The following is a 144179-nucleotide window of genomic DNA, read 5'->3' as shown; positions in this document are numbered from 1 at the left end:
CAATGCATGAGTGTATGATGAATGAATTAAAGGTATAAGGAGGAGGAGAAATAGAAGAAGATGATGAGTAATTTGACAGAAGGGAAAAAGGGGAGGAGAGTGAGTTTAAAGTGTGCTTCAGAATTCCCAAGCGTTAAATTACAGCAGATGGGATAGAGAGAGTAGATGGGAGGTCAGGAGAGGGGCGATAGTAGAGGCTAGAAAAGGTAGCAGAATACAACAGTTACTAATATGGCATTTTGTAAAAATGTGGATGTGTAAACAATGTGATTGTGCAATCTGTATATGGGGTGAAAATGGGAGTTCATAACTCACTTGAATCTAATGTAGGAAATATGGTATCTCAAGAGCTATGTAATGTTTTAAGCAACCAATATAAACAAGAGGTCTTCATTTTTCTTTGTAGTTGAGATCTCCTGTTTCCCTGACATGTTTAGTTGTGTTCTCTCCTTTAGTCCTCCCATGCTCTAGTTATTCTGATATGGAAAAACTGGCTGAAATGCCCAACCAGTCTGTAAATCAGTGACAATTCTTCATTAAGCCTAAAGTCACTTTACATTTGCTACAGTCATACTAAATGCACTTCTTTTTTGGGAGTTTAAAAGATATCTCCATCAGCTAGATTACAAGTACCTAGAACTCCCATTCTTGTTTATGTAAGAGTGGCTTCATCAGATTAAATGCTGTTCTCTGGAATAAAATAAAATAGGAATAATTTACTCAGAAGATTCCTACGTAAACCATCTTTATTTACAAAATACTATCTTAAGAATTATTGTTTCATTGAGCTTCAATTGAAGCCAAAGTATAGTCAATTACTGAAGTAAAAGCAGTTACTTAAAAACTAAAAATGAGAGATAAGTCAAATTACATTTGAAGAGAGAGCAACAGCATGAGGTTTCTTGTTTGGTTCTGGATGTTGAGTAACAGGCTCATTTGCAGGTGGAAGGAACCCTTCAGGGAACTCACTTGTACTTTCAGAATGGGGGTGTAGAGGGCTGAATTCCAGCTGTTGGGGGAAGATTGTGAGGAAAACCCCCTCCCTGCATAGACACATCACATTGGAAATGGAGTGGGTGGCGGGTCAGGTGGAAAATAATCTCCAGGTTCCCAGACAAGTTTCCTGGGAGAGGTGGAGGAAAAAAAAGGTCCTCTTCTCAGGAACTGACTCCTTGGGTCAACTGGAAACAAGGCACCTCTGACTGGAGGGAAAGGTGCCAACACAGAGCCAGAGCCAGTTGCTTGGTTTTCAGCATGGAGAGGTGAATCAGGCACATCAGAGTCCAAAGGAGGCATATTAGGAATTCTGTGTTCTGCTGGTCCCGATGCTCTACCACAATTTGAGTAAAACCTATCTTGCCTTTGTAGAGGAAGACGTGCATCAGAAGAATATGGTTGGCCTGGCGGAGGGATCATCAGCCTGCTGGCCTGTTCCCCTGGAGGAGAGAGGGGCCCAGTCTGAGAAGGTGCTCTCTGAAAATCGGTGAACTTATGACAGCTGGATTCTCTTCCTTTACTGCTAGTCGCATGGTCCAGAGGATTCTCCAGGGCCCCTTGACCCTCTTCCTCCTCCCACTGGAGTGAAAGGTGAGAGTGTGAGTGGACCACTCTTTTCAAAATGAGGAGGTCTCCTTTCAGATGAAGGGTGACCTATTGGTGAGGGCCCATTTGGAGAAGGCTTTCTGCCCATTGCTGAGTTGGAAACATCCAGTGCATCATAGGGATCTTTTCCTACAAGTTCAAATCTCAGCTCCTTCTCCGTTAATTTTTGTCTGTTGCGTGCATTTTGTTTCCTGAAATAGCTGAGGTTTCTTTCAGCAATCCGAGCTGCCAACTCACTGGCATGTGCTTCTTTCTCAGAGGAAATAATCTTCCCCAGACAGGAATGAATGGTACTCTGCAATTGTTCTTCAAGATATTGGGCTCTCTTTCTGTAGGTCTCCAGCTCTTTTATTGTATGGCTCATCTTTTCTTCGACTTTGGAAAGTTTCTCCTCTTGCTCCACACGGTAGTTTTCCTCCACTCTTAATTTCCTGTGCAGTTTCATCGTATTTTCTTGATAGCGTTCCATCATGACTTGCAAGTTCCTCTGTAGGATATCATTCTCACTTTGCAGCTGTGCATTTTCTGACTGCAAGGATGCCTGTTCAGTCTGCAGACTTTTAAGGTGTTCTGTAAGGTCTTCCGTGGTTTTCTCCACTTCAGATGAGAAAGTACATTTTTGATTTCTTCCTCCTTCCAAGATTTCTAAGGAGGCCTTTAGCTTATCACCATAAACCAGGTTCCTCAAAGCTCCTTTGGACTCATCCTCCAAGTGAGCACCAATTTCGGGTTCACTCGTCTTTCCCAGTTCCAGGTGACCACCATCCCTTTGGGCTCCCAGGCTTGGAGAAGATCTATCCTTCGTCTTCAGCAAGCATTCACTCAGAGACTCCATGTGATTTTCGGTGTCCTTTAGAACTTGTTCTCCAGCTACTTTAGAGTCCTCTAATATGATTTTTGCTTTATATTGGACACCTCCTTGTTCCCTCTGTGCTTCAGCTTCTCCTTGTATTGTTGGTCTCTGCGTTTGCGGAAGTAGGGATCCTTCATTCAAAACCTCTTTGATTGCCAGCTTCAGTTCTTCCTCATTCACTTGAAAGAGTCTCCAGTTTGTTTTGGCTTCAGCTATTTGTGATCTGAGGGATTCAGATTCACCTTGGAGGGACTGTATCCCTCTTGATAGATGCGCCATCGTTTCATCCTGTTGACCATGTTTAGCCTTCTGTGCTTTGAGCTCTTCTTCTAGAAAGAGCATTTCAACGCCATGGCTGGATTCGGACCTATGCAGCTTTTCGTAGGTTGCCTCCAGCTGTTGTGCTTCCCTTGAACCCTTCTCAAACCTGCAATCCTTGAAAGATGAGTCTAAGCCTTTAGGTTCTTTTTCAACAAGGCTCACTTTATCAAGAAGTCCACATTTTGCCTCAATAAGTCCAGCAAGATTTAGAGCCAGCCTTTTTTTTCTTCCCACGTAAAGCCTGCTACTAACCGACTGAAAAGCTCTCCAGAAAAGTGAGAGAACAGCAAAAAATCCAAGAGCTGTACACATCATCAACTCCCAAGGAAAGCCAGAAGGAAGATGGCCTGGCTTCATGTCTTCGGACAATGCTGCCACAACCCTGGGTGCTTCTTCCAGAACCACCCACTAGTATGGCTGAGAGGCAGCCCTTGGCTCCTCCATCACGCCAAGACAGCTTTGGCTCTTGCCACCACAACCACAGCCTGCCCAGGCAGGCCAACACAGGCTGTGGACACTCAGGTGTTTGGTCAGGAACTCCAACCTGCACCAGGCAACGGAGCAGACCACTGTGAGCCCCTTCAGGGGCTGAGCGTATGGTGGGTGGTGTGCATATGGCGGTGGGAGCCATGATCAGGGGCTCCCAGGAGCCTTGTTGTCTCAACTGCCCATCAGGGGAGTCTTGTCCCCTTCCCTACCCAGTGCATCCTCAAGTGCCACATGTTTAGGTCCCTCCCACTCCAGCCAGAGAGAATTCCTCTCCATGCCACCCACCCCTTGATTTGGTTTAGGCCAGGCCAAGGCGGGGTTAGTAGGAAGATTCCATCCAGTCATAATAACATTCAGTGTGATGTCACTCAAATTCTAAAGCTGACTAAACCGTTCAAACAGCTTTTATGGCCTATATTGGTCTTTGTGTCCCTTGCCTTTTGTTTGAGTGACTCAGTCCTTTTTCTGCCCTTGTGCTCTCCCTATTTCCTACCTTCCTTGCTTCCTTCCCCCCTTCCTGGTTTTTCTCCTTTTCTTCTTCCTTCTTTTGTACCTCCATCCATCCCTCCAACTTTGCCTTCCTCCCTTCCAACTTTCTCTCTCCCTTCCCTCCCTTTTCTTTTCTTGCAAGTGTTTGGGGTGAAAGTCCATGGCAGGCCAGCCCCAAGCTAGGCAAGGTCACTGCCACTGAGCTACAACATCCCCAGACCTGCTGCCACTTCCTATGCAAGTAATTTGAATTCTCTCTAAAGAGAAACTCTCACATTAGTCTACTTTCAACGTAATTTCAGAAGAGTTGCTAACATGGGCATCAATCAGTTATGACAAGTCATTTTTGAAAAGCACGGCACAGCTTATGTTCCTCAAAAGAAGGAGTTGAAACTTTAGTTGGTTTTCAGGTCAGCATTTCTAGACTAGTACAAACCCTCCTAATCCTGATCTCTCCTTAGTCCTATGATTTCTTTAAGTGTCCCCTTTGCTCCTGTTCATGGAGTCATGTGTACAGAAATTATACCTGGTTCTATTGAACTCTACTTAATTCTTTCTCACCTCTGTGCTCCTTTTGCCAAGTCACTCCTCAACACTTACTGTAACCCTTTAAATTTTTTGTCCATTTTCATTTAAAAAACTCTTTCAAAAATTGAACCATTTGTCATGCAGATACAGTCTTCTTGATCTGCTATTAATCCCCCACTACTGACATTGTAAGTTATAGAAATGTACACTTCCAGACCGTTTTCAGATTTTTGATTTCTGTATATCTATCTGTCTGTCTATTTACAAACATAACATGGTATTCTGAAAGTATCGTTCTGCTTTTGGAGCTCTACATTGTGTTTTTCAGAAGCAGGCCTATTACACAGAGATCCATGTTACCTAGATTGAGGTCAAACCGGAATGTGCACTCTGATTCCCATGATATTGTTCTACCTACTAATGGACAGTTCAGTTATATCCAGACCTCACCACCTCCCCCATTAAGTAAAACCCTTGTGAAGAGACATGTAGATGCCATTATGAACATATTGATAATTTTTCATGGCAGTGTTTTCCAAAAACCAGTTAGTAAAATCAATTTATTCCTTTGCAGCCTGAAATTACCTTCATTCCAGTTTACTGGTATAAGACCCGCAGTATATCAGCAACAATTCTCCAATAGCAGTTCAGGCAGAAGTCATTCTAGATAACAATCAGTGCCGGATCGTCCATGTGTTTTACACAGCCCATGACAGGGGACATCCGTCCACTCGTTTAGAACAACTGATGTTTTATGCTGGCAATTTAGGTTTATTGAAAGGAGTGATAAGAAAACAGGTGAGACAGACTGATTAGATTCAGTATGTATGTTGGCTTTGTTTTTCGAGGCCTGAATTTTTCACATGTCAATTAATTGTAGGTTAAGTATCAGGCAGATTCTTCACTGGGCTTCAAATGTGATAAAGTTGCTTCTTATTTGTAAGAAGGCCGTTGCAATCCTGCATTTATTTTACACCTCAGTGCTTGTTTCACACACAAGCACACACACCTACACACCACACACATCAACAAACACACAAACGCATAATTAGAGCACATTTAACACTCAAATAAAGCTTTACCTACTAACTCATAACTAGGGTATTTTTTTTAATAAGTATTGTGTCTTGGTCTCTACTGGGGAAACATTGTTCAATGTGAGTTCTCTGGTTTGTTGTAGGGCAGTGAATGTTCACTTGTTGGCAATGATATAGAAATGGGGAGTAAGGGTTTAAAAGTTTTTACAGTAGGTAGGCAGAGTCAGAGTATGGACTCTAAGAATAAGAAATTGGGGAATTTCCTCTTTGTTTCTTCATTTCAATTTCCTAATAATTCATGTATATTTTCCAAAAGTCTCCCAGAAAACAAGGACTAGGTCAATCCACATATCAGTAAACCATAGCAGAATGCGATTCTGAATTTCATACAAACAGTCATAAAATCAAAAAGACAGGTGCTGGGGTTTTGACTCAGCACTAGAGTGCTGGCTTCACACTTTCAAAGGTCCTGAGTTGGATCCCCAACACCATATGTGAAAGGAATGAATGAACCAATGCATGAGTGTATGATGAATGAATTAAAGGTATAAGGACGAGGAGAAATAGAAGAAGATGAGGAGTAATTTGACAGAAGGGAAAAAGCGGAGGAGAGTGAGTTTAAAGTGTGCTTCAGAATTCCCAAGCGTTAAATTACAGCAGATGGGATAGAGAGAGAAGATGGGAGGGCAGGAGAGGGGCGATAGTAGAGGCTAGAAAAGGTAGCAGAATACAACAGTTACTAATATGGCATTTTGTAAAAATGTGGATGTGTAAACAATGTGATTGTGCAATCTGTATATGGGGTGAAAATGGGAGTTCATAACTCACTTGATCTAATGTAGGAAAAACGGTATCTCAAGAGCTATGTAATGTTTTAAGCAACCAATATAAACAAGAGGTCTTCATTTTTCTTTGTAGTTGAGATCTCCTGTTTCCCTGACATGTTTAGTTGTGTTCTCTCCTTTAGTCCTCCCATGCTCTAGTTATTCTGATATGGAAAAACTGGCTGAAATGCCCAACCAGTCTGTAAATCAGTGACAATTCTTCATTAAGCCTAAAGTCACTTTACATTTGCTACAGTCATACTAAATGCACTTCTTTTTTGGGAGTTTTAAAGATATCTCCATCAGCTAGATTACAAGTACCTAGAACTCCCATTCTTGTTTATGTAAGAGTGGCTTCATCAGATTAAATGCTGTTCTCTGGAATAAAATAAAATAGGAATAATTTACTCAGAAGATTCCTACGTAAACCATCTTTATTTACAAAATACTATCTTAAGAATTATTGTTTCATTGAGCTTCAATTGGAGCCAAAGTATAGTCAATTACTGAAGTAAAAGCAGTTACTTAAAAACTAAAAATGAGAGATAAGTCAAATTACATTTGAAGAGAGAGCAACAGCATGAGGTTTCTTGTTTGGTTCTGGATGTTGAGTAACAGGCTCATTTGCAGGTGGAAGGAACCCTTCAGGGAACTCACTTGTACTTTCAGAATGGGGGTGTAGAGGGCTGAATTCCAGCTGTTGGGGGAAGATTGTGAGGAAAACCCCCTCCCTGCATAGACACATCACATTGGAAATGGAGTGGGTGGCGGGTCAGGTGGAAAATAATCTCCAGGTTCCCAGACAAGTTTCCTGAGAGAGGTGGAGGAAAAAAAAGGTCCTCTTCTCAGGAACTGACTCCTTGGGTCAACTGGAAACAAGGCACCTCTGACTGGAGGGAAAGGTGCCAACACAGAGCCAGAGCCAGTTGCTTGGTTTTCAGCATGGAGAGGTGAATCAGGCACATCAGAGTGGAAAGGAGGCATATTAGGAATTCTGTGTTCTGCTGGTCCCGATGCTCTACCACAATTTGAGTAAAACCTATCTTGCCTTTGTAGAGGAAGACGTGCATCAGAAGAATATGGTTGGCCTGGCGGAGGGATCATCAGCCTGCTGGCCTGTTCCCCTGGAGGAGAGAGGGGCCCAGTCTGAGAAGGTGCTCTCTGAAAATCGGTGAACTTATGACAGCTGGATTCTCTTCCTTTACTGCTAGTCGCATGGTCCAGAGGATTCTCCAGGACCCCTTGACCCTCTTCCTCCTCCCACTGGAGTGAAAGGTGAGAGTGTGAGTGGACCACTTTTTCAAAATGAGGAGGTCTCCTTTCAGATGAAGGGTGACCTATTGGTGAGGGCCCATTTGGAGAAGGCTTTCTGCCCATTGCTGAGTTGGAAACATCCAGTGCATCATAGGGATCTTTTCCTACAAGTTCAAATCTCAGCTCCTTCTCCGTTAATTTTTGTCTGTTGCGTGCATTTTGTTTCCTGAAATAGCTGAGGTTTCTTTCAGCAATCCGAGCTGCCAACTCACTGGCATGTGCTTCTTTCTCAGAGGAAATAATCTTCCCCAGACAGGAATGAATGGTACTCTGCAATTGTTCTTCAAGATATTGGGCTCTCTTTCTGTAGGTCTCCAGCTCTTTTATTGTATGGCTCATCTTTTCTTCGACTTTGGAAAGTTTCTCCTCTTGCTCCACACGGTAGTTTTCCTCCACTCTTAATTTCCTGTGCAGTTTCATCGTATTTTCTTGATAGCGTTCCATCATGACTTGCAAGTTCCTCTGTAGGATATCATTCTCACTTTGCAGCTGTGCATTTTCTGACTGCAAGGATGCCTGTTCAGTCTGCAGACTTTTAAGGTGTTCTGTAAGGTCTTCCGTGGTTTTCTCCACTTCAGATGAGAAAGTGCATTTTTGATTTCTTCCTCCTTCCAAGATTTCTAAGGAGGCCTTTAGCTTATCACCATAAACCAGGTTCCTCAAAGCTCCTTTGGACTCATCCTCCAAGTGAGCACCAATTTCGGGTTCACTCGTCTTTCCCAGTTCCAGGTGACCACCATCCCTTTGGGCTCCCAGGCTTGGAGAAGATCTATCCTTCGTCTTCAGCAAGCATTCACTCAGAGACTCCATGTGATTTTCGGTGTCCCTTAGAACTTGTTCTCCAGCTACTTTAGAGTCCTCTAATATGATTTTTGCTTTATATTGGACACCTCCTTGTTCCCTCTGTGCTTCAGCTTCTCCTTGTATTGTTGGTCTCTGCGTTTGCGGAAGTAGGGATCCTTCATTCAAAACCTCTTTGATTGCCAGCTTCAGTTCTTCCTCATTCACTTGAAAGAGTCTCCAGTTTGTTTTGGCTTCAGCTATTTGTGATCTGAGGGATTCAGATTCACCTTGGAGGGACTGTATCCCTCTTGATAGATGCGCCATCGTTTCATCCTGTTGACCATGTTTAGCCTTCTGTGCTTTGAGCTCTTCTTCTAGAAAGAGCATTTCAACACCATGGCTGGATTCGGACCTATGCAGCTTTTCGTAGGTTGCCTCCAGCTGTTATGCTTCCCTTGAACCCTTCTCAAACCTGCAATCCTTGAAAGATGAGTCTAAGCCTTTATGTTCTTTTTCAACGAGGCTCACTTTATCAAGAAGTCCACATTTTGCCTCAATAAGTCCAGCAAGATTTAGAGCCAGCCTTTTTTCTCTTCCCACGTAAAGCCTGCTACTAACCGACTGAAAAGCTCTCCAGAAAAGTGAGAGAACAGCAAAAAATCCAAGAGCTGTACACATCATCAACTCCCAAGGAAAGCCAGAAGGAAGATGGCCTGGCTTCATGTCTTCGGACAATGCTGCCACAACCCTGGGTGCTTCTTCCAGAACCACCCACTAGTATGGCTGAGAGGCAGCCCTTGGCTCCTCCATCACGCCAAGACAGCTTTGGCTCTTGCCACCACAACCACAGCCTGCCCAGGCAGGCCAACACAGGCTGTGGACACTCAGGTGTTTGATCAGGAACTCCAACCTGCACCAGGCAACGGAGCAGACCACTGTGAGCCCCTTCAGGGGCTGAGCGTATGGTGGGTGGTGTGCGTATGGTGGTGGGAGCCATGATCAGGGGCTCCCAGGAGCCTTGTTGTCTCAACTGTCCATCAGGGGAGTCTTGTCCCCTTCCCTACCCAGTGCATCCTCAAGTGCCACATGTTTAGGTCCCTCCCACTCCAGCCAGAGAGAATTCCTATCCATGCCACACACCCCTTGATTTGGTTTAGGCCAGGCCAAGGCGGGGTTAGTAGGAAGATTCCATCCAGTCATAATAACATTCAGTGTGATGTCACTCAAATTCTAAAGCTGACTAAACCGTTCAAACAGCTTTTATGGCCTATATTGGTCTTTGTGTCCCTTGCCTTTTGTTTGAGTGACTCAGTCCTTTTTCTGCCCTTGTGCTCTCCCTATTTCCTACCTTCCTTGCTTCCTTCCCCCCTTCCTGGTTTTTCTCCTTTTCTTCTTCCTTCTTTTGTACCTCCATCCATCCCTCCAACTTTGCCTTCCTCCCTTCCAACTTTCTCTCTCCCTTCCCTCCCTTTTCTTTTCTTGCAAGTGTTTGGGGTGAAAGTCCATGGCAGGCCAGCCCCAAGCTAGACAAGGTCACTGCCACTGAGCTACAACATCCCCAGACCTGCTGCCCCTTCCTATGCAAGTAACTTGAATTCTCTCTAAAGAGAAACTCTCACATTAGTCTACTTTCAACGTAATTTCAGAAGAGTTGCTAACATGGGCATCAATCAGTAATGACAAGTCATTTTTGAAAAGCACGGCACAGCTAATGTTCCTCAAAAGAAGGAGTTGAAACTTTAGTTGGTTTTCAGGTCAGCGTTTCTAGACTAGTACAAACCCTCCTAATCCTGATCTCTCCTTAGTCCTATGATTTCTTTAAGTGTCCCCTTTGCTCCTGTTCATGGAGTCATGTGTACAGAAATTATACCTGGTTCTATTGAACTCTACTTAATTCTTTCTCACCTCTGTGCTCCTTTTGCCAAGTCACTCCTCAACACTTACTGTAACCCTTTAAATTTTTTGTCCATTTTCATTTAAAAAACTCTTTCAAAAATTGAACCATTTCTCATGCAGATACAGTCTTCTTGATCTGCTATTAATCCCCCACTACTGACATTGTAAGTTATAGAAAGGTACACTTCCAGACCGTTTTCAGATTTTTGATTTCTGTATATGTATCTGTCTGTCTATTTACAAACATAACATGGTATTCTGAAAGTATCGTTCTGCTTTTGGAGCTCTACATTGTGTTTTTCAGAAGCAGGCCTATTACACAGAGATGAATCCATGTTACCTAGATTGAGGTCAAACCGGAATGTGCACTCTGATTCCCATGATATTGTTCTACCTACTAATGGACAGTTCAGTTATATCCAGACCTCACCACCTCCCCCATTAAGTAAAACCCTTGTGAAGAGACATGTAGATGCCTTTATGAACATATTGATAATTTTTCATGGCAGTGTTTTACAAAAACCAGTTAGTAAAATCAATTTATACCTTTGCAGCCTGAAATTACCTTCATTCCAGTTTACTGGTATAAGAACCGCAGTATATCAGCAACAAATCTCCAATAGTAGTTCAGGCAGAAGTCATTCTAGATAACAATCAGTGCCGGATCGTCCATGTATTTTACACAGCCCATGACAGGGGACATCCGTCCACTCGTTTAGAACAACTGATGTTTTATGCTGGCAATTTAGGTTTATTGAAAGGAGTGATAAGAAAACAGGTGAGACAGACTGATTAGATTCAGTATGTATGTTGGCTTTGTTTTTCGAGGCCTGAATTTTTCACATTTCAATTAATTGTAGGTTAAGTATCAGGCAGATTCTTCACTGGGCTTCAAATGTGATAAAGTTGCTTCTTATTTTTAAGAAGGCCGTTGCAATCCTGCATTTATTTTACACCTCAGTGCTTGTTTCACACACAAGCACACACACCCACACACCACACACATCAACAAACACACAAACACATAATTAGAGCACATTTAACACTCAAATAAAGCTTTACCTACTAACTCATAACTAGGGTATTTTTTTAATAAGTATTGTGTCTTGGTCTCTACTGGGGAAACATTGTTCAATGTGAGTTCTCTGGTTTGTTGTAGGGCAGTGAATGTTCACTTGTTGGCAATGATATAGAAATGGGGAGTAAGGGTTTAAAAGTTTTTACAGTAGGTAGGCAGAGTCAGAGTATGGACTCTAAGAATAAGAAATTGGGGAATTTCCTCTTTGTTTCTTCATTTCAATCTCCTAATAATTCATGTATATTTTCCAAAAGTCTCCCAGAAAACAAGGACTAGGTCAATCAACATATCAGTAAACCATAGCAGAATGCGATTCTGAATTTCATACAAACAGTCATAAAATCAAAAAGACAGGTGCTGGGGTTTTGGCTCAGCACTAGAGTGCTGGCTTCACACTTTCAAAGGTCCTGAGTTGGATCCCCAACACCATATGTAAAAGGAATGAATGAACCAATGCATGAGTGTATGATGAATGATTAAAGGTATAAGGACGAGGAGAAATAGAAGAAGATGATGAGTAATTTGACAGAACGGAAAAAGGGGATTAGAGTGAGTTTAAAGTGTGGTTTAGAATTCCCAAGCGTTAAATTACAGCAGATGGGATAGAGAGAGAAGATGGGAGGGCAGGAGAGGTGCGATAGTAGAGGCTAGAAAAGGTAGCAGAATACAACAGTTACTAATATGGCATTTTGTAAAAATGTGGATGTGTAAACAATGTGATTGTGCAATCTGTATATGGGGTGAAAATGGGAGTTCATAACTCACTTGAATCTAATGTAGGAAATATGGTATCTCAAGAGCTATGTAATGTTTTAAGCAACCAATATAAACAAGAGGTCTTCATTTTTTTTGTAGATGAGATCTCCTGTTTCCCTGACATGTTTAGTTGTGTTCTCTCCTTTAGTCCTCCCATGCTCTAGTTTCTGATATGGAAAAACTGGCTGAAATGCCCAACCAGTCTGTAAATCTGTGACAATTCTTCATTAAGCCTAAAGTCACTTTACATTTGCTACAGTCATACTAAATGCACTTCTTTTTTGGGAGTTTAAAAGATATTTCCATCAGCTAGATTACAAGTACTTAGAACTCCCATTCTTGTTTATGTAAGAGTGGCTTCATCAGATTAAATGCTGTTCTCTGGAATAAATTAAAATAGGAATAATTTACTCAGAAGATTCCTACATATTTTATTTACAAAATACAATCTTAAGAATTATTGTTTCATTGAGCTTCAATTGGAGCCAAAGTATAGTCAATTACTGAAGTAAAAGCAGTTACTTAAAAACTAAAAATGAGAGATAAGTCAAATTACATTTGAAGAGAATGCAACAGCATGAGGTTTCTTGTTTGGTTCTGGATGTTGAGTAACAGGCTCATTTGCAGGTGGATGGAACCCTTCAGGGAACTCACTGGTACTTTCAGAATGGGGGTGTAGAGGGCTGAATTCCAGCTGTTGGGGGAAGATTGTGAGGAAAACCCCCTCCCTGCATAGACACATCACATTGGAAATGGAGTGGGTGGCGGGTCAGGTGGAAAATAATCTCCAGGTTCCCAGACAAGTTTCCTGGGAGATTTGGAGGAAAAAAAAGGTCCTCTTCTCAGGAACTGACTCCTTGGGTCAACTGGAAACAAGGCACCTCTGACTGGAGGGAAAGGTGCCAACACAGAGCCAGAGCCAGTTGCTTGGTTTTCAGCATGGAGAGGTGAATCAGGCACATCAGAGTCCAAAGGAGGCATATTAGGAATTCTGTGTTCTGCTGGTCCCGATGCTGTACCACAATTTGAGTAAAACCTATCTTGCCTTTGTAGAGGAAGACGTGCATCAGAAGAATATGGTTGGCCTGGCGGAGGGATCATCAGCCTGCTGGCCTGTTCCCCTGGAGGAGAGAGGGGCCCAGTCTGAGAAGGTGCTCTCTGAAAATCGGTGAACTTATGACAGCTGGATTCTCTTCCTTTACTGCTAGTCGCATGGTCCAGAGGATTCTCCAGGGCCCCTTGACCCTCTTCCTCCTCCCACTGGAGTGAAAGTTGAGAGTGTGAGTGGACCACTCTTTTCAAAATGAGCAGGTCTCCTTTCAGATGAAGGGTGACCTATTGGTGAGGGCCCATTTGGAGAAGGCTTTCTGCCCATTGCTGAGTTGGAAACATCCAGTGCATCATAGGGATCTTTTCCTACAAGTTCAAATCTCAGCTCCTTCTCAGTTAATTTTTGTCTGTTGCGTGCATTTTGTTTCCTGAAATAGCTGAGGTTTCTTTCAGCAATCCGAGCTGCCAACTCACTGGCATGTGCTTCTTTCTCAGAGGAAATAATCTTCCCCAGACAGGAATGAATGGTACTCTGCAATTGTTCTTCAAGATATTGGGCTCTCTTTCTGTAGGTCTCCAGCTCTTTTATTGTATGGCTCATCTTTTCTTCGACTTTGGAAAGTCTCTCCTCTTGCTCCACACGGTAGTTTTCCTCCACTCTTAATTTCCTGTGCAGTTTCATCGTATTTTCTTGATAGCGTTCCATCATGACTTTCAAGTTCTTCTGTAGGGTCTCATTCTCACTTTGCAGCTCTGCATTTTCTGACTGCAAGGATGCCTGTTCAGTCTGCAGACTTTTAAGGTGTTCTGTAAGGTCTTCCGTGGTTTTCTCCACTTCAGATGAGAAAGTACATTTTTGATTTCTTCCTCCTTCCAAGATTTCTAAGGAGGCCTTTAGCTTATCACCATAAACCAGGTTCCTCAAAGCTCCTTTGGACTCATCCTCCAAGTGAGCACCAATTTCGGGTTCACTCGTCTTTCCCAGTTCCAGGTGACCACCATCCCTTTGGGCTCCCAGGCTTGGAGAAGATCTATCCTTCGTCTTCAGCAAGCATTCACTCAGAGACTCCATGTGATTTTCGGTGTCCCTTAGAACTTGTTCTCCAGCTACTTTAGAGTCCTCTAATATGATTTTTGCTTTATATTGGACACCTCCTTGTTCCCTCTGTGCTTCAGCTTCTCCTTGTATTGTTGGTCTCTGCGTTTGCGGAAGTAGGGATCCTTCATTCAAAACCTCTTTGATTGCCAGCTTCAGTTCTTCCTCATTCACTTGAAAGAGTCTCCAGTTTGTTTTGGCTTCAGCTATTTGTGATCTGAGGGATTCAGATTCACCTTGGAGGGACTGTATCCCTCTTGATAGATGCGCCATCGTTTCATCCTGTTGACCATGTTTAGCCTTCTGTGCTTTGAGCTCTTCTTCTAGAAAGAGCATTTCAACGCCATGGCTGGATTCGGACCTATGCAGCTTTTCGTAGGTTGCCTCCAGCTGTTGTGCTTCCCTTGAACCCTTCTCAAACCTGCAATCCTTGAAAGATGAGTCTAAGCCTTTATGTTCTTTTTCAACAAGGCTCACTTTATCAAGAAGTCCACATTTTGCCTCAATAAGTCCAGCAAGATTTAGAGCCAGCCTTATTTCTCTTCCCACGTAAAGCCTGCTACTAACCGACTGAAAAGCTCTCCAGAAAAGTGAGAGAACAGCAAAAAATCCAAGAGCTGTACACATCATCAACTCCCAAGGAAAGCCAGAAGGAAGATGGCCTGGCTTCATGTCTTCGGACAATGCTGCCACAACCCTGGGTGCTTCTTCCAGAACCACCCACTAGTATGGCTGAGAGGCAGCCTTTGGCTCCTCCATCACGCCAAGACAGCTTTGGCTCTTGCCACCACAACCACAGCCTGCCCAGGCAGGCCAACACAGGCTGTGGACACTCAGGTGTTTGGTCAGGAACTCCAACCTGCACCAGGCAACGGAGCAGACCACTGTGAGCCCCTTCAGGGGATGAGCGTATGGTGGGTGGTGTGCGTATGGCGGTGGGAGCCATGATCAGGGGCTCCCAGGAGCCTTGTTGTCTCAACTGCCCATCAGGGGAGTCTTGTCCCCTTCCCTACCCAGTGCATCCTCAAGTGATTCATGTTTAGGTCCCTCCCACTCCAGCCAGAGAGAATTCCTCTCCATGCCACCCACCCCTTGATTTGGTTTAGGCCAGGCCAAGGCGGGGTTAGTAGGAAGATTCCATCCAGTCATAATAACATTCAGTGTGATGTCACTCAAATTCTAAAGCTGACTAAACCGTTCAAACAGCTTTTATGGCCTATAGTGGTCTTTGTGTCCCTTGCCTTTTGTTTGAGTGACTCAGTCCTTTTTCTGCCCTTGTGCTCTCCCTATTTCCTACCTTCTTGCTTCCTTCCCCCCTTCCTGTTTTTTCTCCTTTTCTTCTTCCTTCTTTTGTACCTCCATCCATCCCTCCAACTTTGCCTTCCTCCCTTCCAACTTTCTCTCTCCCTTCCCTCCCTTTTCTTTTCTTGCAAGTGTTTGGGGTGAAAGTCCATGGCAGGCCAGCCCCAAGCTAGGCAAGGTCACTGCCACTGAGCTACAACATCCCCAGACCTGCTGCCACTTCCTATGCAAGTAATTTGAATTCTCTCTAAAGAGAAACTCTCACATTAGTCTACTTTCAACGTAATTTCAGAAGAGTTGCTAACATGGCCATCAATCAGTTATGACAAGTCATTTTTGAAAAGCACGGCACAGCTAATGTTCCTCAAAAGAAGGAGTTGAAACTTTAGTTGGTTTTCAGGTCAGCATTTCTAGACTAGTACAAACCCTCCTAATCCTGATCTCTCCTTAGTCCTATGATTTCTTTAAGTGTCCCCTTTGCTCCTGTTCATGGAGTCATGTGTACAGAAATTATACCTGGTTCTATTGAACTCTACTTAATTCTTTCTCACCTCTGTGCTCCTTTTGCCAAGTCACTCCTCAACACTTACTGTAACCCTTTAAATTTTTTGTCCATTTTCATTTAAAAAACTCTTTCAAAAATTGAACCATTTCTCATGCAGATACAGTCTTCTTGATCTGCTATTAATCCCCCACTACTGACATTGTAAGTTATAGAAATGTACAATTCCAGACCGTTTTCAGATTTTTGATTTCTGTATATCTATCTGTCTGTCTATTTACAAACATAACATGGTATTCTGAAAGTATCGTTCTGCTTTTGGAGCTCTACATTGTGTTTTTCAGAAGCAGGCCTATTACACAGAGATGAATCCATGTTACCTAGATTGAGGTCAAACCGGAATGTGCACTCTGATTCCCATGATATTGTTCTACCTACTAATGGACAGTTCAGTTATATCGAGACCTCACCACCTCCCCCATTAAGTAAAACCCTTGTGAAGAGACATGTAGATGCCTTTATGAACATATTGATAATTTTTCATGGCAGTGTTTTCCAAAAACCAGTTAGTAAAATCAATTTATTCCTTTGCAGCCTGAAATTACCTTCATTCCAGTTTACTGGTATAAGAACCGCAGTATATCAGCAACAATTCTCCAATAGTAGTTCAGGCAGAAGTCATTCTAGATAACAATCAGTGCCGGATCGTCCATGTGTTTTACACAGCCCATGACAGGGGACATCCGTCCACTCGTTTAGAACAACTGATGTTTTATGCTGGCAATTTAGGTTTATTGAAAGGAGTGATAAGAAAACAGGTGAGACAGACTGATTAGATTCAGTATGTATGTTGGCTTTGTTTTTCGAGGCCTGAATTTTTCACATTTCAATTAATTGTAGGTTAAGTATCAGGCAGATTCTTCACTGGGCTTCAAATGTGATAAAGTTGCTTCTTATTTTTAAGAAGGCCGTTGCAATCCTGCATTTATTTTACACCTCAGTGCTTGTTTCACACACAAGCACACACACCCACACACCACACACATCAACAAACACACAAACACATAATTAGAGCACATTTAACACTCAAATAAAGCTTTACCTACTAACTCATAACTAGGGTATTTTTTTAATAAGTATTGTGTCTTGGTCTCTACTGGGGAAACATTGTTCAATGTGAGTTCTCTGGTTTGTTGTAGGGCAGTGAATGTTCACTTGTTGGCAATGATATAGAAATGGGGAGTAAGGGTTTAAAAGTTTTTACAGTAGGTAGGCAGAGTCAGAGTATGGACTCTAAGAATAAGAAATTGGGGAATTTCCTCTTTGTTTCTTCATTTCAATCTCCTAATAATTCATGTATATTTTCCAAAAGTCTCCCAGAAAACAAGGACTAGGTCAATCCACATATCAGTAAACCATAGCAGAATGCGATTCTGAATTTCATACAAACAGTCATAAAATCAAAAAGACAGGTGCTGGGGTTTTGGCTCAGCACTAGAGTGCTGACTTCACACTTTCAAAGGTCCTGAGTTGGATCCCCAACACCATATGTGAAAGGAATGAATGAACCAATGCATGAGTGTATGATGAATGAATTAAAGGTATAAGGAGGAGGAGGAGGAGGAGAAATAGAAGAAGATGATGAGTAATTTGACAGAAGGGAAAAAGGGGAGGAGAGTGAGTTTAAAGTGTGGATCCAATTCCCAAGCGTTAAATTACAGCAGATGGGATAGAGAGAGAAGATGGGAGGGCAGGAGAGGGGGGATAGTAGAGGCTAGAAAAGGTAGCAGAATACAACAGTTACTAATATGGCATTTTGTAAAAATGTGGATGTGTAAACAATGTGATTGTGCAATCTGTATATGGGGTGAAAATGGGAGTTCATAACTCACTTGAATCTAATGTAGGAAATATGGTATCTCAAGAGCTATGTAATGTTTTAAGCAACCAATATAAACAAGAGGTCTTCATTTTTCTTTGTAGTTGAGATCTCCTGTTTCCCTGACATGTTTAGTTGTGTTCTCTCCTTTAGTCCTCCCATGCTCTAGTTATTCTGATATGGAAAAACTAGCTGAAATGCCCAACCGGTCTGTAAATCAGTGACAATTCTTCATTAAGCCCAAAGTCAATTTACATTGGTTACAGTCATACTAAATGCACTTCTTTTTTGGGAGTTTAAAAGATATTTCCATCAGCTAGTTTACAAGTACCTAGAACTCCCATTCTTGTTTATTTAAGAGTGGCTTCATCAGATTAAATGCTGTTCTCTGGAATAAAATAAAATAGGAATAATTTACTCAGAAGATTCCTACGTAAACCATCTTTATTTACAAAATACTATCTTAAGAATTATTGTTTCATTCAGCTTCAATTGGAGCCAAAGTATAGTCAATTACTGAAGTAAAAGCAGTTACTTAAAAACTAAAAATGAGAGATAAGTCAAATTACATTTGAAGAGAGAGCAACAGCATGAGGTTTCTTGTTTGGTTCTGGATGTTGAGTAACAGGCTCATTCGCAGGTGGAAGGAACCCTTCAGGGAACTCACTTGTACTTTCAGAATGGGGGTGTAGAGGGCTGAATTCCAGTTGTTGGGGGAAGATTGTGAGGAGAACCCCCTCCCTGCATAGACACATCACATTGGAAATGGAGTGGGTGGCGGGTCAGGTGGAAAATAATCTCCAGGTTCCCAGACAAGTTTCCTGGGAGAGGTGGAGGAAAAAAAGGTCCTCTTCTCAGGAACTGACTCCTTGGGTCAACTGGAAACAAGGCACCTCTGACTGGAGGGAAAGGTGCCAACACAGAGCCAGAGCCAGTTGCTTGGTTTTCAGCATGGAGAGGTGAATCAGGCACATCAGAGTCCAATGGAGGCATATTAGGAATTCTGTGTTCTGCTGGTCCCGATGCTCTACCACAATTTGAGTAAAACATATCTTGCCTTTGTAGAGGAAGACGTGCATCAGAAGAATATGGTTGGCCCGGCGGAGGGATCATTAGCCTGCTGGCCTGTTCCCCTGGAGGAGAGAGGGGCCCAGTCTGAGAAGGTGCTCTCTGAAAATTGGTGAACTTATGACAGCTGGATTCTCTTCCTTTACTGCTAGTCGCATGGTCCAGAGGATTCTCCAGGGCCCCTTGACCCTCTTCCTCCTCCCACTGGAGTGAAAGTTGAGAGTGTGAGTGGACCACTCTTTTCAAAATGAGGAGGTCTCCTTTCAGATGAAGGGTGACCTATTGGTGAGGGCCCATTTGGAGAAGGCTTTCTGCCCATTGCTGAGTTGGAAACATCCAGTGCATCATAGGGATCTTTTCCTACAAGTTCAAATCTCAGCTCCTTCTCCGTTAATTTTTGTCTGTTGCGTGCATTTTGTTTCCTGAAATAGCTGAGGTTTCTTTCAGCAATCCGAGCTGCCAACTCACTGGCATGTGCTTCTTTCTCAGAGGAAATAATCTTCCCCAGACAGGAATGAATGGTACTCTGCAATTGTTCTTCAAGATATTGGGCTCTCTTTCTGTAGGTCTCCAGCACTTTTATTGTATGGCTCATCTTTTCTTCGACTTTGGAAAGTTTCTCCTCTTGCTCCACACGGTAGTTTTCCTCCACTCTTAATTTCCTGTGCAGTTTCATCGTATTTTCTTGATAGCGTTCCATCATGACTTTCAAGTTCTTCTGTAGGGTCTCATTCTCACTTTGCAGCTGTGCATTTTCTGACTGCAAGGATGCCTGTTCAGTCTGCAGACTTTTAAGGTGTTCTGTAAGGTCTTCCGTGGTTTTCTCCACTTCAGATGAGAAAGTACATTTTTGATTTCTTCCTCCTTCCAAGATTTCTAAGGAGGCCTTTAGCTTATCACCATAAACCAGGTTCCTCAAAGCTCCTTTGGACTCATCCTCCAAGTGAGCACCAATTTCGGGTTCACTCGTCTTTCGCAGTTCCAGATGACCACCATCCCTTTGAGCTCCCAGGCTTGGAGAAGATCTATCCTTCGTCTTCAGCAAGCATTCACTCAGAGACTCCATGTGATTTTCGGTGTCCCTTAGAACTTGTTCTCCAGCTACTTTAGAGTCCTCTAATATGATTTTTGCTTTATATTGGACACCTCCTTGTTCCCTCTGTGCTTCAGCTTCTCCTTGTATTGTTGGTCTCTGCGTTTGCGGAAGTAGGGATCCTTCATTCAAAACCTCTTTGATTGCCAGCTTCAGTTCTTCCTCATTCACTTGAAAGAGTCTCCAGTTTGTTTTGGCTTCAGCTATTTGTGATCTGAGGGATTCAGATTCACCTTGTAGGGACTGTATCCCTCTTGATAGATGCACCATCGTTTCATCCTGTTGACCATGTTTAGCCTTCTGTGCTTTGAGCTCTTCTTCTAGAAAGAGCATTTCAACGCCATGGCTGGATTCGGACCTATGCAGCTTTTCGTAGGTTGCCTCCAGCTGTTGTGCTTCCCTTGAACCCTTCTCAAACCTGCAATCCTTGAAAGATGAGTCTAAGCCTTTATGTTCTTTTTCAACAAGGCTCACTTTATCAAGAAGTCCACATTTTGCCTCAATAAGTCCAGCAAGATTTAGAGCCAGCCTTATTTCTCTTCCCACGTAAAGCCTGCTACTAACCGACTGAAAAGCTCTCCAGAAAAGTGAGAGAACAGCAAAAAATCCAAGAGCTGTACACATCATCAACTCCCAAGGAAAGCCAGAAGGAAGATGGCCTGGCTTCATGTCTTCGGACAATGCTGCCACAACCCTGGGTGCTTCTTCCAGAACCACCCACTAGTATGGCTGAGAGGCAGCCTTTGGCTCCTCCATCACGCCAAGACAGCTTTGGCTCTTGCCACCACAACCACAGCCTGCCCAGGCAGGCCAACACAGGCTGTGGACACTCAGGTGTTTGGTCAGGAACTCCAACCTGCACCAGGCAACGGAGCAGACCACTGTGAGCCCCTTCAGGGGATGAGCGTATGGTGGGTGGTGTGCGTATGGCGGTGGGAGCCATGATCAGGGGCTCCCAGGAGCCTTGTTGTCTCAACTGCCCATCAGGGGAGTCTTGTCCCCTTCCCTACCCAGTGCATCCTCAAGTGATACATGTTTAGGTCCCTCCCACTCCAGCCAGAGAGAATTCCTCTCCATGCCACCCACCCCTTGATTTGGTTTAGGCCAGGCCAAGGCGGGGTTAGTAGGAAGATTCCATCCAGTCATAATAACATTCAGTGTGATGTCACTCAAATTCTAAAGCTGACTAAACCGTTCAAACAGCTTTTATGGCCTATAGTGGTCTTTGTGTCCCTTGCCTTTTGTTTGAGTGACTCAGTCCTTTTTCTGCCCTTGTGCTCTCCCTATTTCCTACCTTCTTGCTTCCTTCCCCCCTTCCTGTTTTTTCTCCTTTTCTTCTTCCTTCTTTTGTACCTCCATCCATCCCTCCAACTTTGCCTTCCTCCCTTCCAACTTTCTCTCTCCCTTCCCTCCCTTTTCTTTTCTTGCAAGTGTTTGGGGTGAAAGTCCATGGCAGGCCAGCCCCAAGCTAGGCAAGGTCACTGCCACTGAGCTACAACATCCCCAGACCTGCTGCCACTTCCTATGCAAGTAATTTGAATTCTCTCTAAAGAGAAACTCTCACATTAGTCTACTTTCAACGTAATTTCAGAAGAGTTGCTAACATGGGCATCAATCAGTTATGACAAGTCATTTTTGAAAAGCACGGCACAGCTAATGTTCCTCAAAAGAAGGAGTTGAAACTTTAGTTGGTTTTCAGGTCAGCATTTCTAGACTAGTACAAACCCTCCTAATCCTGATCTCTCCTTAGTCCTATGATTTCTTTAAGTGTCCCCTTTGCTCCTGTTCATGGAGTCATGTGTACAGAAATTATACCTGGTTCTATTGAACTCTACTTAATTCTTTCTCACCTCTGTGCTCCTTTTGCCAAGTCACTCCTCAACACTTACTGTAACCCTTTAAATTTTTTGTCCATTTTCATTTAAAAAACTCTTTCAAAAATTGAACCATTTCTCATGCAGATACAGTCTTCTTGATCTGCTATTAATCCCCCACTACTGACATTGTAAGTTATAGAAATGTACAATTCCAGACCGTTTTCAGATTTTTGATTTCTGTATATCTATCTGTCTGTCTATTTACAAACATAACATGGTATTCTGAAAGTATCGTTCTGCTTTTGGAGCTCTACATTGTGTTTTTCAGAAGCAGGCCTATTACACAGAGATGAATCCATGCTACCTAGATTGAGGTCAAACCGGAATGTGCACTCTGATTCCCATGATATTGTTCTACCTACTAATGGACAGTTCAGTTATATCGAGACCTCACCACCTCCCCCATTAAGTAAAACCCTTGTGAAGAGACATGTAGATGCCTTTATGAACATATTGATAATTTTTCATGGCAGTGTTTTCCAAAAACCAGTTAGTAAAATCAATTTATTCCTTTGCAGCCTGAAATTACCTTCATTCCAGTTTACTGGTATAAGAACCGCAGTATATCAGCAACAATTCTCCAATAGTAGTTCAGGCAGAAGTCATTCTAGATAACAATCAGTGCCGGATCGTCCATGTGTTTTACACAGCCCATGACAGGGGACATCCGTCCACTCGTTTAGAACAACTGATGTTTTATGCGGGCAATTTAGGTTTATTGAAAGGAGTGATTAGAAAACAGGTGAGTCAGACTGATTAGATTCAGTATGTATGTTGGCTTTGTTTTTCGAGGCCTGAATTTTTCACATTTCAAGTAATTGTAGGTTAAGTATCAGGCAGATTCTTCACTGGGCTTCAAATGTGATAAAGTTGCTTCTTATTTTTAAGAAGGCCGTTGCAATCCTGCATTTATTTTACACCTCAGTGCTTGTTTCACACACAAGCACACACACCCACACACCACACACATCAACAAACACACAAACACATAATTAGAGCACATTTAACACTCAAATAAAGCTTTACCTACTAACTCATAACTAGGGTATTTTTTTTAATAAGTATTGTGTCTTGGTCTCTACTGGGGAAACATTGTTCAATGTGAGTTCTCTGGTTTGTTGTAGGGCAGTGAATGTTCACTTGTTGGCAATGATATAGAAATGGGGAGTAAGGGTTTAAAAGTTTTTACAGTAGGTAGGCAGAGTCAGAGTATGGACTCTAAGAATAAGAAATTGGGGAATTTCCTCTTTGTTTCTTCATTTCAATCTCCTAATAATTCATGTATATTTTCCAAAAGTCTCCCAGAAAACAAGGACTAGGTCAATCCACATATCAGTAAACCATAGCAGAATGCGATTCTGAATTTCATACAAACAGTCATAAAATCAAAAAGACAGGTGCTGGGGTTTTGGCTCAGCACTAGAGTGCTGGCTTCACACTTTCAAAGGTCCTGAGTTGGATCCCCAACACCATATGTGAAAGGAATGAATGAACCAATGCATGAGTGTATGATGAATGAATTAAAGGTATAAGGAGGAGGAGGAGGAGGAGAAATAGAAGAAGATGATGAGTAATTTGACAGAAGGGAAAAAGGGGAGGAGAGTGAGTTTAAAGTGTGGATCCAATTCCCAAGCGTTAAATTACAGCAGATGGGATAGAGAGAGAAGATGGGAGGGCAGGAGAGGGGGGATAGTAGAGGCTAGAAAAGGTAGCAGAATACAACAGTTACTAATATGGCATTTTGTAAAAATGTGGATGTGTAAACAATGTGATTGTGCAATCTGTATATGGGGTGAAAATGGGAGTTCATAACTCACTTGAATCTAATGTAGGAAATATGGTATCTCAAGAGCTATGTAATGTTTTAAGCAACCAATATAAACAAGAGGTCTTCATTTTTCTTTATAGTTGAGATCTCCTGTTTCCCTGACATGTTTAGTTGTGTTCTCTCCTTTAGTCCTCCCATGCTCTAGTTATTCTGATATGGAAAAACTAGCTGAAATGCCCAACCGGTCTGTAAATCAGTGACAATTCTTCATTAAGCCCAAAGTCAATTTACATTGGTTACAGTCATACTAAATGCACTTCTTTTTTGGGAGTTTAAAAGATATTTCCATCAGCTAGTTTACAAGTACCTAGAACTCCCATTCTTGTTTATTTAAGAGTGGCTTCATCAGATTAAATGCTGTTCTCTGGAATAAAATAAAATAGGAATAATTTACTCAGAAGATTCCTACGTAAACCATCTTTATTTACAAAATACTATCTTAAGAATTATTGTTTCATTCAGCTTCAATTGGAGCCAAAGTATAGTCAATTACTGAAGTAAAAGCAGTTACTTAAAAACTAAAAATGAGAGATAAGTCAAATTACATTTGAAGAGAGAGCAACAGCATGAGGTTTCTTGTTTGGTTCTGGATGTTGAGTAACAGGCTCATTCGCAGGTGGAAGGAACCCTTCAGGGAACTCACTTGTACTTTCAGAATGGGGGTGTAGAGGGCTGAATTCCAGTTGTTGGGGGAAGATTGTGAGGAGAACCCCCTCCCTGCATAGACACATCACATTGGAAATGGAGTGGGTGGCGGGTCAGGTGGAAAATAATCTCCAGGTTCCCAGACAAGTTTCCTGGGAGAGGTGGAGGAAAAAAAGGTCCTCTTCTCAGGAACTGACTCCTTGGGTCAACTGGAAACAAGGCACCTCTGACTGGAGGGAAAGGTGCCAACACAGAGCCAGAGCCAGTTGCTTGGTTTTCAGCATGGAGAGGTGAATCAGGCACATCAGGGTCCAATGGAGGCATATTAGGAATTCTGTGTTCTGCTGGTCCCGATGCTCTACCACAATTTGAGTAAAACATATCTTGCCTTTGTAGAGGAAGACGTGCATCAGAAGAATATGGTTGGCCCGGCGGAGGGATCATTAGCCTGCTGGCCTGTTCCCCTGGAGGAGAGAGGGGCCCAGTCTGAGAAGGTGCTCTCTGAAAATCGGTGAACTTATGACAGCTGGATTCTCTTCCTTTACTGCTAGTCGCATGGTCCACAGGATTCTCCAGGGCCCCTTGACCCTCTTCCTCCTCCCACTGGAGTGAAAGTTGAGAGTGTGAGTGGACCACTCTTTTCAAAATGAGGAGGTCTCCTTTCAGATGAAGGGTGACCTATTGGTGAGGGCCCATTTGGAGAAGGCTTTCTGCCCATTGCTGAGTTGGAAACATCCAGTGCATCATAGGGATCTTTTCCTACAAGTTCAAATCTCAGCTCCTTCTCCGTTAATTTTTGTCTGTTGCGTGCATTTTGTTTCCTGAAATAGCTGAGGTTTCTTTCAGCAATCCGAGCTGCCAACTCACTGGCATGTGCTTCTTTCTCAGAGGAAATAATCTTCCCCAGACAGGAATGAATGGTACTCTGCAATTGTTCTTCAAGATATTGGGCTCTCTTTCTGTAGGTCTCCAGCACTTTTATTGTATGGCTCATCTTTTCTTCGACTTTGGAAAGTTTCTCCTCTTGCTCCACACGGTAGTTTTCCTCCACTCTTAATTTCCTGTGCAGTTTCATCGTATTTTCTTGATAGCGTTCCATCATGACTTTCAAGTTCTTCTGTAGGGTCTCATTCTCACTTTGCAGCTGTGCATTTTCTGACTGCAAGGATGCCTGTTCAGTCTGCAGACTTTTAAGGTGTTCTGTAAGGTCTTCCGTGGTTTTCTCCACTTCAGATGAGAAAGTACATTTTTGATTTCTTCCTCCTTCCAAGATTTCTAAGGAGGCCTTTAGCTTATCACCATAAACCAGGTTCCTCAAAGCTCCTTTGGACTCATCCTCCAAGTGAGCACCAATTTCGGGTTCACTCGTCTTTCCCAGTTCCAGGTGACCACCATCCCTTTGAGCTCCCAGGCTTGGAGAAGATCTATCCTTCGTCTTCAGCAAGCATTCACTCAGAGACTCCATGTGATTTTCGGTGTCCCTTAGAACTTGTTCTCCAGCTACTTTAGAGTCCTCTAATATGATTTTTGCTTTATATTGGACACCTCCTTGTTCCCTCTGTGCTTCAGCTTCTCCTTGTATTGTTGGTCTCTGCGTTTGCGGAAGTAGGGATCCTTCATTCAAAACCTCTTTGATTGCCAGCTTCAGTTCTTCCTCATTCACTTGAAAGAGTCTCCAGTTTGTTTTGGCTTCAGCTATTTGTGATCTGAGGGATTCAGATTCACCTTGTAGGGACTGTATCCCTCTTGATAGATGCACCATCGTTTCATCCTGTTGACCATGTTTAGCCTTCTGTGCTTTGAGCTCTTCTTCTAGAAAGAGCATTTCAACGCCATGGCTGGATTCGGACCTATGCAGCTTTTCGTAGGTTGCCTCCAGCTGTTGTGCTTCCCTTGAACCCTTCTCAAACCTGCAATCCTTGAAAGATGAGTCTAAGCCTTTATGTTCTTTTTCAACAAGGCTCACTTTATCAAGAAGTCCACATTTTGCCTCAATAAGTCCAGCAAGATTTAGAGCCAGCCTTTTTTCTCTTCCCACGTAAAGCCTGCTACTAACCGACTGAAAAGCTCTCCAGAAAAGTGAGAGAACAGCAAAAAATCCAAGAGCTGTACACATCATCAACTCCCAAGGAAAGCCAGAAGGAAGATGGCCTGGCTTCATGTCTTCGGACAATGCTGCCACAACCCTGGGTGCTTCTTCCAGAACCACCCACTAGTATGGCTGAGAGGCAGCCCTTGGCTCCTCCATCACGCCAAGACAGTTTTGGCTCTTGCCACCACAACCACAGCCTGCCCAGGCAGGCCAACACAGGCTGTGGACACTCAGATGTTTGGTCAGGAACTCCAACCTGCACCAGGCAACGGAGGAGACCACTGTGAGCCCCTTCAGGGGCTGAGCGTATGGTGGGTGGTGTGCGTATATCAGTGGAAGCCATGATCTGGGGCTCCCAGGAGCCTTGTTGTCTCAACTGCCCATCAGGGGAGTCTTGTCCCCTTCCCTACCCAGTGCATCCTCAAGTGCCACATGTTTAGGTCCCTCCCACTCCAGCCAGAGAGAATTCCTCTCCATGCCACCCACCCCTTGATTTGGTTTAGGCCAGGCCAAGGCGGGGTTAGTAGGAAGATTCCATCCAGTCATAATAACATTCAGTGTGATGTCACTCAAATTCTAAAGCTGACTAAACCGTTCAAACAGCTTTTATGGCCTATATTGGTCTTTGTGTCCCTTGCCTTTTGTTTGAGTGACTCAGTCCTTTTTCTGCCCTTGTGCTCTCCCTATTTCCTACCTTACTTGCTTCCTTCCCCGCTTCCTGGTTTTTCTCCTTTTCTTCTTCCTTCTTTTGTACCTCCATCCATCCCTCCAACTTTGCCTTCCTCCCTCCCAACTTTCTCTCTCCCTTCCCTCCCTTTTCTTTTCTTGCAAATGTTTGGGGTGAAAGTCCATGGCAGGCCAGCCTCAAGGTAGGCAAGGTCACTGCCACTGAGCTACAACATCCCCAGACCTGCTGCCACTTCCTATGCAAGTAATTTGAATTCTCTCTAAAGAGAAACTCTCACATTAGTCTACTTTCAACGTAATTTCAGAAGAGTTGCTAACATGGGCATCAATCAGTTATGACAAGTCATTTTTGAAAAGCACGGCACAGCTAATGTTCCTCAAAAGAAGGAGTTGAAACTTTAGTAGGTTTTCAGGTCAGCATTTCTAGACTAGTACAAACCCTCCTAATCCTGATCTCTCCTTAGTCCTATGATTTCTTTAAGTGTCCCCTTTGCTCCTGTTCATGGAGTCATGTGTACAGAAATTATACCTGGTTCTATTGAACTCTACTTAATTCTTTCTCACCTCTGTGCTCCTTTTGCCAAGTCACTCCTCAACACTTACTGTAACCCTTTCAATTTTTTGTCCATTTTCATTTAAAAAACTCTTTCAAAAATTGAATCATTTCTCATGCAGATACAGTCTTCTTGATCTGCTATTAATCCCCCACTACTGACATTGTAAGTTATAGAAATGTGCACTTCCAGACCGTTTTCAGATTTTTGATTTCTGTATATCTATCTGTCTGTCTATTTACAAACATAACATGGTATTCTGAAAGTATCATTCTGCTTTTGGAGCTCTACATTGTGTTTTTCAGAAGCAGGCCTATTACACAGAGATGAATCCATGTTACCTAGATTGAGGTCAAACCGGAATGTGCACTCTGATTCCCATGATATTGTTCTACCTACTAATGGACAGTTCAGTTATATCCAGACCTCACCACCTCCCCCATTAAGTAAAACCCTTGTGAAGAGACATGTAGATGCCTTTATGAACATATTGATAATTTTTCATGGCAGTGTTTTCCAAAAACCAGTTAGTAAAATCAATTTATTCCTTTGCAGCCTGAAATTACCTTCATTCCAGTTTACTGGTATAAGAACCGCAGTATATCAGCAACAATTCTCCAATAGTAGTTCAGGCAGAAGTCATTCTAGATAACAATCAGTGCCGGATCGTCCATGTGTTTTACACAGCCCATGACAGGGGACATCCGTCCACTCGTTTAGAACAACTGATGTTTTATGCTGGCAATTTAGGTTTATTGAAAGGAGTGATTAGAAAACAGGTGAGACAGACTGATTAGATTCAGTATGTATGTTGGCTTTGTTTTTCGAGGCCTGAATTTTTCACATTTCAATTAATTGTAGGTTAAGTATCAGGCAGATTCTTCACTGGGCTTCAAATGTGATAAAGTTGCTTCTTATTTTTAAGAAGGCCGTTGCAATCCTGCATTTATTTTACACCTCAGTGCTTGTTTCACACACAAGCACACACACCCACACACCACACACATCAACAAACACACAAACACATAATTAGAGCACATTTAACACTCAAATAAAGCTTTACCTACTAACTCATAACTAGGGTATTTTTTTTAATAAGTATTGTGTCTTGGTCTCTACTGGGGAAACATTGTTCAATGTGAGTTCTCTGGTTTGTTGTAGGGCAGTGAATGTTCACTTGTTGGCAATGATATAGAAATGGGGAGTAAGGGTTTAAAAGTTTTTACAGTAGGTAGGCAGAGTCAGAGTATGGACTCTAAGAATAAGAAATTGGGGAATTTCCTCTTTGTTTCTTCATTTCAATCTCCTAATAATTCATGTATATTTTCCAAAAGTCTCCCAGAAAACAAGGACTAGGTCAATCCACATATCAGTAAACCATAGCAGAATGCGATTCTGAATTTCATACAAACAGTCATAAAATCAAAAAGACAGGTGCTGGGGTTTTGGCTCAGCACTAGAGTGCTGGCTTCACACTTTCAAAGGTCCGGAGTTGGATCCCCAACACCATATGTGAAAGGAATGAATGAACCAATGCATGAGTGTATGATGAATGAATTAAAGGTATAATGAGGAGGAGGAGGAGGAGAAATAGAAGAAGATGATGAGTAATTTGACAGAAGGGAAAAAGGGGAGGAGAGTGAGTTTAAAGTGTGGTTTCCAATTCCCAAGCGTTAAATTACAGCAGATGGGATAGAGAGAGAAGATGGGAGGGCAGGAGAGGGGGGATAGTAGACTCCAGAAGGTAGCAGAATACATCTATTACTAATATGGCATTTTGTAAAAATGTGGATGTGTAAACAATGTGATTGTGCAATCTGTATATGGGGTGAAAATGGGAGTTCATAACTCACTTGAATCTAATGTAGGAAATATGGTATCTCAAGAGCTATGTAATGTTTTAAGCAACCAATATAAACAAGAGGTCTTCATTTTTCTTTGTAGTTGAAATCTCCTGTTTCCCTGACATGTTTAGTTGTGTTCTCTCCTTTAGTCCTCCCATGCTCTAGTTATTCTGATATGGAAAAACTAGCTGAAATGCCCAACCAGTCTGTAAATCAGTGACAATTCTTCATTAAGCCTAAAGTCACTTTACATTTGCTACAGTCATACTAAATGCACTTCTTTTTTGGGAGTTTCAAAGATATTTCCATCAGCTAGATTACAAGTTCCTAGAACTCCCATTCTTGTTTATGTAAGAGTGGCTTCATCAGATTAAATGCTGTCCTCTGGAATAAAATAAAATAGGAATAATTTTCTCAGAAGATTCCTACGTAAACCATCTTTATTTACAAAATACTATCTTAAGAATTATTGTTTCATTGAGCTTCAATTGGAGCCAAAGTATAGTCAATTACTGAAGTAAAAGAAGTTACTTAAAAACTAAAAATGAGAGATAAGTCAAATTACATTTGAAGAGAGAGCAACAGCATGAGGTTTCTTGTTTGGTTCTGGATGTTGAGTAACAGGCTCATTTGCAAGTGGAAGGAACCCTTCAGGGAACTCACTTGTACTTTCAGAATGGGGGTGTAGAGGGCTGAATTCCAGCTGTTGGGGGAAGATTGTGAGGAAAACCCCCTCCCTGCATAGACACATCACATTGGAAATGGAGTGGGTGGCGGGTCAGGTGGAAAATAATCTCCAGGTTCCCAGACAAGTTTCCTGGGAGAAGTGGAGGAAAAAAAAGGTCCTCTTCTCAGGAAGTGACTCACTGGGTCAACTGGAAACAAGGCACCTCTGACTGGAGGGAAAGGTGCCAACACAGAGCCAGAGCCAGTTGCTTGGTTTTCAGCATGGAGAGGTGAATCAGGCACATCAGAGTCCAAAGGAGGCATATTAGGAATTCTGTGTTCTGCTGGTCCCGATGCTCTACCATAATTTGAGTAAAACCTATCTTGCCTTTGTAGAGGAAGACGTGCATCAGAAGAATATGGTTGGCCTGGCGGAGAGATCATCAGCCTGCTGGCCTGTTCCCCTGGAGGAGAGAGGGGCCCAGTCTGAGAAGGTGCTCTCTGAAAATCGGTGAACTTATGACAGCTGGATTCTCTTCCTTTACTGCTAGTCGCATGGTCCAGAGGATTCTCCAGGGCCCCATGACCCTCTTCCTCCTCCCACTGGAGTGAAAGGTGAGAGTGTGAGTGGACCACTCTTTTCAAAATGAGGAGGTCTCCTTTCAGATGAAGGGTGACCTATTGGTGATGGCCCATGTGGAGAAGGCTTTCTGCCCATTGCTGAGTTGAAAACATCCAGTGCATCATAGGGATCTTTTCCTACAAGTTCAAATCTCAGCTCCTTCTCAGTTAATTTTTGTCTGTTGCGTGCATTTTGTTTCCTGAAATAGCTGAGGTTTCTTTCAGCAATCCGAGCTGCCAACTCACTAGCATGTGCTTCTTTCTCAGAGGAAATAATCTTCCCCAGACAGCAATGAATGGTACTCTGCAATTGTTCTTCAAGATATTGGGCTCTCTTTCTGTAGGTCTCCAGCTCTTTTATTGTATGGCTCATCTTTTCTTCGACTTTGGAAAGTTTCTCCTCTTGCTCCACACGGTAGTTTTCCTCCACTCTTAATTTCCTGTGCAGTTTCATCGTATTTTCTTGATAGCGTTCCATCATGACTTTCAAGTTCTTCTGTAGGGTCTCATTCTCACTTTGCAGCTGTGCATTTTCTGACTGCAAGGATGCCTGTTCAGTCTGCAGACTTTTAAGGTGTTCTGTAAGGTCTTCCGTGGTTTTCTCCACTTCAGATGAGAAAGTACATTTTTGATTTCTTCCTCCTTCCAAGATTTCTAAGGAGGCCTTTAGCTTATCACCATAAACCAGGTTCCCCAAAGCTCCTTTGGACTCATCCTCCAAGTGAGCACCAATTTCGGGTTCACTCGTCTTTCCCAGTTCCAGGTGACCACCATCCCTTTGGGCTCCCAGGCTTGGAGAAGATCTATCCTTCGTCTTCAGCAAGCATTCACTCAGAGACTCCATGTGATTTTCGGTGTCCCTTAGAACTTGTTCTCCAGCTACTTTAGAGTCCTCTAATATGATTTTTGCTTTATATTGGACACCTCCTTGTTCCCTCTGTGCTTCAGCTTCTCCTTGTATTGTTGGTCTCTGCGTTTGCGGAAGTAGGGATCCTTCATTCAAAACCTCTTTGATTGCCAGCTTCAGTTCTTCCTCATTCACTTGAAAGAGTCTCCAGTTTGTTTTGGCTTCAGCTATTTGTGATCTGAGGGATTCAGATTCACCTTGGAGGGACTGTATCCCTCTTGATAGATGCGCCATCGTTTCATCCTGTTGACCATGTTTAGCCTTCTGTGCTTTGAGCTCTTCTTCTAGAAAGAGCATTTCAACGCCATGGCTGGATTCGGACCTATGCAGCTTTTCGTAGGTTGCCTCCAGCTGTTGTGCTTCCCTTGAACCCTTCTCAAACCTGCAATCCTTGAAAGATGAGTCTAAGCCTTTATGTTCTTTTTCAACAAGGCTCACTTTATCAAGAAGTCCACATTTTGCCTCAATAAGTCCAGCAAGATTTAGAGCCAGCCTTTTTTCTCTTCCCACGTAAAGCCTGCTACTAACCGACTGAAAAGCTCTCCAGAAAAGTGAGAGAACAGCAAAAAATCCAAGAGCTGTACACATCATCAACTCCCAAGGAAAGCCAGAAGGAAGATGGCCTGGCTTCATGTCTTCGGACAATGATGCCACAACCCTGGGTGCTTCTTCCAGAACCACCCACTAGTATGGCTGAGAGGCAGCCCTTGGCTCCTCCATCACGCCAAGACAGCTTTGGCTCTTGCCACCACAACCACAGCCTGCCCAGACAGGCCAACACAGGCTGTGGACACTCAGGTGTTTGGTCAGGAACTCCAACCTGCACCAGGCAACGGAGCAGACCATTGTGAGCCCCTTCAGGGGCTGAGCGTATGGTGGGTGGTGTGCGTATGGCGGTGGGAGCCATGATCAGGGGCTCCCAGGAGCCTTGTTGTCTACTCTGCCCATCAGGGGTGTCTTGTCTTCTTCCCTACCCAGTGCATCCTCAAGTGCCACATGTTTAGGTCCCTCCCACTCCAGCCAGAGAGAATTCCTCTCCATGCCACCCACCCCTTGATTTGGTTTAGGCCAGACCAAGGCGGGGTTAGTAGGAAGATTCCATGCAGTCATAATAACATTCAGTTTGATGTCACTCAAATTCTAAAGCTGACTAAACCGTTCAAACAGCTTTTATGGCCTATATTGGTCTTTGTGTCCCTTGCCTTTTGTTTGAGTGACTCAGTCCTTTTTCTGCCCTTGTGCTCTCCCTATTTCCTACCTTCCTTGCTTCCTTCCCCCCTTCCTGGTTTTTCTCCTTTTCTTCTTCCTTCTTTTGTACCTCCATCCATCCCTCCAACTTTGCCTTCCTCCCTCTCCAACGTTCTCTCTCCCTTCCCTCCCTTTTCTTTTCTTGCAAGTGTTTGGGGTGAAAGTCCATGGCAGGCCAGCCCCAAGCTAGGCAAGGTCACTGCCACTGAGCTACAACATCCCCAGACCTGCTGCCACTTCCTGTGCAAGTAATTTGAATTCTCTCTAAAGAGAAACTCTCACATTAGTCTACTTTCAACGTAATTTCAGAAGAGTTGCTAACATGGGCATCAATCAGTTATGACAAGTCATTTTTGAAAAGCACGGCACAGCTAATGTTCCTCAAAAGAAGGAGTTGAAACTTTAGTTGGTTTTCAGGTCAGCATTTCTAGACTAGTACAAACCCTCCTAATCCTGATCTCTCCTTAGTCCTATGATTTCTTTAAGTGTCCCCTTTGCTCCTGTTCATGGAGTCATGTGTACAGAAATTATACCTGGTTCTATTGAACTCTACTTAATTCTTTCTCACCTCTGTGCTCCTTTTGCCAAGTCACTCCTCAACACTTACTGTAACCCTTTAAATTTTTTGTCCATTTTCATTTAAAAAACTCTTTCAAAAATTGAACCATTTCTCATGCAGATACAGTCTTCTTGATCTGCTATTAATCCCCCACTACTGACATTGTAAGTTATAGAAATGTACACTTCCAGACCGTTTTCAGATTTTTGATTTCTGTATATCTATCTGTCTGTCTATTTACAAACATAACATGGTATTCTGAAAGTATCGTTCTGCTTTTGGAGCTCTACATTGTGTTTTTCAGAAGCAGGCCTATTACACAGAGATGAATCCATGTTACCTAGATTGAGGTCAAACCGGAATGTGCACTCTGATTCCCATGATATTGTTCTACCTACTAATGGACAGTTCAGTTATATCCAGACCTCACCACCTCCCCCATTAAGTAAAACCCTTGTGAAGAGACATGTAGATGCCTTTATGAACATATTGATAATTTTTCATGGCAGTGTTTTCCAAAAACCAGTTAGTAAAATCAATTTATTCCTTTGCAGCCTGAAATTACCTTCATTCCAGTTTACTGGTATAAGAACCGCAGTATATCAGCAACAATTCTCCAATAGTAGTTCAGGCAGAAGTCATTCTAGATAACAATCAGTGCCGGATCGTCCATGTGTTTTACACAGCCCATGACAGGGGACATCCGTCCACTCGTTTAGAACAACTGATGTTTTATGCTGGCAATTTAGGTTTATTGAAAGGAGTGATTAGAAAACAGGTGAGACAGACTGATTAGATTCAGTATGTATGTTGGCTTTGTTTTTCGAGGCCTGAATTTTTCACATTTCAATTAATTGTAGGTTAAGTATCAGGCAGATTCTTCACTGGGCTTCAAATGTGATAAAGTTGCTTCTTATTTTTAAGAAGGCCGTTGCAATCCTGCATTTATTTTACACCTCAGTGCTTGTTTCACACACAAGCACACACACCCACACACCACACACATCAACAAACACACAAACACATAATTAGAGCACATTTAACACTCAAATAAAGCTTTACCTACTAACTCATAACTAGGGTATTTTTTTTAATAAGTATTGTGTCTTGGTCTCTACTGGGGAAACATTGTTCAATGTGAGTTCTCTGGTTTGTTGTAGGGCAGTGAATGTTCACTTGTTGGCAATGATATAGAAATGGGGAGTAAGGGTTTAAAAGTTTTTACAGTAGGTAGGCAGAGTCAGAGTATGGACTCTAAGAATAAGAAATTGGGGAATTTCCTCTTTGTTTCTTCATTTCAATCTCCTAATAACTCATGTATATTTTCCAAAAGTCTCCCAGAAAACAAGGACTAGGTCAATCCACATATCAGTAAACCATAGCAGAATGCGATTCTGAATTTCATACAAACACTCATAAAATCAAAAAGACAGGTGCTGGGGTTTTGGCTCAGCACTAGAGTGCTGGCTTCACACTTTCAAAGGTCCGGAGTTGGATCCCCAACACCATATGTGAAAGGAATGAATGAACCAATGCATGAGTGTATGATGAATGAATTAAAGGTATAATGAGGAGGAGGAGGAGGAGAAATAGAAGAAGATGATGAGTAATTTGACAGAAGGGAAAAAGGGGAGGAGAGTGAGTTTAAAGTGTGGTTTCCAATTCCCAAGCGTTAAATTACAGCAGATGGGATAGAGAGAGAAGATGGGAGGGCAGGAGAGGGGGGATAGTAGAGGCCAGAAAAGGTAGCAGAATACATCTGTTACTAATATGGCATTTTGTAAAAATGTGGATGTGTAAACAATGTGATTGTGCAATCTGTATATGGGGTGAAAATGGGAGTTCATAACTCACTTGAATCTAATGTAGGAAATATGGTATCTCAAGAGCTATGTAATGTTTTAAGCAACCAATATAAACAAGAGGTCTTCATTTTTCTTTGTAGTTGAAATCTCCTGTTTCCCTGACATGTTTAGTTGTGTTCTCTCCTTTAGTCCTCCCATGCTCTAGTTATTCTGATATGGAAAAACTAGCTGAAATGCCCAACCAGTCTGTAAATCAGTGACAATTCTTCATTAAGCCTAAAGTCACTTTACATTTGCTACAGTCATACTAAATGCACTTCTTTTTTGGGAGTTTCAAAGATATTTCCATCAGCTAGATTACAAGTTCCTAGAACTCCCATTCTTGTTTATGTAAGAGTGGCTTCATCAGATTAAATGCTGTCCTCTGGAATAAAATAAAATAGGAATAATTTTCTCAGAAGATTCCTACGTAAACCATCTTTATTTACAAAATACTATCTTAAGAATTATTGTTTCATTGAGCTTCAATTGGAGCCAAAGTATAGTCAATTACTGAAGTAAAAGAAGTTACTTAAAAACTAAAAATGAGAGATAAGTCAAATTACATTTGAAGAGAGAGCAACAGCATGAGGTTTCTTGTTTGGTTCTGGATGTTGAGTAACAGGCTCATTTGCAAGTGGAAGGAACCCTTCAGGGAACTCACTTGTACTTTCAGAATGGGGGTGTAGAGGGCTGAATTCCAGCTGTTGGGGGAAGATTGTGAGGAAAACCCCCTCCCTGCATAGACACATCACATTGGAAATGGAGTGGGTGGCGGGTCAGGTGGAAAATAATCTCCAGGTTCCCAGACAAGTTTCCTGGGAGAGGTGGAGGAAAAAAAAGGTCCTCTTCTCAGGAACTGACTCCTTGGGTCAACTGGAAACAAGGCACCTGTGACTGGAGGGAAAGGTGCCAACACAGAGCCAGAGCCAGTTGCTTGGTTTTCAGCATGGAGAGGTGAATCAGGCACATCAGAGTCCAAAGGAGGCATATTAGGAATTCTGTGTTCTGCTGGTCCCGATGCTCTACCATAATTTGAGTAAAACCTATCTTGCCTTTGTAGAGGAAGACGTGCATCAGAAGAATATGGTTGGCCTGGCGGAGAGATCATCAGCCTGCTGGCCTGTTCCCCTGGAGGAGAGAGGGGCCCAGTCTGAGAAGGTGCTCTCTGAAAATCGGTGAACTTATAACAGCTGGATTCTCTTCCTTTACTGCTAGTCGCATGGTCCAGAGGATTCTCCAGGGCCCCTTGACCCTCTTCCTCCTCCCACTGGAGTGAAAGGTGAGAGTGTGAGTGGACCACTCTTTTCAAAATGAGGAGGTCTCCTTTCAGATGAAGGGTGACCTATTGGTGATGGCCCATTTGGAGAAGGCTTTCTGCCCATTGCTGAGTTGAAAACATCCAGTGCATCATAGGGATCTTTTCCTACAAGTTCAAATCTCAGCTCCTTCTCAGTTAATTTTTGTCTGTTGCGTGCATTTTGTTTCCTGAAATAGCTGAGGTTTCTTTCAGCAATCCGAGCTGCCAACTCACTAGCATGTGCTTCTTTCTCAGAGGAAATAATCTTCCCCAGACAGCAATGAATGGTACTCTGCAATTGTTCTTCAAGATATTGGGCTCTCTTTCTGTAGGTCTCCAGCTCTTTTATTGTATGGCTCATCTTTTCTTCGACTTTGGAAAGTTTCTCCTCTTGCTCCACACGGTAGTTTTCCTCCACTCTTAATTTCCTGTGCAGTTTCATCGTATTTTCTTGATAGCGTTCCATCATGACTTTCAAGTTCTTCTGTAGGGTCTCATTCTCACTTTGCAGCTGTTCATTTTCTGACTGCAAGGATGCCTGTTCAGTCTGCAGACTTTTAAGGTGTTCTGTAAGGTCTTCCGTGGTTTTCTCCACTTCAGATGAGAAAGTACATTTTTGATTTCTTCCTCCTTCCAAGATTTCTAAGGAGGCCTTTAGCTTATCACCATAAACCAGGTTCCCCAAAGCTCCTTTGGACTCATCCTCCAAGTGAGCACCAATATCGGGTTCACTCGTCTTTCCCAGTTCCAGGTGACCACCATCCCTTTGGGCTCCCAGGCTTGGAGAAGATCTATCCTTCGTCTTCAGCAAGCATTCACTCAGAGACTCCATGTGATTTTCGGTGTCCCTTAGAACTTGTTCTCCAGCTACTTTAGAGTCCTCTAATATGATTTTTGCTTTATATTGGACACCTCCTTGTTCCCTCTGTGCTTCAGCTTCTCCTTGTATTGTTGGTCTCTGCGTTTGCGGAAGTAGGGATCCTTCATTCAAAACCTCTTTGATTGCCAGCTTCAGTTCTTCCTCATTCACTTGAAAGAGTCTCCAGTTTGTTTTGGCTTCAGCTATTTGTGATCTGAGGGATTCAGATTCACCTTGGAGGGACTGTATCCCTCTTGATAGATGCGCCATCGTTTCATCCTGTTGACCATGTTTAGCCTTCTGTGCTTTGAGCTCTTCTTCTAGAAAGAGCATTTCAACGCCATGGCTGGATTCGGACCTATGCAGCTTTTCGTAGGTTGCCTCCAGCTGTTGTGCTTCCCTTGAACCCTTCTCAAACCGGCAATCCTTGAAAGATGAGTCTAAGCCTTTATGTTCTTTTTCAACAAGGCTCACTTTATCAAGAAGTCCACATTTTGCCTCAATAAGTCCAGCAAGATTTAGAGCCAGCCTTTTTTCTCTTCCCACGTAAAGCCTGCTACTAACCGACTGAAAAGCTCTCCAGAAAAGTGAGAGAACAGCAAAAAATACAAGAGCTGTACACATCATCAACTCCCAAGGAAAGCCAGAAGGAAGATGGCCTGGCTTCATGTCTTCGGACAATGCTGCCACAACCCTGGGTGCTTCTTCCAGAACCACCCACTAGTATGGCTGAGAGGCATCCCTTGGCTCCTCCATCACGCCAAGACAGCTTTGGCTCTTGCCACCACAACCACAGCCTGCCCAGACAGGCCAACACAGGCTGTGGACACTCAGGTGTTTGGTCAGGAACTCCAACCTGCACCAGGCAACGGAGCAGACCATTGTGAGCCCCTTCAGGGGCTGAGCGTATGGTGGGTGGTGTGCGTATGGCGGTGGGAGCCATGATCAGGGGCTCCCAGGAGCCTTGTTGTCTACTCTGCCCATCAGGGGAGTCTTGTCTTCTTCCCTACCCAGTGCATCCTCAAGTGCCACATGTTTAGGTCCCTCCCACTCCAGCCAGAGAGAATTCCTCTCCATGCCACCCACCCCTTGATTTGGTTTAGGCCAGGCCAAGGCGGGGTTAGTAGGAAGATTCCATGCAGTCATAATAACATTCAGTTTGATGTCACTCAAATTCTAAAGCTGACTAAACCGTTCAAACAGCTTTTATGGCCTATATTGGTCTTTGTGTCCCTTGCCTTTTGTTTGAGTGACTCAGTCCTTTTTCTGCCCTTGTGCTCTCCCTATTTCCTACCTTCCTTGCTTCCTTCCCCCCTTCCTGGTTTTTCTCCTTTTCTTCTTCCTTCTTTTGTACCTCCATCCATCCCTCCAACTTTGCCTTCCTCCCTCTCCAACGTTCTCTCTCCCTTCCCTCCCTTTTCTTTTCTTGCAAGTGTTTGGGGTGAAAGTCTATGGCAGGCCAGCCCCAAGCTAGGCAAGGTCACTGCCACTGAGCTACAACATCCCCAGACCTGCTGCCACTTCCTGTGCAAGTAATTTGAATTCTCTCTAAAGAGAAACTCTCACATTAGTCTACTTTCAACGTAATTTCAGAAGAGTTGCTAACATGGGCATCAATCAGTTATGACAAGTCATTTTTGAAAAGCACGGCACAGCTAATGTTCCTCAAAAGAAGGAGTTGAAACTTTAGTTGGTTTTCAGGTCAGCATTTCTAGACTAGTACAAACCCTCCTAATCCTGATCTCTCCTTAGTCCTATGATTTCTTTAAGTGTCCCCTTTGCTCCTGTTCATGGAGTCATGTGTACAGAAATTATACCTGGTTCTATTGAACTCTACTTAATTCTTTCTCACCTCTGTGCTCCTTTTGCCAAGTCACTATTCAACACTTACTGTAACCCTTTAAATTTTTTGTCCATTTTCATTTAAAAAACTCTTTCAAAAATTGAACCATTTCTCATGCAGATACAGTCTTCTTGATCTGCTATTAATCCCCCACTACTGACATTGTAAGTTATAGAAATGTACACTTCCAGACCGTTTTCAGATTTTTGATTTCTGTATATCTATCTGTCTGTCTATTTACAAACATAACATGGTATTCTGAAAGTATCGTTCTGCTTTTGGAGCTCTACATTGTGTTTTTCAGAAGCAGGCCTATTACACAGAGATGAATCCATGTTACCTAGATTGAGGTCAAACCGGAATGTGCACTCTGATTCCCATGATATTGTTCTACCTACTAATGGACAGTTCAGTTATATCCAGACCTCACCACCTCCCCCATTAAGTAAAACCCTTGTGAAGAGACATGTAGATGCCTTTATGAACATATTGATAATTTTTCATGGCAGTGTTTTCCAAAAACCAGTTAGTAAAATCAATTTATTCCTTTGCAGCCTGAAATTACCTTCATTCCAGTTTACTGGTATAAGAACCGCAGTATATCAGCAACAATTCTCCAATAGTAGTTCAGGCAGAAGTCATTCTAGATAACAATCAGTGCCGGATCGTCCATGTGTTTTACACAGCCCATGACAGGGGACATCCGTCCACTCGTTTAGAACAACTGATGTTTTATGCGGGCAATTTAGGTTTATTGAAAGGAGTGATAAGAAAACAGGTGAGACAGACTGATTAGATTCAGTATGTATGTTGGCTTTGTTTTTCGAGGCCTGAATTTTTCACATTTCAAGTAATTGTAGGTTAAGTATCAGGCAGATTCTTCACTGGGCTTCAAATGTGATAAAGTTGCTTCTTATTTTTAAGAAGGGCGTTGCAATCCTGCATTTATTTTACACCTCAGTGCTTGTTTCACACACAAGCACACACACCCACACACCACACACATCAACAAACACACAAACACATAATTAGAGCACATTTAACACTCAAATAAAGCTTTACCTACTAACTCATATCTAGGGTATTTTTTTTAATAAGTATTGTGTCTTGGTCTCTACTAGGGAAACATTGTTCAATGTGAGTTCTCTGGTTTGTTGTAGGGCAGTGAATGTTCACTTATTGGCAATGATATAGAAATGGGGAGTAAGGGTTTAAAAGTTTTTACAGTAGGTAGGCAGAGTCAGAGTATGGACTCTAAGAATAAGAAATTGGGGAATTTCCTCTTTGTTTCTTCATTTCAATCTCCTAATAATTCATGTATATTTTCCAAAAGGCTCCCAGAAAACAAGGACTAGGTCAATCCACATATCAGTAAACCATAGCAGAATGTGATTCTGAATTTCATATAAACAGTCATAAAATCAAAAAGACAGGTGCTGGGGTTTTGGCTCAGCACTAGAGTGCTGGCTTCACACTTTCAAAGGTCCTGAGTTGCATCCCCAACACCATATGTGAAAGGAATGAATGAACCAATGCATGAGTGTATGATGAATGAATTAAAGGTATAAGGAGGAGGAGGAGGAGGAGAAATAGAAGAAGATGATGAGTAATTTGACAGAAGGGAAGAAGGGGAGGAGAGTGAGTTTAAAGTGTGGTTTCCAATTCCCAAGCGTTAAATAACAGCATATGGGATAGAGAGAGAAGATGGGAGGGCAGGAGAGGGGGGATAGTAGAGGCTAGAAAAGGTAGCAGAATACAACAGTTACTAATATGGCATTTTGTAAAAATGTGGATGTGTAAACAATGTGATTGTGCAATCTGTATATGGGGTGAAAATGGGAGTTCATAACTCACTTGAATCTAATGTAGGAAATATGGTATCTCAAGAGCTATGTAATGTTTTAAGCAACCAATATAAACAAGAGGTCTTCATTTTTCTTTGTAGTTGAGATCTCCTGTTTCCCTGACATGTTTAGTTGTGTTCTCTCCTTTAGTCCTCCCATGCTCTAGTTATTCTGATATGAAAAAACTGGCTGAAATGCCCAACCAGTCTGTAAATCAGTGACAATTCTTCATTAAGCCTAAAGTCACTTTACATTTGCTACAGTCATACTAAATGCACTTCTTTTTTGGGAGTATAGAAGATATTTCCATCAGCTAGATTACAAGTACCTAGAACTCCCATTCTTGTTTATGTAAGAGTGGCTTCATCAGATTAAATGCTGTTCTCTGGAATAAAATAAAATAGGAATAATTTACTCAGAAGATTCCTACGTAAACCATCTTTATTTACAAAATAATATCTTAAGAATTATTGTTTCATTGAGCTTCAATTGGAGCCAAAGTATAGTCAATTTCTGAAGTAAAAGCAGTTACTTAAAAACTAAAAATGAGAGATAAGTCAAATTACATTTGAAGAGAGAGCAACAGCATGAGGTTTCTTGTTTGGTTCTGGATGTTGAGTAACAGGCTCATTTGCAGGTGGAAGGAACCCTTCAGGGAACTCACTTGTACTTTCAGAATGGGGGTGTAGAGGGCTGAATACCAGCTGTGGGGGAAGATTGTGAGGAAAACCCCCTCCCTGCATAGACACATCACATTGGAAATGGAGTGGGTGGCGGGTCAGGTAGAAAATAATCTCCAGGTTCCCAGACAAGTTTCCTGGGAGAAGTGGAGGAAAAAAAAGGTCCTCTTCTCAGGAACTGACTCCTTGGGTCAACTGGAAACAAGGCACCTCTGACTGGAGGGAAAGGTGCCAACACAGAGCCAGAGCCAGTTGCTTGGTTTTCAGCATGGAGAGGTGAATCAGGCACATCAGAGTCCAAAGGAGGCATATTAGGAATTCTGTGTTCTGCTGGTCCCGATGCTCTACCACAATTTGAGTAAAACCTATCTTGCCTTTGTTGAGGAAGACGTGCATCAGAAGAATATGGTTGGCCTGGCGGAGGGATCATCAGCCTGCTGGCCTGTTCCCCTGGAGGAGAGAGGGGCCCAGTCTGAGAAGGTGCTCTCTGAAAATCGGTGAACGTATGACAGCTGGATTCTCTTCCTTTACTGCTAGTCGCATGGTCCAGAGGATTCTCCAGGGCCCCTTGACCCTCTTCCTCCTCCCACTGGAGTGAAAGTTGAGAGTGTGAGTGGACCACTCTTTTCAAAATGATGAGGTCTCCTTTCAGATGAAGGATGACCTATTTTGAGGGCCCATTTGGAGAAGGCTTTCTGCCCATTGCTGAGTTGGAAACATCCAGTGCATCATAGGGATCTTTTCCTACATGTTCAAATCTCAGCTCCTTCTCAGTTAATTTTTGTCTGTTGCGTGCATTTTGTTTCCTGAAATAGCTGAGGTTTCTTTCAGCAATCCGAGCTGCCAACTCACTGGCATGTGCTTCTTTCTCAGAGGAAATAATCTTCCCCAGACAGGAATGAATGGTACTCTGCAATTGTTCTTCAAGATATTGGGCTCTCTTTCTGTAGGTCTCCAGCTCTTTTATTGTATGGCTCATCTTTTCTTCGACTTTGGAAAGTTTCTCCTCTTGCTCCACACGGTAGTTTTCCTCCACTCTTAATTTCCTGTGCAGTTTCATCGTATTTTCTTGATAGCGTTCCATCATGACTTTCAAGTTCTTCTGTAGGGTCTCATTCTCAATTTGCAGCTGTGCATTTTCTTACTGCAAGGATGCCTGTTCAGTCTGCAGACTTTCAAGGTGTTCTGTAAGGTCTTCCGTGGTTTTCTCCACTGCAGATGAGAAAGAACATTTTTGATTTCTTCCTCCTTCCAAGATTTCTAAGGAGGCCTTTCGCTTATCACCATAAACCAGGTTCCTCAAAGCTCCTTTGGACTCATCCTCCAAGTGAGCACCAATTTCGGGTTCACTCGTCTTTCCCAGTTCCAGGTGACCACCATCCCTTTGGGCTCCCAGGCTTGGAGAAGATCTGTCCTTCGTCTTCAGCAAGCATTCACTCAGAGACTCCATGTGATTTTCGGTGTCCCTTAGAACTTGTTCTCCAGCTACTTTAGAGTCCTCTAATATGATTTTTGCTTTATATTGGACACCTCCTTGTTCCCTCTGTGCTTCAGCTTCTCCTTGTATTGTTGGTCTCTGCGTTTGCGGAAGTAGGGATCCTTCATTCAAAACCTCTTTGATTGCCAGCTTCAGTTCTTCCTCATTCACTTGAAAGAGTCTCCAGTTTGTTTTGGCTTCAGCTATTTGTGATCTGAGGGATTCAGATTCACCTTGGAGGGACTGTATCCCTCTTGATAGATGCGCCATCGTTTCATCCTGTTGACCATGTTTAGCCTTCTGTGCTTTGAGCTCTTCTTCTAGAAAGAGCATTTCAACGCCATGGCTGGATTCGGACCTATGCAGCTTTTCGTAGGTTGCCTCCAGCTGTTGTGCTTCCCTTGAACCCTTCTCAAACCTGCAATCCTTGAAAGATGAGTCTAAGCCTTTATGTTCTTTTTCAACAAGGCTCACTTTATCAAGAAGTCCACATTTTGCCTCAATAAGTCCAGCAAGATTTAGAGCCAGCCTTTTTTCTCTTCCCACGTAAAGCCTGCTACTAACCGACTGAAAAGCTCTCCAGAAAAGTGAGAGAACAGCACAAAATCCAAGAGCTGTACACATCATCAACTCCCAAGGAAAGCCAAAAGGAAGATGGCCTGGCTTCATGTCTTCGGACAATGCTGCCACAACCCTGGGTGCTTCTTCCAGAACCACCCACTAGTATGGCTGAGAGGCAGCCCTTGGCTCCTCCATCACGCCAAGACAGCTTTGGCTCTTGCCACCACAACCACAGCCTGCCCAGGCAGGCCAACACAGGCTGTGGACACTCAGGTGTTTGGTCAGGAACTCCAACCTGCACCAGGCAACGGAGCAGACCACTGTGAGCCCCTTCAGGGGCTGAGCGTATGGTGGGTGGTGTTTGTATGGCGGTGGGAGCCATGATCAGGGGCTCCCAGGAGCCTTGTTGTCTCAACTGCCCATCAGGGGAGTCTTGTCCCCTTCCCTACCCAGTGCATCCTCAAGTGCCACATGTTTAGGTCCCTCCCACTCCAGCCAGAGAGAATTCCTCTCCATGCCACCCACCCCTTGATTTGGTTTAGGCCAGGCCAAGGCGGGGTTAGTAGGAAGATTCCATCCAGTCATAATAACATTCAGTTTGATGTCACTCAAATTCTAGAGCTGACTAAATCGTACAAACAGCTTTTATGGCCTATATTGGTCTTTGTGTCCCTTGCCTTTTGTTTGAGTGACTCAGTCCTTTTTCTGCCCTTGTGCTCTCCCTATTTCCTACCTTCCTTGCTTCCTTCCCCCCTTCCTGGTTTTTCTCCTTTTCTTCTTCCTTCTTTTGTACCTCCATCCATCCCTCCAACTTTGCCTTCCTCCCTTCCAACTTTCTCTCTCCCTTCCCTCCCTTTTCTTTTCTTGCAAGTGTTTATGGTGAAAGTCCATGGCAGGCCAGCCCCAAGCTAGGCAAGGTCACTGCCACTGAGCTACAACATCCCCAGACCTGCTGCCACTTCCTATGCAAGTAATTTGAATTCTCTCTAAAGAGAAACTCTCACATTAGTCTACTTTCAACGTAATTTCAGAAGAGTTGCTAACATGGGCATCAATCAGTTATGACAAGTCATTTTTGAAAAGCACGGCACAGCTAATGTTCCTCAAAAGAAGGAGTTGAAACTTTAGTTGGTTTTCATGTCAGCATTTCTAGACTAGTACAAACCCTCCTAATCCTGATCTCTCCTTAGTCCTATGATTTCTTTAAGTGTCCCCTTTGCTCCTGTTCATGGAGTCATGTGTACAGAAATTATACCTGGTTCTATTGAACTCTACTTAATTCTTTCTCACCTCTGTGCTCTATTGCCAAGTCACTCCTCAACACTTACTGTAACCCTTTAAATTTTTTGTCCATTTTTATTTAAAAAACTCTTTCAAAAATTGAACCATTTCTCATGCAGATACAGTCTTCTTGATCTGCTATTAATCCCCCACTACTGACATTGTAAGTTATAGAAATGTACACTTCCAGACCGCTTTCAGATTTTTGATTTCTGTATATCTATCTGTCTGTCTATTTACAAACATAACATGGTATTCTGAAAGTATCGTTCTGCTTTTGGAGCTCTACATTGTGTTTTTCAGAAGCAGGCCTATTACACAGAGATGAATCCATGTAACCTAGATTGAGGTCAAACCGGAATGTGCACTCTGATTCCCATGATATTGTTCTACCTACTAATGTACAGTTCAGTTATATCCAGACCTCACCACCTCCCCCATTATGTAAAACCCTTGTGAAGAGACATGTAGATGCCTTTATGAACATATTGATAATTTTTCATGGCAGTGTTTTCCAAAAACCAGTTAGTAAAATCAATTTATTCCTTTGCAGCCTGAAATTACCTTCATTCCAGTTTACTGGTATAAGAACCGCAGTATATCAGCAACAATTCTCCAATAGTAGTTCAGGCAGAAGTCATTCTAGATAACAATCAGTGCCGGATCGTCCATGTGTTTTACACAGCCCATGACAGGGGACATCCGTCCACTCGTTTAGAACAACTGATGTTTTATGCGGGCAATTTAGGTTTATTGAAAGGAGTGATAAGAAAACAGGTGAGACAGACTGATTAGATTCAGTATGTATGTTGGCTTTGTTTTTTGAGGCCTGAATTTTTCACATTTCAAGTAATTGTAGGTTAAGTATCAGGCAGATTCTTCACTGGGCTTCAAAAGTGATAAAGTTGCTTCTTATTTTTAAGAAGGCCGTTGCAATCCTGCATTTATTTTACACCTCAGTGCTTGTTTCACACACAAGCACACACACCCACACACCACACACATCAACAAACACACAAACACATAATTAGAGCACATTTAACACTCAAATAAAGCTTTACCTACTAACTCATATCTAGGGTATTTTTTTTAATAAGTATTGTGTCTTGGTCTCTACTAGGGAAACATTGTTCAATGTGAGTTCTCTGGTTTGTTGTAGGGCAGTGAATGTTCACTTATTGGCAATGATATAGAAATGGGGAGTAAGGGTTTAAAAGTTTTTACAGTAGGTAGGCAGAGTCAGAGTATGGACTCTAAGAATAAGAAATTGGGGAATTTCCTCTTTGTTTCTTCATTTCAATCTCCTAATAATTCATGTATATTTTCCAAAAGGCTCCCAGAAAACAAGGACTAGGTCAATCCACATATCAGTAAACCATAGCAGAATGTGATTCTGAATTTCATATAAACAGTCATAAAATCAAAAAGACAGGTGCTGGGGTTTTGGCTCAGCACTAGAGTGCTGGCTTCACACTTTCAAAGGTCCTGAGTTGCATCCCCAACACCATATGTGAAAGGAATGAATGAACCAATGCATGAGTGTATGATGAATGAATTAAAGGTATAAGGAGGAGGAGGAGGAGGAGAAATAGAAGAAGATGATGAGTAATTTGACAGAAGGGAAAAAGGGGAGGAGAGTGAGTTTAAAGTGTGGTTTCCAATTCCCAAGCGTTAAATAACAGCAGATGGGATAGAGAGAGAAGATGGGAGGGCAGGAGAGGGGGGATAGTAGAGGCTAGAAAAGGTAGCAGAATACAACAGTTACTAATATGGCATTTTGTAAAAATGTGGATGTGTAAACAATGTGATTGTGCAATCTGTATATGGGGTGAAAATGGGAGTTCATAACTCACTTGAATCTAATGTAGGAAATATGGTATCTCAAGAGCTATGTAATGTTTTAAGCAACCAATATAAACAAGAGGTCTTCATTTTTCTTTGTAGTTGAGATCTCCTGTTTCCCTGACATGTTTAGTTGTGTTCTCTCCTTTAGTCCTCCCATGCTCTAGTTATTCTGATATGGAAAAACTGGCTGAAATGCCCAACCAGTCTGTAAATCAGTGACAATTCTTCATTAAGCCTAAAGTCACTTTACATTTGCTACAGTCATACTAAATGCACTTCTTTTTTGGGAGTTTAGAAGATATTTCCATCAGCTAGATTACAAGTACCTAGAACTCCCATTCTTGTTTATGTAAGAGTGGCTTCATCAGATTAAATGCTGTTCTCTGGAATGAAATAAAATAGGAATAATTTACTCAGAAGATTCCTACGTAAACCATCTTTATTTACAAAATACTATCTTAAGAATTATTGTTTCATTGAGCTTCAATTGGAGCCAAAGTATAGTCAATTTCTGAAGTAAAAGCAGTTACTTAAAAACTAAAAATGAGAGATAAGTCAAATTACATTTGAAGAGAGAGCAACAGCATGAGGTTTCTTGTTTGGTTCTGGATGTTGAGTAACAGGCTCATTTGCAGGTGGAAGGAACCCTTCAGGGAACTCACTTGTACTTTCAGAATGGGGGTGTAGAGGGCTGAATTCCAGCTGTGGGGGAAGATTGTGAGGAAAACCCCCTCCCTGCATAGACACATCACATTGGAAATGGAGTGGGTGGCGGGTCAGGTAGAAAATAATCTCCAGGTTCCCAGACAAGTTTCCTGGGAGAAGTGGAGGAAAAAAAAGGTCCTCTTCTCAGGAACTGACTCATTGGGTCAACTGGAAACAAGGCACCTCTGACTGGAGGGAAAGGTGCCAACACAGAGCCAGAGCCAGTTGCTTGGTTTTCAGCATGGAGAGGTGAATCAGGCACATCAGAGTCCAAAGGAGGCATATTAGGAATTCTGTGTTCTGCTGGTCCCGATGCTCTACCACAATTTGAGTAAAACCTATCTTGCCTTTGTAGAGGAAGACGTGCATCAGAAGAATATGGTTGGCCTGGCAGAGGGATCATCAGCCTGCTGGCCTGTTCCCCTGGAGGAGAGAGGGGCCCAGTCTGAGAAGGTGCTCTCTGAAAATCGGTGAACGTATGACCGCTGGATTCTCTTCCTTTACTGCTAGTCGCATGGTCCAGAGGATTCTCCAGGGCCCCTTGACCCTCTTCCTCCTCCCACTGGAGTGAAAGGTGAGAGTGTGAGTGGACCACTCTTTTCAAAATGAGGAGGTCTCCTTTCAGATGAAGGATGACCTATTTTGAGGGCCCATTTGGAGAAGGCTTTCTGCCCATTGCTGAGTTGGAAACATCCAGTGCATCATAGGGATCTTTTCCTACATGTTCAAATCTCAGCTCCTTCTCCGTTAATTTTTGTCTGTTGCGTGCATTTTGTTTCCTGAAATAGCTGAGGTTTCTTTCAGCAATCCGAGCTGCCAACTCACTGGCATGTGCTTCTTTCTCAGAGGAAATAATCTTCCCCAGACAGGAATGAATGGTACTCTGCAATTGTTCTTCAAGATATTGGGCTCTCTTTCTGTAGGTCTCCAGCTCTTTTATTGTATGGCTCATCTTTTCTTCGACTTTGGAAAGTTTCTCCTCTTGCTCCACACGGTAGTTTTCCTCCACTCTTAATTTCCTGTGCAGTTTCATCGTATTTTCTTGATAGCGTTCCATCATGACTTTCAAGTTCTTCTGTAGGGTCTCATTCTCAATTTGCAGCTGTGCATTTTCTTACTGCAAGGATGCCTGTTCAGTCTGCAGACTTTTAAGGTGTTCTGTAAGGTCTTCCGTGGTTTTCTCCACTTCAGATGAGAAAGTACATTTTTGATTTCTTCCTCCTTCCAAGATTTCTAAGGAGGCCTTTAGCTTATCACCATAAACCAGGTTCCTCAAAGCTCCTTTGGACTCATCCTCCAAGTGAGCACCAATTTCGGGTTCACTCGTCTTTCCCAGTTCCAGGTGACCACCATCCCTTTGGGCTCCCAGGCTTGGAGAAGATCTATCCTTCGTCTTCAGCAAGCATTCACTCAGAGACTCCATGTGATTTTCGGTGTCCCTTAGAACTTGTTCTCCAGCTACTTTAGAGTCCTCTAATATGATTTTTGCTTTATATTGGACACCTCCTTGTTCCCTCTGTGCTTCAGCTTCTCCTTGTATTGTTGGTCTCTGCGTTTGCGGAAGTAGGGATCCTTCATTCAAAACCTCTTTGATTGCCAGCTTCAGTTCTTCCTCATTCACTTGAAAGAGTCTCCAGTTTGTTTTGGCTTCAGCTATTTGTGATCTGAGGGATTCAGATTCACCTTGGAGGGACTGTATCCCTCTTGATAGATGCGCCATCATTTCATCCTGTTGACCATGTTTAGCCTTCTGTGCTTTGAGCTCTTCTTCTAGAAAGAGCATTTCAATGCCATGGCTGGATTCGGACCTATGCAGCTTTTCGTAGGTTGCCTCCAGCTGTTGTGCTTTCCTTGAACCCTTCTCAAACCTGCAATCCTTTAAAGATGAGTCTAAGCCTTTATGTTCTTTTTCAACAAGGCTCACTTTATCAAGAAGTCCACATTTTGCCTCAATAAGTCCAGCAAGATTTAGAGCCAGCCTTTTTTCTCTTCCCACGTAAAGCCTGCTACTAACCGACTGAAAAGCTCTCCAGAAAAGTGAGAGAACAGCAAAAAATCCAAGAGCTGTACACATCATCAACTCCCAAGGAAAGCCAGAAGGAAGATGGCCTGGCTTCATGTCTTCGGACAATGCTGCCACAACCCTGGGTCCTTCTTCCAGAACCACCCACTAGTATGGCTGAGAGGCAGCCCTTGGCTCCTCCATCACGCCAAGACAGCTTTGGCTCTTGCCACCACAACCACAGCCTGCCCAGGCAGGCCAACACAGGCTGTGGACACTCAGGTGTTTGGTCAGGAACTCCAACCTGCACCAGGCAACGGAGTAGACCACTGTTAGCCCCTTCAGGGGCTTAGCGTATGGTGGGTGGTGTGCGTATGGCGGTGGGAGCAATGATCAGGGGCTCCCAGGAGCCTTGTTGTCTCAACTGCCCATCAGGGGAGTCTTGTCCCCTTCCCTACCCAGATAATCCTCAATTGCCACATGTTTAGGTCCCTCCCACTCCAGCCAGAGAGAATTCCTCTCCATGCCACCCACCCCTTGATTTGGTTTAGGCCAGGCCAAGGCGGGGTTAGTAGGAAGATTCCATCCAGTCATAATAACATTCAGTGGGATGTCACTCAAATTCTAAAGCTGACTAAACCGTTCATACAGAGTTTGTGGCCTGTAGTGGTCTTTGTGTTTCTTGCCTTTTGTTTGAGTGACTCAGTCCTTTTTCTGCCCTTGTGCTCTCCCTATTTCCTACCTTCCTTGCTTCCTTCCCCCCTTCCTGGTTTTTCTCCTTTTCTTCTTCCTTCTTTTGTACCTCCATCCATCCCTCCAACTTTGCCTTCCTCCCTCTCCAACTTTCTCTCTCCCTTCCCTCCCTTTTCTTTTCTTGCAAGTGTTTGGGGTGAAAGTCCATGGCAGGCCAGCCCCAAGCTAGGCAAGGTCACTGCCACTGAGCTACAACATCCCCAGACCTGCTGCCACTTCCTATGCAAGTAATTTGAATTCTCTCTAAAGAGAAACTCTCACATTAGTCTACTTTCAACGTAATTTCAGAAGAGTTGCTAACATGGGCATCAATCAGTTATGACAAGTCATTTTTGAAAAGCACGGTACAGCTAATGTTCCTCAAAAGAAGGAGTTGAAACTTTAGTTGGTTTTCAGGTCAGCATTTCTAGACTAGTACAAACCCTCCTAATCCTGATCTCTCATTAGTCCTATGATTTCTTTAAGTGTCCCCTTTGCTCCTGTTCATGGAGTCATGTGTACAGAAATTATACCTGGTTCAATTGAACTCTACTTAATTCTTTCTCACCTCTGTGCTCCTTTTGCCAAGTCACTCCTCAACACTTACTGTAACCCTTTAAATTTTTTGTCCATTTTCATTTAAAAAACTCTTTCAAAAATTGAACCATTTCTCATGCAGATACAGTCTTCTTGATCTGCTATTAATCCCCCACTACTGACATTGTAAGTTATAGAAATGTACACTTCCAGACCGTTTTCAGATTTTTGATTTCTGTATATCTATCTGTCTGTCTATTTACAAACATAACATGGTATTCTGAAAGTATCGTTCTGCTTTTGGAGCTCTACATTGTGTTTTTCAGAAGCAGGCCTATTACACAGAGATGAATCCATGTTACCTAGATTGAGGTCAAACCGGAATGTGCACTCTGATTCCCATGATATTGTTCTACCTACTAATGGACAGTTCAGTTATATCCAGACCTCACCACCTCCCCCATTAAGTAAAACCCTTGTGAAGAGACATGTAGATGCCTTTATGAACATATTGATAATTTTTCATGGCAGTGTTTTCCAAAAACCAGTTAGTAAAATCAATTTATTCCTTTGCAGCCTGAAATTACCTTCATTCCAGTTTACTGGTATAAGAACCGCAGTATATCAGCAACAATTCTCCAATAGTAGTTCAGGCAGAAGTCATTCTAGATAACAATCAGTGCCGGATCGTCCATGTGTTTTACACAGCCCATGACAGGGGACATCCGTCCACTCGTTTAGAACAACTGATGTTTTATGCGGGCAATTTAGGTTTATTGAAAGGAGTGATAAGAAAACAGGTGAGACAGACTGATTAGATTCAGTATGTATGTTGGCTTTGTTTGTCGAGGCCTGAATTTTTCACATTTCAAGTAATTGTAGGTTAAGTATCAGGCAGATTCTTCACTGGGCTTCAAATGTGATAAAGTTGCTTCTTATTTTCAAGAAGGCCGTTGCAATCCTGCATTTATTTTACACTTCAGTGCTTGTTTCACACACAAGCACACACACCCACACACCACACACATCAACAAACACACAAACACATAATTAGAGCACATTTAACACTCAAATAAAGCTTTACCTACTAACTCATAACTAGGGTATTTTTTTTAATAAGTATTGTGTCTTGGTCTCTACTGGGGAAACATTGTTCAATGTGAGTTCTCTGGTTTGTTGTAGGGCAGTGAATGTTCACTTGTTGGCAATGATATAGAAATGGGGAGTAAGGGTTTAAAAGTTTTTACAGTAGGTAGGCAGAGTCAGAGTATGGACTCTCAGAATAAGAAATTGGGGAATTTCCTCTTTGTTTCTTCATTTCAATCTCCTAATAATTCATGTATATTTTCCAAAAGTCTCCCAGAAAACAAGGACTAGGTCAATCCACATATCAGTAAACCATAGCAGAATGCGATTCTGAATTTCATACAAACAGTCATAAAATCAAAAAGACAGGTGCTGGGGTTTTGGCTCAGCACTAGAGTGCTGGCTTCACACTTTCAAAGGTCCTGAGTTGGATCCCCAACACCATATGTGAAAGGAATGAATGAACCAATGCATGAGTGTATGATGAATGAATTAAAGGTATAAGGAGGAGGAGGAGGAGGAGAAATAGAAGAAGATGATGAGTAATTTGACAGAAGGGAAAAAGGGGAGGAGAGTGAGTTTAAAGTGTGGTTTCCAATTCCCAAGCGTTAAATTACAGCAGATGGGATAGAGAGAGAAGATGGGAGGGCAGGAGAGCGGGGATAGTAGAGGCTAGAAAAGGTAGCAGAATACAACAGTTACTAATATGTCATTTTGTACAAATGTGGATGTGTAAACAATGTGATGGTACAATCTGTATATGGGGTGAAAATGGGAGTTCATAACTCACTTGAATCTAATGTAGGAAATATGGTATCTCAAGAGCTATGTAATGTTTTAAGCAACCAATATAAACAAGAGGTCTTCATTTTTCTTTGTAGTTGAGATCTCCTGTTTCCCTGACATGTTTAGTTGTGTTCTCTCCTTTAGTCCTCCCATGCTCTAGTTATTCTGATATGGAAAAACTGGCTGAAATGCCCAACCAGTCTGTAAATCAGTGACAATTCTTCATTAAGCGTAAGTCACTTTACATTTGCTACAGTCATACTAAATGCACTTCTTTTTTGGGAGTTTAGAAGATATTTCCATCAGCTAGATTACAAGTACCTAGAACTCCCATTCTTGTTTATGTAAGAGTGGCTTCATCAGATTAAATGCTGTTCTCTGGAATAAAATAAAATAGGAATAATTTACTCAGAAGATTCCTACGTAAACCATCTTTATTTACAAAATACTATCTTAAGAATTATTGTTTCATTGAGCTTCAATTGGAGCCAAAGTATAGTCAATTTCTGAAGTAAAAGCAGTTACTTAAAAACTAAAAATGAGAGATAAGTCAAATTACATTTGAAGAGAGAGCAACAGCATGAGGTTTCTTGTTTGGTTCTGGATGTTGAGTAACAGGCTCATTTGCAGGTGGAAGGAACCCTTCAGGGAACTCACTTGTACTTTCAGAATGGGGGTGTAGAGGGCTGAATTCCAGCTGTGGGGGAAGATTGTGAGGAAAACCCCCTCCCTGCATAGACACATCACATTGGAAATGGAGTGGGTGGCGGGTCAGGTAGAAAATAATCTCCAGGTTCCCAGACAAGTTTCCTGGGAGAAGTGGAGGAAAAAAAAGGTCCTCTTCTCAGGAACTGACTCCTTGGGTCAACTGGAAACAAGGCACCTCTGACTGGAGGGAAAGGTGCCAACACAGAGCCAGAGCCAGTTGCTTGGTTTTCAGCATGGAGAGGTGAATCAGGCACATCAGAGTCCAAAGGAGGCATATTAGGAATTCTGTGTTCTGCTGGTCCCGATGCTCTACCACAATTTGAGTAAAACCTATCTTGCCTTTGTAGAGGAAGACGTGCATCAGAAGAATATGGTTTTCCTGGCGGAGGGATCATCAGCCTGCTGGCCTGTTCCCCTGGAGGAGAGAGGGGCCCAGTCTGAGAAGGTGCTCTCTGAAAATCAGTGAACGTATGACAGCTGGATTCTCTTCCTTTACTGCTAGTCGCATGGTCCAGAGGATTCTCCAGGGCCCCTTGACCCTCTTCCTCCTCCCACTGGAGTGAAAGTTGAGAGTGTGAGTGGACCACTCTTTTCAAAATGAGGAGGTCTCCTTTCAGATGAAGGATGACCTATTTTGAGGGCCCATTTGGAGAAGGCTTTCTGCCCATTGCTGAGTTGGAAACATCCAGTGCATCATAGGGATCTTTTCCTACAAGTTCAAATCTCAGCTCCTTCTCAGTTAATTTTTGTCTGTTGCGTGCATTTTGTTTCCTGAAATAGCTGAGGTTTCTTTCAGCAATCCGAGCTGCCAACTCACTGGCATGTGCTTCTTTCTCAGAGGAAATAATCTTCCCCAGACAGGAATGAATGGTACTCTGCAATTGTTCTTCAAGATATTGGGCTCTCTTTCTGTAGGTCTCCAGCTCTTTTATTGTATGGCTCATCTTTTCTTCGACTTTGGAAAGTTTCTCCTCTTGCTCCACACGGTAGTTTTCCTCCACTCTTAATTTCCTGTGCAGTTTCATCGTATTTTCTTGATAGCGTTCCATCATGACTTTCAAGTTCTTCTGTAGGGTCTCATTCTCACTTTGCAGCTGTGCATTTTCTGACTGCAAGGATGCCTGTTCAGTCTGCAGACTTTTAAGGTGTTCTGTAAGGTCTTCCGTGGTTTTCTCCACTTCAGATGAGAAAGTACATTTTTGATTTCTTCCTCCTTCCAAGATTTCTAAGGAGGCCTTTAGCTTATCACCATAAACCAGGTTCCTCAAAGCTCCTTTGGACTCATCCTCCAAGTGAGCACCAATTTCGGGTTCACTCGTCTTTCCCAGTTCCAGGTGACCACCATCCCTTTGGGCTCCCAGGCTTGGAGAAGATCTATCCTTCGTCTTCAGCAAGCATTCACTCAGAGACTCCATGTGATTTTCGGTGTCCCTTAGAACTTGTTCTCCAGCTACTTTAGAGTCCTCTAATATGATTTTTGCTTTATATTGGACACCTCCTTGTTCCCTCTGTGCTTCAGCTTCTCCTTGTATTGTTGGTCTCTGCGTTTGCGGAAGTAGGGATCCTTCATTCAAAACCTCTTTGATTGCCAGCTTCAGTTCTTCCTCATTCACTTGAAAGAGTCTCCAGTTTGTTTTGGCTTCAGCTATTTGTGATCTGAGGGATTCAGATTCACCTTGGAGGGACTGTATCCCTCTTGATAGATGCGCCATCGTTTCATCCTGTTGACCATGTTTAGCCTTCTGTGCTTTGAGCTCTTCTTCTAGAAAGAGCATTTCAACGCCATGGCTGGATTCGGACCTATGCAGCTTTTCGTAGGTTGCCTCCAGCTGTTGTGCTTCCCTTGAACCCTTCTCAAACCTGCAATCCTTTAAAGATGAGTCTAAGCCTTTATGTTCTTTTTCAACAAGGCTCACTTTATCAAGAAGTCCACATTTTGCCTCAATAAGTCCAGCAAGATTTAGAGCCAGCCTTTTTTCTCTTCCCACGTAAAGCCTGCTACTAACCGACTGAAAAGCTCTCCAGAAAAGTGAGAGAACAGCAAAAAATCCAAGAGCTGTACACATCATCAACTCCCAAGGAAAGCCAGAAGGAAGATGGCCTGGCTTCATGTCTTCGGACAATGCTGCCACAACCCTGGGTCCTTCTTCCAGAACCACCCACTAGTATGGCTGAGAGGCAGCCCTTGGCTCCTCCATCACGCCAAGACAGCCTTGGCTCTTGCCACCACAACCACAGCCTCCCCAGGCAGGCCAACACAGGCTGTGGACACTCAGGTGTTTGGTCAGGAACTCCAACCTGCACCAGGCAACGGAGTAGACCACTGTGAGCCCCTTCAGGGGCTTAGCGTATGGTGGGTGGTGTGCGTATGGCGGTGGGAGCAATGATCAGGGGCTCCCAGGAGCCTTGTTGTCTCAACTGCCCATCAGGGGAGTCTTGTCCCCTTCCCTACCCAGATAATCCTCAATTGCCACATGTTTAGGTCCCTCCCACTCCAGCCAGAGAGAATTCCTCTCCATGCCACCCACCCCTTGATTTGGTTTAGGCCAGGCCAAGGCGGGGTTAGTAGGAAGATTCCATCCAGTCATAATAACATTCAGTGGGATGTCACTCAAATTCTAAAGCTGACTAAACCGTTCAAACAACTTTTGTGGCCTATATTGGTCTTTGTGTCCCTTGCCTTTTGTTTGAGTGACTCAGTCCTTTTTCTGCCCTTGTGCTCTCCCTATTTCCTACCTTCCTTGCTTCCTTCCCCCCTTCCTGGTTTTTCTCCTTTTCTTCTTCCTTCTTTTGTACCTCCATCCATCCCTCCAACTTTGCCTTCCTCCCTCTCCAACTTTCTCTCTCCCTTCCCTCCCTTTACTTTTCTTGCAAGTGTTTGGGGTGAAAGTCCATGGCAGGCCAGCCCCAAGCTAGGCAAGGTCACTGCCACTGAGCTACAACATCCCCAGACCTGCTGCCACTTCCTATGCAAGTAATTTGAATTCTCTCTAAAGAGAAACTCTCACATTAGTCTACTTTCAACGTAATTTCAGAAGAGTTGCTAACATGGGCATCAATCAGTTATGACAAGTCATTTTTGAAAAGCACGGCACAGCTAATGTTCCTCAAAAGAAGGAGTTGAAACTTTAGTTGGTTTTCAGGTCAGCATTTCTAGACTAGTACAAACCCTCCTAATCCTGATCTCTCATTAGTCCTATGATTTCTTTAAGTGTCCCCTTTGCTCCTGTTCATGGAGTCATGTGTACAGAAATTATACCTGGTTCAATTGAACTCTACTTAATTCTTTCTCACCTCTGTGCTCCTTTTGCCAAGTCACTCCTCAACACTTACTGTAACCCTTAAATTTTTTGTCCATTTTCATTTAAAAAACTCTTTCAAAAATTGAACCATTTCTCATGCAGATACAGTCTTCTTGATCTGCTATTAATCCCCCACTACTGACATTGTAAGTTATAGAAATGTACACTTCCAGACCGTTTTCAGATTTTTGATTTCTGTATATCTATCTGTCTGTCTATTTACAAACATAACATGGTATTCTGAAAGTATCGTTCTGCTTTTGGAGCTCTACATTGTGTTTTTCAGAAGCAGGCCTATTACACAGAGATGAATCCATGTTACCTAGATTGAGGTCAAACCGGAATGTGCACTCTGATTCCCATGATATTGTTCTACCTACTAATGGACAGTTCAGTTATATCCAGACCTCACCACCTCCCCCATTAAGTAAAACCCTTGTGAAGAGACATGTAGATGCCTTTATGAACATATTGATAATTTTTCATGGCAGTGTTTTCCAAAAACCAGTTAGTAAAATCAATTTATTCCTTTGCAGCCTGAAATTACCTTCATTCCAGTTTACTGGTATAAGAACCGCAGTATATCAGCAACAATTCTCCAATAGTAGTTCAGGCAGAAGTCATTCTAGATAACAATCAGTGCCGGATCGTCCATGTGTTTTACACAGCCCATGACAGGGGACATCCGTCCACTCGTTTAGAACAACTGATGTTTTATGCGGGCAATTTAGGTTTATTGAAAGGAGTGATAAGAAAACAGGTGAGACAGACTGATTAGATTCAGTATGTATGTTGGCTTTGTTTGTCGAGGCCTGAATTTTTCACATTTCAAGTAATTGTAGGTTAAGTATCAGGCAGATTCCTCACTGGGCTTCAAATGTGATAAAGTTGCTTCTTATTTTCAAGAAGGCCGTTGCAATCCTGCATTTATTTTACACCTCAGTGCTTGTTTCACACACAAGCACACACACCCACACACCACACACATCAACAAACACACAAACACATAATTAGAGCACATTTAACACTCAAATAAAGCTTTACCTACTAACTCATAACTAGGGTATTTTTTTTAATAAGTATTGTGTCTTGGTCTCTACTGGGGAAACATTGTTCAATGTGAGTTCTCTGGTTTGTTGTAGGGCAGTGAATGTTCACTTGTTGGAAATGATATAGAAATGGGGAGTAAGGGTTTAAAAGATTTTACAGTAGGTAGGCAGAGTCAGAGTATGGACTCTCAGAATAAGAAATTGGGGAATTTCCTCTTTGTTTCTTCATTTCAATCTCCTAATAATTCATGTATATTTTCCAAAAGTCTCCCAGAAAACAAGGACTAGGTCAATCCACATATCAGTAAACCATAGCAGAATGCGATTCTGAATTTCATACAAACAGTCATAAAATCAAAAAGACAGGTGCTGGGGTTTTGGCTCAGCACTAGAGTGCTGGCTTCACACTTTCAAAGGTCCTGAGTTGGATCCCCAACACCATATGTGAAAGGAATGAATGAACCAATGCATGAGTGTATGATGAATGAATTAAAGGTATAAGGAAGAGGAGGAGGAGGAGAAATAGAAGAAGATGATGAGTAATTTGACAGAAGGGAAAAAGGGGAGGAGAGTGAGTTTAAAGTGTGGTTTCCAATTCCCAAGCGTTAAATTACAGCAGATGGGATAGAGAGAGAAGATGGGAGGGCAGGAGAGGGGGGATAGTAGAGGCTAGAAAAGGTAGCAGAATACAACAGTTACTAATATGTCATTTTGTACAAATGTGGATGTGTAAACAATGTGATGGTGCAATCTGTATATGGGGTGAAAATGGGAGTTCATAACTCACTTGAATCTAATGTAGGAAATATGGTATCTCAAGAGCTATGTAATGTTTTAAGCAACCAATATAAACAAGAGGTCTTCATTTTTCTTTGTAGTTGAGATCTCCTGTTTCCCTGACATGTTTAGTTGTGTTCTCTCCTTTAGTCCTCCCATGCTCTAGTTATTCTGATATGGAAAAACTGGCTGAAATGCCCAACCAGTCTGTAAATCAGTGACAATTCTTCATTAAGCCTAAAGTCACTTTACATTTGCTACAGTCATACTAAATGCACTTCTTTTTTGGGAGTTTAGAAGATATTTCCATCAGCTAGATTACAAGTACCTAGAACTCCCATTCTTGTTTATGTAAGAGTGGCTTCATCAGATTAAATGCTATTCTCTGGAATAAAATAAAATAGGAATAATTTACTCAGAAGATTCCTACGTAAACCATCTTTATTTACAAAATACTATCTTAAGAATTATTGTTTCATTGAGCTTCAATTGGAGCCAAAGTATAGTCAATTTCTGAAGTAAAAGCAGTTACTTAAAAACTAAAAATGAGAGATAAGTCAAATTACATTTGAAGAGAGAGCAACAGCCTGAGGTTTCTTGTTTGGTTCTGGATGTTGAGTAACAGGCTCATTTGCAGGTGGAAGGAACCCTTCAGGGAACTCACTTGTACTTTCAGAATGGGGGTGTAGAGGGCTGAATTCCAGCTGTGGGGGAAGATTGTGAGGAAAACCCCCTCCCTGCATAGACACATCACATTGGAAATGGAGTTGGTGGCGGGTCAGGTAGAAAATAATCTCCAGGTTCCCAGACAAGTTTCCTGGGAGAAGTGGAGGAAAAAAAAGGTCCTCTTCTCAGGAACTGACTCCTTGGGTCAACTGGAAACAAGGCACCTCTGACTGGAGGGAAAGGTGCCAACACAGAGCCAGAGCCAGTTGCTTGGTTTTCAGCATGGAGAGGTGAATCAGGCACATCAGAGTCCAAAGGAGGCATATTAGGAATTCTGTGTTCTGCTGGTCCCGATGCTCTACCACAATTTGAGTAAAACCTATCTTGTCTTTGTAGAGGAAGACGTGCATCAGAAGAATATGGTTGGCCTGGCGGAGGGATCATCAGCCTGCTGGCCTGTTCCCCTGGAGGAGAGAGGGGCCCAGTCTGAGAAGGTGCTCTCTGAAAATCGGTGAACGTATGACAGCTGGATTCTCTTCCTTTACTGCTAGTCGCATGGTCCAGAGGATTCTCCAGGGCCCCTTGACCCTCTTCCTCCTCCCACTGGAGTGAAAGTTGAGAGTGTGAGTGGACCACTCTTTTCAAAATGAGGAGGTCTCCTTTCAGATGAAGGATGACCTATTTTGAGGGCCCATTTGGAGAAGGCTTTCTGCCCATTGCTGAGTTGGAAACATCCAGTGCATCATAGGGATCTTTTCCTACAAGTTCAAATCTCAGCTCCTTCTCAGTTAATTTTTGTCTGTTGCGTGCATTTTGTTTCCTGAAATAGCTGAGGTTTCTTTCAGCAATCCGAGCTGCCAACTCACTGGCATGTGCTTCTTTCTCAGAGGAAATAATCTTCCCCAGACAGGAATGAATGGTACTCTGCAATTGTTCTTCAAGATATTGGGCTCTCTTTCTGTAGGTCTCCAGCTCTTTTATTGTATGGCTCATCTTTTCTTCGACTTTGGAAAGTTTCTCCTCTTGCTCCACACGGTAGTTTTCCTCCACTCTTAATTTCCTGTGCAGTTTCATCGTATTTTCTTGATAGCGTTCCATCATGACTTTCAAGTTCTTCTGTAGGGTCTCATTCTCACTTTGCAGCTGTGCATTTTCTGACTGCAAAGATGCCTGTTCAGTCTGCAGACTTTTAAGGTGTTCTGTAAGGTCTTCCGTGGTTTTCTCCACTTCAGATGAGAAAGTACATTTTTGATTTCTTCCTCCTTCCAAGATTTCTAAGGAGGCCTTTAGCTTATCACCATAAACCGGGTTCCTCAAAGCTCCTTTGGACTCATCCTCCAAGTGAGCACCAATTTCGGGTTCACTCGTCTTTCCCAGTTCCAGGTGACCACCATCCCTTTGGGCTCCCAGGCTTGGAGAAGATCTATCCTTCGTCTTCAGCAAGCATTCACTCAGAGACTCCATGTGATTTTCGGTGTCCCTTAGAACTTGTTCTCCAGCTACTTTAGAGTCCTCTAATATGATTTTTGCTTTATATTGGACACCTCCTTGTTCCCTCTGTGCTTCAGCTTCTCCTTGTATTGTTGGTCTCTGCGTTTGCAGAAGTAGGGATCCTTCATTCAAAACCTCTTTGATTGCCAGCTTCAGTTCTTCCTCATTCACTTGAAAGAGTCTCCAGTTTGTTTTGGCTTCAGCTATTTGTGATCTGAGGGATTCAGATTCACCTTGGAGGGACTGTATCCCTCTTGATAGATGCGCCATCGTTTCATCCTGTTGACCATGTTTAGCCTTCTGTGCTTTGAGCTCTTCTTCTAGAAAGAGCATTTCAACGCCATGGCTGGATTCGGACCTATGCAGCTTTTCGTAGGTTGCCTCCAGCTGTTGTGCTTCCCTTGAACCCTTCTCAAACCTGCAATCCTTGAAAGATGAGTCTAAGCCTTTATGTTCTTTTTCAACAGGGCTCACTTTATCAAGAAGTCCACATTTTGCCTCAATAAGTCCAGCAAGATTTAGAGCCAGCCTTTTTTCTCTTCCCACGTAAAGCCTGCTACTAACCGACTGAAACGCTCTCCAGAAAAGTGAGAGAACAGCAAAAAATACAAGAGCTGTACACATCATCAACTCCCAAGGAAAGCCAGAAGGAAGATGGCCTGGCTTCATGTCTTCGGACAATGCTGCCACAACCCTGGGTCCTTCTTCCAGAACCACCCACTAGTATGGCTGAGAGGCAGCCCTTGGCTCCTCCATCACGCCAAGACAGCCTTGGCTCTTGCCACCACAATCACAGCCTGCCCACGCAGGCCAACACAGGCTGTGGACACTCAGGTGTTTGGTCAGGAACTCCAACCTGCACCAGGCAACGGAGTAGACCACTGTGAGCCCCTTCAGGGGCTTAGCGTATGGTGGGTGGTGTGCGTATGGCGGTGGGAGCAATGATCAGGGGCTCCCAGGAGCCTTGTTGTCTCAACTGCCCATCAGGGGAGTCTTGTCCCGTTCCCTACCCAGTGCATCCTCAATTGCCACATGTTTAGGTCCCTCCCACTCCAGCCAGAGAGAATTCCTCTCCATGCCACCCACCCCTTGATTTGGTTTAGGCCAGGCCAAGGCGGGGTTAGTAGGAAGATTCCATCCAGTCATAATAACATTCAGTGTGATGTCACTCAAATTCTAAAGCTGACGAAACCGTTCAAACAACTTTTGTGGCCTATATTGGTCTTTGTGTCCCTTGCCTTTTGTTTGAGTGACTCAGTCCTTTTTCTGCCCTTGTGCTCTCCCTATTTCCTACCTTCCTTGCTTCCTTCCCCCCTTCCTGGTTTTTCTCCTTTTCTTCTTCCTTCTTTTGTACCTCCATCCATCCCTCCAACTTTGCCTTCCTCCCTCTCCAACTTTCTCTCTCCCTTCCCTCATTTTCTTTTCTTGCAAGTGTTTGGGGTGAAAGTCCATGGCAGGCCAGCCCCAAGCTAGGCAAGGTCACTGCCACTGAGCTACAACATCCCCAGACCTGCTGCCACTTCCAATGCAAGCAATTTGAATTCTCTCTAAAGAGAAACTCTCACATTAGTCTACTTTCAACGTAATTTCAGAAGAGTTGCTAACATGGGCATCAATCAGTTATGACAAGTCATTTTTGAAAAGCACGGCACAGCTAATGTTCCTCAAAAGAAGGAGTTGAAACTTTAGTTGGTTTTCAGGTCAGCATTTCTAGACTAGTACAAACCCTCCTAATCCTGATCTCTCATTAGTCCTATGATTTCTTTAAGTGTCCCCTTTGCTCCTGTTCATGGAGTCATGTGTACAGAAATTATACCTGGTTCAATTGAACTCTACTTAATTCTTTCTCACCTCTGTGCTCCTTTTGCCAAGTCACTCCTCAACACTTACTGTAACCCTTTAAATTTTTTGTCCATTTTCATTTAAAAAACTCTTTCAAAAATTGAACCATTTCTCATGCAGATACAGTCTTCTTGATCTGCTATTAATCCCCCACTACTGACATTGTAATTTATAGAAATGTACACTTCCAGACCGTTTTCAGATTTTTGATTTCTGTATATCTATCTGTCTGTCTATTTACAAACATAACATGGTATTCTGAAAGTATCGTTCTGCTTTTGGAGCTCTACATTGTGTTTTTCAGAAGCAGGCCTATTACACAGAGATGAATCCATGTTACCTAGATTGAGGTCAAACCGGAATGTGCACTCTGATTCCCATGATATTGTTCTACCTACTAATGGACAGTTCAGTTATATCCAGACCTCACCACCTCCCCCATTAAGTAAAACCCTTGTGAAGAGACATGTAGATGCCTTTATGAACATATTGATAATTTTTCATGGCAGTGTTTTCCAAAAACCAGTTAGTAAAATCAATTTATTCCTTTGCAGCCTGAAATTACCTTCATTCCAGTTTACTGGTATAAGAACCGCAGTATATCAGCAACAATTCTCCAATAGTAGTTCAGGCAGAAGTCATTCTAGATAACAATCAGTGCCGGATCGTCCATGTGTTTTACACAGCCCATGACAGGGGACATCCGTCCACTCGTTTAGAACAACTGATGTTTTATGCGGGCAATTTAGGTTTATTGAAAGGAGTGATAAGAAAACAGGTGAGACAGACTGATTAGATTCAGTATGTATGTTGGCTTTGTTTGTCGAGGCCTGAATTTTTCACATTTCAAGTAATTGTAGGTTAAGTATCAGGCAGATTCCTCACTGGGCTTCAAATGTGATAAAGTTGCTTCTTATTTTCAAGAAGGCCGTTGCAATCCTGCATTTATTTTACACCTCAGTGCTTGTTTCACACACAAGCACACACACCCACACACCACACACATCAACAAACACACAAACACATAATTAGAGCACATTTAACACTCAAATAAAGCTTTACCTACTAACTCATAACTAGGGTATTTTTTTAATAAGTATTGTGTCTTGGTCTCTACTGGGGAAACATTGTTCAATGTGAGTTCTCTGGTTTGTTGTAGGGCAGTGAATGTTCACTTGTTGGCAATGATATAGAAATGGGGAGAAAGGGTATTAAAGTTTTTACAGTAGGTAGGCAGAGTCAGAGTATGGACTCTCAGAATAAGAAATTGGGGAATTTCCTCTTTGTTTCTTCATTTCAATCTCCTAATAATTCATGTATATTTTCCAAAAGTCTCCCAGAAAACAAGGACTAGGTCAATCCACATATCAGTAAACCATAGCAGAATGCGATTCTGAATTTCATACAAACAGTCATAAAATCAAAAAGACAGGTGCTGGGGTTTTGGCTCAGCACTAGAGTGCTGGCTTCACACTTTCAAAGGTCCTGAGTTGGATCCCCAACACCATATGTGAAAGGAATGAATGAACCAATGCATGAGTGTATGATGAATGAATTAAAGGTATAAGGAGGAGGAGGAGGAGGAGAAATAGAAGAAGATGATGAGTAATTTGACAGAAGGGAAAAAGGGGAGGAGAGTGAGTTTAAAGTGTGGTTTCCAATTCCCAAGCGTTAAATTACAGCAGATGGGATAGAGAGAGAAGATGGGAGGGCAGGAGAGGGGGGATAGTAGAGGCTAGAAAAGGTAGCAGAATACAACAGTTACTAATATGTCATTTTGTACAAATGTGGATGTGTAAACAATGTGATGGTGCAATCTGTATATGGGGTGAAAATGGGAGTTCATAACTCACTTGAATCTAATGTAGGAAATATGGTATCTCAAGAGCTATGTAATGTTTTAAGCAACCAATATAAACAAGAGGTCTTCATTTTTCTTTGTAGTTGAGATCTCCTGTTTCCCTGACATGTTTAGTTGTGTTTTCTCCTTTAGTCCTCCCATGCTCTAGTTATTCTGATATGGAAAAACTGGCTGAAATGCCCAACCAGTCTGTAAATCAGTGACAATTCTTCATTAAGTCACTTTACATTTGCTACAGTCATACTAAATGCACTTCTTTTTTGGGAGTTTAGAAGATATTTCCATCAGCTAGATTACAAGAACCTAGAACTCCCATTCTTGTTTATGTAAGAGTGGCTTCATCAGATTAAATGCTGTTCTCTGGAATAAAATAAAATAGGAATAATTTACTCAGAAGATTCCTACGTAAACCATCTTTATTTACAAAATACTATCTTAAGAATTATTGTTTCATTGAGCTTCAATTGGAGCCAAAGTATAGTCAATTTCTGAAGTAAAAGCAGTTACTTAAAAACTAAAAATGAGAGATAAGTCAAATTACATTTGAAGAGAGAGCAACAGCATGAGGTTTCTTGTTTGGTTCTGGATGTTGAGTAACAGGCTCATTTGCAGGTGGAAGGAACCCTTCAGGGAACTCACTTGTACTTTCAGAATGGGGGTGTAGAGGGCTGAATTCCAGCTGTGGGGGAAGATTGTGAGGAAAACCCCCTCCCTGCATAGACACATCACATTGGAAATGGAGTGGGTGGCGGGTCAGGTAGAAAATAATCTCCAGGTTCCCAGACAAGTTTCCTGGGAGAAGTGGAGGAAAAAAAGGTCCTCTTCTCAGGAACTGACTCCTTGGGTCAACTGGAAACAAGGCACCTCTGACTGGAGGGAAAGGTGCCAACACAGAGCCAGAGCCAGTTGCTTGGTTTTCAGCATGGAGAGGTGAATCAGGCACATCAGAGTCCAAAGGAGGCATATTAGGAATTCTGTGTTCTGCTGGTCCCGATGCTCTACAACAATTTGAGTAAAACCTATCTTGCCTTTGTAGAGGAAGACGTGCATCAGAAGAATATGGTTGGCCTGGCGGAGGGATCATCAGCCTGCTGGCCTGTTCCCCTGGAGGAGAGAGGGGCCCAGTCTGAGAAGGTGCTCTCTGAAAATCGGTGAACGTATGACAGCTGGATTCTCTTCCTTTACTGCTAGTCGCATGGTCCAGAGGATTCTCCAGGGCCCCTTGACCCTCTTCCTCCTCCCACTGGAGTGAAAGTTGAGAGTGTGAGTGGACCATTCTTTTCAAAATGAGGAGGTCTCCTTTCAGATGAAGGATGACCTATTTTGAGGGCCCATTTGGAGAAGGCTTTCTGCCCATTGCTGAGTTGGAAACATCCAGTGCATCATAGGGATCTTTTCCTACAAGTTCAAATCTCAGCTCCTTCTCAGTTAATTTTTGTCTGTTGCGTGCATTTTGTTTCCTGAAATAGCTGAGGTTTCTTTCAGCAATCCGAGCTGCCAACTCACTGGCATGTGCTTCTTTCTCAGAGGAAATAATCTTCCCCAGACAGGAATGAATGGTACTCTGCAATTGTTCTTCAAGATATTGGGCTCTCTTTCTGTAGGTCTCCAGCTCTTTTATTGTATGGCTCATCTTTTCTTCGACTTTGGAAAGTTTCTCCTCTTGCTCCACACGGTAGTTTTCCTCCACTCTTAATTTCCTGTGCAGTTTCATCGTATTTTCTTGATAGCGTTCCATCATGACTTTCAAGTTCTTCTGTAGGGTCTCATTCTCACTTTGCAGCTGTGCATTTTCTGACTGCAAGGATGCCTGTTCAGTCTGCAGACTTTTAAGGTGTTCTGTAAGGTCTTCCGTGGTTTTCTCCACTTCAGATGAGAAAGTACATTTTTGATTTCTTCCTCCTTCCAAGATTTCTAAGGAGGCCTTTAGCTTATCACCATAAACCAGGTTCCTCAAAGCTCCTTTGGACTCACCCTCCAAGTGAGCACCAATTTCGGGTTCACTCGTCTTTCCCAGTTCCAGGTGACCACCATCCCTTTGGGCTCCCAGGCTTGGAGAAGATCTATCCTTCGTCTTCAGCAAGCATTCACTCAGAGACTCCATGTGATTTTCGGTGTCCCTAAGAACTTGTTCTCCAGCTACTTTAGAGTCCTCTAATATGATTTTTGCTTTATATTGGACACCTCCTTGTTCCCTCTGTGCTTCAGCTTCTCCTTGTATTGTTGGTCTTTGCGTTTGCGGAAGTAGGGATCCTTCATTCAAAACCTCTTTGATTGCCAGCTTCAGTTCTTCCTCATTCACTTGAAAGAGTCTCCAGTTTATTTTGGCTTCAGCTATTTGTGATCTGAGGGATTCAGATTCACCTTGGAGGGACTGTATCCCTCTTGATAGATGCGCCATCGTTTCATCCTGTTGACCATGTTTAGCCTTCTGTGCTTTGAGCTCTTCTTCTAGAAAGAGCATTTCAACGCCATGGCTGGATTCGGACCTATGCAGCTTTTCGTAGGTTGCCTCCAGCTGTTGTGCTTCCCTTGAACCCTTCTCAAACCTGCAATCCTTTAAAGATGAGTCTAAGCCTTTATGTTCTTTTTCAACAAGGCTCACTTTATCAAAAGTCCGCATTTTGCCTCAATAAGTCCAGCAAGATTTAGAGCCAGCCTTTTTTCTCTTCCCACGTAAAGCCTGCTACTAACCGACTGAAAAGCTCTCCAGAAAAGTGAGAGAACAGCAAAAAATCCAAGAGCTGTACACATCATCAACTCCCAAGGAAAGCCAGAAGGAAGATGGCCTGGCTTCATGTCTTCGGACAATGCTGCCACAACCCTGGGTGCTTCTTCCAGAACCACCCACTAGTATGGCTGAGAGGCAGCCCTTGGCTCCTCCATCACGCCAAGACAGCTTTGGCTCTTGCCAACACAACCACAGCCTGCCAAGGCAGGCCAACGCAGGCTGTGGACACTCAGGTGTTGGTCAGGAACTCCAACCTGCACCAGGCAACGGAGAAGACCACTGTGAGCCCCTTCAGGGGCTGAGCGTATGGTGGGTGGTGTGCGTATGGCACTGGGAGCCATGATCAGGGGCTCCCAGGAGCCTTGTTGTCTCAACTGCCCATCAGGGGAGTCTTGTCCCTTTCCCTACCCAGTGCATCCGCAAGTGCCACATGTTTAGGTCCCTCCAACTCCAGCCAGAGAGAATTCCTCTCCATGCCACCCACCCCTTGATTTGGTTTAGGCCAGGCCAAGGCGGGGTTAGTAGGAAGATTCCATCCAGTCATAATAACATTCAGTTTGATGTCACTCAAATTCTAAAGCTGACTAAACCGTTCATACAGAGTTTGTGGCCTGTAGTGGTCTTTGTGTTTCTTGCCTTTTGTTTGAGTGACTCAGTCCTTTTTCTGCCCTTGTGCTCTCCCTAATTCCTACCTTCCTTGCTTCCTTCACCCCTTCCTGGTTTTTCTCCTTTTCTTCTTCCTTCTTTTATACCTCCATCCATCCCTCCAACTTTGCCTTCCTCCCTTCCAACTTTCTCTCTCCCTTCCCTCCCTTTTCTTTTCTTGCAAGTGTTTGGGGTGAAAGTCCATGGCAGGCCAGCCCCAAGCTAGGCAAGGTCACTGCCACTGAGCTACAACATCCCCAGACCTGCTGCCACTTCCTATGCAAGTAATTTGAATTATCTCTATAGAGAAACTCTCACATTAGTCTACTTTCAACGTAATTTCAGAAGAGTTGCTAACATGGGCATCAATCAGTTATGACAAGTCATTTTTGAAAAGCACGGCACAGCTAATGTTCCTCAAAAGAAGGAGTTGAAACTTTAGTTGGTTTTCAGGTCAGCATTTCTAGACTAGTACAAACCCTCCTAATCCTGATCTCTCCTTAGTCCTATGATTTCTTTAAGTGTCCCCTTTGCTCCTGTTCATGGAGTCATGTGTACAGAAATTATACCTGGTTCTATTGAACTCTACTTAATTCTTTCTCACCTCTGTGCTCCTTTTGCCAAGTCACTCCTCAACACTTACTGTAACCCTTTAAATTTTTTGTCCATTTTCATTTAAAAAGCTCTTTCAAAAATTGAACCATTTCTCATGGAGATACAGTCTTCTTGATCTGCTATTAATCCCCCACTACTGACATTGTAAGTTATAGAAATGTACACTTCCAGACCGTTTTCAGATTTTTGATTTCTGTATATCTATCTGTCTATCTATTTACAAACATAACATGGTATTCTGAAAGTATCGTTCTGATTTTGGAGCTCTACATTTTGTTTTTCAGAATCAGGCCTATTACACAGAGATGAATCCATGTTACCTAGATTGAGGTCAAACCGGAATGTGCACTCTGATTCCCATGATGTTGTTCTACGTACTAATGGACAGTTCAGTTATATCCAGAGCTCACCACCTCCCCCATTAAGTAAAACCCTTGTGAAGAGACATGTAGATGCCTTTATGAACATATTGATAATTTTTCATGGCAGTGTTTTCCAAATCCAGTTAGTAAATCAATTTATTCCTTTGCAGCCTGAAATTACCTTCATTCCAGTTTACTGGTATAAGAACCGCAGTATATCGGCAACAATTCTCCAATAGTAGTTCAGGCAGAAGTCATTCTAGATAACAATCAGTGCCGGATCGTCCATGTGTTTTACACAGCCCATGACAGGGGACATCCGTCCACTCGTTTAGAACAACTGATGTTTTATGCTGGCAATTTAGGTTTTTTGAAAGGAGTGATTAGAAAACAGGTGAGACAGACTGATTAGATTCAGTATGTATGTTGGCTTTGTTTTACGAGGCCTGAATTTTTCACATTTCAATAAATTGTAGGTTAAGTATCAGGCAGATTCTTCACTGGGCTTCAAATGTGATAAAGTTGCTTCTTATTTTTAAGAAGGCCGTTGCAATCCTGCATTTATTTTACACCTCAGTGCTTGTTTCACACACAAGCACACACACCCACACACCACACACATCAACAAACACACAAACACATAATTAGAGCACATTTAACACTCAAATAAAGCTTTACCTATTAACTCATAAGTAGGGTATTTTTTTTAATAAGTATTGTGTCTTGTTCTCTACTGGGGAAACATTGTTCAATGTGAGTTCTCTGGTTTGTTGTAGGGCAGTGAATGTTCACTTGTTGGCAATGATATAGAAATGGGGAGTAAGGGTTTAAAAGTTTTTACAGTAGGTAGGCAGAGTCAGAGTATGGACTCTAAGAATAAGAAATTGGGGAATTTCCTCTTTGTTTCTTCATTTCAATCGCCTAATATTTCATGTATATTTTCCAAAGTCTCCCAGAAAACAAGGACTAGGTCAATCCACATATCAGTGAACCATAACAGAATGCGATTCTGAATTTCATATAAACAGTCATAAAATCAAAAAGACATTGCTGGGGTTTTGGCTCAGCACTAGAGTGCTGGCTTCACACTTTCAAAGGTCCTGAGTTGGATCCCCAACACCATATGAGAAAGGAATGAATGAACCAATGCATGAGTGTATGATGAATGAATTAAAGGTATAAGGAGGAGGAGGAAGAGGAGAAATAGAAGAAGATGATGAGTAATTTGACAGAAGGGAAAAAGGGGAGGAGAGTGAGTTTAAAGTGTGGTTTCCAATTCCCAAGCGTTAAATTACAGCAGATGGGATAGAGAGAGAAGATGGGAGGGCAGGAGAGGGGGGATAGTAGAGGCTAGAAAAGGTAGCAGAATACAACAGTTACTAATATGGCATTTTGTAAAAATGTGGATGTGTAAACAATGTGATTGTGCAATCTGTATATGGGGTGAAAATGGGAGTTCATAACTCACTTGAATCTAATGTAGGAAATATGGTATCTCAAGAGCTATGTAATGTTTTAAGCAACCAATATAAACAAGAGGTCTTCATTTTTCTTTGTAGTTGAGATCTCCTGTTTCCGTGACATGTTTAGTTGTGTTCTCTCCTTTAGTCCTCCCATGCACTAGTTATTCTGATATGGAAAAACTAGCTGAAATGCCCAACCAGTCTGTAAATCAGTGACAATTCTTCATTAAGCCTAAAGTCACTTTACATTTGCTACACTCATACTAAATACACTTCTTTTTTGGGAGTTTAAAAGATATTTCCATCAGCTAGATTACAAGTACCTAGAACTCCCATTCTTGTTTATGTAAGAGTGGCTTCATCAGATTAAATGCTGTTCTCTGGAATAAAATAAAATAGGAATAATATACTCAGAAGATTCCTACGTAAACCATCTTTATTTACAAAAACCTATCTTAAGAATTATTGTTTCATTGAGCTTCAATTGGAGCCAAAGTATAGTCAATTACTGAAATAAAAGCCGTTACTTAAAAACTAAAAATGAGAGAAAAGTCAAATTACATTTGAAGAGAGAGCAACAGCATGAGGTTTCTTGTTTGGTTCTGGATGTTGAGTAACAGGCTCATTTGCAGGTGGAAGGAACCCTTCAGGGAACTCACTTGTACTTTCAGAATGGGGGTGTAGAGGGCTGAATTCCAGCTGTTGGGAGAAGATTGTGAGGAAAACCCCTCCCTGCATAGACACATCACATTGGAAATGAAGTGGGTGGCGGGTCAGGTGGAAAATAATCTCCAGGTTCCCAGACAAGTTTCCTGGGAGAGGTGGAGGAAAAAAAAGGTCCTCTTCTCAGGAACTGACTCCTTGGGTCAACTGGAAACAAGGCACCTCTGACTGGAGGGAAAGGTGCCAACACAGAGCCAGAGACAGTGCTTGGTTTTCAGCATGGAGAGGTGAATCAGGCACATCAGAGTCCAAAGGAGGCATATTAGGAATTCTGTCTTCTGCTGGTCCCGATGCTCTACCATAATTTGAGTAAAACCTATCTTGCCTTTGTAGAGGAAGATGTGCATCAGAAGAATATGGTTGGCCTGGCGAAGGGATCATCAGCCTGCTGGCCTGTTCCCCTGGAGCAGAGAGGGGCCCAGTCTGAGAAGGTGCTCTCTGAAAATCAGTGAACTTATGACAGCTGGATTCTCTTCCTTTACTGCTAGTCGCATGGTCCAGAGGATTCTCCAGGACCCCTTGACCCTCTTCCTCCTCCCACTGGAGTGAAAGTTGAGAGTGTGAGTGGACCACTCTTTTCAAAATGAGGAGGTCTCCTTTCAGATGAAGGGTGACCTATTGGTGATGGCCCATTTGGAGAAGGCTTTCTGCCCATTGCTGAGTTGGAAACATCCAGTGCATCATAGGGATCTTTTCCTACAAGTTCAAATCTCAGCTCCTTCTCAGTTAATTTTTGTCTGTTGCGTGCATTTTGTTTCCTGAAATAGCTGAGGTTTCTTTCAGCAATCCGAGCTGCCAACTCACTAGCATGTGCTTCTTTCTCAGAGGAAATAATCTTACCCAGACAGGAATGAATGGTACTCTGCAATTGTTCTTCAAGATATTGGGCTCTCTTTCTGTAGGTCTCCAGCTCTTTTATTGTATGGCTCATCTTTTCTTCGACTTTGGAAAGTTTCTCCTCTTGCTCCACACGGTAGTTTTCCTCCACTCTTAATTTCCTGTGCAGTTTCATCGTATTTTCTTGATAGCGTTCCATCATGACTTTCAAGTTCTTCTGTAGGGTCTCATTCTCACTTTGCAGCTGTGCATTTTCTTACTGCAAGGATGCCTGTTCAGTCTGCAGACTTTTAAGGTGTTCTGTAAGGTCTTCCGTGGTTTTCTCCACTTCAGATGAGAAAGTACATTTTTTATTTCTTCCTCCTTCCAAGATTTCTAAGGAGGCCTTTAGCTTATCACCATAAACCAGGTTCCTCAAAGCTCCTTTGGACTCATCCTCCAAGTGAGCACCAATTTCGGGTTCACTCGTCTTTCCCAGTTCCAGGTGACCCCCATCCCTTTGGGCTCCCAGGCTTGGAGAAGATCTATCCTTCGTCTTCAGCAAGCATTCACTCAGAGACTCCATGTGATTTTCGGTGTCCCTTAAAACTTGTTCTCCAGCTACTTTAGAGTCCTCTAATATGATTTTTGCTTTATATTGGACACCTCCTTGTTCCCTCTGTGCTTCAGCTTCTCCTTGTATTGTTGGTCTCTGCGTTTGCGGAAGTAGGGATCCTTCATTCAAAACCTCTTTGATTGCCAGCTTCAGTTCTTCCTCATTCACTTGAAAGAGACTCCAGTTTGTTTTGGCTTCAGCTATTTGTGATCTGAGGCATTCAGATTCACCTTGGAGGGACTGTATCCCTCTTGATAGATGCACCATCGTTTCCTCCTGTTGACCATGTTTAGCCTTCTGTGCTTTGAGCTCTTCTTCTAGAAAGAGCATTTCAACGCCATGGCTGGATTCGGACCTATGCAGCTTTTCGTAGGTTGCCTCCAGCTGTTGTGCATCCCTTGAACCCTTCTCAAACCTGCAATCCCTTAAAGATGAATCTAAGCCTTTATGTTCTTTTTCAAAAGGCTCACTTTATCAAGAAGTCCACATTTTGCCTCAATAAGTCCAGCAAGATTTAGAGCCAGCCTTTTTTCTCTTCCCACGTAAAGCCTGCTACTAACCGACTGAAAAGCTCTCCAGAAAAGTGAGAGAACAGCAAAAAATCCAAGAGCTGTACACATCATCAACTCCCAAGGAAAGCCAGAAGGAAGATGGCCTGGCTTCATGTCTTCGGACAATGCTGCCACAACCCTGGGTGCTTCTTCCAGAACCACCCACTAGTATGGCTGAGAGGCAGCCCTTGGCTCCTCCATCACGCCAAGACAGCTTTGGCTCTTGCCACCACAACCACAGCCTGCCCAGGCAGGCCAACACAGGCTGTGGACACTCAGGTGTTTGGTCAGGAACTCCAACCTGCACCAGGCAACGGAGCAGACCACTGTGAGCCCCTTCAGCGGCTGAGCGTATGGTGGGTGGTGTGCGTATGGCGGTGGGAGCCATGATCAAGGGCTCCCAGGAGCCTTGTTGTCTCAACTGCCCATCAGGGGAGTCTTGTCCCCTTCCCTACCCAGTGCATCCTCAAGTGCCACATGTTTAGGTCCCTCCCACTCCAGCCAGAGAGAATTCCTCTCCATACCACCCACCCCTTGATTTGGTTTAGGCCAGGCCAAGGCGGTGTTAGTAGGAAGATTCCATCCAGTCATAATAACATTCAGTTTGATGTCACTCAAATTCTAAAGCTGACTAAACCGTTCAAACAGCTTTTATGGCCTATATTGGTCTTTGTGTCCCTTGCCTTTTGTTTGAGTGACTCAGTCCTTTTTCTGCCCTTGTGCTCTCCCTATTTCCTACCTTCCTTGCTTCCTTCCCCCCTTCCTGGTTTTTCTCCTTTTCTTCTTCCTTCTTTTGTACCTCCATCCATCCCTCCAACTTTGCCTTCCTCCCTTCCAACTATCTCTCTCCCTTCCCTTCCTTTTCTTTTCTTGCAAGTGTTTGGGGTGAAAGTCCATGGCAGGCCAGCCCCAAGCTAGGCAAGGTCACTGCCACTGAGCTACAACATCCCCAGACCTGCTGCCACTTCCTATGCAAGTAATTTGAATTCTCTCTAAAGAGAAACTCTCACATTAGTCTACTTTCAACGTAATTTCAGAAGAGTTGCTAACATGGCCATCAATCAGTTATGACAAGTCATTTTTGAAAAGCACGGTACAGCTAATGTTCCTCAAAAGAAGGAGTTGAAACTTTAGTTGGTTTTCAGATCAGCATTTCTAGACTAGTACAAACAATCCTAATCCTGATCTCTCCTTAGTCCTATGATTTCTTTAAGTGTCCCCTTTGCTCCTGTTCATGGAATCATGTGTACAGAAATTATACCTGGTTCTATTGAACTCTACTTAATTCTTTCTCACCTCTGTGCACCTTTTGCCAAGTCACTCCTCAACACTTACTGTAACCCTTTAAATTTTTTGTCCAATTTCATTTAAAAAGCTCTTTCAAAAATTGAAACATTTCTCATGCAGATACAGTCTTCTTGATCTGCTATTAATCCCCCACTACTGACATTGTAAGTTATAGAAATGTACACTTACAGACCGTTTTCAGATTTTTGATTTCTGTATATCTATCTGTCTATCTATTTACAAACATAACATGGTATTCTGAAAGTATCGTTCTGCTTTTGGAGCTCTACATTGTGTTTTTCAGAAGCAGGCCTATTACACAGAGATGAATCCATGTTACCTAGATTGAGGTCAAACCGGAATGTGCACTCTGATTCCCATGATATTGTTCTACCTACTAATGGACAGTTCAGTTATATCCAGACCTCACCACCTCCCCCATTAAGTAAAACCCTTGTGAAGAGACATGTAGATGCCTTTATGAACATATTGATAATTTTTCATGGCAGTGTTTTCCAAAATCCAGTTAGTAAAATCAATTTATTCCTTTGCAGCCTGAAATTACCTTCATTCCAGTTTACTGGTATAAGAACCGCAGTATATCAGCAACAATTCTCCAATAGTAGTTCAGGCAGAAGTCATTCTAGATAACAATCAGTGCCGGATCGTCCATGTGTTTTACACAGCCCATGACAGGGGACATCCGTCCACTCGTTTAGAACAACTGATGTTTTATGCTGGCAATTTAGGTTTATTGAAAGGAGTGATAAGAAAACAGGTGAGACAGACTGATTAGATTCAGTATGTATTTTGGCTTTGTTTTTCGAGGCCTGAATTTTTCACATTTCAAGTAATTCTAGGTTAAGTATCAGGCAGATTCTTCACTGGGCTTCAAATGTGATAAAGTTGCTTCTTATTTTTAAGAAGGCCGTAGCAATCCTGCATTTATTTTACACCTCAGCGCTTGTTTCACACACAGAAGCACACACACCCAAACACCACACACATCAACAAACACACAAACACATAATTAGAGCACTTTTAACACTCAAATAAAGCTTTACCTACTAACTCATAACCAGGGTATTTTTTTCAATAAGTATTGTGTCTTGGTCTCTACTGGGGAAACATTGTTCAATGTGAGTTCTCTGGTTTGTTGTAGGGCAGTGAATGTTCACTTGTTGGCAATGATATAGAAATGGGGAGTAAGGTTTAAAAGTTTTTACAGTAGGTAGGCACAGTCAGAGTATGGACTCTAAGAATAAGAAATTGGGAAATTTCCTCTTTGTTTCTTCATTTCAATCTCCTAATAATTCATGTATATTTTCCAAAAGTCTCCCAGAAAACAAGGACTAGGTCAATCCACATATCAGTAAACCATAGCAGAATGCGTTTCTGCATTTCATATAAACAGTCATAAAATCAAAAAGACAGGTGCTGGGGTTTTGGCTCAGCACTAGAGTGCTGGCTTCACACTTTCAAAGGTCCTGAGTTTTATCCCCAACACCATATGTGAAAGGAATGAATTAACCAATGCATGAGTGTATGATAAATGAATTATAGGTATAAGGAGGAGGAGGAGGAGGAGAAATAGAAGAAGATGATGAGTAATTTGACAGAAGGGAAAAAGGGGAGGAGAGTGATTTTAAAGTGTGGATCCAATTCCCAAGCGTTAAATTACAGCAGATGGGATAGAGAGAGAAGATGGGAGGGCAGGAGAGGGTGGATAGTAGAGGCTAGAAAAGGTAGCAGAATACAACAGTTACTAATATGGCATTTTGTAAAAATGTGGATGTGTAAACAATGTGATTGTGCAATCTGTATATGGGGTGAAAATGGGAGTTCATAACTCACTTGAATCTAATGTAGGAAATATGGTATCTCAAGAGCTATGTAATGTTTTAAGCAACCAATATAAACAAGAGGTCTTCATTTTTCTTTGTAGTTGAGATCTCCTGTTTCCCTGACATGTTTAGTTGTGTTCTCTCCTTTAGTCCTCCCATGCTCTAGTTATTCTGATATGGAAAAACTAGCTGAAATGCCCAACCAGTCTGTAAATCAGTGACAATTCTTCATTAAGCCCAAAGTCAATTTACATTGGTTACAGTCATACTAAATGCACTTCTTTTTTGGGAGTTTAAAAGATATTTCCATCAGCTAGTTTACAAGTACCTAGAACTCCCATTCTTGTTTATTTAAGAGTGGCTTCATCAGATTAAATGCTGTTCTCTGGAATAAAATAATATAGGAATAATTTACTCAGAAGATTCCTACGTAAACCATCTTTATTTACAAAATACTATCTTAAGAATTATTGTTTCATTGAGCTTCAATTGGAGCCAAAGTATAGTCAATTACTGAAGTAAAAGCAGTTACTTAAAAACTAAAAATGAGAGATAAGTCAAATTACATTTGAAGAGAGAGCAACAGCATGAGGTTTCTTGTTTGGTTCTGGATGTTGAGTAACAGGCTCATTCGCAGGTGGAAGGAACCCTTCAGGGAACTCACTTGTACTTTCAGAATGGGGGTGTAGAGGGCTGAATTCCAGTTGTTGGGGGAAGATTGTGAGGAGTACCCCCTCCCTGCATAGACACATCACATTGGAAATGGAGTGGGTGGCGGGTCAGGTGGAAAATAATCTCCAGGTTCCCAGACAAGTTTCCTGGGAGAGGTGGAGGAAAAAAAGGTCCTCTTCTCAGGAACTGACTCCTTGGGTCAACTGGAAACAAGGCACCTCTGACTGGAGGGAAAGGTGCCAACACAGAGCCAGAGCCAGTTGCTTGGTTTTCAGCATGGAGAGGTGAATCAGGCACATCAGAGACCAATGGAGGCATATTAGGAATTCTGTGTTCTGCTGGTCCCGATGCTCTACCACAATTTGAGTAAAACATATCTTGCCTTTGTAGAGGAAGACGTGCATCAGAAGAATATGGTTGGCACGGCGGAGGGATCATTAGCCTGCTGGCCTGTTCCCCTGGAGGAGAGAGGGGCCCAGTCTGAGAAGGTGCTCTCTGAAAATCGGTGAACTTATGACAGCTGGATTCTCTTCCTTTTCTGCTAGTCGCATGGTCCAGAGGATTCTCCAGGGCCCCTTGACCCTCTTCCTCCTCCCACTGGAGTGAAAGTTGAGAGTGTGAGTGGACCACTCTTTTCAAAATGAGGAGGTCTCCTTTCAGATGAAGGGTGACCTATTGGTGAGGGCCCATTTGGAGAAGGCTTTCTGCCCATTGCTGAGTTGGAAACATCCAGTGCATCATAGGGATCTTTTCCTACAAGTTCAAATCTCAGCTCCTTCTCCGTTAATTTTTGTCTGTTGCGTGCATTTTGTTTTCTGAAATAGCTGAGGTTTCTTTCAGCAATCCGAGCTGCCAACTCACTGGCATGTGCTTCTTTCTCAGAGGAAATAATCTTCCCCAGACAGGAATGAATGGTACTCTGCAATTGTTCTTCAAGATATTGGGCTCTCTTTCTGTAGGTCTCCAGCACTTTTATTGTATGGCTCATCTTTTCTTCGACTTTGGAAAGTTTCTCCTCTTGCTCCACACGGTAGTTTTCCTCCACTCTTAATTTCCTGTGCAGTTTCATCGTATTTTCTTGATAGCGTTCCATCATGACTTTCAAGTTCTTCTGTAGGGTCTCATTCTCACTTTGCAGCTGTGCATTTTCTGACTGCAAGGATGCCTGTTCAGTCTGCAGACTTTTAAGGTGTTCTGTAAGGTCTTCCGTGGTTTTCTCCACTTCAGATGAGAAAGTACATTTTTGATTTCTTCCTCCTTCCAAGATTTCTAAGGAGGCCTTTAGCTTATCACCATAAACCAGGTTCCTCAAAGCTCCTTTGGACTCATCCTCCAAGTGAGCACCAATTTCGGGTTCACTCGTCTTTCCCAGTTCCAGGTGACCACCATCCCTTTGAGCTCCCAGGCTTGGAGAAGATCTATCCTTCGTCTTCAGCAAGCATTCACTCAGAGACTCCATGTGATTTTCGGTGTCCCTTAGAACTTGTTCTCCAGCTACTTTAGAGTCCTCTAATATGATTTTTGCTTTATATTGGACACCTCCTTATTCCCTCTGTGCTTCAGCTTCTCCTTGTATTGTTGGTCTCTGCGTTTGCGGAAGTAGGGATCCTTCATTCAAAACCTCTTTGATTGCCAGCTTCAATTCTTCCTCATTCACTTGAAAGAGTCTCCAGTTTGTTTTGGCTTCAGCTATTTGTGATCTGAGGGATTCAGATTCACCTTGTAGGGACTGTATCCCTCTTGATAGATGCACAATCGTTTCATCCTGTTGACCATGTTTAGCCTTCTGTGCTTTGAGCTCTTCTTCTAGAAAGAGCATTTCAACGCCATGGCTGGATTCGGACCTATGCAGCTTTTCGTAGGTTGCCTCCAGCTGTTGTGCTTCCCTTGAACCCTTCTCAAACCTGCAATCCTTGAAAGATGAGTCTAAGCCTTTATGTTCTTTTTCAACAAGGCTCACTTTATCAAGAAGTCCACATTTTGCCTCAATAAGTCCAGCAAGATTTAGAGCCAGCCTTTTTTCTCTTCCCACATAAAGCCTGCTACTAACCGACTGAAAAGCTCTCCAGAAAAGTGAGAGAACAGCAAAAAATCCAAGAGCTGTACACATCATCAACTCCCAAGGAAAGCCAGAAGGAAGATGGCCTGGCTTCATGTCTTCGGACAATGCTGCCACAACCCTGGGTGCTTCTTCCAGAACCACCCACTAGTATGGCTGAGAGGCAGCCCTTGGCTCCTCCATCACGCCAAGACAGTTTTGGCTCTTGCCACCACAACCACAGCCTGCCCAGGCAGGCCAACACAGGCTGTGGACACTCAGATGTTTGGTCAGGAACTCCAACCTGAACCAGGCAACGGAGGAGACCACTGTGAGCCCCTTCAGGGGCTGAGCGTATGGTGTGTGGTGTGCGTATATCAGTGGAAGCCATGATCAGGGGCTCCCAGGAGCCTTGTTGTCTCAACTGCCCATCAGGGGAGTCTTGTCCCCTTCCCTACCCAGTGCATCCTCAAGTGCCACATGTTTAGGTCCCTCCCACTCCAGCCAGAGAGAATTCCTCTCCATGCCACCCACCCCTTGATTTGGTTTAGGCCAGGCCAAGGCGGGGTTAGTAGGAAGATTCCATCCAGTCATAATAACATTCAGTGTGATGTCACTCAAATTCTAAAGCTGACTAAACCGTTCAAACAGCTTTTATGGCCTATATTGGTCTTTGTGTCCCTTGCCTTTTGTTTGAGTGACTCAGTCCTTTTTCTGCCCTTGTGCTCTCCCTATTTCCTACCTTCCTTGCTTCCTTCCCCCCTTCCTGGTTTTTCTCCTTTTCTTCTTCCTTCTTTTGTACCTCCATCCATCCCTCCAACTTTGCCTCCCTCCCTTCCAACTTTCTCTCTCCCTTCCCTCCCTTTTCTTTTCTTGCAAGTGTTTGGGGTGAATGTCCATGGCAGGCCAGCCCCAAGCTAGGCAAGGTCACTGCCACTGAGCTACAACATCCCCGGACCTGCTGCCACTTCCTATGCAAGTAATTTGAATTCTCTCTAAAGAGAAACTTTCACATTAGTCTACTTTCAACGTAATTTCAGAAGAGTTGCTAACATGGGCATCAATCAGTTATGACAAGTCATTTTTGAAAAGCACGGCACAGCTAATGTTCCTCAAAAGAAGGAGTTGAAACTTTAGTTGGTTTTCAGGTCAGCATTTCTAGACTAGTACAAACCCTCCTAATCCTGATCTCTCCTTAGTCCTATGATTTCTTTAAGTGTCCCCTTTGCTCCTGTTCATGGAGTCATGTGTACAGAAATTATACCTGGTTCTATTGAACTCTACTTAATTCTTTCTCACCTCTGTGCTCCTTTTGCCAAGTACTCCTCAACACTTACTGTAACCCTTTAAATTTTTTGTCCATTTTCATTTAAAAAACTCTTTCAAAAAGTGAACCATTTCTCATGCAGATACAGTCTTCTTGCTCTGCTATTAATCCCCCACTACTGACATTGTAAGTTATAGAAATGTACACTTCCAGACCGTTTTCAGATTTTTGATTTCTGTATATCTATCTGTCTGTCTATTTACAAACATAACATGGTATTCTGAAAGTATCGTTCTGCTTTTGGAGCTCTACATTGTGTTTTTCAGAAGCAGGCCTATTACACAGTGATGAATCCATGTTACCTAGATTGAGGTCAAACCGGAATGTGCACTCTGATTCCCATGATATTGTTCTACCTACTAATGGACAGTTCAGTTATATCCAGACCTCACCACCTCCCCCATTAAGTAAAACCCTTGTGAAGAGACATGTAGATGCCTTTATGAACATATTGATAATTTTTCATGGCAGTGTTTTCCAAAAACCAGTTAGTAAAATTAATTTATTCCTTTGCAGCCTGAAATTACCTTCATTCCAGTTTACTGGTATAAGAACCGCAGTATATCAGCAATAATTCTCCAATAGTAGTTCAGGCAGAAGTCATTCTAGATAACAATCAGTGCCGGATCGTCCATGTATTTTACACAGCCCATGACAGGGGACATCCGTCCACTCGTTTAGAACAACTGATGTTTTATGCTGGCAATTTAGGTTTATTGAAAGGAGTGATAAGAAAACAGGTGAGACAGACTGATTAGATTCAGTATGTATGTTGGCTTTGTTTGTCGAGGCCTGAATTTTCACATTTCAATTAATTGTAGGTTAAGTATCAGGCAGATTCTTCACTGGGCTTCAAATGTGATAAAGTTGCTTCTTATTTTTAAGAAGGCCGTTGCAATCCTGCATTTATTTTACACCTCAGTGCTTGTTTCACACACAAGCACACACACCCACACACCACACACATCAACAAACACACAAACACATAATTAGAGCACATTTAACACTCAAATAAAGCTTTACCTACTAACTCATAACTAGGGTATTTTTTTTTTAATAAGTATTGTGTCTTGGTCTCTACTGGGGAAACATTGTTCAATGTGAGTTCTCTGGTTTGTTGTAGGGCAGTGAATGTTCACTTGTTGGCAATGATATAGAAATGGGGAGTAAGGGTTTAAAAGTTTTTACAGTAGGTAGGCAGAGTCAGAGTATGGACTCTAAGAATAAGAAATTGGGGAATTTCCTCTTTGTTTCTTCATTTCAATCTCCTAATAATTCATGTATATTTTCCAAAAGTCTCCCAGAAAACAAAGACTAGGTCAATCCACATATCAGTAAACCATAGCAGAATGCGATTCTGAATTTCATACAAACAGTCATAAAATCAAAAAGACAGGTGCTGGGGTTTTGGCTCATAACTAGAGTGCTGGCTTCACACTTTCAAAGGTCCTGAGTTGGATCCCCAACACCATATGTGAAAGGAATGAATGAACCAATGCATGAGTGTATGATGAATGAATTAAAGGTATAAGGAGGAGGAGAAATAGAAGAAGATGATGATTAATTTGACAGAAGGGAAAAAGGGGAGGAGAGTGAGTTTAAAGTGTGGTTTCCAATTCCCAAGCGTTAAATTACAGCAGATGGGATAGAGAGAGAAGATGGGAGGGCAGGAGAGGGGGGATAGTAGAGGCTAGTAAAGGTAGCAGAATACAACAGTTACTAATATGGCATTTTGTAAAAATGTGGATGTGTAAACAATGTGATTGTGCAATCTGTATATGGGGTGAAAATGGGAGTTCATAACTCACTTGAATCTAATGTAGGAAATATGGTATCTCAAGAGCTATGTAATGTTTTAAGCAACCAATATAAACAAGAGGTCTTCATTTTTCTTTGTAGTTGAGATCTCCTGTTTCCGTGACATGTTTAGTTGTGTTCTCTCCTTTAGTCCTCCCATGCTCTAGTTATTCTGATATGGAAAAACTGGCTGAAATGCCCAATCAGTCTGTAAATCAGTGACAATTCTTCATTAAGCCTAAAGTCACTTTACATTTGCTACACTCATACTAAATGCACTTCTTTTTTGGGAGTTTAAAAGATATTTCCATCAGCTAGATTACAAGTACCTAGAACTCCCATTCTTGTTTATGTAAGAGTGGCTTCATCAGATTAAATGCTGTTCTCTGGAATAAAATAAAATAGGAATAATTTACTCAGAAGATTCCTACGTAAACCATCTTTATTTACAAAATACTATCTTAAGAATTATTGTTTCATTGAGCTTCAATTGGAGCCAAAGTATAGTCAATTACTGAAGTAAAAGCAGTTACTTAAAAACTAAAAATGAGAGATAAGTCAAATTACATTTGAAGAGAGAGCAACAGCATGAGGTTTCTTGTTTGGTTCTGGATGTTGAGTAACTGGCTCATTTGCAGGTGGAAAGAACCCTTCAGGGAACTCACTTGTACTTTCAGAATGGGGGTGTAGAGGTCTGAATTCCAGCTGTTGGGGGAAGATTGTGAGGAAAACCCCCTCCCTGCATAGACACATCACATTGGAAATGGAGTGGGTGGCGGGTCAGGTGGAAAATAATCTCCAGGTTCCCAGACAAGTTTCCTGGGAGAGGTGGAGGAAAAAAAAGGTCCTCTTCTCAGGAACTGACTCCTTGGGTCAACTGGAAACAAGGCACCTCTGACTGGAGGGAAAGGTGCCAACACAGAGCCAGAGCCAGTTGCTTGGTTTTCAGCATGGAGAGGTGAATCAGGCACATCAGAGTCCAAAGGAGGCATATTAGGAATTCTGTGTTCTGCTGGTCCCGATGCTCTACCACAATTTGAGTAAAACCTAACTTGCCTTTGTAGAGGAAGACGTGCATCAGAAGAATATGGTTGGCCTGGCGGAGGGATCATCAGCCTGCTGGCCTGTTCCCCTGGAGGAGAGAGGGGCCCAGTCTGAGAAGGTGCTCTCTGAAAATCGGTGAACTTATGACAGCTGGATTCTCTTCCTTTACTGCTAGTCGCATGGTCCAGAGGATTCTCCAGGGCCCCTTGACCCTCTTCCTCCTCCCACTGGAGTGAAAGTTGAGAGTGTGAGTGGACCACTCTTTTCAAAATGAGGAGGTCTCCTTTCAGATGAAGGGTGACCTATTGGTGAGGGCCCATTTGGAGAAGGCTTTCTGCCCATTGCTGAGTTGGAAACATCCAGTGCATCATAGGGATCTTTTCCTACAAGTTCAAATCTCAGCTCCTTCTCAGTTAATTTTTGTCTGTTGCGTGCATTTTGTTTCCTGAAATAGCTGAGGTTTCTTTCAGCAATCCGAGCTGCCAACTCACTGGCATGTGCTTCTTTCTCAGAGGAAATAATCTTCCCCAGACACTAATGAATGGTACTCTGCAATTGTTCTTCAAGATATTGGGCTCTCTTTCTGTAGGTCTCCAGCTCTTTTATTGTATGGATCATCTTTTCTTCGACTTTGGAAAGTTTCTCCTCTTGCTCCACACGGTAGTTTTCCTCCACTCTTAATTTCCTGTGCAGTTTCATCGTGTTTTCTTGATAGCGTTCCATCATGACTTTCAAGTTCTTCTGTAGGGTCTCATTCTCACTTTGCAGCTGTGCATTTTTTGACTGCAAGGATGCCTGTTCAGTCTGCAGACTTTTAAGGTGTTCTGTAAGGTCTTCCGTGGTTTTCTCCACTTCAGATGAGAAAGTACATTTTTGATTTCTTCCTCCTTCCAAGATTTCTAAGGAGGCCTTTAGCTTATCAGCATAAACCAGGTTCCTCAAAGCTCCTTTGGACTCATCCTCCAAGTGAGCACCAATTTCAGGTTCACTCGTCTTTCCCAGTTCCAGGTGACCACCATCCCTCTGGGCTCCCAGGCTTGGAGAAGATCTATCCTTTGTCTTCAGCAAGCATTCACTCAGAGACTCCATGTGATTTTCGGTGTCCCTTAGAACTTGTTCTCCAGCTACTTTAGAGTCCTCTAATATGATTTTTGCTTTATATTGGACACCTCCTTGTTCCCTCTGTGCTTCAGCTTCTCCTTGTATTGTTGGTCTCTGCGTTTGCGGAAGTAGGGATCCTTCATTCAAAACCTCTTTGATTGCCAGCTTCAGTTCTTCCTCATTCACTTGAAAGAGTCTCCAGTTTGTTTTGGCTTCAGCTATTTGTGATCTGAGGGATTCAGATTCACCTTGGATGGACTGTATCCCTCTTGATAGATGCGCCATCGTTTCATCCTGTTGACCATGTTTAGCCTTCTGTGCTTTGAGCTCTTCTTCTAGAAAGAGCATTTCAACGCCATGGCTGGATTCGGACCTATGCAGCTTTTCATAGGTTGCCTCCAGCTGTTGTGCTTCCCTTGAACCCTTCTCAAACCTGCAATCCTTTAAAGATGAGTCTAACCCTTTATGTTCTTTTTCAACAAGGCTCACTTTATCAAGAAGTCCACATTTTGCCTCAATAAGTCCAGCAAGATTTAGAGCCAGCCTTTTTTCTCTTCCCACGTAAAGCCTGCTACTAACCGACTGAAAAGCTCTCCAGAAAAGTGAGAGAACAGCAAAAAATCCAAGAGCTGTACACATCATCAACTCCCAAGGAAAGCCAGAAGGAAGATGGCCTGGCTTCATGTCTTCGGACAATGCTGCCACAACCCTGGGTGCTTCTTCCAGAACCACCCACTAGTATGGCTGAGAGGCAGCCCTTGGCTCCTCCATCACGCCAAGACAGCTTTGGCTCTTGCCACCACAACCACAGCCTGCCCAGGCAGGCCAACACAGGCTGTGGACACTCAGGTGTTTGGTCAGGAACTCCAACCTGCACCAGGCAACGGAGCAGACCACTGTGAGCCCCTTCAGGGGCTGAGCGTATGGTGGGTGGTGTGCGTATGGCGGTGGGAGCCATGATCAGGGGCTCCCAGGAGCCTTGTTGTCTCAACTGCCCATCAGGGGAGTCTTGTCCCCTTCCCTACCCAGTGCATCCTCAAGTGCCACATGTTTAGGTCCCTCCCACTCCAGCCAGAGAGAATTCCTCTCCATGCCAACCACCCCTTGATTTGGCTTAGGCCAGGTCAAGGCGGGGTTAGTAGGAAGATTCCATCCAGTCATAATAACATTCAGTTTGATGTCACTCAAATTCTAAAGCTGACTAAACCGTTCAAACAGCTTTTATGGCCTATATTGGTCTTTGTGTCCCTTGCCTTTTGTTTGAGTGACTCAGTCCATTTTCTGCCCTTGTGATCTCCCTATTTCCTACCTTCCTTGCTTCCTTCCCCCCTTCCTGGTTTTTCTCCTTTTCTTCTTCCTTCTTTTATACCTCCATCCATCCCTCCAACTTTGCCTTCCTCCCTTCCAACTTTCTCTCTCCCTTCCCTCCCTTTTCTTTTCTTGCAAGTGTTTGGGGTGAAAGTCCATGGCAGGCCAGCCCCAAGCTAGGCAAGGTCACTGCCACTGAGCTACAACATCCCCAGACCTGCTGCCACTTCCTATGCAAGTAATTTGAATTCTCTCTAAAGAGAAACTCTCACATTAGTCTACTTTCAACGTAATTTCAGAAGAGTTGCTAACATGGGCATCAATCAGTTATGACAAGTCATTTTTGAAAAGCACGGCACAGCTAATGTTCCTCAAAAGAAGGAGTTGAAACTTTAGTTGGTTTTCAGGTCAGCATTTCTAGACTAGTACAAACCCTCCTAATCCTGATCTCTCCTTAGTCCTATGATTTCTTTAAGTGTCCCCTTTGCTCCTGTTCATGGAGTCATGTGTACAGAAATTATACCTGGTTCTATTGAACTCTACTTAATTCTTTCTCACCTCTGTGCTCCTTTTGCCAAGTACTCCTCAACACTTACTGTAACCCTTTAAATTTTTTGTCCATTTTCATTTAAAAAACTCTTTTAAAAAGTGAACCATTTCTCATGCAGATACAGTCTTCTTGCTCTGCTATTAATCCCCCACTACTGACATTGTAAGTTATAGAAATGTACACTTCCAGACCGTTTTCAGATTTTTGATTTCTGTATATCTATCTTTCTGTCTATTTACAAACATAACATGGTATTCTGAAAGTATCATTCTGCTTTTGGAGCTCTACATTGTGTTTTTCAGAAGCAGGCCTATTACACAGTGATGAATCCATGTTACCTAGATTGAGGTCAAACCGGAATGTGCACTCTGATTCCCATGATATTGTTCTACCTACTAATGGACAGTTCAGTTATATCCAGACCTCACCACCTCCCCCATTAAGTAAAACCCTTGTGAAGAGACATGTAGATGCCTTTATGAACATATTGATAATTTTTCATGGCAGTGTTTTCCAAAAACCAGTTAGTAAAATTAATTTATTCCTTTGCAGCCTGAAATTACCTTCATTCCAGTTTACTGGTATAAGAACCGCAGTATATCAGCAACAATTCTCCAATAGTAGTTCAGGCAGAAGTCATTCTAGATAAAAATCAGTGCCGGATCGTCCATGTATTTTACACAGCCCATGACAGGGGACATCCGTCCACTCGTTTAAAACAACTGATGTTTTATGCTGGCAATTTAGGTTTATTGAAAGGAGTGATAAGAAAACAGGTGAGACAGACTGATTAGATTCAGTATGTATGTTGGCTTTGTTTGTCGAGGCCTGAATTTTCACATTTCAATTAATTGTAGGTTAAGTATCAGGCAGATTCTTCACTGGGCTTCAAATGTGATAAAGTTGCTTCTTATTTTTAAGAAGGCCGTTGCAATCCTGCATTTATTTTACACCTCAGTGCTTGTTTCACACACAAGCACACACACCCACACACCACACACATCAACAAACACACAAACACATAATTAGAGCACATTTAACACTCAAATAAAGCTTTACCTACTAACTCATAACTAGGGCATTTTTTTTTTAATAAGTATTGTGTCTTGGTCTCTACTGGGGAAACATTGTTCAATGTGAGTTCTCTGGTTTGTTGTAGGGCAGTGAATGTTCACTTGTTGGCAATGATATAGAAATGGGGAGTAAGGGTTTAAAAGTTTTTACAGTAGGTAGGCAGAGTCAGAGTATGGACTCTAAGAATAAGAAATTGGGGAATTTCCTCTTTGTTTCTTCATTTCAATCTCCTAATAATTCATGTATATTTTCCAAAAGTCTCCCAGAAAACAAAGACTAGGTCAATCCACATATCAGTAAACCATAGCAGAATGCGATTCTGAATTTCATACAAACAGTCATAAAATCAAAAAGACAGGTGCTGGGGTTTTGGCTCATAACTAGAGTGCTGGCTTCACACTTTCAAAGGTCCTGAGTTGGATCCCCAACACCATATGTGAAAGGAATGAATGAACCAAAGCATGAGTGTATGATGAATGAATTAAAGGTATAAGGAGGAGGAGAAATAGAAGAAGATGATGATTAATTTGACAGAAGGGAAAAAGGGGAGGAGAGTGAGTTTAAAGTGTGGTTTCCAATTCCCAAGCGTTAAATTACAGCAGATGGGATAGAGAGAGAAGATGGGAGGGCAGGAGAGCGGGGATAGTAGAGGCTAGAAAAGGTAGCAGAATACAACAGTCACTAATATGGCATTTTGTAAAAATGTGGATGTGTAAACAATGTGATTGTGCAATCTGTATATGGGGTGAAAATGGGAGTTCATAACTCACTTGAATCTAATGTAGGAAATATGGTATCTCAAGAGCTATGTAATGTTTTAAGCAACCAATATAAACAAGAGGTCTTCATTTTTCTTTGTAGTTGAGATCTCCTGTTTCCCTGACATGTTTAGTTGTGTTCTCTCCTTTAGTCCTCCCATGCTCTAGTTATTCTGATATGGAAAAACTGGCGGAAATGCCCAACCAGTCTGTAAATCAGTGACAATTCTTCATTAAGCCTAAAGTCACTTTACATTTGCTACAGTCATACTAAATGCACTTCTCTTTTGGGAGTTTAAAAGATATTTCCATCAGCTAGATTACAAGTACCTAGAACTCCCATTCTTGTTTATGTAAGAGTGTCTTCATCAGATTAAATGCTGTTCTCTGGAATAAAATAAAATAGGAATAATTTACTCAGAAGATTCCTACGTAAACCATCTTTATTTACAAAATACTATCCTAAGAATTATTGTTTCATTGAGCTTCAATTGGAGCCAAAGTATAGTCAATTACTGAAGTAAAAGCAGTTACTTAAAAACTAAAAATGAGAGATAAGTCAAATTACATTTGAAGAGAGAGCAACAGCATGAGGTTTCTTGTTTGGTTCTGGATGTTAAGTAACAGGCTCATTTGCAGGTGGAAGGAACCATTCAGGGAACTCACTTGTACTTTCAGAATGGGGGTTTAGAGGGCTGAATTCCAGCTGTTGGGGGAAGATTGTGAGGAAAACCCCCTCCCTGCATAGACACATCACATTGGAAATGGAGTGGGTGGCGGGTCAGGTGGAAAATAATCTCCAGGTTCCCAGACAAGTTTCCTGGGAGAGGTAGAGGAAAAAAAAGGTCCTCTTCTCAGGAACTGACTCCTTGGGTCAACTGGAAACAAGGCACCTCTGACTGGAGCTAAAGGTGCCAAAACAGAGCCAGAGCCAGTTGCTTGGTTTTCAGCATGGAGAGGTGAATCAGGCACATCAGAGTCCAAAGGAGGCATATTAGGAATTCTATGTTCTGCTGGTCCCGATGCTCTACCACAATTTGAGTAAAACCTATCTTGCCTTTGTAGAGGAAGACGTGCATCAGAAGAATATGGTTGGCCTGGCGGAGGGATCATCAGCCTGCTGGCCTGATCCCCTGGAGGAGAGAGGGGCCCAGTCTGAGAAGGTGCTCTCTGAAAATCGGTGAACTTATGACAGCTGGATTCTCTTCCTTTACTGCTAGTCGCATGGTCCAGAGGATTCTCCAGGGCCCCTTGACCCTCTTTCTCCTCCCTCTGGAGTGAAAGGTGAGAGTGTGAGTGGACCACTCTTTTCAAAATGAGGAGGTCTCCTTTCAGATGAAGGGTGACCTATTGGTGATGGCCCATTTGGAGAAGACTTTCTGCCCATTGCTGAGTTGGAAACATCCAGTGCATCATAGGGATCTTTTCCTACAAGTTCAAATCTCAGCTCCTTCTCAGTTAATTTTTGTCTGTTGCGTGCATTTTGTTTCCTGAAATAGCTGAGGTTTCTTTCAGCAATCCGAGCTGCCAACTCACTGGCATGTGCTTCTTTCTCAGAGGAAATAATCTTCCCCAGACAGGAATGAATGGTACTCTGCAATTGTTCTTCAAGATATTGGGCTCTCTTTCTGTAGGTCTCCAGCTCTTTTATTGTATGGCTCATCTTTTCTTCGACTTTGGAAAGTTTCTCCTCTTGCTCCACACGGTAGTTTTCCTCCACTCTTAATTTCCTGTGCAGTTTCATCGTATTTTCTTGATAGCGTTCCATCATGACTTTCAAGTTCTTCTGTAGGGTCTCATTCTCACTTTGCAGCTGTGCATTTTCTGACTGCAAGGATGCCTGTTCAGTCTGCAGACTTTTAAGGTGTTCTGTAAGGTCTTCCGTGGTTTTCTCCACTTCAGATGAGAAAGTACATTTTTGATTTCTTCCTCCTTCCAAGATTTCAGAGGAGGCCTTTAGCTTATCACCATAAACCAGGTTCCTCAAAGCTCCTTTGGACTCATCCTCCAAGTGAGCACCAATTTCGGGTTCACTCGTGTTTCCCAGTTCCAGGTGACCACCATCCCTTTGGGCTCCCAGGCTTGGAGAAGATCTATCCTTCGTCTTCAGCAAGCATTCACTCAGAGACTCCATGTGATTTTCGGTGTCCCTTAGAACTTGTTCTCCAGCTACTTTAGAGTCCTCTAATATGATTTTTGCTTTATATTGGACACCTCCTTGTTCCCTCTGTGCTTCAGCTTCTCCTTGTATTGTTGGTCTCTGCGTTTGCGGAAGTAGGGATCCTTCATTCAAAACCTCTTTGATTGCCAGCTTCAGTTCTTCCTCATTCACTTGAAAGAGTCTCCAGTTTGTTTTGGCTTCAGCTATTTGTGATCTGAGGGATTCAGATTCACCTTGGAGGGACTGTATCCCTCTTGATAGATGCGCCATCGTTTCATCCTGTTGACCATGTTTAGCCTTCTGTGCTTTGAGCTCTTCTTCTAGAAAGAGCATTTCAACGCCATGGCTGGATTCGGACCTATGCAGCTTTTCGTAGGTTGCCTCCAGCTGTTGTGCTTCCCTTGAACCCTTCTCAAACCTGCAATCCTTTAAAGATGAGTCTAAGCCTTTATGTTCTTTCTCAACAAGGCTCACTTTATCAAGATGTCCACATTTTGCCTCAATAAGTCCAGCAAGATTTAGATCCAGCCTTTTTTCTCTTCCCACGTAAACCCTGCTACTAACCGACTGAAAAGCTCTCCAGAAAAGTGAGAGAACAGCAAAAAAACCAAGAGCTGTACACATCATCAACTCCCAAGGAAAGCCAGAAGGAAGATGGCCTGGCTTCATGTCTTCGGACAATGCTGCCACAACCCTGGGTGCTTCTTCCAGAACCACCCACTAGTATGGCTGAGAGGCAGCCCTTGGCTCCTCCATCACGCCAAGACAGCTTTGGCTCTTGCCACCACAACCACAGCCTGCCCAGGCAGGCCAACACAGGCTGTGGACACTCAGGTGTTTGGTCAGGAACTCCAACCTGCACCAGGCAACGGAGCAGACCACTGTGAGCCCCTTCGGGGGCTGAGCGTATGGTGGGTGGTTTGGTATGGCGGTGGGAGCCATGATCAGGGGCTCCCAGGAGCCTTGTTGTCTCAACTGCCCATCAGGGGAGTCTTGTCCCCTTCCCTACCCAGTGCATCCTCAAGTGCCACATGTTTAGGTCCCTCCCACTCCAGCCAGAGAGAATTTCTCTCCATGCCACCCACACCTTGATTTGGTTTAGGCCAGGCCAAGGCGGGGTTAGTAGGAAGATTCCATACAGTCATAATAACATTCAGTTTGATGTCACTCAAATTCTAAAGCTGACTAAACCGTTCAAACAGCTTTTATGGCCTATATTGGTCTTTGTGTCCCTTGCCTTTTGTTTGAGTGACTCAGTCCTTTTTCTGCCTTGTGCTCTCCCTATTTCCTACCTTCCTAGCTTCCTTCCCCCCTTCCTGGTTTTTCTCCTTTTCTTCTTCCTTCTTTTGTACCTCCATCCATCCCTCCAACTTTGCCTTCCTCCCTTCCAACTTTCTCTCTCCCTTCCCTCCCTTTTCGTTTCTTGCAAGTGTTTGGGGTGAAAGACCATGGAAGGCCAGCCCCAAGCTAGGCAAGGTCACTGCCACTGAGCTACAACATCCCCAGACCTGCTGCCACTTCCTATGCAAGTAATTTGAATTCTCTCTAAAGAGAAACTCTCACATTAGTCTACTTTCAACGTAATTTCAGAAGAGTTGCTAACATGGGCATCAATCAGTTATGACAAGTCATTTTTGAAAAGCATGGCACAGCTAATGTTCCTCAAAAGAAGGAGTTGAAACTTTAGTTGGTTTTCAGGTCAGCATTTCTAGACTAGTACAACCCTCCTAATCCTGATCTCTCCTTAGTCCTATGATTTCTTTAAGTGTCCCCTTTGCTCCTGATCATGGAGTCATGTGTACAGAAATTATACCTGGTTCTATTGAACTCTACTTACTTCTTTCTCACCTCTGTGCTCCTTTTGCCAAGTCACTCCTCAACAATTACTGTAACCCTTTAAATTTTTTGTCCATTTTCATTTAAAAAACTCTTTCAAAAATTGAACCATTTCTCATGCAGATACAGTCTTCTTGATCTGCTATTAATCCCCCACTACTGACATTGTAAGTTATAGAAATGTACACTTCCAGACCGTTTTCATATTTTTGATTTCTGTATATCTATCTGTCTGTCTATTTAAAAACATAACATGTTATTCTGAAAGTATCGTTCTGTTTTTGGAGTCTACATTGTGTTTTTCAGAAGCAGGCCTATTACACAGAGATGAATCCATGTTACCTTAATTGAGGTCAAACCGGAATGTGCACTCTGATTCCCATGATATTGTTCTACCTACTAATGGACAGTTCAGTTATATCCAGACCTCACCACCTCCCCCATTAAGTAAAACCCTTGTGAAGAAACATGTAGATGCCTTTATGAACATATTGATAATTTTTCATGGCAGTGTTTTCCAAAAACCAGTTAGTAAAATCAATTTATTCCTTTGCAGCCTGAAATTACCTTCATTCCAGTTTACTGGTATAAGAACCGCAGTATATCAGGAACAATTCTCCAATAGTAGTTCAGGCAGAAGTCATTCTAGATAACAATCAGTGCCGGATCGTCCATGTGTTTTACACAGCCCATGACAGGGGACATCCGTCCACTCGTTTAGAACAACTGATGTTTTATGCTGGCAATTTAGGTTTATTGAAAGGAGTGATTAGAAAACAGGTGAGACAGACTGATTAGATTCAGTATGTATGTTGGCTTTGTTTTTCGAGGCCTGAATTTTTCACATTTCAATTAATTGTAGGTTAAGTATCAGGCAGATTCTTCACTGGGCTTCAAATGTGATAAAGTTGCTTCTTTTTTTTAAGAAGGCCGTTGCAATCCTGCATTTATTTTACACCTCAGTGCTTGTTTCACACACAAGCACACACACCCACACACCACACACATCAACAAACACACAAACACATAATTAGAGCACATTTAACAGTCAAATAAAGCTTTACCTACTAACTCATAACTAGGGTATTTTTTTTTAATAAGTATTGTGTCTTGGTCTCTACTGGGGAAATATTGTTCAATGTGAGTTCTCTGGTTTGTTGTAGGGCAGTGAATGTTCACTTGTTGGCAATGATATAGAAATGGGGAGTAAGGGTTTAAAAGTTTTTACAGTAGGTAGGCAGAGTCAGAGTATGGACTCTAAGAATAAGAAATTGGGGAATTTCCTCTTTGTTTCTTCATTTCAATCTCCTAATAATTCATGTATATTTTCCAAAAGTCTCCCAGAAAACAAGGACTAGGTCAATCCACATATCCATGAACCATAGCAGAATGCGATTCTGAATTTCATATAAACAGTCATAAAATCAAATAGACAGGTGCTGGGGTTTTGGCTCAGCACTAGAGTGCGGGCTTCACACTTTCAAAGGTCCTGAGTTGGATCCCCAACCCCATATGTGAAAGGAATGAATGAACCAATGCATGAGTGTATGATGAATGAATTAAAGGTATAAGGAGGAGGAGGAGGAGGAGAAATAGAAGAAGATGATGATTAATTTGACAGAAGGGAAAAAGGGGAGGAGAGTGAGTTTAAAGTGTGGTTTCCAATTCCCAAGCGTTAAATTACAGCAGATGGGATAGAGAGAGAAGATGGGAGGGCAGGAGAGGGGGGATAGTAGAGGCTAGTAAAGGTAGCAGAATACAAGAGTTACTAATATGGCATTTTGTACAAATGTGGATGTGTAAACAATGTGATTGTGCAATCTGTATATGGGGTGAAAATGGGAGTTCATAACTCACTTGAATCTAATGTAGGAAATATGGTATCTCAAGAGCTATGTAATGTTTTAAGCAACCAATATAAACAAGAGGTCTTCATTTTTCTTTGTAGTTGAGATCTCCTGTTTCCGTGACATGTTTAGTTGTGTTCTCTCCTTTAGTCCTCCCATGCTCTAGTTATTCTGATATGGAAAAACTGGCTGAAATGCCCAATCAGTCTGTAAATCAGTGACAATTCTTCATTAAGCCTAAAGTCACTTTACATTTGCTACACTCATACTAAATGCACTTCTTTTTTGGGAGTTTAAAAGATATTTCCATCAGCTAGATTACAAGTACCTAGAACTCCCATTCTTGTTTATGTAAGAGTGGCTTCATCAGATTAAATGCTGTTCTCTGGAATAAAATAAAATAGGAATAATTTACTCAGAAGATTCCTACGTAAACCATCTTTATTTACAAAATACTATCTTAAGAATTATTGTTTCATTGAGCTTCAATTGGAGCCAAAGTATAGTCAATTACTGAAGTAAAAGCAGTTACTTAAAAACTAAAAATGAGAGATAAGTCAAATTACATTTGAAGAGAGAGCAACAGCATGAGGTTTCTTGTTTGGTTCTGGATGTTGAGTAACTGGCTCATTTGCAGGTGGAAAGAACCCTTCAGGGAACTCACTTGTACTTTCAGAATGGGGGTGTAGAGGTCTGAATTCCAGCTGTTGGGGGAAGATTGTGAGGAAAACCCCCTCCCTGCATAGACACATCACATTGGAAATGGAGTGGGTGGCGGGTCAGGTGGAAAATAATCTCCAGGTTCCCAGACAAGTTTCCTGGGAGAGGTGGAGGAAAAAAAAGGTCCTCTTCTCAGGAACTGACTCCTTGGGTCAACTGGAAACAAGGCACCTCTGACTGGAGGGAAAGGTGCCAACACAGAGCCAGAGCCAGTTGCTTGGTTTTCAGCATGGAGAGGTGAATCAGGCACATCAGAGTCCAAAGGAGGCATATTAGGAATTCTGTGTTCTGCTGGTCCCGATGCTCTACCACAATTTGAGTAAAACCTATCTTGCCTTTGTAGAGGAAGACGTGCATCAGAAGAATATGGTTGGCCTGGCGGAGGGATCATCAGCCTGCTGGCCTGTTCCCCTGGAGGAGAGAGGGGCCCAGTCTGAGAAGGTGCTCTCTGAAAATCGGTGAACTTATGACAGCTGGATTCTCTTCCTTTACTGCTAGTCGCATGGTCCAGAGGATTCTCCAGGGCCCCTTGACCCTCTTCCTCCTCCCACTGGAGTGAAAGTTGAGAGTGTGAGTGGACCACTCTTTTCAAAATGAGGAGGTCTCCTTTCAGATGAAGGGTGACCTATTGGTGAGGGCCCATTTGGAGAAGGCTTTCTGCCCATTGCTGAGTTGGAAACATCCAGTGCATCATAGGGATCTTTTCCTACAAGTTCAAATCTCAGCTCCTTCTCAGTTAATTTTTGTCTGTTGCGTGCATTTTGTTTCCTGAAATAGCTGAGGTTTCTTTCAGCAATCCGAGCTGCCAACTCACTGGCATGTGCTTCTTTCTCAGAGGAAATAATCTTCCCCAGACAGGAATGAATGGTACTCTGCAATTGTTCTTCAAGATATTGGGCTCTCTTTCTGTAGGTCTCCAGCTCTTTTATTGTATGGATCATCTTTTCTTCGACTTTGGAAAGTTTCTCCTCTTGCTCCACACGGTAGTTTTCCTCCACTCTTAATTTCCTGTGCAGTTTCATCGTGTTTTCTTGATAGCGTTCCATCATGACTTTCAAGTTCTTCTGTAGGGTCTCATTCTCACTTTGCAGCTGTGCATTTTCTGACTGCAAGGATGCGTGTTCAGTCTGCAGACTTTTAAGGTGTTCTGTAAGGTCTTCCGTGGTTTTCTCCACTTCAGATGAGAAAGTACATTTTTGATTTCTTCCTCCTTCCAAGATTTCTAAGGAGGCCTTTAGCTTATCACCATAAACCAGGTTCCTCAAAGCTCCTTTGGACTCATCCTCCAAGTGAGCACCAATTTCAGGTTCACTCGTCTTTCCCAGTTCCAGGTGACCACCATCCCTCTGGGCTCCCAGGCTTGGAGAAGATCTATCCTTCGTCTTCAGCAAGCATTCACTCAGAGACTCCATGTGATTTTCGGTGTCCCTTAGAACTTGTTCTCCAGCTACTTTAGAGTCCTCTAATATGATTTTTGCTTTATATTGGACACCTCCTTGTTCCCTCTGTGCTTCAGCTTCTCCTTGTATTGTTGGTCTCTGCGTTTGCGGAAGTAGGGATCCTTCATTCAAAACCTCTTTGATTGCCAGCTTCAGTTCTTCCTCATTCACTTGAAAGAGTCTCCAGTTTGTTTTGGCTTCAGCTATTTGTGATCTGAGGGATTCAGATTCACCTTGGATGGACTGTATCCCTCTTGATAGATGCGCCATCGTTTCATCCTGTTGACCATGTTTAGCCTTCTGTGCTTTGAGCTCTTCTTCTAGAAAGAGCATTTCAACGCCATGGCTGGATTCGGACCTATGCAGCTTTTCGTAGGTTGCCTCCAGCTGTTGTGCTTCCCTTGAACCCTTCTCAAACCTGCAATCCTTTAAAGATGAGTCTAAGCCTTTATGTTCTTTTTCAACAAGGCTCACTTTATCAAGAAGTCCACATTTTGCCTCAATAAGTCCAGCAAGATTTAGAGCCAGCCTTTTTTCTCTTCCCACGTAAAGCCTGCTACTAACCGACTGAAAAGCTCTCCAGAAAAGTGAGAGAACAGCAAAAAATCCAAGAGCTGTACACATCATCAACTCCCAAGGAAAGCCAGAAGGAAGATGGCCTGGCTTCATGTCTTCGGACAATGCTGCCACAACCCTGGGTGCTTCTTCCAGAACCACCCACTAGTATGGCTGAGAGGCAGCCCTTGGCTCCTCCATCACGCCAAGACAGCTTTGGCTCTTGCCACCACAACCACAGCCTGCCCAGGCAGGCCAACACAGGCTGTGGACACTCAGGTGTTTGGTCAGGAACTCCAACCTGCACCAGGCAACGGAGCAGACCACTGTGAGCCCCTTCAGGGGCTGAGCGTATGGTGGGTGGTGTGCGTATGGCGGTGGGAGCCATGATCAGGGGCTCCCAGGAGCCTTGTTGTCTCAACTGCCCATCAGGGGAGTCTTGTCCCCTTCCCTACCCAGTGCATCCTCAAGTGCCACATGTTTAGGTCCCTCCCACTCCAGCCAGAGAGAATTCCTCTCCATGCCAACCACCCCTTGATTTGGCTTAGGCCAGGCCAAGGCGGGGTTAGTAGGAAGATTCCATCCAGTCATAATAACATTCAGTTTGATGTCACTCAAATTCTAAAGCTGACTAAACCGTTCAAACAGCTTTTATGGCCTATATTTGTCTTTGTGTCCCTTGCCTTTTGTTTGAGTGACTCAGTCCATTTTCTGCCCTTGTGATCTCCCTATTTCCTACCTTCCTTGCTTCCTTCCCCCCTTCCTGGTTTTTCTCCTTTTCTTCTTCCTTCTTTTATACCTCCATCCATCCCTCCAACTTTGCCTTCCTCCCTTCCAACTTTCTCTCTCCCTTCCCTCCCTTTTCTTTTCTTGCAAGTGTTTGGGGTGAAAGTCCATGGCAGGCCAGCCCCAAGCTAGGCAAGGTCACTGCCACTGAGCTACAACATCCCAAGACCTGCTGAAACTTCCTATGCAAGTAATTTGAATTCTCTCTAAAGAGAAACTCTCACATTAGTCTACTTTCAACGTAATTTCAGAAGAGTTGCTAACATGGGCATCAATCAGTTATGACAAGTCATTTTTGAAAAGCACGGCACAGCTAATGTTCCTCAAAAGAAGGAGTTGAAACTTTAGTTGGTTTTCAGGTCAGCATTTCTAGACTAGTACAAACCCTCCTAATCCTGATCTCTCCTTAGTCCTATGATTTCTTTAAGTGTCCCCTTTGCTCCTGTTCATGGAGTCATGTGTACAGAAATTATACCTGGTTCTATTGAACTCTACTTAATTCTTTCTCACCTCTGTGCTCCTTTTGCCAAGTACTCCTCAACACTTACTGTAACCCTTTAAATTTTTTGTCCATTTTCATTTAAAAAACTCTTTCAAAAAGTGAACCATTTCTCATGCAGATACAGTCTTCTTGATCTGCTATTAATCCCCCACTACTGACATTGTAAGTTATAGAAATGTACACTTCCAGACCGTTTTCAGATTTTTGATTTCTGTATATCTATCTGTCTGTCTATTTACAAACATAACATGGTATTCTGAAAGTATCGTTCTGCTTTTGGAGCTCTACATTGTGTTTTTCAGAAGCAGGCCTATTACACAGTGATGAATCCATGTTACCTAGATTGAGGTCAAACCGGAATGTGCACTCTGATTCCCATGATATTGTTCTACCTACTAATGGACAGTTCAGTTATATCCAGACCTCACCACCTCCCCCATTAAGTAAAACCCTTGTGAAGAGACATGTAGATGCCTTTATGAACATATTGATAATTTTTCATGGCAGTGTTTTCCAAAAACCAGTTAGTAAAATTAATTTATTCCTTTGCAGCCTGAAATTACCTTCATTCCAGTTTACTAGTATAAGAACCGCAGTATATCAGCAACAATTCTCCAATAGTAGTTCAGGCAGAAGTCATTCTAGATAACAATCAGTGCCGGATCGTCCATGTATTTTACACAGCCCATGACAGGGGACATCCGTCCACTCGTTTAGAACAACTGATGTTTTATGCTGGCAATTTAGGTTTATTGAAAGGAGTGATAAGAAAACAGGTGAGACAGACTGATTAGATTCAGTATGTATGTTGGCTTTGTTTGTCGAGGCCTGAATTTTCACATTTCAATTAATTGTAGGTTAAGTATCAGGCAGATTCTTCACTGGGCTTCAAATGTGATAAAGTTGCTTCTTATTTTTAAGAAGGCCGTTGCAATCCTGCATTTATTTTACACCTCAGTGCTTGTTTCACACACAAGCACACACACCCACACACCACACACATCAACAAACACACAAACACATAATTAGAGCACATTTAACACTCAAATAAAGCTTTACCTACTAACTCATAACTAGGGTATTTTTTTTTTAATAAGTATTGTGTCTTGGTCTCTACTGGGGAAACATTGTTCAATGTGAGTTCTCTGGTTTGTTGTAGGGCAGTGAATGTTCACTTGTTGGCAATGATATAGAAATGGGGAGTAAGGGTTTAAAAGTATTTACAGTAGGTAGGCAGAGTCAGAGTATGGACTCTAAGAATAAGAAATTGGGGAATTTCCTCTTTGTTTCTTCATTTCAATCTCCTAATAATTCATGTATATTTTCCAAAAGTCTCCCAGAAAACAAAGACTAGGTCAATCCACATATCAGTAAACCATAGCAGAATGCGATTCTGAATTTCATACAAACAGTCATAAAATCAAAAAGACAGGTGCTGGGGTTTTGGCTCATAACTAGAGTGCTGGCTTCACACTTTCAAAGGTCCTGAGTTGGATCCCCAACACCATATGTGAAAGGAATGAATGAACCAATGCATGAGTGTATGATGAATGAATTAAAGGTATAAGGAGGAGGAGAAATAGAAGAAGATGATGATTAATTTGACAGAAGGGAAAAAGGGGAGGAGAGTGAGTTTAAAGTGTGGTTTCCAATTCCCAAGCGTTAAATTACAGCAGATGGGATAGAGAGAGAAGATGGGAGGGCAGGAGAGCGGGGATAGTAGAGGCTAGAAAAGGTAGCAGAATACAACAGTCACTAATATGGCATTTTGTAAAAATGTGGATGTGTAAACAATGTGATTGTGCAATCTGTATATGGGGTGAAAATGGGAGTTCATAACTCACTTGAATCTAATGTAGGAAATATGGTATCTCAAGAGCTATGTAATGTTTTAAGCAACCAATATAAACAAGAGGTCTTCATTTTTCTTTGTAGTTGAGATCTCCTGTTTCCCTGACATGTTTAGTTGTGTTCTCTCCTTTAGTCCTCCCATGCTCTAGTTATTCTGATATGGAAAAACTGGCTGAAATGCCCAACCAGTCTGTAAATCAGTGACAATTCTTCATTAAGCCTAAAGTCACTTTACATTTGCTACAGTCATACTAAATGCACTTCTCTTTTGGGAGTTTAAAAGATATTTCCATCATCTAGATTACAAGTACCTAGAACTCCCATTCTTGTTTATGTAAGAGTGGCTTCATCAGATTAAATGCTGTTCTCTGGAATAAAATAAAATAGGAATAATTTACTCAGAAGATTCCTACGTAAACCATCTTTATTTACAAAATACTATCCTAAGAATTATTGTTTCATTGAGCTTCAATTGGAGCCAAAGTATAGTCAATTACTGAAGTAAAAGCAGTTACTTAAAAACTAAAAATGAGAGATAAGTCAAATTACATTTGAAGAGAGAGCAACAGCATGAGTTTTCTTGTTTGGTTCTGGATGTTAAGTAACAGGCTCATTTGCAGGTGGAAGGAACCATTCAGGGAACTCACTTGTACTTTCAGAATGAGGGTTTAGAGGGCTGAATTCCAGCTGTTGGGGGAAGATTGTGAGGAAAACCCCCTCCCTGCATAGACACATCACATTGGAAATGGAGTGGGTGGCGGGTCAGGTGGAAAATAATCTCCAGGTTCCCAGACAAGTTTCCTGGGAGAGGTAGAGGAAAAAAAAGGTCCTCTTCTCAGGAACTGACTCCTTGGGTCAACTGGAAACAAGGCACCTCTGACTGGAGCTAAAGGTGCCAAAACAGAGCCAGAGCCAGTTGCTTGGTTTTCAGCATGGAGAGGTGAATCAGGCACATCAGAGTCCAAAGGAGGCATATTAGGAATTCTATGTTCTGCTGGTCCCGATGCTCTACCACAATTTGAGTAAAACCTATCTTGCCTTTGTAGAGGAAGACGTGCATCAGAAGAATATGGTTGGCCTGGCGGAGGGATCATCAGCCTGCTGGCCTGATCCCCTGGAGGAGAGAGGGGCCCAGTCTGAGAAGGTGCTCTCTGAAAATCGGTGAACTTATGACAGCTGGATTCTCTTCCTTTACTGCTAGTCGCATGGTCCAGAGGATTCTCCAGGGCCCCTTGACCCTCTTTCTCCTCCCTCTGGAGTGAAAGGTGAGAGTGTGAGTGGACCACTCTTTTCAAAATGAGGAGGTCTCCTTTCAGATGAAGGGTGACCTATTGGTGATGGCCCATTTGGAGAAGACTTTCTGCCCATTGCTGAGTTGGAAACATCCAGTGCATCATAGGGATCTTTTCCTACAAGTTCAAATCTCAGCTCCTTCTCAGTTAATTTTTGTCTGTTGCGTGCATTTTGTTTCCTGAAATAGCTGAGGTTTCTTTCAGCAATCCGAGCTGCCAACTCACTGGCATGTGCTTCTTTCTCAGAGGAAATAATCTTCCCCAGACAGGAATGAATGGTACTCTGCAATTGTTCTTCAAGATATTGGGCTCTCTTTCTGTAGGTCTCCAGCTCTTTTATTGTATGGCTCATCTTTTCTTCGACTTTGGAAAGTTTCTCCTCTTGCTCCACATGGTAGTTTTCCTCCACTCTTAATTTCCTGTGCAGTTTCATCGTATTTTCTTGATAGCGTTCCATCATGACTTTCAAGTTCTTCTGTAGGGTCTCATTCTCACTTTGCAGCTGTGCATTTTCTGACTGCAAGGATGCCTGTTCAGTCTGCAGACTTTTAAGGTGTTCTGTAAGGTCTTCCGTGGTTTTCTCCACTTCAGATGAGAAAGTACATTTTTGATTTCTTCCTCCTTCCAAGATTTCAGAGGAGGCCTTTAGCTTATCACCATAAACCAGGTTCCTCAAAGCTCCTTTGGACTCATCCTCCAAGTGAGCACCAATTTCGGGTTCACTCGTCTTTCCCAGTTCCAGGTGACCACCATCCCTTTGGGCTCCCAGGCTTGGAGAAGATCTATCCTTCGTCTTCAGCAAGCATTCACTCAGAGACTCCATGTGATTTTCGGTGTCCCTTAGAACTTGTTCTCCAGCTACTTTAGAGTCCTCTAATATGATTTTTGCTTTATATTGGACACCTCCTTGTTCCCTCTGTGCTTCAGCTTCTCCTTGTATTGTTGGTCTCTGCGTTTGCGGAAGTAGGGATCCTTCATTCAAAACCTCTTTGATTGCCAGCTTCAGTTCTTCCTCATTCACTTGAAAGAGTCTCCAGTTTGTTTTGGCTTCAGCTATTTGTGATCTGAGGGATTCAGATTCACCTTGGAGGGACTGTATCCCTCTTGATAGATGCGCCATCGTTTCATCCTGTTGACCATGTTTAGCCTTCTGTGCTTTGAGCTCTTCTTCTAGAAAGAGCATTTCAATGCCATGGCTGGATTCGGACCTATGCAGCTTTTCGTAGGTTGCCTCCAGCTGTTGTGCTTCCCTTGAACCCTTCTCAAACCTGCAATCCTTTAAAGATGAGTCTAAGCCTTTATGTTCTTTCTCAACAAGGCTCACTTTATCAAGATGTCCACATTTTGCCTCAATAAGTCCAGCAAGATTTAGATCCAGCCTTTTTTCTCTTCCCACGTAAACCCTGCTACTAACCGACTGAAAAGCTCTCCAGAAAAGTGAGAGAACAGCAAAAAAACCAAGAGCTGTACACATCATCAACTCCCAAGGAAAGCCAGAAGGAAGATGGCCTGGCTTCATGTCTTCGGACAATGCTGCCACAACCCTGGGTGCTTCTTCCAGAACCACCCACTAGTATGGCTGAGAGGCAGCCCTTGGCTCCTCCATCACGCCAAGACAGCTTTGGCTCTTGAAACCACAACCACAGCCTGCCCAGGCAGGCCAACACAGGCTGTGGACACTCAGGTGTTTGGTCAGGAACTCCAACCTGCACCAGGCAACGGAGCAGACCACTGTGAGCCCCTTCAGGGGCTGAGCGTATGGTGGGTGGTTTGGTATGGCGGTGGGAGCCATGATCAGGGGCTCCCAGGAGCCTTGTTGTCTCAACTGCCCATCAGGGGAGTCTTGTCCCCTTCCCTACCCAGTGCATCCTCAAGTGCCACATGTTTAGGTCCCTCCCACTCCAGCCAGAGAGAATTTCTCTCCATGCCACCCACACCTTGATTTGGTTTAGGCCAGGCCAAGGCGGGGTTAGTAGGAAGATTCCATACAGTCATAATAACATTCAGTTTGATGTCACTCAAATTCTAAAGCTGACTAAACCGTTCAAACAGCTTTTATGGCCTATATTGGTCTTTGTGTCCCTTGCCTTTTGTTTGAGTGACTCAGTCCTTTTTCTGCCTTGTGCTCTCCCTATTTCCTACCTTCCTAGCTTCCTTCCCCCCTTCCTGGTTTTTCTCCTTTTCTTCTTCCTTCTTTTGTACCTCCATCCATCCCTCCAACTTTGCCTTCCTCCCTTCCAACTTTCTCTCTCCCTTCCCTCCCTTTTCTTTTCTTGCAAGTGTTTGGGGTGAAAGACCATGGCAGGCCAGCCCCAAGCTAGGCAAGGTCACTGCCACTGAGCTACAACATCCCCAGACCTGCTGCCACTTCCTATGCAAGTAATTTGAATTCTCTCTAAAGAGAAACTCTCACATTAGTCTACTTTCAACGTAATTTCAGAAGAGTTGCTAACATGGGCATCAATCAGTTATGACAAGTCATTTTTGAAAAGCATGGCACAGCTAATGTTCCTCAAAAGAAGGAGTTGAAACTTTAGTTGGTTTTCAGGTCAGCATTTCTAGACTAGTACAACCCTCCTAATCCTGATCTCTCCTTAGTCCTATGATTTCTTTAAGTGTCCCCTTTGCTCCTGATCATGGAGTCATGTGTACAGAAATTATACCTGGTTCTATTGAACTCTACTTACTTCTTTCTCACCTCTGTGCTCCTTTTGCCAAGTCACTCCTCAACAATTACTGTAACCCTTTAAATTTTTTGTCCATTTTCATTTAAAAAACTGTTTCAAAAATTGAACCATTTCTCATGCAGATACAGTCTTCTTGATCTGCTATTAATCCCCCACTACTGACATTGTAAGTTATAGAAATGTACACTTCCAGACCGTTTTCATATTTTTGATTTCTGTATATCTATCTGTCTGTCTATTTAAAAACATAACATGGTATTCTGAAAGTATCGTTCTGCTTTTGGAGCTCTACATTGTGTTTTTCAGAAGCAGGCCTATTACACAGAGATGAATCCATGTTACCTTAATTGAGGTCAAACCGGAATGTGCACTCTGATTCCCATGATATTGTTCTACCTACTAATGGACAGTTCAGTTATATCCAGACCTCACCACCTCCCCCATTAAGTAAAACCCTTGTGAAGAGACATGTAGATGCCTTTATGAACATATTGATAATTTTTCATGGCAGTGTTTTCCAAAAACCAGTTAGTAAAATCAATTTATTCCTTTGCAGCCTGAAATTACCTTCATTCCAGTTTACTGGTATAAGAACCGCAGTATATCAGCAACAATTCTCCAATAGTAGTTCAGGCAGAAGTCATTCTAGATAACAATCAGTGCCGGATCGTCCATGTGTTTTACACAGCCCATGACAGGGGACATCCGTCCACTCGTTTAGAACAACTGATGTTTTATGCTGGCAATTTAGGTTTATTGAAAGGAGTGATTAGAAAACAGGTGAGACAGACTGATTAGATTCAGTATGTATGTTGGCTTTGTTTTTCGAGGCCTGAATTTTTCACATTTCAATTAATTGTAGGTTAAGTATCAGGCAGATTCTTCACTGGGCTTCAAATGTGATAAAGTTGCTTCTTTTTTTTAAGAAGGCCGTTGCAATCCTGCATTTATTTTACACCTCAGTGCTTGTTTCACACACAAGCACACACACCCACACACCACACACATCAACAAACACACAAACACATAATTAGAGCACATTTAACACTCAAATAAAGCTTTACCTACTAACTCATAACTAGGGTATTTTTTTTTAATAAGTATTGTGTCTTGGTCTCTACTGGGGAAATATTGTTCAATGTGAGTTCTCTGGTTTGTTGTAGGGCAGTGAATGTTCACTTGTTGGCAATGATATAGAAATGGGGAGTAAGGGTTTAAAAGTTTTTACAGTAGGTAGGCAGAGTCAGAGTATGGACTCTAAGAATAAGAAATTGGGGAATTTCCTCTTTGTTTCTTCATTTCAATCTCCTAATAATTCATGTATATTTTCCAAAAGTCTCCCAGAAAACAAGGACTAGGTCAATCCACATATCCATGAACCATAGCAGAATGCGATTCTGAATTTCATATAAACAGTCATAAAATCAAATAGACAGGTGCTGGGGTTTTGGCTCAGCACTAGAGTGCGGGCTTCACACTTTCAAAGGTCCTGAGTTGGATCCCCAACCCCATATGTGAAAGGAATGAATGAACCAATGCATGAGTGTATGATGAATGAATTAAAGGTATAAGGAGGAGGAGGAGGAGGAGAAATAGAAGAAGATGATGAGTAATTTGACAGAAGGGAAAAAGGGGAGGAGAGTGAGTTTAAAGTGTGGTTTCCAATTCCCAAGCGTTAAATTACAGCAGATGGGATAGAGAGAGAAGATGGGAGGGCAGGAGAGGGGGGATAGTAGAGGCTAGTAAAGGTAGCAGAATACAACAGTTACTAATATGGCATTTTGTACAAATGTGGATGTGTAAACAATGTGATTGTGCAATCTGTATATGGGGTGAAAATGGGAGTTCATAACTCACTTGAATCTAATGTAGGAAATATGGTATCTCAAGAGCTATGTAATGTTTTAAGCAACCAATATAAACAAGAGGTCTTCATTTTTCTTTGTAGTTGAGATCTCCTGTTTCCGTGACATGTTTAGTTGTGTTCTCTCCTTTAGTCCTCCCATGCTCTAGTTATTCTGATATGGAAAAACTGGCTGAAATGCCCAATCAGTCTGTAAATCAGTGACAATTCTTCATTAAGCCTAAAGTCACTTTACATTTGCTACACTCATACTAAATGCACTTCTTTTTTGGGAGTTTAAAAGATATTTCCATCAGCTAGATTACAAGTACCTAGAACTCCCATTCTTGTTTATGTAAGAGTGGCTTCATCAGATTAAATGCTGTTCTCTGGAATAAAATAAAATAGGAATAATTTACTCAGAAGATTCCTATGTAAACCATCTTTATTTACAAAATACTATCTTAAGAATTATTGTTTCATTGAGCTTCAATTGGAGCCAAAGTATAGTCAATTACTGAAGTAAAAGCAGTTACTTAAAAACTAAAAATGAGAGATAAGTCAAATTACATTTGAAGAGAGAGCAACAGCATGAGGTTTCTTGTTTGGTTCTGGATGTTGAGTAACTGGCTCATTTGCAGGTGGAAAGAACCCTTCAGGGCACTCACTTGTACTTTCAGAATGGGGGTGTAGAGGTATGAATTCCAGCTGTTGGGGGAAGATTGTGAGGAAAACCCCCTCCCTGCATAGACACATCACATTGGAAATGGAGTGGGTGGCGGGTCAGGTGGAAAATAATCTCCAGGTTCCCAGACAAGTTTCCTGGGAGAGGTGGAGGAAAAAAAAGGTCCTCTTCTCAGGAACTGACTCCTTGGGTCAACTGGAAACAAGGCACCTCTGACTGGAGGGAAAGGTGCCAACACAGAGCCAGAGCCAGTTGCTTGGTTTTCAGCATGGAGAGGTGAATCAGGCACATCAGAGTCCAAAGGAGGCATATTAGGAATTCTGTGTTCTGCTGGTCCCGATGCTCTACCACAATTTGAGTAAAACCTATCTTGCCTTTGTAGAGGAAGACGTGCATCAGAAGAATATGGTTGGCCTGGCGGAGGGATCATCAGCCTGCTGGCCTGTTCCCCTGGAGGAGAGAGGGGCCCAGTCTGAGAAGGTGCTCTCTGAAAATCGGTGAACTTATGACAGCTGGATTCTCTTCCTTTACTGCTAGTCGCATGGTCCAGAGGATTCTCCAGGGCCCCTTGACCCTCTTCCTCCTCCCACTGGAGTGAAAGTTGAGAGTGTGAGTGGACCACTCTTTTCAAAATGAGGAGGTCTCCTTTCAGATGAAGGGTGACCTATTGGTGAGGGCCCATTTGGAGAAGGCTTTCTGCCCATTGCTGAGTTGGAAACATCCAGTGCATCATAGGGATCTTTTCCTACAAGTTCAAATCTCAGCTCCTTCTCAGTTAATTTTTGTCTGTTGCGTGCATTTTGTTTCCTGAAATAGCTGAGGTTTCTTTCAGCAATCCGAGCTGCCAACTCACTGGCATGTGCTTCTTTCTCAGAGGAAATAATCTTCCCCAGACAGGAATGAATGGTACTCTGCAATTGTTCTTCAAGATATTGGGCTCTCTTTCTGTAGGTCTCCAGCTCTTTTATTGTATGGATCATCTTTTCTTCGACTTTGGAAAGTTTCTCCTCTTGCTCCACACGGTAGTTTTCCTCCACTCTTAATTTCCTGTGCAGTTTCATCGTGTTTTCTTGATAGCGTTCCATCATGACTTTCAAGTTCTTCTGTAGGGTCTCATTCTCACTTTGCAGCTGTGCATTTTCTGACTGCAAGGATGCCTGTTCAGTCTGCAGACTTTTAAGGTGTTCTGTAAGGTCTTCCGTGGTTTTCTCCACTTCAGATGAGAAAGTACATTTTTGATTTCTTCCTCCTTCCAAGATTTCTAAGGAGGCCTTTAGCTTATCACCATAAACCAGGTTCCTCAAAGCTCCTTTGGACTCATCCTCCAAGTGAGCACCAATTTCAGGTTCACTCGTCTTTCCCAGTTCCAGGTGACCACCATCCCTCTGGGCTCCCAGGCTTGGAGAAGATCTATCCTTCGTCTTCAGCAAGCATTCACTCAGAGACTCCATGTGATTTTCGGTGTCCCTTAGAACTTGTTCTCCAGCTACTTTAGAGTCCTCTAATATGATTTTTGCTTTATATTGGACACCTCCTTGTTCCCTCTGTGCTTCAGCTTCTCCTTGTATTGTTGGTCTCTGCGTTTGCGGAAGTAGGGATCCTTCATTCAAAACCTCTTTGATTGCCAGCTTCAGTTCTTCCTCATTCACTTGAAAGAGTCTCCAGTTTGCTTTGGCTTCAGCTATTTGTGATCTGAGGGATTCAGATTCACCTTGGATGGACTGTATCCCTCTTGATAGATGCGCCATCGTTTCATCCTGTTGACCATGTTTAGCCTTCTGTGCTTTGAGCTCTTCTTCTAGAAAGAGCATTTCAACGCCATGGCTGGATTCGGACCTATGCAGCTTTTCGTAGGTTGCCTCCAGCTGTTGTGCTTCCCTTGAACCCTTCTCAAACCTGCAATCCTTTAAAGATGAGTCTAAGCCTTTATGTTCTTTTTCAACAAGGCTCACTTTATCAAGAAGTCCACATTTTGCCTCAATAAGTCCAGCAAGATTTAGAGCCAGCCTTTTTTCTCTTCCCACGTAAAGCCTGCTACTAACCGACTGAAAAGCTCTCCAGAAAAGTGAGAGAACAGCAAAAAATCCAAGAGCTGTACACATCATCAACTCCCAAGGAAAGCCAGAAGGAAGATGGCCTGGCTTCATGTCTTCGGACAATGCTGCCACAACCCTGGGTGCTTCTTCCAGAACCACCCACTAGTATGGCTGAGAGGCAGCCCTTGGCTCCTCCATCACGCCAAGACAGCTTTGGCTCTTGCCACCACAACCACAGCCTGCCCAGGCAGGCCAACACAGGCTGTGGACACTCAGGTGTTTGGTCAGGAACTCCAACCTGCACCAGGCAACGGAGCAGACCACTGTGAGCCCCTTCAGGGGCTGAGCGTATGGTGGGTGGTGTGCGTATGGCGGTGGGAGCCATGATCAGGGGCTCCCAGGAGCCTTGTTGTCTCAACTGCCCATCAGGGGAGTCTTGTCCCCTTCCCTACCCAGTGCATCCTCAAGTGCCACATGTTTAGGTCCCTCCCACTCCAGCCAGAGAGAATTCCTCTCCATGCCAACCACCCCTTGATTTGGCTTAGGCCAGGCCAAGGCGGGGTTAGTAGGAAGATTCCATCCAGTCATAATAACATTCAGTTTGATGTCACTCAAATTCTAAAGCTGACTAAACCGTTCAAACAGCTTTTATGGCCTATATTGGTGTTTGTGTCCCTTGCCTTTTGTTTGAGTGACTCAGTCCTTTTTCTGCCCTTGTGCTCTCCCTATTTCCTTCATTCCTTGCTTCCTTCCCCCATTCCAGGTTTTTCTCCTTTTCTTCTTCCTTCTTTTGTACCTCCATCCATCCCTCCAACTTTGCCTTTCTCCCTTCCAACTTTCTCTCTCCCTTCCCTCTCTTTTCTTTTCTTGCAAGTGTTTGGGGTGAAAGTCCATGGCAGGCCAGCCCCAAGCTAGGCAACGTCACTGCCACTGAGCTACAACATCCCCAGACCTGCTGCCACTTCCTATGCAAGTAATTTGAATTCTCTCTAAAGAGAAACTCTCACATTAGTCTACTTTCAACGTAATTTCAGAAGAGTTGCTAACATGGGCATCAATCAGTTATGACAAGTCATTTTTGAAAAGCACGGCACAGCTAATGTTCCTCAAAAGAAGGAGTTGAAACTTTAGTTGGTTTTCAGGTCAGCATTTCTAGACTAGTACAAACCCTCCTAATCCTGATCTCTCCTTAGTCCTATGATTTCTTTAAGTGTCCCCTTTGCTCCTGTTCATGGAGTCATGTGTACAGAAATTATACCTGGTTCTATTGAACTCTACTTAATTCTTTCTCACCTCTGTGCTCCTTTTGCCAAGTCACTCCTCAACACTTACTGTAACCCTTTAAATTTTTTGTCCATTTTCATTTAAAAAACTCTTTCAAAAAGTGAACCATTTCTCATGCAGATACAGTCTTCTTGATCTGCTATTAATCCCCCACTACTGACATTGTAAGTTATAGAAATGTACACTTCCAGACCGTTTTCAGATTTTTGATTTCTGTATATCTATCTGTCTGTCTATTTACAAACATAACATGGTATTCTGAAAGTATCGTTCTGCTTTTGGAGCTCTACATTGTGTTTTGCAGAAGCAGGCCTATTACAGAGAGATGAATCCATGTTACCTAGATTGAGGTCAAACCGGAATGTGCACTCTGATTCCCATGATATTGTTCTACCTACTAATGGACACTTCAGTTATATCCAGACCTCACCACCTCCCCGATTAAGTAAAACCCTTGTGAAGAGACATGTAGATGCCTTTATGAACATATTGATAATTTTTCATGGCAGTGTTTTCCAAAACCAGTTAGTAAAATCAATTTATTCCTTTGCAGCCTGAAATTACCTTCATTCCAGTTTACTGGTATAAGAACCGCAGTATATCAGCAACAATTCTCCAATAGTAGTTCAGGCAGAAGTCATTCTAGATAACAATCAGTGCCGGATCGTCCATGTGTTTTACACAGCCCATGACAGGGGACATCCGTCCACTCATTTAGAACAACTGATGTTTTATGCTGGCAATTTAGGTTAATTGAAAGGAGTGATTAGAAAACAGGTGAGACAAACTGATTAGATTCAGTATGTATGTTGGCTTTGTTGTCGAGGCCTGAATTTTTCACATTTCAATTAATTGTAGGTTAAGTATCAGGCAGATTCTTCACTGGGCTTCAAATGTGATAAAGTTGCTTCTTATTTTTAAGAAGGCCGTTGCAATCCTGCATTTATTTTACACCTCAGTGCTTGTTTCACACTCAAGCACACACACCCACACACCACACACATCAACAAACACACAAACACATAATTAGAGCACATTTAACACTCAAATAAAGCTTTACCTACTAACTCATAACTAGGGTATTTTTTTTTAATAAGTATTGTGTCTTGGTCTCTACTGGGGAAATATTCTTCAATGTGAGTTCTCTGGTTTGTTGTAGGGCAGTGAATGTTCACTTGTTGGCAATGATATAGAAATGGGGAGTAAGGGTTTAAAAGTTTTTACAGTAGGTAGGCAGAGTCAGAGTATGGACTCTAAGAATAAGAAATTGGGGAATTTCCTCTTTGTTTCTTCATTTCAATCTCCTAATAATTCATGTATATTTTCCAAAAGTCTCCCAGAATACAAGGACTAGGTCAATCCACATATCCATGAACCTTAGCAGAATGCGATTCTGAATTTCATATAAACAGTCATAAAATCAAAAAGACCGGTGCTGGGGTTTTGGCTCAGCACTAGAGTGCTGGCTTCACTATTTCAAAGGTCCTGAGTTGGATCCCCAACACCATATGTGAAAGGAATGAATGAACCAATGCATGAGTGTATGATGAATGAATTAAAGGTATAAGGAGGAGGAGGAGGAGGAGAAATAGAAGAAGATGATGAGTAATTTGACAGAAGGGAAAAAGGGGAGGAGAGTGAGTTTAAAGTGTGGTTTAGAATTTTCAAGCGTTAAATTACAGCAGATGGGATAGAGAGAGAAGATGGGAGGGCAGGAGAGGGGCGATAGTAGAGGCTAGAAAAGGTAGCAGAATACAACAGTTACTAATATGGCATTTTGTAAAAATGTGGATGTGTAAACAATGTGATTGTGCAATCTGTATATGGGGTGAAAATGGGAGTTCATAACTCACTTGAATCTAATGTAGGAAATATGGTATCTCAAGAGCTATGTAATGTTTTAAGCAACCAATATAAACAAGAGGTCTTCATTTTTCTTTGTAGTTGAGATCTCCTGTTTCCCTGACATGTTTAGTTGTGTTCTCTCCTTTAGTCCTCCCATGCTATAGTTATTCTGATATGGAAAAACTGGCTGAAATGCCCAACCAGTCTGTAAATCAGTGACAATTCTTCATTAAGCCTAAAGTCACTTTACATTTGCTACAGTCATACTAAATGCGCTTCTTTTTTGGGAGTTTAAAAAATATTTCCTACAGCTAGATTACAAGTACCTAGAACTCCCATTCTTGTTTATGTAAGAGTGGCTTCATCAGATTAAATGCTGTTCTCTGGAATAAAATAAAATAGGAATAATTTACTCAGAAGATTCCTACGTAAACCATCTTTATTTACAAAATACTATCTTAAGAATTATTGTTTCATTGAGCTTCAATTGGAGCCAAAGTATAGTCAATTACTGAAGTAAAAGCAGTTTTTAAAAACTAAAAATGAGAGATAAGTCAAATTACATTTGAAGAGAGAGCAACAGCATGAGGTTTCTTGTTTGGTTCTGGATGTTGAGTAACTGGCTCATTTGCAGGTGGAAGGAACCCTTCAGGGAACTCACTTGTACTTTCTGAATGGGGGTGTAGAGGGCTGAATTCCAGCTGTTGGGGGAAGATTGTGAGGAAAACCCCCTCCCTGCATAGACACATCACATTGGAAATGGAGTGGGTGGCGGGTCAGGTGGAAAATAATCTCCAGGTTCCCAGACAAGTTTCCTGGGAGAGGTGGAGGAAAAAAAAGGTCCTCTTCTCAGGAACTGAATCCTTGGGTCAACTGGAAACAAGGCACCTCTGACTGGAGGGAAAGGTGCCAACACAGAGCCAGAGCCAGTTGCTTGGTTTTCAGCATGGAGAGGTGAATCAGGCACATCAGAGTCCAAAGGAGGCATATTAGGAATTCTGTGTTCTGCTGGTCCCGATGCTCTACCACAATTTGAGTAAAACCTATCTTGCCTTTGTAGAGGAAGACGTGCATCAGAAGAATATGGTTGGCCTGGCGGAGGGATCATCAGCCTGCTGGCCTGTTCCCCTGGAGGAGAGAGGGGCCCAGTCTGAGAAGGTGCTCTCTGAAAATCGGTGAACTTATGACAGCTGGATTCTCTTCCTTTACTGCTAGTCGCATGGTCCAGAGGATTCTCCAGGGCCCCTTGACCCTCTTCCTCCTCCCACTGGAGTGAAAGTTGAGAGTGTGAGTGGACCACTCTTTTCAAAATGAGGAGGTCTCCTTTCAGATGAAGGGTGACCTATTGGTGAGGGCCCATTTGGAGAAGGCTTTCTGCCCATTGCTGAGTTGGAAACATCCAGTGCATCATAGGGATCTTTTCCTACAAGTTCAAATCTCAGCTCCTTCTCAGTTAATTTTTGTCTGTTGCGTGCATTTTGTTTCCTGAAATAGCTGAGGTTTCTTTCAGCAATCCGAGCTGCCAACTCACTGGCATGTGCTTCTTTCTCAGAGGAAATAATCTTCCCCAGACAGGAATGAATGGTACTCTGCAATTGTTCTTCAAGATATTGGGCTCTCTTTCTGTAGGTCTCCAGCTCTTTTATTGTATGGCTCATCTTTTCTTCGACTTTGGAAAGTTTCTCCTCTTGCTCCACACGGTAGTTTTCCTCCACTCTTAATTTCCTGTGCAGTTTCATCGTATTTTCTTGATAGCGTTCCATCATGACTTTCAAGTTCTTCTGTAGGGTCTCATTCTCACTTTGCAGCTGTGCATTTTCTGACTGCAAGGATGCCTGTTCAGTCTGCAGACTTTTAAGGTGTTCTGTAAGGTCTTCCGTGGTTTTCTCCACTTCAGATGAGAAAGTACATTTTTTATTTCTTCCTCCTTCCAAGATTTCTAAGGAGGCCTTTAGCTTATCACCATAAACCAGGTTCCTCAAAGCTCCTTTGGACTCATCCTCCAAGTGAGCACCAATTTCGGGTTCACTCGTCTTTCCCAGTTCCAGTTGACCACCATCCCTTTGGGCTCCCAGGCTTGGAGAAGATCTATCCTTCGTCTTCAGCAAGCATTCACTCAGAGACTCCATGTGATTTTCGGTGTCCCTTAGAACTTGTTCTCCAGCTACTTTAGAGTCCTCTAATATGATTTTTGCTTTATATTGGACACCTCCTTGTTCCCTCTGTGCTTCAGCTTCTCCTTGTATTGTTGGTCTCTGCGTTTGCGGAAGTAGGGATCCTTCATTCAAAACCTCTTTGATTGCCAGCTTCAGTTCTTCCTCATTCACTTGAAAGAGTCTCCAGTTTGTTTTGGCTTCCGCTATTTGTGATCTGAGGAATTCAGATTCACCTTGGAGGGACTGTATCCCTCTTGATAGATGTGCCATCGTTTCATCCTGTTGACCATGTTTAGCCTTCTGTGCTTTGAGCTCTTCTTCTAGAAAGAGCATTTCAACGCCATGGCTGGATTCGGACCTATGCAGCTTTTCGTAGGTTGCCTCCAGCTGTTGTGCTTCCCTTGAACCCTTCTCAAACCTGCAATCCTTTAAAGATGAGTCTAAGCATTTATGTTCTTTTTCAACAAGGCTCACTTTATCAAGTAGTCCACATTTTGCCTCAATAAGTCCAGCAAGATTTAGAGCCAGCCTTTTTTCTTTTCCCACGTAAAGCCTGCTACTAACCGACTGAAAAGCTCTCCAGAAAAGTGAGAGAACAGCAAAAAATCCAAGAGCTGTACACATCATCAACTCCCAAGGAAAGCCAGAAGGAAGATGGCCTGGCTTCATGTCTTCGGACAATGCTGCCACAACCCTGGGTGCTTCTTCCAGAACCACCCACTAGTATGGCTGAGAGGCAGCCCTTGGCTCCTCCATCACGCCAAGACAGCTTTGGCTCTTGCCACCACAACCACAGCCTGCCCAGGCAGGCCAACACAGGCTGTGGACACTCAGGTGTTTGGTCAGGAACTCCAACCTGCACCAGGCAACGGAGCAGACCACTGTGAGCCCCTTCAGGGGCTGAGCGTATGGTGGGTGGTGTGTGTATGGCGGTGGGAGCCATGATCAGGGGCTCCCAGGAGCCTTGTTGTCTCAACTGCCCATCAGGGGAGTCTTGTCCCCTTACCTACCCAGTGCATCCTCAAGTGCCACATGTATAGGTACCTCCCACTCCAGCCAGAGAGAATTCCTCTCCATGCCACCCACCCCTTGATTTGGTTTAGGCCAGGCCAAGGCGGGGTTTGTAGGATATTCCATCCAGTCATAATAACATTCAGAGTTATGTCACTCAAATTCTAAAGCTGACTAAACCATTCAAACAGCTTTTGTGGCCTATATTGGTCTTTGTGTCCCTTGCCTTTTGTTTGAGTGAATCAGTCCTTTTTCTGCCCTTGTGCTCTCCCTATTTTCTACCTTCCTTGATTCCTTCCCCCCTTCCTGGTTTTTCTCCTTTTTTTCTTCCTTCTTTTGTACCTCCATCCATCCCTCCAACTTTGCCTTCCTCCCTTCCAACTTTCTCTCTCCCTTCCCTCCCTTTTCTTTTCTTGCAAGTGTTTGGGGTGAAAGTCCATGGCAGGCCAGCCCCAAGCTAGGCAACGTCACTGCCACTGAGCTACAACATCCCCAGACCTGCTGCCACTTCCTATGCAAGTAATTTGAATTCTCTCTAAAGAGAAACTCTCACATTAGTCTACTTTCAACGTAATTTCAGAAGAGTTGTTAACATGGGCATCAATCAGTTATGACAAGTCATTTTTGAAAAGCACGGCACAGCTAATGTTCCTCAAAAGAAGGAGTTGAAACTTTAGTTGGTTTTCAGGTCAGCATTTCTAGACTAGTACAAACCCTCCTAATCCTGATCTCTCCTTAGTCCTATGATTTCTTTAAGTGTCCCCTTTGCTCCTGTTCATGGAGTCATGTGTACAGAAATTATACCTGGTTCTATTGAACTCTACTTAATTCTTTCTCACCTCTGTGCTCCTTTTGCCAAGTCACTCCTCAACACTTACTGTAACCCTTTAAATTTTTTGTCCATTTTCATTTAAAAAACTCTTTCAAAAATTGAACCATTTCTCATGCAGATACAGTCTTCTTGATCTGCTATTAATCCCCCACTACTGACATTGTAAGTTATAGAAATGTACACTTCCAGACCGTTTTCAGATTTTTGATTTCTGTATATCTATCTGTCTGTCTATTTACAAACATAACATGGTATTCTGAAAGTATCGTTCTGCTTTTGGAGCTCTACATTGTGTTTTTCAGAAGCAGGCCTATTACACAGAGATGAATCCATGTTACCTAGATTGAGGTCAAACCGGAATGTGCACTCTGATTCCCATGATATTGTTCTACCTACTAATGGACATTTCAGCTATATCCAGACCTCACCACCTCTCCCATTAAGTAAAACCCTTGTGAAGAGACATGTAGATGCCTTTATGAACATATTGATAATTTTTCATGGCAGTGTTTTCCAAAAACCAGTTAGTAAAATCAATTTATTCCTTTGCAGCCTGAAATTACCTTCATTCCAGTTTACTGGTATAAGAACCGCAGTATATCAGCAACAATTCTCCAATAGTAGTTCAGGCAGAAGTCATTCTAGATAACTATCAGTGCCGGATTGTCCATGTATTTTACACAGCGCATGACAGGGGACATCCGTCCACTCGTTTAGAACAACTGATGATTTATGCTGGCAATTTAGGTTTATTGAAAGGAATGATAAGAAAACAGGTGAGACAGACTGATTAGATTCAGTATGTATGTTGGCTTTGTTTTTCGAGGCCTGAATTTTTCACATTTCAATTAATTGTAGGTTAAGTATCAGGCAGATTCTTCACTGGGCTTCAAATGTGATAAAGTTGCTTCTAATTTTTAAGAAGGCCGTTGCAATCCTGCATTTATTTTACACCTCAGTGCTTGTTTCACACACAAGCACACACACCCACACACCACACACATCAACAAACACACAAACACATAAATAGAGCGATTTAACACTCAAATAAAGCTTTACCTACAAACTCATAACTAGGGTATTTTTTTTAATAAGTATTGTGTCTTGGTCTCTACTGGGGAAACATTGTTCAATGTGAGTTCTCTGGTTTGTTGTAGGGCAGTGAATGTTCACTTGTTGGCAATGATATAGAAATGGGGAGTAAGGGTTTAAAAGTTTTTACAGTAGGTAGGCAGAGTCAGAGTATCGACTCTAAGAATAAGAAATTGGGGAATTTTGTCTTTGTTTCTTCATTTCAATCTCCTAATAATTCATGTATATTTTCCAAAAGTCTCCCAGAAAACAAGGACTAGGTCAATCCACATATCCATGAACCATAGCAGAATGCGATTCTGAATTTCATATAAACAGTCATAAAATCAAAAAGACAGGTGCTGGGGTTTTGGCTCAGCACTAGAGTTCTGGCTTCACACTTTCAAAGGTCCTGAGTTGGATCCCCAACACCATATGTGAAAGGAATGAATGAACCAATGCATGAGTGTATGATGAATGAATTAAAGGAATAAGGAGGAGGAGGAGGAGGAGGAGAAATAGAAGAAGATGATGAGTAATTTGACAGAAGGGAAAAAGGGGAGGAGAGTGAGTATAAAGTGTGGTTTCCAATTCCCAAGCGTTAAATTACAGCAGATGGGATAGAGAGAGAAGATGGGAGGGCAGGAGAGGGGCGATAGTAGAGGCTAGAAAAGGTAGCAGAATACAACAGTTACTAATATGGCATTTTGTAAAAATGTGGATGTGTAAACAATGTGATTGTGCAATCTGTATATAGGGTGAAAATGGGAGTTCATAACTCACTTGAATCTAATGTAGGAAATATGGTATCTCAAGAGCTATGTAATGTTTTAAGCAACCAATATAAACAAGAGGTCTTCATTTTTCTTTGTAGTTGAGATCTCCTGTTTCCCTGACATGTTTAGTTGTGTTCTCTCCTTTAGTCCTCCCATGCTCTAGTTATTCTGATATGGAAAAACTGGCTGAAATGCTCAACCAGTCTGTAAATCAGTGACAATTCTTCATTAAGCCTAAAGTCACTTTACATTTGCTACAGTCATACTAAATGCACTTCTTTTTTGGGAGTTTAAAAGATATTTCCATCAGCTAGATTACAAGTACCTAGAACTCCCATTCTTGTTTATGTAAGAGTGGCTTCATCAGATTAAATGCTATTCTCTGGAATAAAATAAAATAGGAATAATTTACTCAGAAGATTCCTACGTAAACCATCTTTATTTACAAAATACTATCTTAAGAATTATTGTTTCATTGAGCTTCAATTGGAGCCAAAGTATAGTCAATTACTGAAGTAAAAGCAGTTACTTAACAACTAAAAATGAGAGATAAGTCAAATTACATTTGAAGAGAGAGCAACAGCATGAGGTTTCTTGTTTGGTTCTGGATGTTGAGTAACAGGCTCATTTGCAGGTGGAAGGAACCCTTCAGGGAACTCACTTGTACTTTCTGAATGGGCGTGTAGAGGGCTGAATTCCAGCTGTTGGGGGAAGATTGTGAGGAAAACCCCCTCCCTGCATAGACACATCACATTGGAAATGGAGTGGGTGGCGGGTCAGGTGGAAAATAATCTCCAGGTTCCCAGACAAGTTTCCTGGGAGAGGTGGAGGAAAAAAAAGGTCCTCTTCTCAGGAACTGAATCCTTGGGTCAACTGGAAACAAGGCACCTCTGACTGGAGGGAAAGGTGCCAACACAGAGCCAGAGCCAGTTGCTTGGTTTTCAGCATGGAGAGGTGAATCAGGCACATCAGAGTCCAAAGGAGGCATATTAGGAATTCTGTGTTCTGCTGGTCCCGATGCTCTACCACAATTTGAGTAAAACCTATCTTGCCTTTGTAGAGGAAGACGTGCATCAGAAGAATATGGTTGGCCTGGCGGAGGGATCATCAGCCTGCTGGCCTGTTCCCCTGGAGGAGAGAGGGGCCCAGTCTGAGAAGGTGCTCTCTGAAAATCGGTGAACTTATGACAGCTGGATTCTCTTCCTTTACTGCTAGTCGCATGGTCCAGAGGATTCTCCAGGGCCCCTTGACCCTCTTCCTCCTCCCACTGGAGTGAAAGGTGAGAGTGTGAGTGGACCACTCTTTTCAAAATGAGGAGGTCTCCTTTCAGATGAAGGGTGACCTATTGGTGAGGGCCCATTTGGAGAAGGCTTTCTGCCCATTGCTGAGTTGGAAACATCCAGTGCATCATAGGGATCTTTTCCTACAAGTTCAAATCTCAGCTCCTTCTCCGTTAATTTTTGTCTGTTGCGTGCATTTTGTTTCCTGAAATAGCTGAGGTTTCTTTCAGCAATCCGAGCTGCCAACTCACTGGCATGTGCTTCTTTCTCAGAGGAAATAATCTTCCCCAGACAGGAATGAATGGTACTCTGCAATTGTTCTTCAAGATATTGGGCTCTCTTTCTGTAGGTCTCCAGCTCTTTTATTGTATGGCTCATCTTTTCTTCGACTTTGGAAAGTTTCTCCTCTTGCTCCAAACGGTAGTTTTCCTCCACTCTTAATTTCCTGTGCAGTTTCATCGTATTTTCTTGATAGCGTTCCATCATGACTTTCAAGTTCTTCTGTAGGGTCTCATTCTCACTTTGCAGCTGTGCATTTTCTGACTGCAAGGATGCCTGTTCAGTCTGCAGACTTTTAAGGTGTTCTGTAAGGTCTTCCGTGGTTTTCTCCACTTCAGATGAGAAAGTACATTTTTGATTTCTTCCTCCTTCCAAGATTTCTAAGGAGGCCTTTAGCTTATCACCATAAACCAGGTTCCTCAAAGCTCCTTTGGACTCATCCTCCAAGTGAGCACCAATTTCGGGTTCACCCGTCTTTCCCAGTTCCAGGTGACCACCATCCCTTTGGGCTCCCAGGCTTGGAGAAGATCTATCCTTCGTCTTCAGCAAGCATTCACTCAGAGACTCCATGTGATTTTCGGTGTCCCTTAGAACTTGTTCTCCAGCTACTTTAGAGTCCTCTAATATGATTTTTGCTTTATATTGGACACCTCCTTGTTCCCTCTGTGCTTCAGCTTCTCCTTGTATTGTTGGTCTCTGCGTTTGCGGAAGTAGGGATCCTTCATTCAAAACCTCTTTGATTGCCAGCTTCAGTTCTTCCTCATTCACTTGAAAGAGTCTCCAGTTTGTTTTGGCTTCAGCTATTTGTGATCTGAGGGATTCAGATTCACCTTGGAGGGACTGTATCCCTCTTGATAGATGCGCCATCGTTTCATCCTGTTGACCATGTTTAGCCTTCTGTGCTTTGAGCTCTTCTTCTAGAAAGAGCATTTCAACGCCATGGCTGGATTCGGACCTATGCAGCTTTTCGTAGGTTGCCTCCAGCTGTTGTGCTTCCCTTGAACCCTTCTCAAACCTGCAATCCTTTAAAGATGAGTCTAAGCCTTTATGTTCTTTTTCAACAAGGCTCACTTTATCAAGAAGTGCACATTTTGCCTCAATGAGTCCAGCAAGATTTAGAGCCAGCCTTTTTTCTCTTCCCACATAAAGCCTGCTACTAACCGACTGAAAAACTCTCCAGAAAAGTGAGAGAACAGCACAAAATCCAAGAGCTGTACACATCATCAACTCCCAAGGAAAGCCAGAAGGAAGATGGCCTGGCTTCATGTCTTCGGACAATGCTGCCACAACCCTGGGTGCTTCTTCCAGAACCACCCACTAGTATGGCTGAGAGGCAGCCCTTGGCTCCTCCATCACGCCAAGACAGATTTGGCTCTTGCCACCACAACCACAGCCTGCCCAGGCAGGCCAACACAGGCTGTGGACACTCAGGTGTTTGGTCAGGAACTCCAACCTGCACCAGGCAACGGAGCAGACCACTGTAAGCCCCTTCAGGGGCTGAGCGTATGGTGGGTGGTGTGCGTATGGTGGTGGGAGCCATGATCAGGGGCTCCCAGGAGCCTTGTTGTCTCAACTGCCCATCAGGGGGGTCTTGTCTCCTTCCCTACCCAGTGCATCCTCAAGTGCCACATGTTTAGGTCCCTCCCACTCCAGCCAGAGAGAATACCTCTCCATGCCACCCACCCCTTGATTTGGTTTAGGCCAGGCCAAGGCGGGGTTAGTAGGAAGATTCCATCCAGTCATAATAACATTCAGTGTGATGTCACTCAAATTCTAAAGCTGACTAAACCGTTCAAACAGCTTTTGTGGCCTATATTGGTCTTTGTGTCCCTTGCCTTTTCTTTGAGTGACTCAGTCCTTTTTCTGCCCTTGTGCTCTCCCTATTTCCTACCTTCCTTGCTTCCTTCCCCCCTTCCTGGTTTTTCTCCTTTTCTTCTTCCTTCTTTTGTACCTCCATCCATCCCTCCAACTTTGCCTTCCTCCCTCTCCAACTTTCTCTCTCCCTTCCCTCCCTTTTCTTTTCTTGCAAGTGTTTAGGGTGAAAGTCCATGGCAGGCCAGCCCCAAGCTAGGCAAGGTCACTGCCACTGAGCTACAACATCCCCAGACCTGCTGCCACTTCCTATGCAAGTAATTTGAATTCTCTCTAAAGTGAAACTCTCACATTAGTCTACTTTCAACGTAATTTCAGAAGAGTTGCTAACATGGGCATCAATCAGTTATGACAAGTCATTTTTGAAAAGCACGGCACAGCTAATGTTCCTCAAAAGAAGGAGTTGAAACTTTAGTTGGTTTTCAGGTCAGCATTTCTAGACTAGTACAAACCCTCCTAATCCTGATCTCTCCTTAGTCCTATGATTTCTTTAAGTGTCCCCTTTGCTCCTGTTCATGGAGTCATGTGTACAGAAATTATACCTGGTTCTATTGAACTCTACTTAATTCTTTCTCACCTCTGTGCTCCTTTTGCCAAGTCACTCCTCAACACTTACTGTAACCCTTTAAATTTTTTGTCCATTTTCATTTAAAAAACTCTTTCAAAAATTGAACCATTTCTTATGCAGATACAGTCTTCTTGATCTGCTATTAATCCCCCACTACTGACATTGTAAGTTATAGAAATGTACACTTCCAGACCGTTTTCAGATTTTTGATTTCTGTATATCTATCTGTCTGTCTATTTACAAACATAACATGGTATTCTGAAAGTATCGTTCTGCTTTTGGAGCTCTACATTGTGTTTTTCAGAAGCAGGCCTATTACACAGAGATGAATCCATGTTACCTAGATTGAGGTCAAAGCGGAATGTGCACTCTGATTCCCATGATATTGTTCTACCTACTAATGGACAGTTCAGTTATATCCAGACCTCACCACCTCCCCCATTAAGTAAAACCCTTGTGAAGAGACATGTAGATGCCTTTATGAACATATTGATAATTTTTCATGGCAGTGTTTTACAAAAACCAGTTAGTAAAATCAATTTATTCCTTTGCAGCCTGAAATTACCTTCATTCCAGTTTACTGGTATAAGAACCGCAGTATATCAGCAACAATTCTCCAATAGAAGTTCAGGCAGAAGTCATTCTAGATAACAATCAGTGCCGGATCGTCCATGTGTTTTACACAGCCCATGACAGGGGACATCCGTCCACTCGTTTAGAACAACTGATGTTTTATGCTGGCAATTTAGGTTTATTGAAAGGAGTGATAAGAAAACAGGTGAGACAGCCTGATTAGATTCAGTATGTATTTTGGCTTTGTTTTTCGAGGCCTGAATTTTTCACATTTCAAGTAATTGTAGGTTAAGTATCAGGCAGATTCTTCACTGGGCTTCAAATGTGATAAAGTTGCTTCTTATTTTTAAGAAGGCCGTTGCAATCCTGCATTTATTTTACACCTCAGTGCTTGTTTCACACACAAGCACACACACCCACACACCGCACACATCAACAAACACAAACGCATAATTAGAGCACATTTAACACTCAAATAAAGCTTTACCTACTAACTCATAACTAGGGTATTTTTTTTAATAAGTATTGTGTCTTGGTCTCTACTGGGGAAACATTGTTCAATGTGAGTTCTCTGGTTTGTTGTAGGGCAGTGAATGTTCACTTGTTGGCAATGATATAGAAATGGGGAGTAAGGGTTCAAAAATTTTTACAGTAGGTAAGCAGAGTCAGAGTATGGACTCTAAGAATAAGAAATTGGGGAATTTCCTCTTTGTTTCTTCATTTCAATCTATAAATAATTCATGTATATTTTCCAAAAGTCTCCCAGAAAACAAGGACTAGGTCAATCCACATATCAGTAAACCATAGCAGAATGCGATTCTGAATTTCATACAAACAGTCATAAAATCAAAAAGACAGGTGCTGGGGTTTTGGCTCAGCACTAGAGTGCTGGCTTCACACTATCAGAGGTCCTGAGTTGGATCCCCAACACCATATGTGAAAGGAATGAATGAACCAATGCATGAGTGTGTGATGAATGAATTAAAGGTATAAGGAGGAGGAGAAATAGAAGAAGATGATGAGTAATTTGACAGAAGGGAAAAAGGGGAGGAGAGTGAGTTTAAAGTGTGGTTTCCAATTCCCAAGCGTTAAATTACAGCAGATGGGATAGAGAGAGAAGATGGGAGGGCAGGAGAGGGGCGATAGTAGAGGCTAGAAAAGGTAGCAGAATACAACAGTTACTAATATGGCATTTTGTAAAAATGTGGATGTGTAAACAATGTGATTGTGCAATCTGTATATGGGGTGAAAATGGGAGTTCATAACTCACTTGAATCTAATGTAGGAAATATGGTATCTCAAGAGCTATGTAATGTTTTAAGCAACCAATATAAACAAGAGGTCTTCATTTTTCTTTGTAGTTGAGATCTCCTGTTTCCCTGACATGTTTAGTTGTGTTCTCTCCTTTAGTCCTCCCATGCTCTAGTTATTCTGATATGGAAAAACTGGCTGAAATGCCCAACCAGTCTGTAAATCAGTGACAATTCTTAATTTAGCCTAAAGTCACTTTACATTTGCTACAGTCATACTAAATGCACTTCTTTTTTGGGAGTTTAAAAGATATTTCCATCAGCTAGATTACAAGTACCTAGAACTCCCATTCTTGTTTATGTAAGAGTGGCTTCATCAGATTAAATGCTGTTCTCTGGAATAAAATAAAATAGGAATAATTTACTCAGAAGATTCCTATGTAAACCACCTTTATTTACAAAACACTATCTTAAGAATTATTGTTTCATTGAGCTTCAATTGGAGCCAAAGTATAGTCAATTACTGAAGTAAAAGCAGTTACTTAAAAACTAAAAATGAGAGATAAGTCAAATTACATTTGAAGAGAGAGCAACAGCATGAGGTTTCTTGTTTGGTTCTGGATGTTGAGTAACAGGCTCATTTGCAGGTGGAAGGAACCCTTCAGGGAACTCACTTGTACTTTCAGAATGGGGGTGTAGAGGGCTGAATTCCAGCTGTTGGGGGAAGATTGTGAGGAAAACCCCCTCCCTGCATAGACACATCACATTGGAAATGGAGTGGGTGGCGGGTCAGGTGGAAAATAATCTCCAGGTTCCCAGACAAGTTTCCTGGGAGAGGTGGAGGAAAAAAAAAGGTCCTCTTCTCAGGAACTGACTCCTTGGGTCAACTGGAAACAAGGCACCTCTGACTGGAGGGAAAGGTGACAACACAGAGGCAGAGCCAGTTGCTTGGTTTTCAGCATGGAGAGGTGAATCAGGCACATCAGAGTCCAAAGGAGGCATATTAGGAATTCTGTGTTCTGCTGGTCCCGATGCTCTACCACAATTTGAGTAAAACCTATCTTGCCTTTGTAGAGGAAGACGTGCATCAGAAGAATATGGTTGGCCTGGCGGAGGGATCATCAGCCTGCTGGCCTGTTCCCCTGGAGGAGAGAGGGGCCCAGTCTGAGAAGGTGCTCTCTGAAAATCGGTGAACTTATGACAGCTGGATTCTCTTCCTTTACTGCTAGTCGCATGGTCCAGAGGATTCTCCAGGGCCCCTTGACCCTCTTCCTCCTCCCACTGGAGTGAAAGTTGAGAGTGTGAGTGGACCACTCTTTTCAAAATGAGGAGGTCTCCTTTCAGATGAAGGGTGACCTATTGGTGAGGGCCCATTTGGAGAAGTCTTTCTGCCCATTGCTGAGTTGGAAACATCCAGTGCATCATAGGGATCTTTTCCTACAAGTTCAAATCTCAGCTCCTTCTCCGTTAATTTTTGTCTGTTGCGTGCATTTTGTTTCCTGAAATAGCTGAGGTTTCTTTCAGCAATCCGAGCTGCCAACTCACTGGCATGTGCTTCTTTCTCAGAGGAAATAATCTTCCCCAGACAGGAATGAATGGTACTCTGCAATTGTTCTTCAAGATATTGGGCTCTCTTTCTGTAGGTCTCCAGCTCTTTTATTGTATGGCTCATCTTTTCTTCGACTTTGGAAAGTTTCTCCTCTTGCTCCACACGGTAGTTTTCCTCCACTCTTAACTTCCTGTGCAGTTTCATCGTATTTTCTTGATAGCGTTCCATCATGACTTTCAAGTTCTTCTGTAGGGTCTCATTCTCACTTTGCAGCTGTGCATTTTCTGACTGCAAGGATGCCTGTTCAGTCTGCAGACTTTTAAGGTGTTCTGTAAGGTCTTCCGTGGTTTTCTCCACTTCAGATGAGAAAGTACATTTTTGATTTCTTCCTCCTTCCAAGATTTCTAAGGAGGCCTTTAGCTTATCACCATAAACCAGGTTCCTCAAAGCTCCTTTGGACTCATCCTCCAAGTGAGCACCAATTTCGGGTTCACTCGTCTTTCCCAGTTCCAGGTGACCACCATCCCTTTGGGCTCCCAGGCTTGGAGAAGATCTATCCTTCGTCTTCAGCAAGCATTCACTCAGAGACTCCATGTGATTTTCGGTGTCCCTTAGAACTTGTTCTCCAGCTACTTTAGAGTCCTCTAATATGATTTTTGCTTTATATTGGACACCTCCTTGTTCCCTCTGTGCTTCAGCTTCTCCTTGTATTGTTGGTCTCTGCGTTTGCGGAAGTAGGGATCCTTCATTCAAAACCTCTTTGATTACCAGCTTCAGTTCTACCTCATTCACTTGAAAGAGTCTCCAGTTTGTTTTGGCTTCAGCTATTTGTGATCTGAGGGATTCAGATTCACCTTGGAGGGACTGTATCCCTCTTGATAGATGCGCCATCGTTTCATCCTGTTGACCATGTTTAGCCTTCTGTGCTTTGAGCTCTTCTTCTAGAAAGAGCATTTCAACGCCATGGCTGGATTCGGACCTATGCAGCTTTTCGTAGGTTGCCTCCAGCTGTTGTGTTTCCCTTGAACCCTTCTCAAACCTGCAATCCTTTAAAGATGAGTCTAAGCCTTTATGTTCTTTTTCAACAAGGCTCACTTTATCAAGAAGTCCACATTTTGCCTCAATAAGTCCAGCAAGATTTAGAGCCAGCCTTTTTCTCTTCCCACGTAAAGCCTGCTACTAACCGACTGAAAAGCTCTGGAGAAAAGTGAGAGAACAGCAAAAAATCCAAGAGCTGTACACATCATCAACTCCCAAGGAAAGCCAGAAGGAAGATGGCCTGGCTTCATGTCTTCGAACAATGCTGCCACAACCCTGGGTGCTTCTTCCAGAACCACCCACTAGTATGGCTGAGAGGCAGCCCTTGGCTCCTCCATCACGCCAAGACAGCTTTGGCTCTTGCCACCACAACCACAGCCTGCCCAGGCAGGCCAACACAGGCTGTGGACACTCAGGTGTTTGGTCAGGAACTCCAACCTGCACCCGGCAACGGAGCAGACCACTGTGAGCCCCTTCAGGGGCTGAGCGTATGGTGGGTGGTGTGCGAATGGCGGTGGGAGCTATGATCAGGGGCTCCCAGGAGCCTTGTTGTCTCAACTGCCCATCAGGGGGGTCTTGTCCCCTTCCCTACGCAGTGCATCCTCAAGTGCCACATGTTTAGGTCCCTCCTACTCCAGCCAGAGAGAATTCCTCTCCATGCCACCCACCCCTTGATTTGGTTTAGGCCAGGCAAAGGCGGGGTTAGTAGGAAGATTCCATCCAGTCATAATAACATTCAGTGTGATGTCACTCAAATTCTAAAGCTGACTAAACCGCTCAAACAGCTTTTATGGCCTATATTGGTCTTTGTGTCCCTTGCCTTTTGTTTGAGTGACTCAGTCCTTTTTCTGCCCTTGTGCTCTCCCTATTTCCTACCTTCCTTGCTTCCTTCCCCCCTTCCTGGTTTTTCTCCTTTTCTTCTTCCTTCTTTTGTACCTCCATCCATCCCTCCAACTTTGCCTTCCTCCCTTCCAACTTTCTCTCTCCCTTCCCTCCCTTTTCTTTTCTTGCAAGTGTTTGGGGTGAAAGTCCATGGCAGGCCAGCCCCAAGCTAGGCAAGGTCACTGCCACTGAGCTACAACATCCCCAGACCTGCTGCCACTTCCTATGCAAGTAATTTGAATTCTCTCTAAAGAGAAACTCTCACATTAGTCTACTTTCAACGTAATTTCAGAAGAGTTGCTAACATGGGCATCAATCAGTTATGACAAGTCATTTTTGAAAAGCACGGCACAGCTAATGTTCCTCAAAAGAAGGAGTTGAAACTTTAGTTGGTTTTCAGGTCAGCATTTCTAGACTAGTACAAACCCTCCTAATCCTGATCTCTCCTTAGTCCTATGATTTCTTTAAGTGTCCCCTTTGCTCCTGTTCATGGAGTCATGTGTACAGAAATTATACCTGGTTCTATTGAACTCTACTTAATTCTTTCTCACCTCTGTGCTCCTTTTGCCAAGTCACTCCTCAACACTTACTGTAACCCTTTAAATTTTTTGTCCATTTTCATTTAAAAAACTCTTTCAAAAATTGAACCATTTCTCATGCAGATACAGTCTTCTTGATCTGCTATTAATCCCCCACTACTGACATTGTAATTTATAGAAATGTACACTTCCAGACCGTTTTCAGATTTTTGATTTCTGTATATCTATCTGTCTGTCTATTTACAAACATAACATGGTATTCTGAAAGTATCGTTCTGCTTTTGGAGCTCTACATTGTGTTTTTCAGAAGCAGGCCTATTACACAGAGATGAATCCATGTTACCTAGATTGAGGTCAAACCGGAATGTGCACTCTGATTCCCATGATATTGTTCTACCTACTAATGGACAGTTCAGTTATATCCAGACCTCACCACCTCCCCCATTAAGTAAAACCCTTGTGAAGAGACATGTAGATGCCTTTATGAACATATTGATAATTTTTCATGGCAGTGTTTTCCAAAAACCAGTTAGTAAAATCAATTTATTCCTTTGCAGCCTGAAATTACCTTCATTCCAGTTTACTGGTATAAGAACCGCAGTATATCAGCAACAATTCTCCAATAGAAGTTCAGGCAGAAGTCATTCTAGATAACAATCAGTGCCGGATCGTCCATGTGTTTTACACAGCCCATGACAGGGGACATCCGTCCACTCGTTTAGAACAACTGATGTTTTATGCTGGCAATTTAGGTTTATTGAAAGGAGTGATAAGAAAACAGGTGAGACAGCCTGATTAGATTCAGTATGTATTTTGGCTTTGTTTTTCGAGGCCTGAATTTTTCACATTTCAAGTAATTGTAGGTTAAGTATCAGGCAGATTCTTCACTGGGCTTCAAATGTGATAAAGTTGCTTCTTATTTTTAAGAAGGCCGTTGCAATCCTGCATTTATTTTACACCTCAGTGCTTGTTTCACAAACAAGCACACACACCCACACACCACACACATCAACAAACACACAAACGCATAATTAGAGCACATTTAACACTCAAATAAAGCTTTACCTACTAACTCATAACTAGGGTATTTTTTTTAATAAGTATTGTGTCTTGGTCTCTACTGGGGAAACATTGTTCAATGTGAGTTCTCTGGTTTGTTGTAGGGCAGTGAATGTTCACTTGTTGGCAATGATATAGAAATGGGGAGTAAGGGTTCAAAAATTTTTACAGTAGGTAAGCAGAGTCAGAGTATGGACTCTAAGAATAAGAAATTGGGGAATTTCCTCTTTGTTTCTTCATTTCAATCTATAAATAATTCATGTATATTTTCCAAAAGTCTCCCAGAAAACAAGGACTAGGTCAATCCACATATCAGTAAACCATAGCAGAATGCGATTCTGAATTTCATACAAACAGTCATAAAATCAAAAAGACAGGTGCTGGGGTTTTGGCTCAGCACTAGAGTGCTGGCTTCACACTATCAGAGGTCCTGAGTTGGATCCCCAACACCATATGTGAAAGGAATGAATGAACCAATGCATGAGTGTGTGATGAATGAATTAAAGGTATAAGGAGGAGGAGAAATAGAAGAAGATGATGAGTAATTTGACAGAAGGGAAAAAGGGGAGGAGAGTGAGTTTAAAGTGTGGTTTCCAATTCCCAAGCGTTAAATTACAGCAGATGGGATAGAGAGAGAAGATGGGAGGGCAGGAGAGGGGCGATAGTAGAGGCTAGAAAAGGTAGCAGAATACAACAGTTACTAATATGGCATTTTGTAAAAATGTGGATGTGTAAACAATGTGATTGTGCAATCTGTATATGGGGTGAAAATGGGAGTTCATAACTCACTTGAATCTAATGTAGGAAATATGGTATCTCAAGAGCTATGTAATGTTTTAAGCAACCAATATAAACAAGAGGTCTTCATTTTTCTTTGTAGTTGAGATGTCCTGTTTCCCTGACATGTTTAGTTGTGTTCTCTCCTTTAGTCCTCCCATGCTCTAGTTATTCTGATATGGAAAAACTGGCTGAAATGCCCAACCAGTCTGTAAATCAGTGACAATTCTTCATTAAGCATAAAGTCACTTTACATTTGCTACAGTATACTAAATGCACTTCTTTTTTGGGAGTTTAAAAGATATTTCCATCAGCTAGATTACAAGTACCTAGAACTCCCATTCTTGTTTATGTAAGAGTGGCTTCATCAGATTAAATGCTGTTCTCTGGAATAAAATAAAATAGGAATAATTTACTCAGAAGATTCCTACGTAAACCATCTTTATTTACAAAATACTATCTTAAGAATTATTGTTTCATTGAGCTTCAATTGGAGCCAAAGTATAGTCAATTACTGAAGTAAAAGCAGTTACTTAAAAACTAAAAATGAGAGATAAGTCAAATTACATTTGAAGAGAGAGCAACAGCATGAGGTTTCTTGTTTGGTTCTGGATGTTGAGTAACAGGCTCATTTGCAGGTGGAAGGAACCCTTCAGGGAATTCACTTGTACTTTCAGAATGGGGGTGTAGAGGGCTGAATTCCAGCTGTTGGGGGAAGATTGTGAGGAAAACCCCCTCCCTGCATAGACACATCACATTGGAAATGGAGTGGGTGGCGGGTCAGGTGGAAAATAATCTCCAGGTTCCCAGACAAGTTTCCTGGGAGAGGTGGAGGAAAAAAAAGGTCCTCTTCTCAGGAACTGACTCCTTGGGTCAACTGGAAACAAGGCACCTCTGACTGGAGGGAAAGGTGCCAACACAGAGCAAGAGCCAGTTGCTTGGTTTTCAGCATGGAGAGGTGATTCAGGCACATCAGAGTCCACAGGAGGCATATTAGGAATTCTGTGTTCTGCTGGTCCCGATGCTCTACCACAATTTGAGTAAAACCTATCTTGCCTTTGTAGAGGAAGACGTGCATCAGAAGAATATGGTTGGCCTGGCAGAGGGATCATCAGCCTGCTGGCCTGTTCCCCTGGAGGAGAGAGGGGCCCAGTCTGAGAAGGTGCTCTCTGAAAATCGGTGAACTTATGACAGCTGGATTCTCTTCCTTTACTGCTAGTCGCATGGTCCAGAGGATTCTCCAGGGCCCCTTGACCATCTTCCTCCTCCCACTGGAGTGAAAGTTGAGAGTGTGAGTGGACCACTCTTTTCAAAATGAGGAGGTCTCCTTTCAGATGAAGGGTGACCTATTGGTGAGGGCCCATTTGGAGAAGGCTTTCTGCCCATTGCTGAGTTGGAAACATCCAGTGCATCAGAGGGATCTTTTCCTACAAGTTCAAATCTCAGCTCCTTCTCCGTTAATTTTTGTCTGTTGCGTGCATTTTGTTTCCTGAAATAGCTGAGGTTTCTTTCAGCAATCCGAGCTGCCAACTCACTGGCATGTGCTTCTTTCTCAGAGGAAATAATCTTCCCCAGACAGGAATGAATGGTACTCTGCAATTGTTCTTCAAGATATTGGGCTCTCTTTCTGTAGGTCTCCAGCTCTTTTATTGTATGGCTCATCTTTTCTTCGACTTTGGAAAGTTTCTCCTCTTGCTCCACACGGTAGTTTTCCTCCACTCTTAATTTCCTGTGCAGTTTCATCGTATTTTCTTGATAGCGTTCCATCATGACTTTCAAGTTCTTCTGTAGGGTCTCATTCTCACTTTGCAGCTGTGCATTTTCTGACTGCAAGGATGCCTTTTCAGTCTGCAGACTTTTAAGGTGTTCTGTAAGGTCTTCCGTGGTTTTCTCCTCTTCAGATGAGAAAGTACATTTTTGATTTCTTCCTCCTTCCAAGATTTCTAAGGAGGCCCCTAGCTTATCACCATAAACCAGGTTCCTCAAAGCTCCTTTGGACTCATCCTCCAAGTGAGCACCAATTTCGGGTTCACTCGTGTTTCCCAGTTCCAGGTGACCACCATCCCTTTGGGCTCCCAGGCTTGGAGAAGATCTATCCTTCGTCTTCAGCAAGCATTCACTCAGAGACTCCATGTGATTTTCGGTGTCCCTTAGAACTTGTTCTCCAGCTACTTTAGAGTCCTCTAATATGATTTTTGCTTTATTTTGGACACCTCCTTGTTCCCTCTGTGCTTCAGCTTCTCCTTGTATTGTTGGTCTCTGCGTTTGCGGAAGTAGGGATCCTTCATTCAAAACCTCTTTGATTGCCAGCTTCAGTTCTTCCTCATTCACTTGAAAGAGTCTCCAGTTTGTTTTGGCTTCAGCTATTTGTGATCTGAGGGATTCAGATTCACCTTGGAGGGACTGTATCCCTCTTGATAGATGCGCCATCGTTTCATCCTGTTGACCATGTTTAGCCTTCTGTGCTTTGAGCTCTTCTTCTAGAAAGAGCATTTCAACGCCATGGCTGGATTCGGACCTATGCAGCTTTTCGTAGGTTGCCTCCAGCTGTTGTGCTTCCCTTGAACCCTTCTCAAACCTGCAATCCTTGAAAGATGAGTCTAAGCCTTTATGTTCTTTTTCAACAAGGCTCACTTTATCACGAAGTCCACTTTTTGCCTCAATAAGTCCAGCAAGATTTAGAGCCAGCCTTTTTTCTCTTCCCACGTAAAGCCTGCTACTCACCGACTGAAAAGCTCTCCAGAAAAGTGAGAGAACAGCAAAAAATCCAAGAGCTGTACACATCATCAACTCCCAAGGAAAGCCAGAAGGAAGATGGCCTGGCTTCATGTCTTCGGACAATGCTGCCACAACCCTGGGTGCTTCTTCCAGAACCACCCACTAGTATGGCTGAGAGGCAGCCCTTGGCTCCTCCATCACGCCAAGACAGCTTTGGCTCTTGCCACCACAACCACAGCCTGCCCAGGCAGGCCAACACAGGCTGTGGACACTCAGGTGTTTGGTCAGGAACTCCAACCTGCACCAGGCAACGGAGCAGACCACTGTGAGCCCCTTCAGGGGCTGAGCGTATGGTGGGTGGTGTGCGTATGGCGGTGGGAGCCATGATCAGGGGCTCCCAGGAGACTTGTTGTCTCAACTGCCCATCAGGGGAGTCTTGTCCCCTTCCCTACCCAGTGCATCCTCAAGTGCCACATGTTTAGGTCCCTCCCACTCCAGCCAGAGAGAATTCCTCTCCATGCCACCCACCCCTTGATTTGGTTTAGGCCAGGCCAAGGCAGGGTTAGTAGGAAGATTCCATCCAGTCATAATAACATTCAGTGTGATGTCACTCAAATTCTAAAGCTGACTAAACCGTTCAAACAGCTTTTATGGCCTATATTGGTCTTTGTGTCCCTTGCCTTTTGTTTGAGTGACTCAGTCCTTTTTCTGCCCTTGTGCTCTCCCTATTTCCTACCTTCCTTGCTTCCTTCCCCCCTTCTTGGTTTTTCTCCTTTTCTTCTTCCTTCTTTTGTACCTCCATCCATCCCTCCAACTTTGCCTTCCTCCCTTCCAACTTTCTCTCTCCCTTCCCTCCCTTTTCTTTTCTTGCAAGTGTTTGGGGTGAAAGTCCATGGCAGGCCAGCCCCAAGCTAGTCAAGGTCACTGCCACTGAGCTACAACATCCCCAGACCTGCTGCCACTTCCTATGCAAGTAATTTGAATTCTCTCTAAAGAGAAACTCTCACATTAGTCTACTTTCAACGTAATTTCAGAAGAGTTGCTAACATGGGCATCAATCAGTTATGACAAGTCATTTTTGAAAAGCACGGCACAGCTAATGTTCCTCAAAAGAAGGAGTTGAAACTTTAGTTGGTTTTCAGGTCAGCATTTCTAGACTAGTACAAACCCTCCTAATCCTGATCTCTCCTTAGTCCTATGATTTCTTTAAGTGTCCCCTTTGCTCCTGTTCATGGAGTCATGTGTACAGAAATTATACCTGGTTCTATTGAACTCTACTTAATTCTTTCTCACCTCTGTGCTCCTTTTGCCAAGTCACTCCTCAACACTTACTGTAACCCTTTAAATTTTTTGTCCATTTTCATTTAAAAAACTCTTTCAAAAATTGAACCATTTCTCATGCAGATACAGTCTTCTTGATCTGCTATTAATCCCCCACTACTGACATTGTAAGTTATAGAAAGGTACACTTCCAGACCGTTTTCAGATTTTTGATTTCTGTATATCTATCTGTCTGTCTATTTACAAACATAACATGGTATTCTGAAAGTATCGTTCTGCTTTTGGAGCTCTACATTGTGTTTTTCAGAAGCAGGCCTATTACACAGAGATGAATCCATGTTACCTAGATTGAGGTCAAACCGGAATGTGCACTCTGATTCCCATGATATTGTTCTACCTACTAATGGACAGTTCAGTTATATCCAGAACTCACCACATCCCCCATTAAGTAAAACCCTTGTGAAGAGACATGTAGATGCCTTTATGAACATATTGATAATTTTTCATGGCAGTGTTTTCCAAAAACCAGTTAGTAAAATCAATTTATTCCTTTGCAGCCTGAAATTACCTTCATTCCAGTTTACTGGTATAAGAACCGCAGTATATCAGCAACAATTCTCCAATAGTAGTTCAGGCAGAAGTCATTCTAGATAACAATCAGTGCCGGATCGTCCATGTGTTTTACACAGCCCATGACAGGGGACATCTGTCCACTCGTTTAGAACAACTGATGTTTTATGCTGGCAATTTAGGTTTATTGAAAGGAGTGATTAGAAAACAGGTGAGACAGACTGATTAGATTCAGTATGTATGTTGCCTTTGTTTTTCGAGGCCTGAATTTTTCACATTTCAATTAATTGTAGGTTAAGTATCAGGCAGATTCTTCACTGGGCTTCAAATGTGATAAAGTTGCTTCTTATTTTTAAGAAGGCCGTTGCAATCCTGCATTTATTTTACACCTCAGTGCTTGTTTCACACACAAGCACACACACCCACACACCACACACATCAACAAACACACAAAAACATAAATAGAGCACATTTAACACTCAAATAAAGCTTTACCTACTAACTCATAACTAGGGTATTTTTTTTAATAAGTATTGTGTCTTGGTCTCTACTGGGGAAACATTGTTCAATGTGAGTTCTCTGGTTTGTTGTAGGGCAGTGAATGTTCACTTGTTGGCAATGATATAGAAATGGGGAGTAAGGGTTTAAAAGTTTTTACAGTAGGTAGGCAGAGTCAGCGTATGGACTCTAAGAATAAGAAATTGGGGAATTTCCTCTTTGTTTCTTCATTTCAATCTCCTAATAATTCATGTATATTTTCCAAAAGTCTCCCAGAAAACAAGGACTAGGTCAATCCACATATCAGTAAACCATAGCAGAATGCGATTCTGAATTTCATACAAACAGTCATAAAATCAAAAAGACAGGTGCTGGGGTTTTGGCTCAGCACTAGAGTGCTGGCTTCACACTTTCAAAGGTCCTGAGTTGGATCCCCAACACCATATGTGAAAGGAATGAATGAACCAGTGCATGAGTGTATGATGAATGAATTAAAGGTATAAGGAGGAGGAGAAATACAAGAAGATGATGAGTAATTTGACAGAAGGGAAAAAGGGGAGGAGAGTGAGTTTAAAGTGTGGTTCAGAATTCCCAAGCGTTAAATTACAGCAGATGGGATAGAGAGAGAAGATGGGAGGGCAGGAGAGGGGCGATAGTAGAGGCTAGAAAATGTAGCAGAATACAACAGTTACTAATATGGCATTTTGTAAAAATGTGGATGTGTAAACAATGTGATTGTGCAATCTGTATATGGGGTGAAAATGGGAGTTCATAACTCACTTGAATCTAATGTAGGAAATATGGTATCTCAAGAGCTATGTAATGTTTTAAGCAAGCAATATAAACAAGAGGTCTTCATTTTTCTTTGTAGTTGAGATCTCCTGTTTCCCTGACATGTTTAGTTGTGTTCTCTCCTTTAGTCCTCCCATGCTCTAGTTATTCTGATATGGAAAAACTGGCTGAAATTCCCAACCAGTGTGTAAATCAGTGACAATTCTTCATTAAGCCTAAAGTCACTTTACATTTGCTACAGTCATACTAAATGCACTTCTTTTTTGGGAGTTTAAAAGATATTTCCATCAGCTAGATTACAAGTACCTAGATCTCCCATTCTTGTTTATGTAAGAGTGGCTTCATCAGATTAAATGCTGTTCTCTGGAATAAAATAAAATAGGAATAATTTACTCAGAAGATTCCTACGTAAACCATCTTTATATACAAAATACTATCTTAAGAATTATTGTTTCATTGAGCTTCAATTGGAGCAAAAGTATAGTCAATTACTGAAGTAAAAGCAGTTACTTAAAAACTAAAAATGAGAGATAAGTCAAATTACATTTGAAGAGAGAGCAACAGCATGAGGTTTCTTGTTTGGTTCTGGATGTTGAGTAACAGGCTCATTTGCAGGTGGAAGGAACCCTTCAGGGAACTCACTTGTACTTTCAGAATGGGGGTGTAGAGGGCTGAATTCCAGCTGTTGGGGGAAGATTGTGAGGAAAACCCCCTCCCTGCATAGACACATCACATTGGAAATGGAGTGGGTGGCGGGTCAGGTGGAAAATAATCTCCAGGTTCCCAGACAAGTCTCCTGGGAGATGTGGAGGAAAAAAAAGGTCCTCTTCTCAGGAACTTACTCCTTGGTTCAACTGGAATCACGGCACCTCTGACTGGAGGGAAAGGTGCCAACACAGAGCCAGAGCCAGTTGCTTGGTTTTCAGCATGGAGAGGTGAATCAGGCACATCAGAGTCCAAAGGAGGCATATTAGGAATTCTGTGTTCTGCTGGTCCTGATGCTCTACCACAATTTGAGTAAAACCTGTCTTGCCTTTGTAGAGGAAGACGTGCATCAGAAGAATATGGTTGGCCTGGCGGAGGGATCATCAGCCTGCTGGCCTGTTCCCCTGGAGGAGAGAGGGGCCCAGTCTGAGAAGGTGCTCTCTGAAAATCGGTGAACTTATGACAGCTGGATTCTCTTCCTTTACTGCTAGTCGCATGGTCCAGAGGATCCTCCAGGGCCCCTTGACCCTCTTCCTCCTCCCACTGGAGTGAAAGTTGAGAGTGTGAGTGGACCACTCTTTTCAAAATGAGGAGGTCTCCTTTCAGATGAAGGGTAACCTATTGGTGAGGGCCGATTTGGAGAAGGCTTTCTGCCCATTGCTGAGTTGGAAACATCCAGTGCATCATAGGGATCTTTTCCTACAAGTTCAAATCTCAGCTCCTTCTCCGTTAATTTTTGTCTGTTGCGTGCATTTTGTTTCCTGAAATAGCTGAGGTTTCTTTCAGCAATCCGAGCTGCCAACTCACTGGCATGTTCTTCTTTCTCAGAGGAAATAATCTTCCCCAGACAGGAATGAATGGTACTCTGCAATTGTTCTTCAAGATATTGGGCTCTCTTTCTGTAGGTCTCCAGCTCTTTTAATGTATGGCTCATCTTTTCTTCGACTTTGGAAAGTTTCTCCTCTTGCTCCACACGGTAGTTTTCCTCCACTCTTAATTTCCTGTGCAGTTTCATCGTATTTTCTTGATAGCGTTCCATCATGACTTTCAAGTTCTTCTGTAGGGTCTCATTCTCACTTTGCAGCTGTGCATTTCCTGACTGCAAGGATGCCTGTTCAGTCTGCAGACTTTTAAGGTGTTCTGTAAGGTCTTCCCTGGTTTTCTCCACTTCAGATGAGAAAGTACATTTTTGATTTCTTCCTTTTTCCAAAATTTCTAAGGAGGCCTTTAGCTTATCACCATAAACCAGGTTCCTCAAAGCTCCTTTGGACTCATCCTCCAAGTGAGCACCAATTTCGGGTTCACTCGTCTTTCCCAGTTCCAGGTGACCACCATCCCTTTGGGCTCCCAGGCTTGGAGGAGATCTATCCTTCGTCTTCAGCAAGCATTCACTCAGAGACTCCATGTGATTTTCGGTGTCCCTTAGAACTAGTTCTCCAGCTACTTTAGAGTCCTCTAATATGATTTTTGCTTTATATTGGACACCTCCTTGTTCCCTCTGTGCTTCAGCTTCTCCTTGTATTGTTGGTCTCTGCGTTTGCGGAAGTAGGGATCCTTCATTCAAAACCTCTTTGATTGCCAGCTTTAGTTCTTCCTCATTCACTTGAAAGAGTCTCCAGTTTGTTTTGGCTTCAGCTATTTGTGATCTGAGGGATTCAGATTCTTCTTGGAGGGACTGTATCCCTCTTGATAGATGCGCCATCGTTTCATCCTGTTGACCATGTTTAGCCTTCTGTGCTTTGAGCTCTTCTTCTAGAAAGAGCATTTCAACGCCATGGCTGGATTCGGACCTATGCAGCTTTTTGTAGGTTGCCTCCAGCTGTTGTGCTTCCCTTGAACCCTTCTCAAACCTGCAATCCTTTAAAGATGAGTCTAAGCCTTTATGTTCTTTTTCAACAAGGCTCACTTTATCACGAAGTCCACTTTTTGCCTCAATAAGTCCAGCAAGATTTAGAGCCAGCCTTTTTTCTCTTCCCACGTAAAGCCTGCTACTCACCGACTGAAAAGCTCTCCAGAAAAGTGAGAGAACAGCAAAAAATCCAAGAGCTGTACACATCATCAACTCCCAAGGAAAGCCAGAAGGAAGATGGCCTGGCTTCATGTCTTCGGACAATGCTGCCACAACCCTGGGTGCTTCTTCCAGAACCACCCACTAGTATGGCTGAGAGGCAGCCCTTGGCTCCTCCATCACGCCAAGACAGCTTTGGCTCTTGCCACCACAACCACAGCCTGCCCAGGCAGGCCAACACAGGCTGTGGACACTCAGGTGTTTGGTCAGGAACTCCAACCTGCACCAGGCAACGGAGCAGACCACTGTGAGCCCCTTCAGGGGCTGAGCGTATGGTGGGTGGTGTGCGTATGGCGGTGGGAGCCATGATCAGGGGCTCCCAGGAGACTTGTTGTCTCAACTGCCCATCAGGGGAGTCTTGTCCCCTTCCCTACCCAGTGCATCCTCAAGTGCCACATGTTTAGGTCCCTCCCACTCCAGCCAGAGAGAATTCCTCTCCATGCCACCCACCCCTTGATTTGGTTTAGGCCAGGCCAAGGCAGGGTTAGTAGGAAGATTCCATCCAGTCATAATAACATTCAGTGTGATGTCACTCAAATTCTAAAGCTGACTAAACCGTTCAAACAGCTTTTATGGCCTATATTGGTCTTTGTGTCCCTTGCCTTTTGTTTGAGTGACTCAGTCCTTTTTCTGCCCTTGTGCTCTCCCTATTTCCTACCTTCCTTGCTTCCTTCCCCCCTTCTTGGTTTTTCTCCTTTTCTTCTTCCTTCTTTTGTACCTCCATCAATCCCTCCAACTTTGCCTTCCTCCCTTCCAACTTTCTCTCTCCCTTCCCTCCCTTTTCTTTTCTTGCAAGTGTTTGGGGTGAAAGTCCATGGCAGGCCAGCCCCAAGCTAGGCAAGGTCACTGCCACTGAGCTACAACATCCACAGACCTGCTGCCACTTCCTATGCAAGTAATTTGAATTCTCTCTAAAGAGAAACTCTCACATTAGTCTACTTTCAACGTAATTTCAGAAGAGTTGCTAACATGGGCATCAATCAGTTATGACAAGTCATTTTTGAAAAGCACGGCACAGCTAATGTTCCTCAAAAGAAGGAGTGGAAACTTTAGTTGGTTTTCAGGTCAGCATTTCTAGACCAGTACAAACCCTCCTAATCCTGATCTCTCCTTAGTCCTATGATTTCTTTAAGTGTCCCCTTTGCTCCTGTTCATGGAGTCATGTGTACAGAAATTATACCTGGTTCTATTGAACTCTACTTAATTCTTTCTCACCTCTGTGCTCCTTTTGCCAAGTCACTCCTCAACACTTACTGTAACCCTTTAAATTTTTTGTCCATTTTCATTTAAAAAACTCTTTCAAAAATTGAACCATTTCTCATGCAGATACAGTCTTCTTGATCTGCTATTAATCCCCCACTACTGACATTGTAAGTTATAGAAAGGTACACTTCCAGACCGTTTTCAGATTTTTGATTTCTGTATATCTATCTGTCTGTCTATTTACAAACATAACATGGTATTCTGAAAGTATCGTTCTGCTTTTGGAGCTCTACATTGTGTTTTTCAAAAGCAGGCCTATTACACAGAGATGAATCCATGTTACCTAGATTGAGGTCAAACCGGAATGTGCACTCTGATTCCCATGATATTGTTCTACCTACTAATGGACAGTTCAGTTATATCCAGAACTCACCACCTCCCCCATTAAGTAAAACCCTTGTGAAGAGACATGTAGATGCCTTTATGAACATATTGATAATTTTTCATGGCAGTGTTTTCCAAAAACCAGTTAGTAAAATCAATTTATTCCTTTGCAGCCTGAAATTACCTTCATTCCAGTTTACTGGTATAAGAACCGCAGTATATCAGCAACAATTCTCCAATAGTAGTTCAGGCAGAAGTCATTCTAGATAACAATCAGTGCCGGATCGTCCATGTGATTTACACAGCCCATGACAGGGGACATCCGTCCACTCGTTTAGAACAACTGATGTTGTATGCTGGCAATTTAGGTTTATTGAAAGGAGTGATAAGAAAACAGGTGAGACAGACTGATTAGATTCAGTATGTATGTTGGCTTTGTTTTTCGAGGCCTGAATTTTTCACATTTCAATTAATTGTAGGTTAAGTATCAGGCAGATTCTTCACTGGGCTTCAAATGTGATAAAGTTGCTTCTTATTTTTAAGAAGGCCGTTGCAATCCTGCATTTATTTTACACCTCAGTGCTTGTTTCACACACAAGCACACACACCCACACACCACACACATCAACAAACACACAAACACATAAATAGAGCACATTTAACACTCAAATAAAGCTTTACCTACTAACTCATAACTAGGGAATTTTTTTTAATAAGTATTGTGTCTTGGTCTCTACTGGGGAAACATTGTTCAATGTGAGTTCTCTGGTTTGTTGTAGGGCAGTGAATGTTCACTTGTTGGCAATGATATAGAAATGGGGAGTAAGGGTTTAAAAGTTTTTACAGTAGGTAAGCAGAGTCAGAGTATGGACTCTAAGAATAAGAAATTGGGGAATTTCCTCTTTGTTTCTTCATTTCAATCTCCTAATAATTCATGTATATTTTCCAAAAGTCTCCCAGAAAACAAGGACTAGGTTTATCCACATATCAGTAAACCATAGCAGAATGCGATTCTGAATTTCATACAAACAGTCATAAAATCAAAAAGACAGGTGCTGGGGTTTTGGCTCAGCACTAGAGTGCTGGCTTCACACTTTCAAAGGTCCTGAGTTGGATCCCCAACACCATATGTGAAAGGAATGAATGAACCAATGCATGAGTGTATGATGAATGAATTAAAGGTATAAGGAGGAGGAGAAATAGAAGAAGATGATGAGTAATTTGACAGAAGGGAAAAAGGGGAGAAGAGTGATTTTAAAGTGTGGTTCAGAATTCCCAAGCGTTAAATTACAGCAGATGGGATAGAGAGAGAAGATGGGAGGGCAGGAGAGGGGCGATAGTAGAGGCTAGAAAAGGTAGCAGAATACAACAGTTACTAATATGGCATTTTGTAAAAATGTGGATGTGTAAACAATGTGATTGTGAAATCTGTATATGGGGTGAAAATGGGAGTTCATAACTCACTTGAATCTAATGTAGGAAATATGGTATCTCAAGAGCTATGTAATGTTTTAAGCAACCAATATAAACAAGAGGTCTTCATTTTTCTTTGTAGTTGAGATCTCCTGTTTCCCTGACATGTTTAGTTGTGTTCTCTCCTTTAGTCCTCCCATGCTCTAGTTATTCTGATATGGAAAAACTGGCTGAAATGCCCAACCAGTCTGTAAATCAGTGACAATTCTTCATTAAGCATAAAGTCACTTTACATTTGCTACAGTCATACTAAATGCACTTCTTTTTTAGGAGTTTAAAAGATATTTCCATCAGCTAGATTACAAGTACCTAGAACTCCCATTCTTGTTTATGTAAGAGTGGCTTCATCAGATTAAATGCTGTTCTCTGGAATAAAATAAAATAGGAATAATTTACTCAGAAGATTCCTACGTAAACCATCTTTATTTACAAAATACTATCTTAAGAATTATTGTTTCATTGAGCTTCAATTTTAGCCAAAGTATAGTCAATTACTAAAGTAAAAGCAGTTACTTAAAAACTAAAAATGAGAGATAAGTCAAATTACATTTGAAGAGAGAGCAACAGCATGAGGTTTCTTGTTTGGTTCTGGATGTTGAGTAACAGGCTCATTTGCAGGTGGAAGGAACCCTTCAGGGAACTCACTTGTACTTTCAGAATGGGGGTGTAGAGGGCTGAATTCCAGCTGTTGGGGGAAGATTGTGAGGAAAACCCCCTCCCTGCATAGACACATCACATTGGAAATGGAGTGGGTGGCGGGTCAGGTGGAAAATAATCTCCAGGTTCCCAGCAAGTTTCCTGGGAGAGGTGGAGGAAAAAAAAGGTCCTCTTCTCAGGAACTGACTCCTTGGGTCAACTGGAAACAAGGCACCTCTGACTGGAGGGAAAGGTGCCAACACAGAGCCAGAGCCAGTTGCTTGGTTTTCAGCATGGAGAGGTGAATCAGGCACATCAGAGTCCAAAGGAGGCATATTAGGAATTCTGTGTTCTGCTGGTCCCGATGCTCTACCACAATTTGAGTAAAACCTATCTTGCCTTTGTAGAGGAAGACGTGCATCAGAAGAATATGGTTGGCCTGGCGGAGGGATCATCAGCCTGCTGGCCTGTTCCCCTGGAGGAGAGAGGGGCCCAGTCTGAGAAGGTGCTCTCTGAAAATCGGTGAACTTATGACAGCTGGATTCTCTTCCTTTACTGCTAGTCGCATGGTCCAGAGGATTCTCCAGGGCCCCTTGACCCTCTTCCTCCTCCCACTGGGGTGAAAGTTGAGAGTGTGAGTGGACCACTCTTTTCAAAATGAGGAGGTCTCCTTTCAGATGAAGGATGACCTATTTTGAGGGCCCATTTGGAGAAGGCTTTCTGCCCATTGCTGAGTTGGAAACATCCAGTGCATCATAGGGATCTTTTCCTACAAGTTCAAATCTCAGCTCCTTCTCCGTTAATTTTTGTCTGTTGCGTGCATTTTGTTTCCTGAAATAGCTGAGGTTTCTTTCAGCAATCCGAGCTGCCAACTCACTGGCATGTGCTTCTTTCTCAGAGGAAATAATCTTCCCCAGACAGGAATGAATGGTACTCTGCAATTGTTCTTCAAGATATTGGGCTCTCTTTCTGTAGGTCTCCAGCTCTTTTATTGTATGGCTCATCTTTTCTTCGACTTTGGAAAGTTTCTCGTCTTGCTCCACACGGTAGTTTTCCTCCACTCTTAATTTCCTGTGCAGTTTCATCGTATTTTCTTGATAGCGTTCCATCATGACTTTCAAGTTCTTCTGTAGGGTCTCATTCTCACTTTGCAGCTGTGCATTTTCTGACTGCAAGGATGCCTGTTCAGTCTGCAGATTTTTAAGGTGTTCTGTAAGGTCTTCCGTTGTTTTCTCCCATTCAGATGAGAAAGTACAGTTTTTATTTCTTCCTCCTTCCAAGATTTCTAAGGAGGCCTTTAGCTTATCACCATAAACCAGGTTCCTCAAAGCTCCTTTGGACTCATCCTCCAAGTGAGCACCAATTTCGGGTTCACTCGTCTTTCCCAGTTCCAGGTGACCACCATCCCTTTGGGCTCCCAGGCTTGGAGAAGATCTATCCTTCGTCTTCAGCAAGCATTCACTCAGAGACACCATGTGATTTTCGGTGTCCCTTAGAACTTGTTCTCCAGCTACTTTAGAGTCCTCTAATATGATTTTTGCTTTATATTGGACACCTCCTTGTTCCCTCTGTGCTTCAGCTTCTCCTTGTATTGTTGGTCTCTGCGTTTGCGGAAGTAGGGATCCTTCATTCAAAACCTCTTTGATTGCCAGCTTCAGTTCTTCCTCATTCACTTGAAAGAGTCTCCAGTTTGTTTTGGCTTCAGCTATTTGCGATCTGAGGGATTCAGATTCACCTTGGAGGGACTGTATCCCTCTTGATAGATGCGCCATCGTTTCATCCTGTTGACCATGTTTAGCCTTCTGTGCTTTGAGCTCTTCTTCTAGAAAGAGCATTTCAACGCCATGGCTGGATTCGGACCTATGCAGCTTTTCGTAGGTTGCCTCCAGCTGTTGTGCTTCCCTTGAACCCTTCTCAAACCTGCAATCCTTTAAAGATGAGTCTAAGCCTTTATGTTCTTTTTCAACAAGGCTCACTTTATCAAGAAGTCCACATTTTGCCTCAATAAGTCCAGCAAGATTTAGAGCCAGCCTTTTTTCTCTTCCCACGTAAAGCCTGCTACTAACCGACTGAAAAGCTCTCCAGAAAAGTGAGAGAACAGCAAAAAATCCAAGAGCTGTACACATCATCAACTCCCAAGGAAAGCCAGAAGGAAGATGGCCTGGCTTCATGTCTTCGGACAATGCTGCCACAACCCTGGGTGCTTCTTCCAGAACCACCCACTAGTATGGTTGAGAGGCAGCCCTTGGCTCCTCCATCACGCCAAGACAGCTTTGGCTCTTGCCACCACAACAACAGCCTGCCCAGGCAGGCCAACACAGGCTGTGGACACTCAGGTGTTTGGTCAGGAACTCCAACCTGCACCAGGCAACGGAGCAGACCACTGTGAGCCCCTTCAGGGGCTGAGCGTATGGTGGGTGGTGTGCGTATGGCGGTGGGAGCCATGATCAGGGGCTCCCAGGAGCCTTGTTGTCTCAACTGCCCATCAGGGGAGTCTTGTCCCCTTCCCTACCCAGTGCATCCTCAAGTGCCACATGTTTAGGTCCCTCCCACTCCAGCCAGAGAGAATTCCTCTCCATGCCACCCACCCCTTGATTTGGTTTAGGCCAGGCCAAGGCGGGGTTAGTAGGAAGATTCCATCCAGTCATAATAACATTCAGTGTGATGTCACTCAAATTCTAAAGCTGACTAAACCTTTCAAACAGCTTTTATGGCCTATATTGGTCTTTGTGTCCCTTGCCTTTTGTTTGAGTGACTCAGTCCTTTTTCTGCCCTTGTGCTCTCCCTATTTCCTACCTTCCTTGCTTCCTTTTCCCCGTCCTGGTTTTTCTCCTTTTCTTCTTCCTTCTTTTGTACCTCCATCCATCCTTCCAACTTTGCCTTCCTCCCTTCCAACTTTCTCTCTCCCTTCCCTCCCTTTTCTTTTCTTGCAAGTGTTTGGGGTGAAAGTCCATGGCAGGCCAGCCCCAAGCTAGGCAAGGTCACTGCCACTGAGCTACAACATCCCCAGACCTGCTGCCACTTCCTATGCAAGTAATTTGAATTCTCTCTAAAGAGAAACTCTCACATTAGTCTACTTTCA

This window comes from Callospermophilus lateralis, unplaced genomic scaffold (assembly GCF_048772815.1).
Source record: "Callospermophilus lateralis isolate mCalLat2 unplaced genomic scaffold, mCalLat2.hap1 Scaffold_89, whole genome shotgun sequence".
In the NCBI taxonomy this organism is placed as follows: domain Eukaryota; kingdom Metazoa; phylum Chordata; class Mammalia; order Rodentia; family Sciuridae; genus Callospermophilus; species Callospermophilus lateralis.
The sequence above is the reverse complement of the archived record's forward strand: the minus strand, read 5'-3'. Positions refer to the sequence as shown.